This window comes from Myzus persicae, unplaced genomic scaffold (assembly GCF_001856785.1).
Source record: "Myzus persicae strain clone G006 unplaced genomic scaffold, MPER_G0061.0, whole genome shotgun sequence".
NCBI classification, from domain to species: domain Eukaryota; kingdom Metazoa; phylum Arthropoda; class Insecta; order Hemiptera; family Aphididae; genus Myzus; species Myzus persicae.
The window spans coordinates 1,233-145,411 of record NW_019103994.1 but is presented as its reverse complement, the minus strand read 5'-3'; the positions used below and the strand labels follow the sequence as shown (position 1 = coordinate 145,411).

At 28.7% G+C, this 144,179-nt stretch overlaps 15 protein-coding genes and 2 long non-coding RNA genes across 26 annotated transcripts in view; 7 read left to right on the top strand and 10 right to left on the bottom strand.

Annotated features, from left to right (window-relative positions):
• LOC111037379 (IDLSRF-like peptide) overlaps positions 1-10,051 on the bottom strand; it is a 19,906-nt gene extending 9,855 nt beyond the window's left edge. The window contains exon 1 of the mRNA XM_022319917.1: positions 9,856-10,051. Within this exon, the coding sequence (XP_022175609.1) occupies positions 9,856-9,982 (127 nt within the window). The 5' untranslated portion in view covers positions 9,983-10,051. The remainder of the gene's footprint in view (positions 1-9,855) is intronic.
• A 35,222-nt stretch (positions 10,052-45,273) lies between these two features.
• On the bottom strand, positions 45,274-50,433 carry LOC111037384 (transcription initiation factor IIA subunit 1). The gene is made up of 7 exons (XM_022319921.1): positions 50,151-50,433; positions 47,800-48,034; positions 47,251-47,628; positions 47,065-47,190; positions 46,709-46,995; positions 46,031-46,120; positions 45,274-45,887 (listed from the first exon to the last, which is right to left on the bottom strand). The coding sequence occupies exons 1-7, from the start codon at positions 50,172-50,174 to the stop codon at positions 45,780-45,782; spliced, it is 1,248 nt and encodes a 415-aa protein (XP_022175613.1). The 5' UTR covers positions 50,175-50,433; the 3' UTR covers positions 45,274-45,779.
• A 3,402-nt stretch (positions 50,434-53,835) lies between these two features.
• LOC111037375 (CAAX prenyl protease 1 homolog) lies at positions 53,836-56,567 on the top strand. Of its 2 annotated transcripts, XM_022319913.1 has the most exons (7): positions 53,836-53,922; positions 54,137-54,283; positions 54,992-55,192; positions 55,269-55,563; positions 55,688-55,944; positions 56,032-56,419; positions 56,493-56,567. In XM_022319913.1, exons 1-6 carry the CDS (start codon positions 53,836-53,838, stop codon positions 56,395-56,397), a joined length of 1,353 nt encoding a protein of 450 aa, XP_022175605.1. In that variant the 3' UTR covers positions 56,398-56,419; positions 56,493-56,567. The 2 variants fall into 2 exon arrangements, with proteins under 2 accessions (XP_022175605.1, XP_022175603.1); XM_022319911.1 differs by lacking the exon at positions 56,493-56,567 and having other exon boundaries at positions 56,032-56,482.
• On the bottom strand, positions 56,430-61,543 carry LOC111037376 (testicular acid phosphatase homolog). The gene is made up of 6 exons (XM_022319914.1): positions 61,239-61,543; positions 57,725-58,066; positions 57,262-57,438; positions 56,984-57,104; positions 56,701-56,909; positions 56,430-56,622 (listed from the first exon to the last, which is right to left on the bottom strand). Exons 1-6 carry the CDS (start codon positions 61,341-61,343, stop codon positions 56,473-56,475), a joined length of 1,104 nt encoding a protein of 367 aa, XP_022175606.1. The 5' UTR covers positions 61,344-61,543; the 3' UTR covers positions 56,430-56,472.
• On the bottom strand, positions 60,706-61,229 carry LOC111037377. The gene is made up of 2 exons (XR_002604870.1): positions 61,049-61,229; positions 60,706-60,929 (listed from the first exon to the last, which is right to left on the bottom strand). It is a non-coding gene; the product is annotated as an uncharacterized LOC111037377 (long non-coding RNA).
• A 1,708-nt stretch (positions 61,544-63,251) lies between the features above and the next one.
• LOC111037371 (lysosomal acid phosphatase-like) lies at positions 63,252-66,948 on the bottom strand. Of its 2 annotated transcripts, none has more exons than XM_022319907.1 (7): positions 66,791-66,948; positions 66,476-66,706; positions 66,297-66,407; positions 65,372-65,611; positions 64,379-64,561; positions 63,911-64,246; positions 63,252-63,820 (listed from the first exon to the last, which is right to left on the bottom strand). In XM_022319907.1, exons 2-7 carry the CDS (start codon positions 66,659-66,661, stop codon positions 63,671-63,673), a joined length of 1,206 nt encoding a protein of 401 aa, XP_022175599.1. In that variant the 5' UTR covers positions 66,662-66,706; positions 66,791-66,948; the 3' UTR covers positions 63,252-63,670. The 2 variants fall into 2 exon arrangements, with proteins under 2 accessions (XP_022175599.1, XP_022175600.1); XM_022319908.1 differs by having other exon boundaries at positions 66,476-66,739; positions 66,791-66,921.
• A 258-nt stretch (positions 66,949-67,206) lies between these two features.
• LOC111037374 lies at positions 67,207-72,331 on the top strand. The gene is made up of 3 exons (XM_022319910.1): positions 67,207-67,411; positions 69,245-69,511; positions 71,607-72,331. Exons 2-3 carry the CDS (start codon positions 69,313-69,315, stop codon positions 71,705-71,707), a joined length of 300 nt encoding a protein of 99 aa, XP_022175602.1. The 5' UTR covers positions 67,207-67,411; positions 69,245-69,312; the 3' UTR covers positions 71,708-72,331.
• Positions 72,332-72,619: 288 nt separating this feature from the next.
• Positions 72,620-74,474, top strand: LOC111037373 (FAD-linked sulfhydryl oxidase ALR-like). Its single transcript, XM_022319909.1, has 4 exons — positions 72,620-72,941; positions 73,378-73,474; positions 73,544-73,691; positions 73,936-74,474. Exons 1-4 carry the CDS (start codon positions 72,738-72,740, stop codon positions 74,117-74,119), a joined length of 633 nt encoding a protein of 210 aa, XP_022175601.1. The 5' UTR covers positions 72,620-72,737; the 3' UTR covers positions 74,120-74,474.
• Positions 74,475-76,219: 1,745 nt separating this feature from the next.
• LOC111037378 (baculoviral IAP repeat-containing protein 5-like) lies at positions 76,220-77,112 on the bottom strand. Of its 2 annotated transcripts, none has more exons than XM_022319916.1 (2): positions 77,020-77,112; positions 76,220-76,850 (listed from the first exon to the last, which is right to left on the bottom strand). In XM_022319916.1, exon 2 carries the CDS (start codon positions 76,835-76,837, stop codon positions 76,358-76,360), a length of 480 nt encoding a protein of 159 aa, XP_022175608.1. In that variant the 5' UTR covers positions 76,838-76,850; positions 77,020-77,112; the 3' UTR covers positions 76,220-76,357. The 2 variants fall into 2 exon arrangements, with proteins under 2 accessions (XP_022175608.1, XP_022175607.1); XM_022319915.1 differs by having other exon boundaries at positions 76,952-77,081.
• Positions 77,113-78,180: 1,068 nt separating this feature from the next.
• Positions 78,181-81,580, bottom strand: LOC111037368 (uncharacterized protein PFB0765w-like). The gene is made up of 8 exons (XM_022319901.1): positions 80,366-81,580; positions 80,181-80,307; positions 79,612-80,067; positions 79,219-79,389; positions 78,910-79,124; positions 78,653-78,851; positions 78,398-78,547; positions 78,181-78,333 (listed from the first exon to the last, which is right to left on the bottom strand). The coding sequence occupies exons 1-8, from the start codon at positions 80,635-80,637 to the stop codon at positions 78,298-78,300; spliced, it is 1,626 nt and encodes a 541-aa protein (XP_022175593.1). The 5' UTR covers positions 80,638-81,580; the 3' UTR covers positions 78,181-78,297.
• A 2,590-nt stretch (positions 81,581-84,170) lies between these two features.
• Positions 84,171-99,634, top strand: LOC111037366 (coiled-coil domain-containing protein 174). 2 transcript variants are annotated; one of them, XM_022319899.1, is made up of 8 exons: positions 84,171-84,253; positions 84,434-84,471; positions 85,350-85,558; positions 85,662-85,880; positions 86,063-86,367; positions 98,318-98,539; positions 98,610-98,750; positions 98,889-99,634. In XM_022319899.1, exons 2-8 carry the CDS (start codon positions 84,439-84,441, stop codon positions 99,431-99,433), a joined length of 1,674 nt encoding a protein of 557 aa, XP_022175591.1. In that variant the 5' UTR covers positions 84,171-84,253; positions 84,434-84,438; the 3' UTR covers positions 99,434-99,634. The 2 variants fall into 2 exon arrangements, with proteins under 2 accessions (XP_022175591.1, XP_022175590.1); XM_022319898.1 differs by having other exon boundaries at positions 84,185-84,471.
• LOC111037369 lies at positions 87,338-92,891 on the bottom strand. The gene is made up of 3 exons (XM_022319902.1): positions 92,140-92,891; positions 88,190-88,399; positions 87,338-88,131 (listed from the first exon to the last, which is right to left on the bottom strand). The coding sequence occupies exons 1-3, from the start codon at positions 92,195-92,197 to the stop codon at positions 87,773-87,775; spliced, it is 627 nt and encodes a 208-aa protein (XP_022175594.1). The 5' UTR covers positions 92,198-92,891; the 3' UTR covers positions 87,338-87,772.
• A 41-nt stretch (positions 99,635-99,675) lies between the features above and the next one.
• On the bottom strand, positions 99,676-103,989 carry LOC111037365 (GRIP and coiled-coil domain-containing protein 1). 2 transcript variants are annotated; one of them, XM_022319896.1, is made up of 10 exons: positions 103,538-103,989; positions 103,347-103,459; positions 103,123-103,254; positions 102,657-103,061; positions 102,432-102,596; positions 101,097-101,235; positions 100,794-101,011; positions 100,512-100,724; positions 100,241-100,452; positions 99,676-100,175 (listed from the first exon to the last, which is right to left on the bottom strand). In XM_022319896.1, the coding sequence occupies exons 1-10, from the start codon at positions 103,614-103,616 to the stop codon at positions 99,992-99,994; spliced, it is 1,860 nt and encodes a 619-aa protein (XP_022175588.1). In that variant the 5' UTR covers positions 103,617-103,989; the 3' UTR covers positions 99,676-99,991. The 2 variants fall into 2 exon arrangements, with proteins under 2 accessions (XP_022175588.1, XP_022175589.1); XM_022319897.1 differs by having other exon boundaries at positions 100,241-100,446.
• Positions 103,990-106,637: 2,648 nt separating this feature from the next.
• On the top strand, positions 106,638-132,370 carry LOC111037370 (carboxypeptidase M-like). 4 transcript variants are annotated; one of them, XM_022319906.1, is made up of 11 exons: positions 111,413-111,564; positions 120,879-121,643; positions 122,631-122,764; positions 124,521-124,845; positions 125,425-125,454; positions 126,106-126,282; positions 128,302-128,420; positions 128,494-128,670; positions 129,231-129,323; positions 131,821-131,961; positions 132,148-132,263. In XM_022319906.1, the coding sequence occupies exons 2-10, from the start codon at positions 120,893-120,895 to the stop codon at positions 131,926-131,928; spliced, it is 1,914 nt and encodes a 637-aa protein (XP_022175598.1). In that variant the 5' UTR covers positions 111,413-111,564; positions 120,879-120,892; the 3' UTR covers positions 131,929-131,961; positions 132,148-132,263. The 4 variants fall into 4 exon arrangements, with proteins under 4 accessions (XP_022175596.1, XP_022175598.1, XP_022175595.1 ...); XM_022319904.1 differs by lacking the exons at positions 111,413-111,564; positions 131,821-131,961 and adding an exon at positions 106,638-106,736 and having other exon boundaries at positions 132,148-132,370; XM_022319903.1 differs by lacking the exon at positions 131,821-131,961 and having other exon boundaries at positions 111,414-111,564; positions 132,148-132,370.
• Positions 132,371-132,680: 310 nt separating this feature from the next.
• Positions 132,681-135,594, bottom strand: LOC111037381 (replication factor C subunit 5). 2 transcript variants are annotated; one of them, XM_022319919.1, is made up of 10 exons: positions 135,451-135,594; positions 135,209-135,347; positions 135,031-135,064; positions 134,885-134,949; positions 134,691-134,818; positions 133,735-133,897; positions 133,501-133,660; positions 133,200-133,411; positions 133,055-133,132; positions 132,681-132,935 (listed from the first exon to the last, which is right to left on the bottom strand). In XM_022319919.1, the coding sequence occupies exons 3-10, from the start codon at positions 135,057-135,059 to the stop codon at positions 132,781-132,783; spliced, it is 990 nt and encodes a 329-aa protein (XP_022175611.1). In that variant the 5' UTR covers positions 135,060-135,064; positions 135,209-135,347; positions 135,451-135,594; the 3' UTR covers positions 132,681-132,780. The 2 variants fall into 2 exon arrangements, with proteins under 2 accessions (XP_022175611.1, XP_022175610.1); XM_022319918.1 differs by lacking the exon at positions 135,451-135,594 and having other exon boundaries at positions 135,209-135,436.
• Positions 135,595-135,978: 384 nt separating this feature from the next.
• On the top strand, positions 135,979-138,351 carry LOC111037383 (39S ribosomal protein L30, mitochondrial). Its single transcript, XM_022319920.1, has 4 exons — positions 135,979-136,182; positions 136,261-136,417; positions 136,481-136,604; positions 137,695-138,351. The coding sequence occupies exons 2-4, from the start codon at positions 136,287-136,289 to the stop codon at positions 137,992-137,994; spliced, it is 555 nt and encodes a 184-aa protein (XP_022175612.1). The 5' UTR covers positions 135,979-136,182; positions 136,261-136,286; the 3' UTR covers positions 137,995-138,351.
• Positions 138,352-141,351: 3,000 nt separating this feature from the next.
• On the top strand, positions 141,352-143,185 carry LOC111037380. The gene is made up of 3 exons (XR_002604871.1): positions 141,352-142,742; positions 142,806-143,018; positions 143,108-143,185. It is a non-coding gene; the product is annotated as an uncharacterized LOC111037380 (long non-coding RNA).
• The last annotated feature ends 994 nt before the right edge of the window (positions 143,186-144,179 follow it).

Below are 144,179 nucleotides of genomic sequence, written 5' to 3'. Positions count from 1 at the left end.
GACTTTATGATCGACCAACTTCGAAAAGGATTATTTTAGTGATTTTATTATAATTTGTACTCAGTGTATTTGATAAATCTGAAAACTCAATTTCACGAATGTTTCATATCATATAAAATTGAAGTGTAGTCGACGCTTTACAGAGTTTTATAGCTTTCTACTAGCGTCATTATATAAAATTGTTGATCGGTTTCCGTTCACATTGGTTACGTTAGAAATACTGATAGTCAGTTAGATACTTTTCTTCTGAGGAAATTTAATTGAAAGAAAAAAATATTATAAAATATTTCCGTAAACTCTATTATACACTCATGCATAATCAATTCATTAAAACCGCACTACCTGTCGACTATTCGAACACTCTAAAGAATAAACTAAATAAATAATTCAAATCCTTCATAATAATTTACTATAATATGTGAATAATGTTTTTAAATGTCTGTTATTTACCAGAATTATTATTTAACTGAACTATTTTAATTGTTTTACTTATTGTTTATTCATCAAATTTAATAAGTTTTTAACCAAAGAATTATATAAACTATAAAGTTTGTTCATAATTTGATTAAATATTCAAGTTGGTATAAAAAAATAATTTCGAGAGTTGGAATAATGCGGACTTTCGGATACCTAGGTAGCTAAATGTCTGAATCAGGATCCCGGAAATTATTAACAAAATAACAATTTATTTCCTGTCACTAAAGATAATAAAACGTATTATTTATGATCAGATAAGACACTTTATCCTTCTCAAATAATTTAGTATATTATAATTTAGTAAATTTAGTAATATACCTGCATTCGCTATATATTATCATATTATTAAAACGATGAAAACATTAGTTTATTATTAAGTTTCTGTAAATCGTGTTATTATAAATATACCTAGTATACGGTTATACCTATAGAATGATTAAATATACAATATACATACATATTTATTACTTTTGTACCAATACTTTAATACCGTAGCTTTATAATGCACGAAGCCAGAAGCGCCCAACTTCCTGGTATAATAAAGATTAAAGTCCTTTGGTATTGTTGTAGGTATTTATAATCTTGTTAACAAATACTCAGTTATATCAAATGTAAATATAAAATTATTATTTAAAAAATATATACGTTCTGCATAACTATATACAGGTAGCTAAAACCAAATTAAAATCGATCATTAAATAGAAAAGAGAGTGTTTTAAAAAATATATAAACAATACACATATAGATATCTATATAATATGTTTAATATTAAAGTTTATATTCATTTTTGGTATGATCTATTGATCTGGTAACTTATTTCAATTGTATTTATTTATACATTTATAATATACCTTTTTATTGTGTGCATGTAAATAAATAAATATTTTTATTTTGTTAATAAATTGTATGTAAACAATAAACATGTTGCAATTTCATCAAAAGTTTAAGCATATAAAATCATAACTCATAAGTTCATGGTGCGTCTTGCGTAGTATTACATTTTTATAATAGACATATTAAAAATATAACATAAAAAGCTCAATGTGACAATGTCAATATATCATGTTTAATGCAGTATCTGAACTCGTCCAAATAAACGTCATTATTATTTAAGACTACAGTGGTAAATAAAAAAAAACTTTTCAGCTGGCCATTTAGATTAAAATGTAAACACAGCTGAGAGGAATAGTTTGGTAATGGTTTTTTTGTTCAAATGTTTAAGTACACAACTTTGTGATAGGTATCTGTACAACAGTGTGCGTAATAATTAACAGTACTCAAATATTTTTGTATAGTATTTCTTAAACATTTAAGTATTTTTATAACTGAAATGAGCACGCGTTGACATCAGATATCTCGAATAGAACAAAATGTATGATGTTGATATTTTATTTACTGCCTAATTATACATGAAATATTAATTATTGTTTGAAGTTTGAACAGAATTATTGTTGACATTATATGCGTCATGTGCACAGTACACTTATATTTAAAATATTATACATTTATTTATACATGCATAGACACTCCTATATTTTATAGTGTTAACACTATATTGATGTGCATGTATTAAGGACCTATATAATATTCAAAAGTCAGACGATTATATTAATGCCCAACATGCTAACTATACAATGTCTTGTCTTTTAATATTAACTTAATAATAATAAAAAATAACTATAAAACCATATTATTGTGAGTAACCCATTATCTTAATCATTAGCAAACATCGTATTAAGTCGTGTACCTGGTGAAAGCTTCACTCGAGCGAAAATGACAACTCAAAATACTTTTTATTGCCAAACTTTTGCCATAACAACTGACGTATACTCATGTATATATGTTCAAATATGGCATTTACTCAAACAGTTGAATGAATTTTTAAAGAAATTAAAAATATAAAAAGAAAATAAGTAATTCGAGTGAATTGAAATTGACGTATTATAGTGTTGTTTAAATATTATTCAGTCCACCATAATATATCATAAAAAAATATCAGTAGCACTTTTCACTTTTGACCTTTTCCGCCCCCACTTAAATAGTGTTGTCGAAAAAAAAAGCACTATTGTTGTTAAAATCAATATATATATATATTATACGTCACCATATTTTATTATAGTATAATAAATACGTATTCTATTTGTAAATTCTGGGTTGACAATAGTGACGTGCCAATTTAGTAAGATTATTATAAGCCGCCCAAATAAAGTTAAAATATTTATTCATTGAAGATTAGATTATTTAATAGAAATTATTCTCACTTTCGAGAAGTTTACAGGAACAAAAATTATCTCAAAAATAGATAGAAACAAAAATTACTTTTCTGATATATATAATAATATGCAACCTACCACGAATTAAAATAAATGAATTATACGAACTTTTGATGGTGTAAGTTGAAAAATAAATCTATTGTGGTAATATAAAGAAATATAATATTCTTATATAATCATACTTCATGACCTGAAAAATATTATTGTTTTGTAATTTTTCAAAAAGCGTTCAATATGAACAAATAAGCGTCGTATGAAATGATTAAAAATACTAAGCACGTTTAATAAAAACCTGTACAGAAATGATTAAATAGTACGAAAAATGTAATGGAAATACAATTTCTGGAGTTTGAACAACCGACAAATGACTATTTGCCACTGTAAATATTGATATTTTGGTTTGCACAATATATAAATATTGTATATATATGTGATGAATGCGACAAACAAATTTATTTTTATTTTTCAATGCCGAAGTGAAATAACCACGGAAATAAGATATACCTACGCTGGAACTTTTTGAATTCTGTTTTTATTTTATTAAATCCAATTTAATGTAGTTTTGTTGAAAAGGAGTTGCTGCGCGAATGTCATGTGTGGTCGTTTTTTTGACTTCGGTGTCGAATTCCCATCACACAGTCAGTAATATAAAAAACAACAAATATAAAATATATTTGCAATATAGCGATCGTGTGCACGTATAGACGTTACGACACGCATACGTCATATTTTCTTTTAATCTAAAACGTGGAAATATCATCTCAGGAATATAAATTCCCAGTTGCCATTGCAAGAATAAACTTTTTGAGTGCGTATGCGTCGTACTTGGTACCTATATATCGATGCGAATCAGTACAGTATAAACCTCCGTCGAGTTATAGCAATATTCATGAAAACATTTTTTTTTTAAACATTATTTTTCCCATACCTACCTAAACGCAATTATTATTAAAATCCGGAGACACTCGCATTGGGAAACATACATGAGCACTTCCCGATATTTCCGGTGACAATATAGTGTGCTTTGGTGTCTCGCGGCAATACTCGCGTTGGGACTAACCGATATCACTTTTCCACGTGTGTTTACACGAACAACCGTTTTCCATTTTATGTATATATTATATATTTATACCATGATGGTATAATACAGTAGTATAGTATGGTTGAAGTGCTTTACTCTGCCTCTGCCGCCGGTCGTGCGCGAAATATACTACCGAACAATGCAACCACCGCCGGAGCGTAAAATATTATATTATGGAGCAGCTTTTATTCGCGCCACATGTTATGTGTATACACTACGGGTCCCAAAACATTATGATAATTTGACTGTACTATTATGGCGACAGATAAGACTATGATATTGCCAGTGTGCGCTGTGCATATATTATAATATGAAAGTTGTAATTCCAAAACGGTTTGATATATATATATATATAAGTACATGACTGAATCTTTGTGTGTGTGTGTGTGTGTGTGTGTGTGTGTGTGTGTGTGTGTGTGTGTGTGTGTGTGTGTGTTTGTATGTGTGTGTGTTTGTTATGTGTGTGTGGGATCGTGAGTAAGAGAGAGAGAGATAGATAGAAAATAACTAAATTATCTACAGACGTTTGCCGCCGTTGCTGGTGTCAGTGAGTACCGAGTAGAACAAAACACGGTGGTTTATGCCATTAGGAAATTAATGCAATAGTCGTTGTGTGCCTATAAAATACCTACAGCTGGCTACCTTGAGCAGAGTACCTATAAAAATTACGAACACACGTGCCAGTTAAATATTTTGCAGGACTGTATATGTATGAAATGTAAAAAATATATATTTTAATTAAAAATGAATATTATTTTACCGGTGGATCAGTGTTTGTAATATTATTATTAAAATCAGCACTCGTGCGTAATACGATTATTACTAAGTACGAGTTAACAACTGCAAGTTTAATAAAAACGGATAAAAAAAATTAAAAACCAACGTCAATATTATATGCGAATGCATTTTTATCCCTTCATAATTTATACATTTATTCAAATTCTGATTCATATAACTTTTAAGTATCTATTTAAGTACTATATTTTAAAACCTTAGATTTTTTATGCCATTAAATTATTAATAATAAGCTTAATAAGTCACTTGTGTCGATACAAAATTACAAACTCAATTTCCCCTAAAATAACCATCCTTACTACTTTGAATTGTTAAGCAAAGCATTGAAAATTGTATGTATTTAAATAAAAAATTCGAATATAACATAATATGAAAACGGTATAAAAATTCAAGTTTTTTCAAATATAATCTATATTATAAGTAAGCTGGATAATTCCAAAAACCAGAATATGAATAAATGCATTGTTGAAGGATATAAGTGAGATATGCACGTTGGTAAATCACACTTTATATGAAGTATCTAAATTGCAGATATATTTTTTTCTTTTTATTATAAATAAACAATCTATACAGCGTATACACAATATGTTTATGTGGTAAGAGTAAAAATACAGACGTGAAATGTTGAGTAAGAAGTCACCCATTGACGACACTTATCTTGATTAAAATTACAGATATAAAAATTAAAGTTATCATAATCTTCATCTCTACGTAATATATCGAGTCAATGAGTCATACAATTTTATTTCAACGCGAGGTTTGTTTGAAATCAACAATTTTTTTAAACACACACATATATATATAAAAATTCCCTATAAAAATTAATTAATTATTTAGTCCTATCCAAAACACACAGAAGAATCTATTATACGAGGATAACTCTTGATAGTATTTCTTAGTTAAAACTTGTGTGATAAAATAAATATATTTTTTTTTAATTTTCAAGTAAAAATAGTATTAAGACAAGTTTAGTTATGAGAGCGAAAATGTTTTTAATTAAAATCAAACAAAGAGCATAAAATTATCAAGATCTCATGGGAGCACCTAAAGGTTTTTATGAATACTATTTGTAGGTAATAAATAATTATTATTCATAAAAGATCATTTTTACTAGTTATGAAATGTACCTATATACTACCGTAAAAAGTTTAATTGCACGTTTTAAAATAATGAAATGTTATTGAATTATATATGCTGTAAGTAATAATATTAAAAATATAAATATAAATAATATTATATTTGATAATACATATTTTATTGACTTGTTTAATATTTTCAACTAAATATTTAAAATTTTTGCAATGAATATTTTTGGATACATAAATATACCAAAAGTTATAAAGAACAATAAACCTAAATGTAACATACAGTACATTTGTAATATGTTTATTAATATATAAATATTTGGGGTTTGTAAATACCAACATTTTTTTACATTATATTTATTAACTTTATTTACTGCATCTGCATATGACACAGGTAGTTATTATTTTTTTTAATAGTGATAAGCTAATTAGTATGGTTAAAACGATCTAATAAAGTTAACGAGTTTATTGATATTATGAAATCATGTTTTCTATGTGAAGTTATAATGAAAAACTTTTAGTCACATGGTTTATTAGTTAAAATTGTGAATTATTTATTTTAGGTCCGGATTGTCCGAATTCCAAACTTTTTGAATTTGGTGCTTTTGGAAGGTTATTAACTCTACTACAATAAACTTTTAGGTACCTACATCAATAGAATGAACTAAAATATTTATTTGTAATTATACATATATATTTATGTTTTTATTTCCAACATTTTTCACTCTGACGCGTTCAAACATTTCAATTTCCCATTAATAACCTAATTACACATGGATCTCAAAAGTACAGTTGTCTAAGGGCGTTATAAGACCTCAAAGTTTGAATTGAAATTGACTGAGAGAAGATGAAAATATTTATGAAAATATTAATCTATAAATTATCAATTAACTATGAGGGAAAACGGTTTTCATTTATATTATTTAGTCATACATTTTATTAATTAAATTATAATATATTTCAAGTCGTAAGTGAAATACTGAGATGTTGTATTTTACTGTTAAATAAATGGTGTACGTTCGGCGTACATCTAATATACCCACTTGAAAGTAATATTTATTATTATAGCTCGGAACAAAATTGTGTGAAATACGTCATGGGGATATATATTGTTGAGGACACTTAGTGAAAACTGAGTGGTACTTGTAGAATAATGAACAAGGAGCAAAAACATCGTTTTACTCCAAACAAAAGTTTACATTAAAATGAATTTATAAATCTTAACACTAAAAATATAACCTTAAGGTTATTTGACCATACTTTTAAATTTTAGTCATTCTGAAGTAGCTATCAAGAAAAAACATGCTGTAATAAAAACGACGAACAAATAATTATTCTATGAAAAATAAATTGCATAACAACTAGCGGAGAGTTTTCTCTTATTTAAATTTTACAATTAACGAAATCATAAACGTGATCATCGTTAAATAATTTGAATTAATTAGTTTGGACTAGTGATCATCAACCTTTTTAATATATACATATGTGTGACCTACTTTAAGACACCTTTTCTGCATGATGAAACCATAAAAAATTCTGGTTTTATTATTATTTATTATAATTAGGTTCTGATATAATTATATTATTTAAACTAATGATAAGCGTGTGGTCCATCAAAACAATTTCACATGTCAACATTGGTTATATAACATATAGGTTGGAAAACTCGGGTTAGCACAACTAAAGGTACTGAAAGAAAACGAAGTTCCTTGGTATAAAAAAATTTCCTGTACAATATTTATTGGATATGCTTAAGTTTTTTGGATAGTTAATGATCCGTTCCAAATTTTATTTTAATCATATTTTATTTATATTTTATTAAACGAATTTAAGAAAAATAGTGCAGTGGGATAGAATATGAAAATCGAATAATCGATTCCTTGTGAATTCCTACGGGTCATGTAACAGGTATATTAACCACACCTATTTTTACATGCAATTTATACATAGTACCGTGTAGTATAACTTTTTCAAATTAACTAAGAAACTTGTATGAATATTAAAAGAAATAAAAAACGTGGGTCGCGACATTTTAAAATAAAGTAATAAGATGTAATAGAAGATTGTGATTCTCTTTGGGAAATAATGTTAGGTTAGGTAAGTTGTTAACCTAATCAAAAAAGTTTTGTTATATTATTATCATTATCATTATTTGTATTTCTTTATTTTAGTTCGAAATTAGTAGGTACTATATTTTTAATGAGTTCATTATTTATAAAACTTAAATTTGATAGTTTGAGTTAAAACCACTTATTATTGTTTATAAATATCAAAATAAAACAACGTATAAATACATATACACATATACAATTTAATATTACTGAAAATACGCATACATTTATTTTTGTTTGTTAAGCTGAGTGGTAATAATATTATATTATGTGTAGGATGTGTGTTAGTGAGCCATGCAATAAAACGGAAACTTTTATAATTTTATATGTTTTTTGTTAGACTCTTCTCACACAAAACACATTATACGGACTATTCAATACCTATCTAAGTAAACACATTTATTTTTTGTATTAAATATTAACTGTATAAAAATATATTATATTATTCATCGTCGGTGCGCGCCCTTAAACTAAAAACTAACCATTAGTTTTTATTAATCTTATCTGTCAACAGAATGTATATAGCGTACTCGAATATGAGTAATACGATTACAATCATTGTTGTTTGTAATCCTACACACTGGTGTAGTGAAATTGCATATTCAACACGCCGTCAATGGTATTATTGTTAAATTTGAATACAGAAGTAATTTCCTTAACAGTTATATAATATTCAAGCACTTTGAATCGTGATGTTTTTGTTAAACATCTTATTTACTGAACAATGAACATGCATAAATATTTTATTATTAAATTAAAAATAATGAGAACAACGGAAACGTCGCAACTATTGACACAAATTATCACTAAAGTCACTATACTCAGAATAACCTAAATAAAAATAACATTAACTCATCATTACCATGTAATATTAAATAAATACATTTATATTTACAAAGTTATTTTTGAAACATTCATTTTTTTATTTAATAGTTCATATTATTTAATAAATAAAATATACATATTATTTACGTATAAATATATAATATGTATAATAATAGTAATTGTGTTTTTAACAAATTATAATTTATATTTAAACAGAAATTGTGACTTATGTGATGATATAATAACAACGTTTTTACATAAATTTAAAAATGGTCGTGATAATTATGTATTAACCATGCTTGAGCCATCCATAATATACAGCACCAGCTAAAGCAATAATTATGATTTTACCGAGTTCCACGAAGAAACCAAACATAGACGCACAAATCGTTCCTTATAATGATACATTTTTTACTTTATCCGGAACAAATATATTCCTATAACCTGCAGTTCCAGACTATTTGATTTAGTTAAAAATAAAAAATAAAACTATTTAAAACAGATTCTGAAATTCTGATTGTCTAAATTTTCCGATATTATTCAAATACAGTAGCATAAAAGATTTAAAATAAATATTTCTTGCGCGTTGAGACTGGATAGTAGTAAATAATAAGACTAACATTTTAAAATAAATAACAACAAACAATATTAAAGCCAAATTTTAAAATTAAAAACCAAATACATCATATTATAGTGTATTGTTCGGTGCTGTGCAGTATCGTAATAACAATATAATTCGGCAATCTATTTTGGATTCGAGTAGTTAAAATGATATATTTTAGGAACTAATCGAATACCCACAGTGTATAACTGTCTAAACGCACACGAGTATATCTATTGACTCGTCCCGATATTACTGGAAAAGGATCGCGTGGAAATCAAAGAAACCAGCCTAGATGATCGAGATGCATTACAAATATAAATAGTGTATAGGCACAACGGAACGCTGTGTTCGCGTGGCCGGTCATCGGATTATTGTAATTTACTAACTAAATACTTGTAAGGTCAATACAATTGTGTCCAAAAATGTAGTGATCACGAAAACGGAGTATCAGATGTGCATAATAGGTATTATAAATACGCTCGACACAACTCCCCGGGGACGTGTACGCACACACATAATATATATTTTACTATCGTATCAGCTATGACTGGCGTATTTTATTATACTATAAATAATATTAAAGCAGACAAAGGTCGGAACGTACCTATGTTCCTTTTTGCGTGTATGTGCCCGTACAGTTTGTTGAGATCGAGCGCGGAAACGATGAGGCCGCCACCACAGCAGCACAAGATCATCGCGGCGGTCAGGATGAGCTGCTGCTGCCTCGCCATGATATCGTCTGTCGGCTCGGACGGTGTGACACTGAGTGTGTATGCTTGCGTGTGAGCGTCGTGTCGGTCGCGAGTTTCCCGTGACGGCGACGGCCAACACCCAAGCAATGATAGGGCGCCGGCGCCGGGCACCGCAAACAGTCGAACGTATATTTAGTCGTCACCGCCTCCTGTTCCTGCTCCTCCTCGTCCCGCACCTCCACGTCCTGCTCCTACTCCTCCCCTTGCACCCCCTCTATTCGTTCACCGCCGGCCCCTCTCCCCGTTCCCCGTACACTACTACGTTTCTAGCCGCCACTGCCGCCACTACCGCCCGTCATAGCTTTTTGTGTGTTGTAGTCCGTACGGTAACAGGTAGGCAGCGCCGTTATAGTTGTTGCACAGCTATATAGCCCGAGCAGCACCGCACTGGAGGGGTTTTCGCGTTAACAGCGGCACAGTCGGACCCACGAAAGTGGTTGGATGGTGGAGGTGTGGTGGTGGGAGGATGACAGGGGTGATTGGGGTGGACGATGGCAGGGGTGAGAGTTTGCAAGTAGTACGCGGATTATCGGACATTTCCCCCATCCTCCGCCCGTCGTAATGTAATGAAGAAACGCCGCCACCGTGTCGGTTAACCTACGCGTTTGGCTATGCAACGAAAAATAAAATAAATTCATCTTTGTGCTCGCCTCGGCATAATATATTTTGAGATATTTCCGTCGGTTCGCCGGGGTTTTTTAATTCCTTATAAATCAAATCGTCTAAAGCCTGTCTTCCAAAACATACTTTTAAAGTTATATAGGTATTAGTTACGCATTATACCTATGCGTATTGTTACTTCAATATATATACACGTTATACACTGTCTACACATATGTACTGTAATGTACCTATGGCTTTACAGTAGACATATTAATATATATAATATATATTGTGCAGAAGCCAGAAGTAGTAATATATACAAACACGCCATAGGCGAAAATCTCCATGGTAACGTTGTCGCCGTTACAGCCGAATTCTGCACGGCTCGCGTGCGTAGTAATACTGCCGACAACATACACATACACCATACGAGTTTGAGACTACCTACACGTATAATACGGCCCTCATGCGTTTGTTGTTGTGGTTGGCGCGCAATATCACTATAATAGGTACGTCGTTGATGATATTTCCAGTACGATTTACGTCTTGAGGGACGATGATAAAATAATAACAACAACGGCAACACAAAAGCGACCAACTGTTGGAGGCGCCAGGCTGCAACGCTGCGCCCCCCCGTCACTATACCGCCTAAGCGTATAGTATTATGGTATTGCGCTGTGAAATGTGTACCTACCTAAACACGAAATAAATTAAATCGCGTGTTTCAGAAAAAAAAAATCGGAAAGTCAATAAAACACTACATAAATATTAAAATTATACGTACTTGCCTATTTTATTATTTTATTATGTAAACACTAATGCATTCTATATTTTATAATGTTTACCCACAATTTATAACAATTAATTTATTCCATTATAAATGCACACTACTCTACTATGTATGCAAGGGTCGAGCAGTTTGTGTACAAACATTATTGCAGTTTTTTCTATGAGAATCGATTAAAATATTTTTTTTAAAACTCTGTAACTAGTTCAATGTATTCGTCATTTTGTATACAAATACACTTTTTTATTTATACTCTCGATTCATATTAGTTCAATTAAATGTCTGAAATATTAACTTATTTGTGGGCCACTGTATATTACCTACATTTACTTTAGGGCTGCCATATATCATATATAAAAATGCATATAAGATGCATCTTGTAATTCTTATTATGTCAATCTGGCCATGTTTGGCCATCTTCATTAAAAAGATGCTACACCAAAATTATAACTTTTATAACGCTCAATAAAAGTTATTTTTATGCTTAGGTATACACAAAAAACAACTCGGGTTACACTCCTAGACCCTAGTTGAGACTTGAACACCAAATATTTACACAAGAACACAGAACAAAATATTTATCCAGCTGTTAGTGCAACAGTTTTTAAGTACATAACTTATAATACGAAGAAGTAACAAATTATTGCTTTAAGATTTGTTAAATGTATATTTTTCAAACTTGAATGACTTTTTTAACACTTTAATTTATAAAGATATCATTGCGGCACAATATTTTTCCTGATGTTTTGCATGTTTATGGTGTCAGTCAATCAGAATTGTAGCTTAAGTGGTTCTTTCTCACACAAATGGGGTGCCACGTTTTCTTAAAAAAATGATTTTGTCATATTATAGTCAAATATATTTTTTATTATTTATTTATAAATACAATTTAAATATATTTAACATAGAAAAAAATTGATTTTAAACATGTTTTGTTTATTTTATTTTGTATGCAACATATATTTGGTTTATTTTTATGATTACTTTTGAATATAATATCATATGTAATATACATGAATTATTTAAAGGACTTATATAAGATTATCTCATGTCAGTGATCAATAATTATTAGATATTTTGAAATCAAATCAAATGGTCTAATAACTACTATCTTATTAAACACCACATCAAAAGTAAAACGTATGTAACGCTCAACAGATGGATATTATTGTGTTCCTTATACAAAATAAAAATGTTTTACCTTAAGTGACCAAACGCGGGAAAGAATCATTCAGACTCGACTCCTATAGTTGAGAATATTGACATCGAATATAAACACGATTTAGAAATTATAAAATAATATTTAAATTTTAGTTCTAGTCAACTGATAACGAATAACGATCATGTAAAAGTTTGTCAATCTTAATAATGCATATGGTTCGTCAAACCCAAGTTATAATTAGTTTAAAAATAATTACTAAGTAAGTTCAAAAGTGTGTTTAATTTATAAATTATTCAGACATATGCCTATAACAATATGCTCTGATAAAGTCTTTCATTTATATTTTAAATGACGTCACGTGTGTTAAAATACTAAAATAAAGGTAACCTCGTACTATACAAAAGAATAGTAAACTATTTCAAAACTAAGACTTTAATAACTATTTCCAGATCATTCATTCATCATTAATGAATAGAAACTAAAATTTGAATTATAGTAAAAATATTAATATATTACTTTTCAAATTAATTTTACCATAAGTAGTACATATTTAACTAGAATAAAATAGTATCTTTACTGCCTATCCAGTTCATATTAAAACCAATTATTTATTTTATTTGAACAAATAAATATGTATAAAAATGCATTATATTTTAGATTGTTGATTTTATGCTAACAATTTTACAACAAACCATATTTTAAACCAAAAAATACATTAAATTTATTAAATTCGATGTATTTTTTATTTGATTATTTTATATTATTGAAATATTGTTTGGCGTTTGCATAAGCAAAACAACATCATACATATTTAATAAAGAATAATAATAATTTAGGCAGAGCACGTCATTATTGAAAATATTTATTTATTTATTTATTTAACGAGAGTTTTATTAAAATATTGTACCTACTCACGGTTTTTCACTCATTCGTTTTCTAAATATAAATCAATAACAATAGTAAATTTAAGTAAAATAATAAATTTTAAAATTATTCATGAATGGGCATTAAAAATCTTTAAAACATTATGTCTTTATGAGTTTGAGTAATAAATAATAACTAACTGCATTAAAGTTTAAAGATAATTTACTAGGTATTAGTTTTAAAATTAAAGAAAAGCATATTTTTAAAAACCTTATAACATGCCCATTACACCTATAACAATAACCATGTTATAAATTATATACGTCATGAATTTATAAAAGACTAATTCAGATTAAAAACCCTAACTCTTACCTTTTTATCATTGTTTTATACATAACTTCTACGACTTTGGATTGGTTTATAATGTGTTTATATTTAAATATTTTTTAGTTCGCCTATTTCTAATTTTTCAAATAAAAATACTGTTTTTGATTATTTATTATAAGGTAATAACTATTTATAATTATTTTTTATACATTAATTTGATATCAGTAAATGTATGACAGAATGATTCAATTACAATTTATGATGTAGTTACATAATTATGACTAAATCTAGATACAATATGGGCATTTATGTAGCATTATAAGCTAACAGCAGTACGCCCCAAGAGAGACTAGAATAATGATAATACCATTTTTCATGTATACCTACTATATGAATAAACAAATAGTAGTCAAATAATAACTTAACTTTTAGAAATTCAATAAATAGGTTTTTTTTAAAAGGTGTTATGTTTCGAGTTACGGCGTATACAATGTCAAGTCTTAATATCCAAAACAACAAATGGTATTAACAATAAAAATGTTGAAATAATAGTTACTTACAATTTTAAATATGTAACATTAATCAAAAATTCAAAACCCATATATTCTTAGCTTAAATCAAAAGTCAAAACCCATTGACCCTAAACCTTTAAAATTTAAGCGATAAAAAATGTGTTTTGAAAATCATACTAAGAATAATGTCTTTTGAAAATTTAAAGTAAACAAGAGTAATTTTAATATTTTTTTACTGAATTGAAGTATAATTATTATTTTTTAAATTCTATAATAGTGTAAAACTGACAACAGACAATGCTTGTTAATAAGTTAATTATAACATTCCATAAATCCGTCATAAATATATGTGACGCTTAATTTGGCTTTTTCCTTTGATTTTTAGTTCCTATTAGTATTTTTCAAATGAGCATATTCATTCATTTGAATATTTAGACGAGTGAACCCAGTTACCGTTATTAAAGACATACGTCTATAGTGTTTACAATAAAATAATTTAATATAATATAATATTTTGTTATTACAATTAATATTAAGTATAATAATAAGACAGATAGTAATATAAATTATAATATGAATAATTCAGTAGGTACCTATAGTGTATCGTGTATGTGATGCACTATAATATTTATAATCAAAATAATTTATGTAACAAAGAAAACATAATGAGATATTGACACAGAATTTAATTTTTCAAGTAATAACTAAAATCATTTAATGAGACGCATGAATACAAATCAACATTTATTTGATTTACAAACTGCATTAATCTGTTAATAAGAGCATTTTGACCATAGTTAGAATGCTGGAGTGGGGCATAAAAAGGCATAAAATTGTTTAAGTTTATCAGGTTTGCCATACATTTGAACATTACTTCACAATTCATCAGTACTTTCGCTTTAAATTTGAGGTGATATATTGCAAAAATCGAAAAAATAATATTCCCGAAATTGAACATTTAATTAGAAAATATAAACTTACATATATAATTAGACTCACTTTTACCATAAGACTAAATTAAAAATTCTCTCATATTCTAGACGGAAATTAAAAAAAAATTAAGAGTTTCCATAGTAAAAATAAGTTGGTAACGTTAGTTCTTTTAATTCGTCCATAAATGAAAAGGTTTTTTTAGAAAGTATAATTCATGTTTAAGATATATGAGCATTAAAATATTTGAATAGAGTTTATAAAAATAATGTAACTAAAAAATAAATACATTTTCTTTGACATTTAATATTATGTGAACTTAAAGCAAAAAGTTTTATACAGTGAGAAATTAACAGCAAAATCGCAAGCAATGACCCATTGAACACAAGTATAGTATACATACATATTTTATACAGGATCTTTGTTTTGGAAATAATTTATGGTCAACTAAAAATAATTCAACTTTTGTAACAAAAAAAAAACATGAACCTAATAATTTTAATTTTAAAATTAATATTTCTAAGTATAATAATGGACTGTATACAAAACTTTCAAAAGACAAGTTGTATCGTTCGTAAAATTAATTTTACTAAAACCTAAATACTATTTAGAAAATAGATCAGAAAATTTAATCAGACAATGGTTTCATAAAAAAAAAACATTTTAAACCTATAATGTTGAAATTAAAGTGTGGGTAGACTTACATAAATAATCCATTAAACGTAAGTATGTTTATAATTAATTAAATGATATAAATTCTTTAATCGTGATTCAATATAGTATTAAATTTAAAAATGTTTTCAATGTTTGTTTTTAGTATTTTAGTAATTCCTATAAAATCATATATTAATATACCGGCTATTGGATGTTCTAAAAAAGGTTAAACGAAGTGTGATGTAACCAACATACGCCTACCTAATCGATAATTTGCTTATTTTGTCCTTATGTCACGTGAGGAATTAAATTTATTAATAACGTTGGCACATATTATTATATTAATATATTGTTACAATAAGTAACAATTATTTTTTAATAATTCTTAATCATGTATTACAACATCTATGATTGATTAATCTATATTGAGTGGAGAATAAAAAAAATGTTCGTTAATAATTAACAGTTCTGTAGTATTTTCAAAAATAAACATTATTATTAACATTATTATTATAACATTATTATAGATATTTCTATTTTGAATTGTATTTTATACATGTAGGCATATAAAAATAACATTATATATTTATAAATAAATAATGTAAAAACCATGTTAAATTATCTAGATGTCTAGATACGATATATTCATAGAACTTTAAAAAAAATCAACAAGCCTTTACATTAACTTAAAATATATTTCTGCAAAAAGTAGATTTAACTTTGAAAATGGTTACGTGTTCGTACCGTGGCCCGTGGGTATTACACATCTGTCCTTTTTTTCTGTTTAATATATACAATTATGTTTCGCATTAATGATACTGTTGAAAAGAAAAAAAATGTCGTTGGATTACGTATCTATGTTGTTGAGTTAGTGAACAACCAAATACCAATTTGCCTCGTAAATATAATGGAAATCCCATCATCAAGTATGACGACAGAGCCCGACATTTTTCACCCGGGGACTGGGATCGGATTAGATTTCTAGCCAAAGGGTCAGATCATGAGCTGAATTACAATGTGAATACAATGTACAATGTACATGTATTGAAGTTACATTCTGAATACCTGCACGATTCCGAAATAAAAATCGTATCATTTAATTATTTAAAATAGTCTAAATAAAACCACACAATAATTTCAGATAAAAGATTACTAATTTTAAAACCACATTGAAGAAATGTATTTAAATATTTTCAAAAATATATTAATTGGGTAATGAATAATGATATATTTTTTACTTGCTTCGATTATTTATTGTTTAGTAATATTACTGTTAATTATCTTTGATCTCAATTTAATGTAAGATCTTAAGTCGAATAAGATATTTATTTGATGTAAGTTATGATTTCAAGCTAGAGTTCTGAATTTGAAGTATTTCAAAATTTAAAATTTCACTTATCTTGTAAAATTCATAAATCTTAATAAAATTAATAAAGATATTGTTCTTTTTTTAACGTATTCGGTTGTATATGATTATGACTATTGTGTTCACCAGATAATTAGTTGGATGTCGTTTTACGTCCGCCACTACAGACCGCGTTCGTCCCGAGATAGCACTGCACTTCAGGGACCGGATTTAAGGCTCTTGTTCTGTTAAATCTTTTCCACCTATTAGAGGAAATTTTCTGAACGTACTTTGCTGAGCACATCTCATATCGACTACGTACATTTACACGAATAAACGTTTTTGTTATTTATTTAATTAGTTTTGATTTGATATACGCATTATATAAGCTCATCATCTCGCTAGAGTGTAGTTAATGAATGCGGTTTGTGGAAATAGTGTCCATATTATACAGGTATATTTTTTGTTTTTTTTTTAATCCGGTGTAAAAGTAACACCGAGAAAACTTGTATTGAATTGTCAAGCTTTTTGACCAATAAACAAAAAAATATAATTACTAATAACATTTTAACCTTACGAAACAAACGCATAATATTATATAGAAACCAGAGATGAAAACTCATTCCTAATTATCTTAATATGTCGATTTAGACCTTTTTAGTGGCCGGTCTCAGGTCGGTACTATTGAGAAAGACCGATTTTATCCAAGCTATCAAATATAGGCCACTCGAATAGCAAATTTATATCAGATTAGCAAAGTTATATAGCCAGTAGCCACCACTCTTATAAGAAACGGTAATATACATATAAGAAGGTCCGATTAAGGAACTAGTTATTCTGATAATTCAGAGACAGCCTAGGTCATAAAACTATTCTGAAATCCTTAGAAACAATATAAAATCTTATATTTTATAACTATTGTCAGAAGTTTAATAATAAAATATACTTGCTTATAAGTCTAACATCAAGCTTAGGTCGTTATATCTTGTATTAGATTTTCAAGTTTTTTGACCTAGCAAACATTTTTTTATCGACATAAATTCAGAAAAAATTAATAATCGTCGACAATTTCATATGAAATATAGGCATAAATAACTTAACATGAGTCAAAATATTTTGAAAATTGTATGGTGAATAGAAAATGTAATAATAAACATTCAGTGAAAATGTCATGTATCTACTGTATATGTTATAGGCACAATAATTTGTTGCACCAAAAACCAAAATCGATTTTGTCAAAAGTTTTTCCTTAAATTTTTTATTTGTGTTTGAAAACTACTGGAAATTTTGTATTTTGACCTACCGAATGCTGAATGCACGAACTAGATTCACTTTCCCGCCGAAAAAGTTACTGAAGCTGAAAAACGAAGCATTATTTCGACTACGTATCGTGTACACAAACATAAAAAAAATTCTGTGAAAAAAAAAACACTTATCATTGTAAAATCAATACATCTGCTCAGAATCTAAAATAATTTTGAGTTTTGACATTATTCATATACGAGGATGATAAAAACGTTCTGTAAGAATAATGACATATTTAAAGTTTTAGGTCAGTTCTAGTGAAGTTACAACATTTTATTACCTAAACTAATAGATATAAGGAGCAGACTAAAGAGAAATTTGTATTCAAATCAGTCAAAACTCGAAAATCGACCATTTAGAGATGTGTCACACCATATTCTTTCAGTAGTACGTAATATGTTCAACTCAAGTATTAAGTGATATATTATAATACCTATGTATGAATATATAATTTTATTTTTATTTTTTTATTTTAGAACTTTCAGCATACAACTGTTATAGTTGTTTTTTTATAGTTAAAATATATACATTATTACATTCTACATATATTTATACATGCAAAATAATATGTGTTTAACATATATAGGTACAGTACAATATACACAAATACCTTATTTATTAAAAAATCTATTTTCCAATTTTCTATTAGCTTAAAATAAATTAGATAATACATTTTCATTTCGATTAAAAAAAGTTTCATAAATCCACTATACAGATTAGAAATTCGACACAGGTGGTACTACCCGTACTAAAAATGTAATTTAGGAATTTCCTATAAGCTATTAATAATTTGTGAAGTAGAGAGAGAAATTTATGGCGATGCTGTTTTGCTTTTTTAAAAATAATAATCCTAAAGGGCTAAAAACTTAACTACCAGGGGGCGATCTATGAGCATAATTGGTGAATCACCCTGTACCAGAACTATCACATTTTAATTATACACTAATTGGTCCTCAAGGAGATTAAACTAATTAATTATTGTAATTTTAGCTAAACCATTTTTGTAATAAGTTAAAAAGTGGAATTATAAAGAGGAAGATAACATTAAGTTTTTGTTAAGTTTACCAGTCTTATGTTGTAGATGGTTTTACATAACAATAACTGTCAGAATATTTCGGGCATGGCCGGTTTCCGCCAAAAGTGTACCTTTCCCTTTTCCCCCAATTCACTTTTCCGCCAAATCATAAATTGTTCGATTCCCTTTTCCGCCAAAACTCTGCCTTTCCCTTTTCCCCCAATTCTCTTTTCCACCAAATCAAAAAAGTAAGTCTAGAATTTGAATAATGTTTGAATATTATTTATAAAATATACAATATGTCAGTCAACAATATTTCGGTTCAAAAGAAGTAATAAATTCAATAGTAAGTTATAGTTTATCGAGAACGGTTAGAAAGCGACTAGGCTGCGTACTATTATAGGTACAATAACGGTTGGTTTCGTACGTATCATACAACTGTCAACTGTAACAATATAACTGGTACAACAAGCAATCTATAGCGTTTGGGAAATAATCCCGATAATCAGTGATAAATTTATCATTTGGTTGAAATTACGGTACGTTATATGAATATATATCATTATAGTACAAACTTTTTAATGTATATAAAATAAAAATAAAATTATAATTTATAATATATTAAAAATATTTAAATTATACTAGACTAACTTTTTTGAATTGGCGGAAAAGAGAATTGGGGGAAAAGGGAAAGGCAGGGTTTTGGCGGAAAAGGGAATCGAACAATTTATAATTTGGCGGAAAAGTGAATTGGGGGAAAAGGTAAAGGTACACTTTTGGCGGAAACGGGTAACTCCCAATATTTCAATACTATTATACTAAGCACAACAATGCCCATTTTTGACTGTAGTCTGAAATTTGCATTTTGCAAAACACTAATTTTATTATACAATCCATAAACGAACAGAAACGAAATGTCTATAAATCATAATCGGTATGAACGTTGGAAAATGTTTTTCATTCTTTATTGAAAAGTTATCATAAATAAGTTTTAAGGTATACCATTTAGGTACTTCATAAGATATTCCTCATCTATTATATTATTATATACCTGCATAATATAAATAAGTATTGCATAGTATACTCTAAGGATGATATCCGTATAAATACCTATAAGTCAAGTACATCGAACATTAGTAATTCAATCGTAATATTGTAATAAGTAATAACCATTCAAATAATATATTAGTTACAGACACTTACGGTTAAGACAATAGTAACGAGTACGAACCGTCTAAACAACAACGGTTGCCGGTCGGTACAGACCTGAATATTTATTCAGCCTATTAAAATGATTTATTATTAATTATAACCAACAATATTTCCATATCCATAATTATATGTAAATATAATTATCTTTATAAATAGCTGTAGGAAATACGAATATTCAACCTTCTTTAGTTCAAACATAATTATTTATAAAATGTATTAGAGTCCTGAAAATACATGAATATTCAATATACTATTATTGTTTATCTAATAAATTTTATGTCTGCCCAGTATATTAAAACGGTTAATAATATTCAATCGTAATACCTATATGTATCTGAGTAGGTAAAAATTATTAGTTAAATATTAATAATCTATATATTATACACATTTTAAATAAGTAACTATATGTCTAGCACAGTATGTGTCAGAAATAAATCAATAGCCTGCAGTTGCATTGTCACTTGTTAGAATGACAGAAAATTTGTTAGTTATAATTTATAAATTTACATTTTAAATACAAAAAAAAATTTTCTTTTCAAAATCTAATATGATACAATTATTATTATTTGATTGGGTTAAAACAATATTATAACTAATGAACTAAATGCATGTGTCTTAAATATTAATTACTTCAGCTTTCTAGACGATCGAAAAAATCTACAATCTTCTTCAATTACTAACTTTTTTTATTGATTATGAATAAAATTCGGCTTTAGCGACTGCGTCAATATAAGCACTAAATATATATGATATTTAAAAATTTTTTATATATATCTTTAGGATATTAACTTTTATTGACTCTGATGACGAATGGTTATAATAAGTGAGCGATATTAATATTTATGACCATTGAGTTTGCAAATAAACATTTTTATTGTAAACACGTAGGTACTATATTATAAATTTGTTATATAAATTAATATCGTATTACTTAGAAGTTAAAACACCATAGATTAACATGTATTATATTATTTAATATATATGTATCATACTATGTAGAGCTAACTACTAATGGCCCGGTCGCTGAAGCCGAATTTTATACGACCAATAAAAACGATTTATCATCGAATTAAAATTTAACACTTAAAATATCCATTGCTATTGCAATAGCCCACTTTATATCGAGGAACGTATAGCGTGTGTAATTCAAATTTTGACGAAATTGGATATTTAAACGAAAAGTAACAGTTTTTCTTCTAAAAATTTTAGTTAAGTACTTAATTATAATTCAAACATTATTAATTGAAGGGATTTGAAACTTTTCGTAATAACGTATAATAATTTATTCTAATATACACTTATCTACATCTTTTTATACACTGCAGTGAATTTTTCAAACAAATTTTTTGGAGTTTATACAATTATACCTATTCACTCTATTCTACAGTACATCGGTAGTATTCGTATCATTTGACTTAGGTATATGTTACATGCAATATTTTTTAAATAATTATTTATGCAATATATTACAGTTCAACCTACCGAACTAAGAAAATTCTAAATTCTAATATTAATATACCATAAGCTGGGTATTCTCGGAAATAGATTCTCATGCATAGACGTCCTTCACTCAAAATTATTTTTCTAATTTTCTTATATAAATATATAATGGTGTATTATTGGATTCAAATTGTGTTAGGTACATGCTAACATCCTTTATACTTTTACCATCTAAACAGCGACGATTGATGAGATACTTTCAAAATCTATTACACAGCTTATTAATTAGAAAAAAATGTTATTTACTTAATTCGCATAATTCATATTGAGACCCTGTTCTTAAAATACATATAAATTGATACAAGTACATGGGAGTCAATTAAATGACATTCAATTCGTAGTATTACCAAATTAAGGTTTGAAAAATGTATTACAATTTAGAAGTAAAGGAGAAGTTAGTTTTTAGTTTTTATTAACTTAAGGATATTGTAGGTATGAAGTTGTATTAGAATTACAAAACTACACAGTTTATTTAATTAACTTGTAAATTATTAAAAAAAAAATATTGAAAGTTTTTGCACGCAAAACAACAAACTAATTTTCATCCAATTAAATTTCTTTATAGAACTAGATCGGAAACGAGATTAATTAATTATGTATTTTTTAAATTATATTAGTTACGTTTCAAGTCCTTATACGATTTATACGTTTTGAATTACAACTAAATAATTAAGATTATTAAAGGAAAAAAATTAAAATACTCATAAAATAGCTATGCCTATAATATTATTATGTATAACAATAAAATAAAATAAATAATTATTATCATCATCCTTAAAATCCGAAAATAAAAGCTTTATATTATGGCGTTTATTGTTATTAAATAAATAATAATATAGAAAAAAATGATCTCTTGATTCGTGTGATATTCAGTTTTATTACAGGTACTGATATACTGATAAAATTAAAATACATTCAAAATCACTATATGGCCTATGGGACTAATATTTTATAAATAACAACTAAATGACTTAATAGATTTTTATCAAAATGGAGTGATCGTAAATTATACATTTTTCCAATAGTTATTTATAATTTTCTGAAAAAGTACCTACTTCAGAAATTACTTTTTGTGACTGTTCCCAATTTCCAATCGATAAGGCTAAGTATTAAAGTTCAAAAGAACTTTATCTAATAAAAAATGTATATAAATATACATAAGCACTTATTACGTACCCTAAAGATAACATTAGTGTAAAATCGATAGTGAAGACTTCCAAATCTAAAATATGAAAACTACTACCTAATTCTAATCTTTGTAAGGCGTTAGGTAGTAACTAAACCATACACCATGCAATGAAAATAAGCTGCAATTGGCATATAATATGATTTGCGTCAATCGGTTTAACTTGATTATTATGTGTCATTCAAATAAAATGACCTACAAGGGCCATAATATACCCCTATATATTGGAACCTGCAGGCTCATTTCAACTTGGGTAAAACAAATAACTAGTCTGATATGATAATTCAACTCCGAACCACGCGTTAGGATTATAAATATTTTATGCAAATTTCCTGTTAAAGGGACATACATAGTATGCCCATGGGTTTCATTTACTGCGGTGTTTTTGGAGAATGTCTATAGTCTACACCATACGTATAATGTTCATATAAAAACCAGCAGCTAAAATCATTTGCCTGTGGCTGTTTTTGTATACTAGTATAATATACACATTTCAGCATTATAATACGTCAACTAGTAGATAAAATGCTATTATAGCAATAAAATAAATAGAATCTTGTACCTACTGTTCGATTTAAATCGATTACTCACTAATAAGTAGGTATGTACTGAGTAGTAGCAGCATTTCACATACGTGGCCGGTACTTTACTTTGACAACATACCTGTCAAAACACTTAATTCTTTAAGTAATAATATAAGCTCCCTTCAATTATATTTTACTCTATATTAAAATTGCTATATTTGTCTAGTAATCGTACAGGTCGTTTATTTGCTGTTTAGGTAGGTAACAGTTTTCAGACCACAGTCTAAGAGTAAGTAGTAACAACGTTCAAAAATATTATTTCATCTTTATACAAAAAAAGGTAAAGTACAAAATCATTTTGTAAAAACTGGATTAATTATAATTTTGTACAAATATTTAAGAGAACATTTATTATTTGTATTACTTTTAAAATTATTTTAATGGCTAACACAATATTGAATACAAAATTATATCAGACTAGTTAATACAATATTAGACGAGTGTTTGCACAGTTTCTCTAATGCAGCTATTCAAGATATAGTTTTTAATTTCTTCCGTTATCGTTGTTAAATATTTTATTGGGTAATAAAATTAACTAAGAATTATTAAGATTGTTTAAGAATGTATTTTAATTATAATTTCTGAATAATTGTTGAATTTTTGAATGGTACCTACTGCTTGATTTTCTTCTCAGTATTTTCATAATTAATTTGGTAGGTGTATATTTTGCTTAATTGTTTTATAACTTAACAATGCTTAATTTTTCAATGTGATTTCAAATAGTTGTTTTTACTGTTCCGCTTGAAAATGGACGTAGCAAAATTAACACAAAATATTTGTTCATAAAAAATATAATTTGTATAGTTATATTTGTAAGCAGATAAATAATTTAATATTTTGAACTCGGAAAAGTACCTATTGATATTACAATGGTTATTGAAAAAAAATATATTTAATAATAAAACTATTATGAAAGGCTTCATAATACCAGATATAATTAATTTGTTATATCTACTATCTTTGTTTAAATGTGAATATATTTTTATTATTAATGATAATTACAATTACAATTACGATTAATTAATTAATCGCGTGTTACATATAACTGTGACAAAAATAAGATTTGTTTTAATATTTAAATTTAAACTGTCTCTTGGCAATGTACACAATATTAGTAATTTAAATTTGATACCACCTTAGGGTGTAGTTAAATTTACTTTCTATAGTCACCACTCCTTTAGTCCTTTATATTTCTATATTCTACTATTTTATATAAAATTTAATCGTTAACGTTGCGCTAGCCTTTCAATTACTTTGATTACTCGAATAAAATTAAGGAATATACCTTTGTTTCGATTGTATTCAATATTTAAAAGAGTATTACTCTATAGTTTTTACTGCATACTGTATTTTTATAGGTCAATTGAATAGTAACTTTAGTTGACTATGTACACAAACATATATATTATCAGAAAAAAAATTTAAAAATTTAAATTAAAAAAGAAACCTGCGTAGATTTTAATACATTTCTAAGACCTAGAATTTTTTAATTAAATTTAGCAAAACATAATTGAAAAGCCAGTACTCTGCATTTAATAAATTCTATAGTGTAAACACAATTCTAATTTAATAAATAAGTTATTAGTAGGAATAGTGATAAGACAAATAATAGATGTAACTAATTCAGTCTCTGTAATTTAAAGGCAATTGACAGATTTAAAATGAAAGACACTTTTTAAATAATATCTAAATAAATCTTAAAAATCTAAAAAATTATATTTCTACTTAATAGGTCTTAGCAAGCTTTTCTGCCAATAAATTGTGAAGAAAAAACTATAAGAATAACTGAACAATTTAAGTATAACCTCAAAGTGTTTTGTTAATAGTTAAGAATGAAAGCACATAAATAACTAAGTTTACTTTATTTCTAAATTTAAATTTTAAATATGAAATATTTAGACATAATAAATTCCTACTATTTCAAGAATAAGAAAAATGTATCTTAAAAATTATATCTGTACAGTATACACAGTTGAGAATACATGTTTTACACTCCAATAAGAAAATACAACACATGGATAAGAAAATATTGAAGTACAAAATAATAAAATCGAATAAATAGAGAATTCTAGCAAATATTAGAAGACGGTTGAAATGTTTAAAAAAAATAAGAAAGATGAAAGAAATGAAAAGATAACCTACAGATAATTATTACAGAGCTCCACAAAAATAAATAGATACATTATTTTATGAAATAAGTATTTTGTTATGTTTAAAAACCATTTATTTTATATACTTTACTAAAATATACTGAATATAAAATACATGTAATCAAAGTATACGTTTATGCTTAGGTAACAAAGAATAATTTCATCAAAATTAGATTAGATTGTAAAAATAAAAAAAATGGTCTTTATATTAAATTTATAAACAGTTGTGTGTATGGTGTGTAGTGTGTACCTAATGGATTTATGAAACAGCGCTTACCTAGTCACAGAAGCAAGCATGTTCATAGTTCAAGAGTGAAAGTTTAGCTTGTTTTAAAATACAATTAAGAATAATGCAAAGTTCCTAAAGATAATCCAATAAATATCTGTACTCAAAGCTTATTATAATAGGTACCTACCTACATTATGTAAAAATTGTATTCATTAAAAAAAAAAAAACCTTAATTAGTTTCATAATATAACCTCATTGGTTTTCTATTGTTAAAAAAAAATAAGTATAAGAACTTCGATGTTTAATTAAATATATATACCTATAGTAAAATGCATAACTATTAACTATCAAGTATTAACAAAAGCACACCAATACAATATAAAAATATGTCTTATGATAAATAAGTTCATATAAAGGTTAAATAACTTTACATGTTTCAGGTACTTCCAGATATGATTGAGTTTAATGATAAAATGCTATTTTGTTTAAAATGTCCTTAAAGGTATTACACTTTAAATACTCAATACTGCTATCCATGCACGAGTATCTTGATTCTTTGTAATTTAAATATTTTTGTATTAAATTGGTTACTTTATAACAAGAAAATTGTTTTCATGGCAAATCATCTGTAAAATTAAGAATAAAGTAGGTTATATTAACTAGTTTATAACTAATAATATATAACATTTCATTTTATAATAATGCATTCTTAAAAAAAACTCTTTTAATAAATAATCAAAACCAAACTACTTCAAATCATAATCTAATTTTAATCTTGACAATATGTAGTTTTTTATTTTGTAATATGTCACATATTAATCTGTTGAGTTTTATAAATTGCATTGAATGTATATGTTAATTTAGTACTTTCTATTTGCTATTTAATTTATAGTTATAACTTTAAATTATTTAAATAAGCTAAAACTACCAATTACATTGTTTAAAAGGTTTATAAAGACGTTTCTACTTTAAAGTTGTACATTTACTACCCTGTTTTTATTTAATATTATTTAAATAAAATAATTATAAGAAGTTAAATTTAAACAAATGTAAAAGTGCTTTTATAACTAAGTGGTTTGTAATGTAAATTTGAAACTGGAAATGGTTTTTAAACTTATTTTTTTACATTTTTCAAACTAAGATGTAAAATAATTTTACCATGTAATTTAAAACCTTAATCAAAAATTGAATATTTGTTCAATAGAGTTCGGTAAAGTCCCAACAGTGAAATTGAAAACTAGGTAGTTGATTCTCTATTTTTCAAAAAAAATTAACAGTGTATTTATAAATACTTATTTGCCAGAATGCCAGGTAATGTATAGTACCTTAGCCATGTAAAAAAAATAGTAAAATATTTAAATATATAGGTAGGTATACCTAATTAAGAAACTCTATTAACAAATTTCAAAATGGTTCTTTTAGAATAATAATTCTTATAAAAATAAAAATTATGTATGAAAAAAAAACTTAACTAAACAAAGTTTTATTTATTATTGAATAATATTACTATCAAAATTTGTTTACCTATTCAATTACAATTTTTTAAACAACTCTGAAATCAAAATCACTTTCTATTTTTAAATTGGGGATTTTAGCATGGGGATATTATACACTTTTGGTATTTTTGTATTTTACATTTTTTCACAAAACTGGTACAGAAAAAAAATTCTTATTTTTTAATTTTCATTAGATGCACAATATTTAATGATTGATATAATTATAAAAACAATGGCTAAGTAACTAGTTAACTAGTAAAAAAAGATATATTTGTAGGTTAAAAACTTCTTTAAAAAAATGGATAAACTTTTAACAAATTACCCATGGATGGACCAATTTGTTACATAGGTACCTGGGACAAAATGATACAAGTTAATCAATATACTTTTTATATTATATTATATTATGTTTTACCTTACTAGGTCTGTCCAATCATTAATTATAATAGATACCTACCTAGTCCCTCCTAAATTGATCGGTAATGAATACTAATGATGAATATTTAGCTAAAATGTACACAATATTATCTACTTTTTGATAAAATGTGCACACTGTATTTAACCTTGGTCATCAAAAAGTAAATCACAATTCTCATTTATTTGTACAAGACAATTAAAAAAAAACCTTTTGAATAGATACAGGTAAATTATATGTATATAAATACTAAACAAATTATTATTAAAATATTTAATCAAGTTTAAGTTACTATCTAACATTGTAACAGTTTACCCCGTAACAGTTGGCCACAATCGGCCATCTTGAGCTATTTTAATTATAATACAATAGTTATTATGTATAAGAAGATAACTACTAAAATGAAATATTATACAATGTGATGAAATAAAAAATACTTCACTTAAAGAATAGATTACTTGATCGACCCAGCAAGTTTTTTTCCAACACATTTTACTTTTTTCAAACTATTATTTATGTAAAATGTATGCATACGGTTGAAGGCAATAATTTCAGGCAATTATTTTGGTGTTACCAACGTGCAACGGTGTGATACAAATAATTGTTACCATAACACTTTTCCCCATGTAACCCCATGCTTCCTAACATTTTAACAAAAATAAAAAATTAATCAATTTTTCTGCCAGATAAAACATATTTTATAATTATTGGTTAGACTTGAAGTGAACCAGGACAAAACAAAATATTTAGCCATGACTAGGGATTAGGAAAACAAGTGACAACCCGTATCTGGGGTATGTTTACTGATAGTAAAGAATTATACTTTACCACAAGTAGAGCAGTGATCTCGGGCGATTGTAAACTCTCCCGATTTTAATGACATGTAAACTCTCCCGATGGTAAACTCTCCCGGGTTTAGTCCAATACTACCTGACGGGAACATGTAAACTCTCCCGGGTCTACTTCAGTACTACTAAACTAGGGGAGCATGGGGTAACATTCGTTTTACACAGCAGTTTGTAACACTAAAATAATTCAGTCCGTCGCATGTTATCATAATACGTTGTTATCACTTAACACAAGATAAATACAGATTAAATATGGTAATACAATTCATAATAAAAATTATAATCACAATCTCTGCAGTGAAGCCAATTCATAGGGTAGCAATAACATTTAAAACAACTTGGGAAAGTTTACACATTCCTTTCAGGTAAACATAATATTTACCCTGGAGAGTTTACCATCGGGAGAGTTTACTAGTTTTAAAAATCGGGAGAGTTTACCATACAATCGGGAGAGTTTTCCACCGCCCGTGATCTCAAACTCGAATTACCAACAGGCTTTCGGGCTATATATTATATTTACGTCAAAGGTTCTCGGGAAGAACAACTTTTTTTTACTAATTTTAATACTAAATCTAAAATAAACAAAATAAATATATTTAACTACTGCAGTACAAACAGATGGTTGTTATAATTAGTTAGTTTATGTTTAGCTCTTGCCCGTGGCACATCTAGACACTCGAAGAATAAAAAACTATAAGTAGTTTGATTCTTTCTTCATCTTTTGATATATTACATGACACCGATGATGAACGCCATGCACGTGGAAATCCCAAATAGCCATCAGTCGTTTAACGATGCAGATGAGGAACGATCGTTGATGGTCGTCACTCAAGATTTGTCCGTCGATGGTAGGAACACGACTGTCGGGTCACCGTTGCTGCATTCGCAGTCATCGCCCGAGCTAAGGATGGAATCGCCAGTGTACAGCGTCAAAGACGAGACCTACCCATCGGCAGTGCCAACATTTCGTGTGACTGCAGACATGGACGGGGCCCAAACGGACTCGCTAAAATCCGTGCTACTCTCACCGGTCTTCGTCAATCGCCGCGTTGGACTTCGTCGGATTTCCAAATAAAAGGATAACGCAAGGTATCAATGAGGCTTTAATGAAATCACAAAGTAAGCCATTGAGTAAACTAAGAACTTGGATATTTAAATTTAAATTTGACTACATACTATATTATTAATCCTACTTAAATTTCAATATTATTTATATAACTTTTACGAGTGTTACTATGTCGCTGTTGTTAAACGAATACTATATTTTATACAATTTTCAATTCTATATCATCTGTGAACTGTTATTAATATGTGGATTAATCGTACTGAAATCAGTCCGTAAAAGAAAATAATAACAATATTATAGGTTATGTCAACAATAATAATACTATGACTACCTATTATAGTGCTATATATAAGATTTATGCTATTTAAAATAGTAAAATATGCGTTTAATTTTATTGATTTAATAATATACATTACCAATGCTAAAAATACTATGCAAATTATATGATAAAATATACAATGAATTATCATTATGTATTATTGTAAAACTACATGATCACTATAAGTGAAAGTGAAGCATTTGCTGGTTTTAAAATAGATTGAATGAGAAACCCGTTGTTACTTTTTATGTGCATGGTTAAATCAATTGCGTTAGTCACTGACCGCAGCCAATATATCCGTATAATATGTTTAATTGGTTTTAATTTGTTTGTGTCAAAGCTTGGCATATTTTCATGATTGATATTATGGAATATTGAAATATCATCATTCATCAGCGTCTCCAGTGGCTTCTTGCATTTATATTACTTTCTTTTAAGTGTATACTACAAAACTTGTATTGTGCATGTCTATTAGTTAAGATATGCATAATAGTGTGTGAATTATACCCAAAATATAGAAAAAAAATAGAAAATTAATAATTATCGTATCAATACGGTGGAGACTAGTGGACTTAACTTGCCAAATTTGTAAAATGACACTGCAAAATAAAATATACATTTTTATCAACGCATATATAAATCATTAATAAATCCTGTATACATAATAATATTATTACTTATATGTAGGCGTACATGATATTATAATCATATGGATAATATAGATATACTCGGACTTAGTTTATTTTGGGAGGCAACTATGGCAAAATGTATCGGGGGTCTCTCTCCGGACACAATTCGTACCCACATGCCTGTATTATTACACCCATTATGCTCTAAACGTATAAATTATATGTATGTACTACGTAGCTTCCTAAGTTTATTCCGGTTTTATTTTCGACATTTTTGAAAGTACACAAATGCGGTTTTTTTGTTTATTCGTTTTTTTTTTTTAATAGAGCGGCGGACTCACCTAACGTGTAAAAATTGTATGGGTTTTTTATTTTTTTTTTTTTGTTTTCGTTAAAATATTATAATATTATGTCCACGCGGATGTCATCACCACCGCGGCGAGGGTCGTATCGCGTCTGCGATTAGCCGTTTCACCTAATTTCGCGGCCACGGCATTATAATAATATGGCAATATCATTTTTTTTCTTTTTAACCCACAAAAACATTGGGTGATAGTTATCAGCCTGTTTTTCTATGGTAAGGGGATACGGTTGGTTCGGAACATGTGTATATGAGGCCAGGATTTGTCACTAAAAACCCGAGTGGTCACGCATCCGGAAACTAGCGACGCTGACTGATGCTTGACCTCGGCACAAGCCAATGACTGCGGCCAACCATCGTACCACACCAGGCTCCTGTAATATTACTATAATTTATTATTTATAGCTAACTGCTGCGTGACATTATATCATATTAATATATTATGAGACAGAGGTTTGTTCTCCCGTCAATAACAGTGAGTTAGGTAAGATGATATTTTGCACCAATTTTAGTACTTGTACTCTGCACAAAAGTACACAAAATCAACACGTAATTTACATCAATTCAAGTATTAAATTTGGCTATGTGGCGCAAATTACCAAAACTTATTTATTTTTTAAATTATTTATTTAAATGACTCACACACATGATATAATACTATGTATAAATACAATAATGTGTAGTTTGTAGGATGTGTTGAAGTAGATAGTTGATTATGAATATGAAAAAAATAAATTAACATCAATACAATATTTACAGTTAGACTGTTCGATGAATTACAAGTTATAGTGGAAATAAGTATACACAAACAAACATATTATGATTTCATAGTTAATTTGCAAATGATACAACTTATCACCAACTAATTAAACTATCGACAAGCAAAAATTATTCAATTGATAAAATTAGTAATTTTTTATTTGGAAGTTTTTGGTGAAAATTGCATGTACCCTGTGCAAGTGTCTATTACTAAGTATGCATAGTCGTCGCTTACAATTAACTTTGACAATATATAGGTCGATTCACTTTAATATCAAGAGGTTACTATATACACCCGTATGTGCTGACTTTGTCTTTTCACAATAAATCTACGAATCAGATTATTCTTCACAATAAAATAATTAATATTCAATTAGAGGTAAAAATTTAAACTCTTTAATGTTTTCTAAAAAAAAAAAATCCATTGTATTAAGATCCATTGTAGAAATGTATGAAAAGTATGAATAATATGTATTTTCAATTTGCTTACAATAACAACACACCCAATAAACCCTTTCAATGTAGCATTCATTACGTGTTAAAAATAAAAATGTTCATTTTATTATTAAGTATTTTTTATTTATTATTAAATGATCCATGGTTTATGTAATGAATACAATAATTTCCCAAGCGAATTAATTCTTAACTGTTTGTGTAAAGTATTAAATTACTAAAGAAGTGTATTTAGTGTATTATAAAAGTAACGCGACGAGTTAAGCAAGCGTAATTAATTCGTAGAAAATAATCCTACCACTTTTAGAAGCATAAAATTATTTTTCTGTACAATCAAAGGAACTGCGTTTTATATAAAATATTATGTTATTATGTTATTTTTACCCATCTTAAAAGTTAAAAAGTACAATGTCAAACATTGGCGTGCCACTAGGTAATGACTTTACAATAATTCAAATACTTTTCGAGATAGTGAGTGCTTAATATTTAAAGTGTCGCCCTCTAAACCACAATTTTTAATTTTTATTAATATTTATTTGGACTGGCAGTATTATGACAATATGACCAAATATCAGAAAACTGGTGGCTCGTCTGTGGTGTAGCTAAATAGCCTATACAAAGCGCCGTGTGACTAAATTGTATTATATTTTAACAAAATCTGTGATACAATTAATGGATAAAGTCAAAATATTAGTGTATTATATTATAAAGATGTCATTATTGTTTTTACTGTGCACAGTAAAAGAATATTTGAAATACTTATACATTTATATTTACTAATTATGCAATAATACATACCTAACGTAATAATCCATGAAAATAGGTACCTATTTAATAAGTACGTGTCTAACGTTAAATAATAATCTTTGTCAAATATTCAATGTTAACATTTTATTAAAATAAATTAATATATATATTTTAAAATATAATGATTAATGATAATATAACCTAAGGTGGTAATAAAGTGTTAAATATTATATAATATTATAGCCCAAAAACATCCATGTAGCACCTTTGACAATTAATAATATATTGGCCGTCTGACATGATAGGAGGTCAGTTTTTAATTTTAAATGCATTAAATCATAAGAAAAGAAAATTAATTTTGAAGAAATTCTACTGACTCAAGAGCATAACTCTTGGTTGAGACCAGGGTCGACTTTTGAGTACTAAGATTTATTATTGATTTTAAATTTAATATCAGCTAACCAAGTGTTAGCTTATAAGGTATAGGTATTTCAGTATTTGCCATACGTTATTTTATACATGGCCTATGTGAGTGAAATGGAATGATCGCCTGGTCTATATAATATTCGGTTCGATTATTATAATTCCTTTTGCGAAATAATGCAGTAAGTATATTCCATCATTCATCGACGATCTTGTATTTAGATTTTGGAAATATAAAAACAGTAATAGTACATTTTTGGCCATCTTGCACGTTCACGTGATCTATTCAATATTGTATTTACTCAACGTGGCTTATTTATTTGCAAAGCCATCCAATTTGCAGTAATGAATTCGCGTATTATATCTACAGTTGCAAATGTAAAGACAAGATGTATACTGTATACTATATATCCACATAGGTATACCTGCAATAATGGCCTGTATAATCGTCTTGCATGCATAATATACCATTGTTCCACAAGGACTTGATAAGTGCGGTTCATTCGGGCTCAACACTTGTGGCTCACAAACGACCACTATTAAATTATACCATATCGCCGAGACCGTTTAGACTTGTCACCGTATTTTGACGTATTTAAGACATAACACTATTACATCGTTAAACACATTATTATAATATGATAATATTTACACGAGTGAATACACGTCGGCGAAATAGCGGCAGACTTTTATTATAATCCTTCAACAGAAACGTGACGTTAATCATTGACGTAATGACGCGACGTTGGTGGTTTACGCGACAGGTATTTTAATACACGTGCATTGTATGATATAATATATAAATAATAAATATGTATGTATTATACGTGTGCGGGGGAGGCCCGCCTCTGCGGGGAGAGTGTTTTGTCATCATTTCGACTACGGCCATGACTCATGAATAATGATAATAATAATAAATAATAATAACGGTGATGGAAGGAAAATAAAAACCTACTCGACGCGAAATGAAATTATATTAGTGTGTTTAGGTGTTGATGTATTCGTGTGTGTGTGTGTGTGTGTGTGTGTGTGTGTGTGTGTGTGTGTGTGTGTGCGCGCGCTCACAGCCCTAAAGAAGCTGCACACACACACAGAGGTCAAACGAAGTGGGAGGCACGCCCGCCGCCGTGCTCCCTCCTGCCACTGCCGACCGTCCGTCAGCCAACGGGCAACAGGTGCGCGGGGGGAGCGACCCCACCAGCCAGTCCACCCTCCGAGAAACGCCGTTCGATCGATATCATTAAAGCCCCGCGTGACTTAGCTATACGTATATAACGTAATATATATATATACACGTAACTTTGCTCTCCGTCACTGCCTCTCTCTCTCTGTCTATATATATATATGTACATTTATTAACGTATTTTCCGGCCGTCTTTTCGCATTGTGTCCACGGCGTCTAATCGCCCGCCCCTCCCCACCGGCGCACATCCCCCGTCGCCGTCCGCCGTCGTCTCCCGAGCACGTCACGACCCCCCTCGCCCCGCGGACGCGCCCGGCTCACGCAACGACCTATAGGTCCTGCCGTACCCCTCCCACTATTTTACCCTGTCCGCATAGAGTCTCGGCTCCTAGTCCTGCGACCGCGACGCCCCGAGAAAGCAGAGACTATACAAGACCCGACGTGTCGCGGCGTGCAGTGACACGAATATACCTACACGACGCGCGTGTATTCGGTATGACGTTATCGTATATTTTATGTATAGGTATATCCACGTCGGCGTGTCGGCTCTCGTTCTATATACAGTAATTACGATTCGCGTACACGCGGTTCCCGCTCGACCCACACGGTTTTCGGCCGCAACGGTGGTGTGATGGGTAGTGGGGTCGGAGAGCGCCGGTGGGACCGGCTAATTGCGATCTGGCGTGGGTTTATTTTGCTGCCGGTCTACCGGGATTTATTTATTTGTCCACGTCGTGGTCGAATGCCGACCACCGGTCACTACATATCACTGCCGCAGGACGTATCGTATCGTATTCTTCGTACACACTACAGTACTACACACCCATATATACGGTTACACACATAGAATGGATACTCCAACAAATGACCATGTTTTTAAAACACGATTGGTTTATTTTTTTTTTCCCCCACGAAATGCGTGCCTTTAAAGTGAACAACATTTTTTTTTCGATTACACGCGCGTATTCGTCCGAACATTTGAAAACCACTAAAACCCCCATTATCTACTAGTTATATAGTTCAAGTATCGTTTAAATGGCAATCTCCAATGTATAACGTATAAATAACATTATCTGTATAGTACTATAACATGTGTATCGATTACTAAGACAGGGGATCAACCAGATATATAAATCGAGGTTTGAGAAATCTTATATACAAACAGAATATTATACTATAATAATTTATTAATGATCAATATTTTGCCTAACCTGTATTATACCGTACGAGTACCATTATTTTACAATCACATCATACCAAATATAATATGATTTTGAAAATAGTGTATAATAGTATGATGTAATATTGAACACACATAATATGAATGTAACCGATTACATTATCAAAGGAAAACGAGCAAAATCATATAATAACATAAACATCCAGTTAAATTAAATTATAATTGTATTTCAACTACAATTTTCAGAGTAGATATATATATTTTATAAATTCTATCATTCATAATGCTTTTACGATTAATATTATTATTTGTAAATTTGTAATAAAATGATTGGAATATACGCACAGCGTATAATATCTTCCCTCAAAGTTTAAGGAAATTTTAAACAATAAACCGTTTGAACAATTTAGTATAACATAATATGGGTACTACGTAGGTAGTAATACAATTTTGATGATATAAAATAAATTTAAATTACATTCTATTGAATAAACATGTAGAATAAGCGTTTTATTATGTAAGAAGATAAGAAAGAAATAGTTTTAATGTAATATAAATATAAATTAATAAACTTAATCATAAAAATACACAATGTAGGTACCATCGCAGTTACTACATAACATTTTAAATTGAAAAAATGTTTACTGTTAACACACTACGGAAAGCACTACATTCGTAGTAGGTTTTCGAACTCATTTTAATCAGTTTCAGACAGTTAAGTGGAGATGTATTACACATTTATACATAGTAAATATTATAATAATCAAAAAAATATTATTATCCTATATTATATGGTGACATGGTGTAGGCATTTAAAATGGTATACAATGCAGTCAAAAAATTTGTATGAAATTTAATTTTACTTTAATATTACTTTAAATGAATCATTTAAACTGTATAATTATAGTCGAAAATGTCTTAAATATAATATTTTTGCCTAACCATATATTTATATTTTATTCATAAAGTACACACAAAATTATCGTTTGTTATTCATTGATAATAGTGACACATTGACATAATAAATTTAAAAAACCTTACATTTATGAAAGTTAATCGCTAATTCTTTTCTAATTCTTACAGTTGACGTCGGAGATAACATTATATTTATTTGTACATAGGTATCTCACATTTTTTGTGTTTCTTAGTGAGATGGCAAAGGACTTTTTGTATGTTAGCACTGCGGTCATTGTACTCACTATAAAAATAAATGTTCTTAGGTTTTTATTTTTTAAACTTTAAACATGGAAAACATTTCATTTCAAAGCACATTCTACACATGTAAGAGTATTTTTCTTCGTTTACAAACTGTTTTTTTTATACTTGAATCATCCCACTCGAATATCTTTAACGCACACCTATCTAATACAGTAATACATCTATACAGTATATTATATATATATACATGTATAGCCACACATAGGATATATTTATACGAGAAAATAATAAAAACTAGAAGACGCCTGTGGGACATTGCCTAACAATACTATGAACGTCCAACATTTTGAATCGAATAACACAACTCAATAGAATATAGACCGAAATTTATTTATTTATTCGTAGGTATGTAAAAGTAAATTGAAAGTAAATACATTATTATAAAGTAAAAAAGGGTTACAAAAACAAAATGTGGCATGGATGAGGACGAAGTAGGTATAGGTAGCCATAGATAATATGTAATACCATTGATTGAGATTTCAGTAATCGGATATCAGTTAATTTCTCTATACACAATAACGTACCTAAATTGAATATACATACGATAAAATATTTTGTAAGTACAATTATTTTTACTGTGTATAATCATTAGTCACGGTTGCACGATACATCCCACCTTCATTAAACCATAAATGCCCTTGTGGCTATTATATAAATAAAGACTTTTGATTTTCGACATTTTCAATTTTTTATTTTTATTTTTGTTTACGTCATTGTTAATATTAAATGACATCATTAAACTAACGGTAAATCAAATGTTTTATAAAGATAGATCTTTTTTCCGTTTTATGGTTTAAATTAATTGTATATATAGTTTCTTTTGACAAACGTTGCAATAGAATTTCTATGTATATTTCTATAGGTCCATTTATAAAGCCACTCGATTCTCTCCGCGATTATTTCTTTTAAATTTATTAAAAGAAACATTTATTTGAAGAAATTGTTGAAATATACATATAATGTAAAAGAGAACTTACAATAAAGTTGTTGTTGTCTCAAAGATGTACATTTAGTTAAATAAAATGTCTAGTTGTTGTTACTAACCGCAGTTCCTTGGGGTTAAAAATAATATAATAACCACGGAAACAGTAAAAATTGCGTAAAATCTTTATGTCTCAAACTCTCTAAGGAAAAACAAAACTTGCTTAAAGTATATAAACCATAATAAATAATGAATTAGTACAGTCTTTTTATGAAAAAATAAAATAACAAATTTAAGTATGCATGTATTATTTTATAGGTACCACATAGGTAGGTTTTACACATTATAAGTTATAAGTTATAAGTATAATTGATACAGTGGTCGGTATATGCGTCACCATAGCTCTACATATTTTTAGATTTTTTCTATAAATCGCCCTGTAAGACCAAACATTATTTACATCTCTTAAGACAAATTATGTATTCTTTAAATTATTATAAGTTATAATAATACCTACATATAAATAGTTTAAATTTCGATTAATCAATGTCGATCATTCATCATATACCTTGTAAGTCGCTTGCAGGATAGTACAGCCCACCAAATTACCAAGCGATTTTGAGGACCACAGGGACAGAGGTTCCTCTGTAGTGCTCAAAATTGTTGATCCCCTAATGGCTAGGTGGTTTTGAACATACACCAAGATCATTATTCATTAGTTAAGTAGGTTGGAACTAAGTTAAACCTATATTATAAATTAAAATATTTGAATTTTCAAAAATAGCTAGGTCTGTAAAAAAAAATTTGATCTTCGATTAATGAATATTAGGTACTTTACAAGTAGAATTTTTTATAATTGGGTTCTTATCATTCCACATCGATTTAGACCGATAACTATAATTTCCTGGCTTGAATAAAGTAGACTGATAGTAGAGCTTGATAGAAGTTCGAACCTCTAAGGCCACCAAAACCGTATATCTGTATACCAATACCGTATACGTATACTAAATATATTTTTTACCATGTCATATATTCTAGGGCTGACATTTGTCTAAAATGTACCTCATCACAAATGTTGATATTAGGTTTTTGTTATAGTACCGTCAGTAGGTATATCAATCCAAAAAGGAATCTAGAACCCTAGAAGACCACTGCCTGATTCGTGTCACCGGAAGTCCTGAGAGTACGGCGCGCCATGCCAGTGTGTTGTTGTCTGTCCGTTTGCGGGTTTGCGACACCCACGAGTCTTACACAAGGACCACAAGTCTTATGTTTTTATTTGTCGTCGTCGACCGTTCACCAATGGAAAACACAATCGATTGCTTTTGAAAGCAAACAATATTAGCCAATACCGTACAGTTTCGTCCGCTTCAAAACGATGCTTTTTTATCCTAGACATCGCTGTGCTTAATGAATAATGATCAACGGGATCGTGCCATATCGTATATTAAATATTATATTATAATACCATTACCATAGCTGTAAAAAACTCGATTTGGGCCTTAAAAAAAAATTAGCAACATAAAATAAAGCATTGTATATAGGAGTAGGTAGGTATCTGCGTTTTAGTACACAGGTACACGCACTATAGTGTCGTTCACAATTCACGGGCCCGTCAGTATCGGGGTACCTCGCTTTGTGAACAAATTCGACCGAAATCTGCGCCTGTGGCGTATTCTATGTATAGTACTTGGTATATTTTCATAAGGGGTTCAAACTATTCTCCAAACTTTCCCGATATCTCTAAAAACAATCTCTGAAACTTTCGTCAAAATCGGTCAAGTAGTTTTTGAGTTTGTGTATGTACCTAAAAGTTACAAACAGGGCCACCCTGAACAAAATAATAAGGGGGGAGGGGGGTGAGATGCGTTAATGTGCCAACTCAAAAAAATGTTCTCGCATCGCTGGCCAACTATCTTCTACCTACATTGCATAGTAATCAGTAGACATATTTTACACCATATTACAAAATATTAAATATTTTATTATGTTCTCTATTTTACTATCTTTTTTCATCACATCTTGACACTTGACTAGTATATTAGAATAAAATATTTTCAATAACAAAATTTATTACACTGTTGGATATTGCTTATACTACCTATTATGGAATGATTGGAATGAATAATGATATAAATTACATAATAACCAAATATTCAATAACAATATTAATTAAATAGTAAATACTGTCAAGTGTCAATACGTCAATAAGTCATAGTGACTATATAATATAAATGAAACAATTTTATAATCTTATCACTTGACACTTAGTCGATGTTTAGGTGAGACGAGTCAACATAAAATGTTGCATTACTTCTATGAATAGAAATTACAGTCGTCAGCGCACAACAGTTTCTCATCAGTTATCATAACAGAATTATTAAAAAAAATTCAATGATTATACGAATGTGTAGGCAAATTTGTATAGGTACTGTTATAATATTATATTATATAATAATATGGACATTGTTAGGTAGATACTTAAATATTATTATAGTACTTGTGTTGGACAGTTGGAAATTAGAAAATTAACTTATATTCCTTCATATTATTATAAATTACAATATATTATTATGAAATATTTGTATTTTGCATAGTATATTTTACAAAATCATTTAAAAACTGTAAAAAAAATTATAATTTACTGAGTGCCAACTGACATTTGCATATTGTACGCTTGGGGGGTTTGAATACCCCCTAGAACCCTCCTTCGGGGCGGCCCTGGTTACAAACATAAGAGGACTTTTCTTTTGTTGTAGATACATTTGAATAACAAACAATAAATTAAATATTATTTTCTTTTAAACTCCCACAGCAACGTATCTATAATGGATCTATAAAATTCCATATTTAAAAAAAAAAAATTGTATTTATGTAACCAATAGCAATATAGGATCAACATATTATTCGATTTTTGCAAGCCATTACACAGCCACAATACTCATATATGAGCAATCCTATATAGCTGGAATTGATAAGACATAAAAGAAGCTCTTAAGAGATAAACGCTTCCGCTGGTTTTGATTTTTGTGAGTGTATTCCAGGTTAATCTTGTATCTAGATTGAGCCCAATAATAGATAAAAGTGTATCGGAAGTTGAGATCGGAGTATTAATGATAAATAATAAATACGTTTAGACAGTCACCTACCGTTCCTTCGTTCGATGCGCTGATTTAGAATGATTAATTTTAACTCTCCGTTTATGATACCAGTCACCCATTAATCCAAATGGTGGACTGTGAGTATTCATTGAATTTGTAACTAGGTTTTCATAAATTGAAATAATGGCTTCGTTGGGTTGGCTTAATTAGTTACTAATGTATAAGTACCTATCATATCACTTAGGTGTTACAGGGGTGGACTGAGACCCATTCGGCCCAACTATTATTGATAAATAATCGACCCTATACTATTACTAACTAAACTTTTAGACTTTGGTACTTTGTTTTTGAATTTCGGTTACTCACCAGTCACCATAATAAACAGGGGATAAATATTATTAATATTAAAATTTATTTAAGACAATAAAGATTTTTCGTTCTATATATTGAACTTTAAAATCATAAATCATAAATAATATATTTAAAGTACAATGCTAAAAAAAACGTATTTTAACCGCAACAATCTCCTTAAAAATGACCAAAAAATTGTTTTAACAATTCTTGAGTGCAAACAAAAATACGAACTTAACGATATATATAGCGATTACGATGTAACACCAATTAACCAATTAGTTGTTACTGATTAGAGTTTATAAAATCATAAATAGTACAATCTACAAATGATGAATGGTCGCAGCAAAATTTTTGAAATTACCAATTAAATTTAATCTAAAATATAAAAATATACATATACTATTATATATTATTAAGTAAAAATTTGTAGTAAGAATTAACAAAAATTACTTGAAAATTTTAATAATAATTGCTCAAAAAATCCCAAAAGTTTAATAGTTTTAAATTCTTTGATGTACTAGTATGAAAAGAATTTTGTACCTACTTGAAAAGCATTGCCGGGGACCTCCCAAAAAATAATGCATTTTGCATTAAAGTATGGACCTAAAATCATTTAAGGCTGAGTCGAGTCGAGTCGAGTGGATTATGTTGGCCTACTTCAAAGGGGTTCTAAATAGAGGAGGTCTAGAAAAAATCGTCAACAATAATAATATTATACCGGGCGGATTATTTCGTACTAGCCCGGGGTACATTATATGACACAGGCCCACTGTACAATTGCACAGTCCGCCCCTGCGGTGGTAGGTAACTGAGGTAAAAATATTAAATAAAAGAGAAACGCGTAAGGTACCAACTCTGTGTGTTCCAGATGTGGATAATCTGTGTCCTGTGTACTGATTAAAAAATATATCCGAAAGAGTTGAGGCTTTATATTGATTTAAAATGTAGGTTACAAAAATCAAAAATTGGTAGGCACCTAACCCGTTTAAATAAACTATTGAGAGTTTTTCTAATTTGTTATTATAGATATACAATTTAAAATAGTTAATTTGTATTTTGTAATTTATAGTTTATAATTTATACTATAAATGAACAAATAATATTACCTATGCTTATTTTCGTTTCATAACAATTTTAGTACCTAGTATGTAACTATAGATTATGGAAAGAACGGTAAGGTCCATTTTTTTAATGGTGCAATGCAAATGTGCAAGTGTCAAACATTAATAAATAAATTATAATAAATGTACAGAAATTAATTGATTTTATACATTTTAGTAAGTGAATTATATCTTTGTCGAACTATCTGATAATTGAATAAATTAAAGTTTAGAATATTTTATATTGTTTACGTTTAATTAAATCTAAAAACATGTTTTGTGCGCACAGACAAAAGGCCGCCTACAAGCCAAAAAGAATGAAACAAATTAAGTATGATTACCGCATTACCGTTGTTACTTGTTATACCTGCAATGAAGTAAATTAAAACATAATTTTTAATTTTATAACATTATGTACTTCACTCTAGTAGTAAAATTATGAACTAATTTTTCAGATAGTTACAAATCTATATTGCAATATGTACATAATATAAAAGTCCAGTGTCCACCACACTGGAGTGGTGGAGGTAAATAAAATTGTGTCCGTACTCATTTTACTGCCATCACAACGGCTGCTGTGTGTGGGGATCTTAATATAATTAAAGCTACCGTCGTAGTGACGTCGTAATCAAAAACGACGTCCCAAAAATTTTTAAAAATATGGTAAAACAAAAAAATAATTGTGAAACTCAGATTGTGTAGGTGAATATGCCGTGCGTCTGAAATAAATAATAATATAACTCCAAAATTATAATATAAGCAATAATAAAATAAGTAAGTAAATACAAGTATAGTTGCTGCATACCTAATTTACGCATTCATTTTTATTGCATACCTACTTTGTGCGTATTTGTAATTGAAAAAGAAAACCAAGAGCAACCAGAGATCAGGACTTATGATACTAATAGTTAATAAACATTAAAATGTGCTCTTATAAACGTGCATAGTGCATACATACAATAATTGTATCTATAATATTTAATAGTGCCAACTTTATACAACTGCAGTCATCTATACTTTATAGTAGTTTATACACACTTACGGACTTACCTGACAGATATTTGTACGCTGTTCTCCCCATACGTACAAAAATTGTGTAGGTACTGACTGTATTAAGAAGGTATCGTTACTGGTATCCCAGTACCTACCTACATCGAGAATCCAGATACATACTATAGAATATAGATAGTATAGTATGAGTATCATTTATAATTTGAAACTTGTATTTCTAATGGAATACACTAATAAGTCATTGTATTAGAAACAAAACTTGAATTTATTGGAAGTACAGTGGAGCATAAATTACGTATACCATATGAGGAACTGAGGGAAGTACTTTTTTACTTGGATCCTAAGATACCTTAGTTTGTGCTTAAATCATCAGAACAATTTAGGTTGGAGCCTAAGGAGTTATTGCAGCCCCAAAAATGCACAAAGTCTGGGTTTTCGAAAAAAAAATGCAGAAATAGTTAGATGATAAAAAGTGAACTAGTACACTTATCATTTAACCGCTTTTCTTTTTAGTATTTCTTGATACTTTTGAATACTAGGATTTTTTTATTTTTGACCCTCAAAAATACAAACAAGATTCACATTTATACATGAAAAGATGATACTGATGTAAGAAATAGAAGAATTTTTAATGTACCAAAAGATAATGAACAAAAAATGCATTTTTTAAAAGAAAAACACATAATTGTACATGTGTACATTCATCAGGCAAGTAAGAAATGATTACTCGTACATATTATATTATTTATATTATTATATACAACAATATTCTAAGGTATGTTTTTATTTAAAATTTAATTAGGTACTTTTCTCATGGTTTCTTGGAAATTTTTTTAAAAAATCAATAGTTATAATTTATAACTAGTCTAATCTTACAATATTTTGTTTATAATACATTTTATTCTTACAGGCTATATCAGTATTTTATAATGATTAATATAAGAATAAGTAAAACACATTTCAATAATAAATATTATCACTTCTAGAAAAAATAGTTGCATAAACATTAAAATGCATATTTTTTTTTTTTATAACCATCAGGTTTCATTTCGCCATCCTGGTTTCCAAATATTATGAGTCTACATAAAGTAAGTTAAGTGGTTTCACATTGCCTTGGGCAATAGGGACTAGCTGGTACAAAGTTAGGACCAGCATTGCCGCTATATCCCATTCTAAAACACTAATATAATATACTCCTTAACTGGTTCATTTTAAAGTTATTTTTTTTTCTTCACATAAGAAGTATCCTTTCACCATACCAGTAACCATGCAGCTTAACTGTATTGTAAGGATGGTAAAGATTATTAATATAATATAATATTATTATTATCATTATTAATTATTTATTATTTTCAATATTATTTATGCCTTTCTGCTGTTCTGAATGTTGCTCGTTCTTAATTATTTGAATTTTCTTTCTTGGTATTGATTTAAAATACATTTGGTAAATAATGTTATTGCAATTGTTTACTGTTACGATATTTGTCCATACTTTAAACAATTAACAAATATATACATATTACCAATAAATAACTAATTAATTTAAAATGAATTATATTACACAGTGTAATCCAAAATAAATTGATATGGAGCTTTATTGATTGTTAATATATAATACCTCCACTTGTTCAAAAACGAATATGACATAATATTGTATATACATAGATCAAAATTTAAATTTTAAAATTTATTGTTTGAGAATTTACTTAAACATCTAGTCTTTTATACATTAAAGAAGACTTGAGAACAATTCATTTAATACATAAAATCGATTCATACAGAATACTTAACATTATTTGAAACTATAACACAAAATATATCACCTGTTACCATTCAGCATCACCAGTTGCTTTTTGGAAGACATAGTCATAACCATTTAAACTCATTATACCGTCTTTAAAATAAAGTTTCCATTTATTCCTGCTACGAGTAATCTATAATAACAAATAAAAACATATTAAGCACACTTAATTCGTACATTTTGAGATAAAAATTTGTAATTTAAACAAAATCACATTTGATTTAGAGGGAGATTACATTTGATTTTGAACTTCAATACATTCATCATTAAATTTACCTTATCATATTGGCAAACAATAACATTTTCCGTTTCAAATAATTCACCATTATCAATGTCACTTACATCATCACCAGAATTCAATGGCTCCTATAAAACAAAATAGGTACATTTAAAACATAAGACTATCAACATATAATACAATAATATTTTAATACATTTTACTAAAAGTACACATAGTTGTTTTACTCAATGTCAATATAGTATGATATATAAAAAATAGTTTTATCAATATTGTATCAATATGCATAATGTAGCACAGTGCATACCTATTATAATAAGTACATGGTATAAGAAAAACATTTATCTTATTTTAATTTATAATAAGTTAAAAATTATAAATAATGATTATTTTATTTCAACTATTTCAAAATAAATGTGTTAAAATTATTGTTTAAGTTTTTAACTTTTGTATTCATTGAATAATAGTATAAATAAATGATGATATAAATTTCCATAAATTAACAATTCAACTCAAACACATTAATACCAAATGCATAATAAAACATAGGTAATTTCGATATAAATGTTGCAAAAGCCTTTTTATAATTTGTTAAAAATAAAATACATGAAAAATGTTTTTTTTTTTTACCTACCTAATTCGTTTATTTAACTGATACTTTGACAGTTTTTCAGCTATTGAGATCTACTTTATTTATTTATATTATACACACTTACAGCATCAGAAGCACTATTCTGATCTTTTTCATCGTCTTCTTCATCATCATCATCGTTATCACCAATATCATCATCTATATCATCGTCATCGTCATCGTCATCATCTGAAGTTGAAGAATCATTAGCTCCATCTATCTGAGCAATAGTTCTTTTAACACCACCAGTTACATTCCCACTAATAAATGCTTGATTATTTTGTTGAAGTTGCTGTTGCTGCTGTTGCTGTTGCTGTTGCTGTGTAGTTCGTACATCTGATAAAAATTCTGGTTGAACAACAGTTTGAACACCTAGTAATTATAAAAATACATCTAAGATTATGATGAAAAAAAATTCTAAATAAATAATAAATACTTTACTTGAAATTGATTGAGCAGCAAGAACACTATTGACATGCTGTTGTAAAAAAGATGTAGCAAGCGGGGTAGTCATTGCCATACTATTAGTTATTACTGGACCACTAAGTATACTCTGTAGCATATTTCCTACATACATTTAAAACAATAATAAATAACAGTGTTTAAAAAAAATAATATATAGTAAACCTTGTATGGCAGAACTTGGAACTTGAATAGAAAGAATTCTAGAACCCGTTTCTTGGGAACCCGTCTGAGCTGGTAAGGTTATTTGAATTGGTACATATTTGTTTGCATAATCTGCAGGTAAAACTATAGTGTTCTGTTGCTGTTGTTGTGGCTGCTTCTGCTGCAGCTGCTGCTGCTGCTGCTGCTGCAGCTTCTGTTGCTGCTGCTGTGGTAGTTGCTGCTGCTGTGGTAGTTGTTGCTGCTGTGGTAGTTGTTGCTGCTGTGGTAGTTGCTGCTGCTGTGGTAGTTGCTGCTGCTGCTGTTGCTGAAGTGGTTGCTGCTGTTGTTGCTGTTGTATTTTTTGTTGTTGAACCATTTTTAATTGATGAACAGAGTTATCTAAAAATAATAATTGACTATTTAAAAAAACTATAGTGCCTAAATCTAAACCTATCTGAATCAATGTCAACAGCAGTAACCGTGTAACAAAAAAAAATCTAAATCTATATTATATTTTTCTATAACATTAAGAGAGAATATTTATAATGATTTAAGAGAAAAAATACTTACTGACTATAGTAGGAGTATATTGACTTTTAGTTTGCTTAACAACAGTTGAAGGAACGGTTTTAGGAAGTTGAGCAACTTCTTGAGGAGGTGGTGCATCAACTGCTTTACTAGCCATTACTTTAGATTCCCATGATTGACGTAACTCCATTAAAATTTGATCGTCAATACCTTCTTCCGCAAAAAATTCTCGAGAGCTATTTATTGTATCTTCGATTACCGATTGGTATAATTTCATCTGAAATAAATAACGATTATTTACTTAAATTAATACACAAAATATACATTTTTTAAAGTTAAAACATCTACCTATGGATGTGGTAATATGCTGTAGTTAAAATAATGTAGGGTCCCTGCTCTGATCAGATTGTGTGTAGGTGGGGGTAGGGTTTTTCCATTTTGAAAAAATGTACATCAACATATTATACAAAATTATAATTTATAAAAATAAAAGTTTCCAACAGTATGTATTTTTGAATCTATATTATAATGAAAAACACATAATTCATGTTTCAGTATTCAACTTAGTCACATTTTGGTATGAATTACATTTTAATGTAAGAAAAAATAAAACTTAAGAGGACAATAGGTACTATAATATTAGATACACAGATAGATAACAGAGGCTTTAAATATGGTAACGCAAGAACCATACAACTAACAAATGTTTTTGTATATACAATTTATTAAAAACGTAACCAGTCCAGTTCTATCATGCTTTAATATTTATTTTGTATAACTAGCCAAAATGTTAAGATTCTTGATACTAGCTGCAAAATGCATTTGGTTCATAGTCATTGTCATAAAATGTATTACTAACAACTTAAAGTGATAAATTCTAAAAATGTGGTTTGTTTCAAATTTTTAGAAGATACATAAACTATTAACACACTTCATAAATTTCTTTTAAGAAAAACAACTTATACACACAAACAAATACCTAACTTTCAAATTTAAAATATGTAAGTTATATTCATTTACTCTATTGTAATAAGTTAGATATAATGAACTTAAAAATAACTGCAAAAATAACTTTCAGTTTTGCTATCTGAAATTGTCATGTTGATTATAAATCAAAACTAATTGAGTTAGGTAATACAAAATGAACTAAATAAATAATGAGCTTAACAGATAAATGTATAAATCATAATCAATAACCTTATTAGAATTGTAAATGTTTGGTGAACAAAAAAATTGTAGGTATTAATATGCTAATAGAATCTGTGAAAACCATATAATATTTCAATCAATTGTATTCATTTTTCCAGTACTTCAAAATGTATTTTATGTTTACAAGTTAGAATCTTATTAGAAAACTATGTATTTTACTTTGTCTATAAAAAAAAATTGTAGGTTAGGTAACACAATTAATATAATAGCTTTGATAAAGTATCGCAATTATTAATTATAGGTACCGTTATTTTGTGCTAGATTATTCATGTAACGACAATATATATTACAACTTATATTACAGATTATTATTTAAGAAATATAGGTAGGTAATCAATTATACCTAGTGATACTTGAGTAATGTGAAATGAAAAATTTGTAACAAATTTTTTAAAAAAACTAAGTTATTAATCTTTTTTATCTGATAGGTAAACATTTAAAACATTTTTAATAATTGTCATTATTTATATATATAAATGTTGAGATTTTTTAATTTAAATGCATTTATGGCTTTACTGTTAATATAAACATTTTAATAGGGTATAAGTAGGTACATATCTACTAATAATAATTACATGAATACCTACCTAAACTAAGGTCTAGGAAAATTATAATTAAATCCTGCTATAATGGTGCGTATTATAGACACAATGCACCATAGCATACCAGTAGTTCCCAAAATCACGGAATTACAAAATACCTGATGACAATAATAATTAAAAAATGTAGGTACTTAAAGGGGCACCATAGAAAAATTACTACTAAATATAACACTTATGTAAAAATAATCAAATTTAATGACCTACAAAATTAACCTTTAGACGTGAGTCACAAATTCTCCATAGTATAATGACTGAATCATCACCATATGGAAGTAATAGTGTTTTGCTAGCCGTGAAGAGTGACACTTTTTACTCTCTATTAGGGCCACCAAACCTAATTAATATAATAAGCACTCAATCTGTCATTATCATAGGTAATTAATAATTAATATTATGTGACCCAGTGCATATGTGGCAATATATCGTTTTACCTATTACAAGAAATACGGTTTAGGCCAGGGCCAAGTGTCGGTTTATCGGTGCGAGTCACTCGACGACAATAATAATAACATTGTAAATTATTGCGAGCGGCATAAGCACACCGGTGGCGGTGTACTTTAACGAATAAGAAGTACTACTTACCACGGACGATTGGGATAACGACATGTTGGAAGGGCCAATGGAAACAGCAACGCACGTCAGTCTGTAATTTTATTTAAATGTCTTGCAGTGTTGTGTACGGATTGCGCGATTAGCACGATGAGAAGATATTTTTTATTTTTACGTTAAAAAAAAAAACCAGCGGACGAAGCAACACGACCGCGACAGCTGCAGCAGTAGTGCAGGACAGCCGGACGTGTGGGGTTTCTCGAGCGAAAGAACCCGAGTTTCACCATGTGCTGCGACTCCTTTTATACTGTCAGCCGATATAGGGAGGCAGCGGGTTTTAACACACGGCCGACGTCATCGGCCGTACGGGCTGGCTAAATGCTACGATAATTTATTACCGTACACCGTGCTACGGTATATCATCCGCTAGATGGTAACAGCTGATAAAATTATTTTTAAATTAATTTCGTCTGACATCTATGAAGGCATTGTACTACTTAGTACTTGGTACATCAGTAAATAATGGTACATCGATATTGCTCCTGGAGCGCGATTTAAGATGGTATACCATCTTAAATCGTGTCCTGGAGCTCTTACATTTTGATACCTTTGTCAAATATGTATTGTTTACCTGTACCATAGACTTTATATTCTTAAGGATAAGGTCTATGATTTGTATAAAAATTCAATTTTCAAATCCCTATTGTGTTTATATATATACCTATAGTCGTTACTTGTTACTTGTTGCTATTTGCTGACTTTACTGTAGTTGTTGACTTGTTGTTATTTCAAATATTGTTGAATGTTTGTATACTTGTTTTATTGTTGATACTTAATATAGGTTCCGAGCGCCCCTCCATCCTGTGTAGAGAATAGGGATATATAATATAGTCAATAACCTAATTTGAATCGGATGCCTATTATATTAGTTTATTTTAATAGATACATAGTTCATTAGGTAAATAATATACATTTCATATTTTTATAGGTATTTTATTCTTTATATTATGCCTGTCACTATTAAACTCAGGCGTTACTATTTAATTAAGTACTATAAGAAGATATATAATATCTTTTTTTAAATTATTTTTATCAGGTATAATGTTCTTATTACAATCAGGTAATACGTCACTGTCACCACTCATCAATCCCCATTGAGCAATGAATACACAAAATTTAAATTAAATAAATAAATGTAGGTATATTGCGTACCTAATAAATTGTGCAATGTAGTGGCGTAGCAATGGGTGGCATGGGTGGATCGTGGATGCCCCCTTAGAATTTCTTATAGGTAATATTTAAATCACTATTATAATCTATACAAGTAATAAAATAATATAGGTAGTACATTTTTAAATAGCCCCTCCACCCCCACCCATGGGCCATGATTGAGCTCCAGCTACACTGCTAATACCTACAATTTATACCTAGGTACTATTGACCATTGAGTAATGACTTATATGAGTATAGCTACATAGTATAGTTACCTACTAGTCCTACTATTTTATTTTAAATAAATATTGTTCGAGAAATAAATATGAATTTTATAAAATTGGGTATACCTTACAAAGTAGCATATTATATACTTATCAACTGGTAGTTGGTGCCTATATAATATTATTGACTAACGAAATAAAACTGCTTTAAAAAATCTTAATTTTTAACTTAAAAATCAGTAGGTACCAAACTAGATACCAACTATATCTACGTATACTACTCAACTATTGAAACAATTATTGTCATAATAATTTAATAATAAATAATTTATCTTGAGGACCCTAAGACTATAGACGTAATGTGTGTATTAATTTGTGTCTTATTATTATAACTATATATAAGTACTCAAAGTACTGTATACATTATGCGCATTTGTAATTTACTAATAATTAGTAATATTATTAACTAACAATTAACATATTATAATTTATAGATCATACAATTAATTTGATGCAACAATTCATTTATAGGTTTGTTAGGTAGATAGGTATGAAAGTGTTTATATAATATGTCTTAATAGGTAGGTACTCTATATTACTCTTATAACGCTATTACAGCTATATGCCTACACAGCTATATATTACGTACGATGTACCGATGTTCTATACCTAGGCTACACTAACCAAGTAAACAATAATAATAACACATAATATAAATGTATATTAAGTGCAGACTTAGCAACGTATCGTAGGATTAAATTGTAAATAGTTTTCAAGTTCAAGTGGGTTCTTGAGCTGCAGTAGTCGTACATTAACAAGGTTACTGCTGTAATAAGCTGCACTAGGTACTTAAACGTGTATAACGGGTAAGTTACACAATAAATTAAATAATTCGATTATTATTATTTATAAGGTATAATTATGAAGATTATAATTTATAGTTAATAATTAATAGCACTGCAACAATTATTAATGGTTTAACGAATCCTAAAAAATTAACATTCCTGCATCAATCGGCCATCATCGTTATTCATTCTATTCAGTTTAATAAGCCATAATTAGGTAGGTACCTACCTATACGGCTATACTTGTGTAGGTTGCCAGAATGGTAGACATGCACCTACCTATTTTATATCTACCAAATTGTTGTGTTGTTGTATATAATCCGGTATTGAATAAAAAAAATTAAAAAAATATACTTCAATGTTATGTAAAGGCCATAGGCATATTCGCATAATGTAATCAATATTTTATAGTATCTTTAGGCTTATTATTACCTACGCTGTTAAAGTCCAGTGGCGCCAAACACGTACTTTAGTTGTTCAATTGAACTGCCTTGAAAATTGGGCTGGTAAAATAATAGAGTAAGCTTCTGAGTCTTTCTGCTATAATTTCATTACACACAGGAATTTCATTAAATTATTAGTATATAATTAGTGGCGCCCGTTTCTGTTATTTGAGGGTGTGTGTGGGTCAAACGGTTTTAATTTCATTCGGTGCTACTGATTATTAGTAAAGTATTATCTACTATTTGCTTATTAGTTATTCGTTATAACTTAATTACTTATAAGCTAACAGTCGATGAGTCAAACCATGAGAATTTTTTAAATTTTGAATCAGCCTTTAAAGTCAAAGCCAAGTACGAACGTCCTTCAGAAAATTCTGTCAATTAGGTATTATTAGATACCTACCTACTTTTACAATTTTTCAATTTTTATTTGGTATTTCTGAACTCAGTGGCATATCTGCTAAGAGCTAATAAATATTCATTATTATTTATTATGCGAAATAAATAATAATGATATACCTAATGCTACAACCATAAATTAACAGATTAATTTAACAGTTATAATAGTTAAAACAGAATTGATTAAATTTAAATTTGTGGCTGAAATGCTAAATGTTGATACAGTGATGCTATAATTTTTATTATTACACAAAATACCTCCCAAAATACAGTGTGGTCGAGGTTGGTTTGTAAAATATTAGAAATTTTCGTTAATGCTGATATCAGAATGATCCGTTTATTTGTCGGCTTGTGTTTTGTTGTTGTTTGTGTTTGTTATCTTCAGGCTTCATGTAATAATTTTAATAAAAATTTTACTAAAAATTTTCGTTGCCTCCTGGCGTAGTGGCGTTTATAGGTATTATGTCGTTAGTCTATTAATGACTTCTCTATTTTACACTATTGTACTACAGTTCGTATGTGTTAAAATATTTAATAAATAATATATTATTAAATTTTGATTTGGTTTAATAAAAGTATCGAGCAAATTGTAATCATGATACCGGAATTTTGCGTATTTTATGGTGTCTTAACTTTTTCTTGGATAGAATTCCTATGGGAACAGTATTTAACGCTAAGACAGGTAAATTATTTTAATTTGAAATCTCATTTCATTGAAATATCCGTATAATATAAGTACTAATATATAAGTAGTAATATGTTAGACAAATATCTATTCATAATGATTATATTAATTCTAAGCACAATTTTAATTCTGCAAAGAATCTATTTAATGTGAAAACAAACAGCATAAATGTTCACTTAATACCTTACTCATTGATGTTAAACATTTTTAGAGGCGTGTATATAAAACTACAGACAAAATCCCAGAAAGATTAACTGGTGTACTAGATGTGGAAACATTTAATAAGGCGAAGTCTTACGGTATTGACAAAAATACCTTTAGTATTGTTGAAGAATGGTTTCATATGATCATTTCAACTGTAAGTATAAATATCATTAATTAAATTATTTTTATATTTTTGATCCAAATAACTATGTTTAAATTTTTTTGATATTGAAAACAGGATTAAAAAAAAATAATCCGTCTGTATTATTCGAGGTATTATTACTATTATTCAGTATTATTACTTGTTCAAAATACTTCTATCATGGTATTAAAGATAACCATTATTTATATTTAATTACCTAATTAAAAAAAATATATTTTAACAAATATTGATATACTATAAATAATTAATTAACAATTTAATTTACAACTTTTCAAAAACAATTAGTACCATAATATTGGATAGAAAACATGATATGCCATATGTGAGCTATATTATGTATAAAACAAATAGTCAACAGATATAATTTTCTAGCATTTATAAGCACTTTTCTAAACCTATTATTTAAGTACATGGGCCTTATTAATTATTTTAATAAATAAAACATTTCTGTTTTTGAGTTTGGATTATTGTGAAGTCCTGTACACTAAACACCATTTATACTTGAATGGGTAACCACCTGGGTACTTATTTAATTTTTGACACATTCACATAAATCGCTTAAAAGGAAAGTGTTTCTTTTTATTTATGGAGTTTAGAATTTATAGACATCACACATGATGAACTTTTAAGTATAATACAATTACAAATATAACATATTTTAAGATACTAAATAATTTATTTTTTACTTAAAATTTATAGGGTTTCATCTGTTTGAATGGATTCACATTATTATGGAATTTCAGCAAATATTGTTTGATTGAGACTCGTTATTCTGATAGTGAAATCATGACCAGTTGCGTATTTCTCCTATGTATGAATACTCTGGGTACATTAATGTCTTTGCCAATCTCAGCATATAGTACTTTTATTATTGAGGAAAAACATGGGTTTAACAAACAAGTAAATCAAAAAATAAGATACTTCAAATGCAACATATTTATTTATAAAAATGTTTATGTTTTTATTTTTTAACCAGAATTTAAATTTCTTCGTTAAAGACAAGATCAAGAACTTTTTATTGGTTCAGGTGATTTCATTACCAATAACTGCGGCAGCAATCACTATTGTTAAATGGGGTGGACGTTATTTCTTTATCTGGTTGTGGGTATTTGCTGTAGTAACTTCATTGTTTATCATGACAGTATATCCAGAATTTATTGCTCCATTGTTCGACAAATATACACCATTACCTGATGGTGTTTTGAAAACTAAAATTGAAGAGCTTGCCAAGCATGTCAAATTCCCCCTTTACAAAATTTATATTGTAGAAGGTAAATTATTTAAATATTATTTACCACTTATTTAACAATGTTTATGTGAAACAAACTGTAATGCAAATACATTTTTACTGTTGTAAATTTGTTTTTAATTTGTTATCTTTTTTTTTGATTTTAGGTTCAAAGCGATCAGCTCATAGCAATGCATATTTTTATGGATTTTTCAATAATAAACGTATTGTTCTTTATGATACATTATTGAAAGATAGCAAAGATATTATAAATAACAAAACAGTTATAGAAGAAAATGCTCATGGTGATAAAATTGAAGAAAAAGGAAAAGGGATGAATGATGAGGAAATTTTGGCAGTCTTAGGTCATGAACTTGGTCATTGGAAACTAAACCATATTTTATTTTATCTTATAATATCTCAGGTATTTTTATCAATAAATAATATTCAATCTTTTTGGTATACAAGAAGATTTTTATTTGATATTGATTGCAATGCATTTTTGTTTCAGGTGAATCTATTTGTCATGTTGTTTGTCTTTGGATGGTTGTATGACAATTCAATGTTATACCGAGCATTTGGATTTTATGAGTCAACCCATCCAGTTATCATTGGTCTAGCAATTATTTTTCAATATGTGTTTTCTCCATATAACACTGTTATATCATTTGCTATGACTACACTTAGTAGACAGTTGGAGTTTCAAGCTGATGCCTTTGCTAAAAAACTTGGACATGCAAAGCCACTTGAATCTGGATTAATACGTTTACACAATGATAACTTAGGATTTCCAGTTTATGATTCTCTATTCTCAGCTTGGCATCATACTCATCCTCAACTATTGGAAAGATTGGAAGCAATCTCTAAGACAGACTGAATATTTAATGTTAAATTAAAAAGTACACACGATTCCGATTTAAATTTAAGCAGTGTTTCATATAATATAACATTTTTAATTTTTACATTCTTCAGTTAAGTTACGAGGTATCATTTGTTGTGTGAGTGTGCGCAAATCTTCTAGTCGACATGGCTGTGGACAACCTGGTAATTCAATTAACTCAATGTTTGATTCTTTCCATTCATAGTCTCTGTTGTATAATAGCTAGTTTTTTTTTAAAGTTAATAAAAAAACATTTAATCATTTACTATCATTGAATTTATATTTTAATTTATTATTTACCTTTACGATTGTTTCATTTGAAAGTGATGCGTATAATTCCATTACAACTGCTGCTCCATAAAGTGGATATGTTATATTTTTTACATTTAGTGTTTTTAGGAAAGGAACTATAGTCGAATCATGACCAACGTGCAAATATATTTTTTTTGCTTCTGGTGATTTATTTATTGACGCTGCCATTCGTGTTAATACATCATTTAACATTTCACCTAATAAATAATTATTTAAACTAATTTTTTTTGTTAGTGTAAGTATGTGTAATATGATGTGTGAAAATAATAACCTGAAAATAAAAGTTTCATTTGATCTGTTTCCGCTATTATAGTCATAGAATATAATATAAATTCTTCTATATCTTTATATCGTTCTAATGCCCAATTAGGAATTGGATAGTTCGCCATACGCTAAAAAAAAATAAACATCTTAAATAGATATATTTAAAAATAAAAATATTTATAAAATAATCATAATGAAATGTATAAATCATTTTAATTCTATTTATATAATTTGTAATAAAAAAAATTAAATTATTTTTTTGTACCTATTTATTTCAGTTCTTACTTGTGTCATAATGACATCTGCCACTTTCAATACATCATAAAGTGTATTTAATGGATTTGATGTGTAGTTTTTCATATAGTTGATTAATTTTTGTATCTTTTCGGTTTTTATCGCATCCTCGCAAATTTCGTGTAATTCCATAAAATACTTTGGACAGAATCTTGGATCTCCTGTGAACTAACATTTAAATTAATTTCAAAAGTTATCATTTCAGTTTATATCTTAATTATAAATTGGACAAATTGAGTTTTTAAATATTCCTCTTATCCTAAAAATGATCATCACTCGTCACCCACAATTTTAGTGTACTGTACCTATGTCAGAATTGGTATGTATAAAATACCTATCCTTTACCAATGCGGCAAATTAATACCAGCTACCTTAGTATACCGTCGTTAAGTAACTACTATTCATCTATTATAGGTAGGAATATTTTAATTGTATTTGTATCCTTATTCCTTACTTGCTGGTTGTCTTTCGACAAACTTGTCTTGATCGGTATGGGCTGCCATTTTAGGTCCTTGTTCCACGTCTGCTCTTCGTTTGGCGGGTACATACCGGCCAACAGGTAGCCGGCAGACTGGTAACACCGGTTCACCTCTGTGGAGGATACGTCGATCTCACTGGGCGTGTACCGCTGCAGGGGGTGTAAGAAGCCCAAGTACCGTTCACGCAGAGCTTGACCCGCGCGGTACGCGTTCCACACCCCCTGGTCTGTCAACTCGCCCAATCCGCGGGGCCAGGGTATTTGGTCAGTTTGGTTTTTGTACCGGGTCAAAGGTGCGCGATTCAAATGTCTCATCAACTGTGCCGGACAAAGTCACAAGAATTTATTATTACTGCGTGTGATCACTCCATCAGTCGAGGTTTTGACTTGATGACAGACAACATAAGCTTACAGCAGTACAACTGCGCAAATGCACGAACTTAAGTAGGTAGGTACCTAATAACTAATAAGTATAGTAACTGAGTAATGGTGTAATGTACCTACTACCTAGGTACAATCGCATTTTTAAAAAGTTAAGTATGTGGGTATAGAGGTACCTTACTGGCTAGTAGCGTACTACCTTCGTATAACTCATAAGTAAATTATAATTCAAATATGAAGTTTTATTTTGGAAACTTGCGTTTGAGAGCTATTATTTCCAAACTTTTCAAAATTAATTTCTTAAATATTATTTGTAGAACACGTAGCAACCAGTTTTTCTATGAATTTCTATCTTTATTGATTATTCATATCCAGAAAATAATAAAAATATATTAACTTTATTAATAAGTGGGTAGAGGTAAGTATTTAAAAAAAGGGTAATAAGTGAAATTAGTAAAGTATAATGAAGTGTTGACGTGGATACATTTTTACCCAGCGTAAAGGTAAATTATACACTACCTATGTGCTTTGTCACTAGGTAGTGTTATTTGCTATTTTACTATAGGTACCTATACCTAGTATCTAGATAAATTTATTACAAAATAAACTTTATGTTTTATATTTTGTTTTTGTAGTTGTTCTATATGGCTATTGGTTATTCCTATTCGTATGTAACTAGTAACTACTGACTTTGTATTATATGTCATATGTGTGTAACAATTTGTGAAAATTGGTCTGCAGTAATAAATCACGACGATAAATAAATTAGCGGCATCCGCACACCGACGATATGGACCTTAAACGGTGTAGGTTCTACAATAACATAGGTACATAATATTAATATAAATTATATAATTTAACTGAAGTCAGTTGTCAGTGACGGAAAAGTATAATAATTGATTTAGCATTTAGTTAAGTGGATGTCAGCGCAATACTTACTTTTTCTCCCAGACCCATCATGCTTAATATGACACGTTTTTTCATGAAATCGTTTTTTTTATGATTTTTGAGTAATTTTAGTTCTATATTTTATGTGTAGGTACCTATTTGACTTTGTATTCGACTTTCAAAATAAAACAAAATGTTTGTAAATATAAATTATATTGAGACAGTATTAAGGCAAATCTTAAATCGATACCTAGTCGACCCTTAAAAATATTATTCTCTAGGTAAACTTTGTAATGGGTGATTATACTGATTAGTATCGGAGATTACTCAAAAACATAAAAAAAAAAATGATTTTGTGTGCATTTTTATCTATGATGTTGAGTGTGTCTACGTAGGTCAGAGAGAGAAAACGAACAGAGTGCATCATGACTTGCAAGTTGCAACTGACATCATCTTAACCATAATAATTGTAAATAAACAACATACAATTTTGACAGACCAATATTATTGGTACCTACCTAGTGCTCATTGCTTATGATACCTACCACAACAACAGTGCTCATGTGCTGCAACTAATGGTACCTATAGAGTTGCTTGGTGAGGCGCTGTCTTACGCTCTATCTGCGGAAACGCTCTGAGTGTACTCATCCGCCGGTGAGTAGTGAGTACACACATCCCGGATGGGTGACCACCCGGGATTTTTAGCAACATATCCTTACCACACATACAAAAACACTTAATACAACCCAACCAACACAAAAAACCTACTAAAAATATACAAAAGAATCGTCGTACCACCCCACTACCAATGACGTATGTTGCCGAGAGTTCCCCCTAATACAAAAATAAAATAATGGTATAGACTTAGGTAATAAAGTCATTATTATGTACCTAAATACCTAATATACTTATAACCTACCTACCTACTAATTATAAATATCGGGCTATCTCATAAACCATAGACGTGTCTACGATGGCAACCTAGGGTGCCTGGGCTGCCCCTGCGATTTTCGAAAAATCAACCGAGTTTTAAGTCTACAGATGGGTTACAACTTTCATTTTAAAAAAAAAATGTCTTTTGTGTATTGTTATAATTACTATTTACCTATAAAGATTTATGTTCCCGAATTCAGAAAAACCTATACCTACGCTAAAGACTTGAAACAGACGACGGTCTGGTCCGCATAATCTATTATTAGATATTATATTATTATGGTGTTATTTTTTTTACTACGTAGCTCGGTCTTGTAATCTTGCAGGGCTGTAGATGAATAATATTTTTGGAGTTTAATTTAATCTCCAAAAGGTACTGCAAGTACTGTAGATTATTAATTATAAATAGATAATTCAGACTTTTTTAAAATTATATAAATATTTCATTGGTACGGGGGGAGGGGGGTGCTCTTTAAAAAAATACTGTCTTTGGTTTATAGGGCTTTTTTGGTTCATTAAGGTAGCGCCGGTTATTAGCTGGGCTGCCGCTTCGAATTAAGTCTAGTCACGCCTATGATCATAACCAATGACCTTGAGGTCATTAGAATCGTCATTTCAATCAATTATCAACTACATATAATGGACAGGTGGCAGGTATATAGGTAGCTATGATAACACAAAAATTCACAATAAAAAATAGCTATGTTAAATGGTTGATGTTTAAGTCCTGCCACAAAGTAAAAAACAATGAATTCATCTATGATTATTTAAGGCCATTAGGTACTTATTGAGTTGAGTGTATCAACAATAGAAAATAATAAATACTAATGAGTAATTAGGTAGTATTAATTATTATCGAAATACCTATTTATATTGTATTGTAAGTGCGTAACTTATACTTACTTACTCTTATAATGTACAATTTATATTCTACAATAACTTGCGTGGTTTTTACATTGTTAAACACTGAATTTTTACCCTGCAGATTATTAATAAATATCAGATTTAGACATTGAATTTAGTGCACGACATTAACTTTTTGGGACTTTGGTGCCCCTCCCAAGTTATGTCATGAACGATGCTGAATATCATCCACACCTTTATATCTACCCACATAGTGTGCGTTATGAATATTTGAATATGAAGTGGTTAAAATAGATACCAGCTATGAATGTAATATTGATATCTAAGTCCACGCATACATGCATTGGCTAGTAGGTACAGTTCTGTAAACTTTGTTATGGACCGTATAATATTTGTAGGTATATTTAGGTATATAGGTACTTACTATGAAAACAAATTTCAACTGTAAATGATCCTGATTTATTGATTTAGAAACACATTCATTTGCAATAAATATCAATAAAAAAATGTACTTTAAACTAAAATACATTATGATAATGTTATATCCAGTATTATGTTATTAGTATTTTAAATAAACAACGACAAACTCTGATTAGTTGAACAATATTGTACTCACGACACGAGATAGCTAGTTAGTGGTTATTAATATTATACGCATGTTTGCTGTTTATAAATGTTTTTAACTCACACCTTTAGACTTCAATACTATAATACATCCTTTTATACAGAGTGGTCCACTTAACCGTGCCACACGCATTATCTCCTTCAATGTGTATAAAATTATAACTATTAACTAATGTAATGATTTTTTTTAAATAATTTTTATTTGAAATGGGTAACATTTCTTATCTTATGTTGTTATATTTTTTAGTTTTCATATCACATGGACATTTTTCAGAAATTTTAGATAGTTACCTTAAAGTAAATTCAAGTTTAAAGGACAACCAGCATATCATTTTTAACTTCTGCAAACTTCAAAACTGAATCCTACTGATAGCGTCAATATTTACTAATCAAATTATTTATTGTTTATTAATTATTACCTATAATTCAATTGGCTATTTATAAGCAGTTATAAAAGTTAGATAAGATATGGGAGCGTGACATGAGTTAAATATTGTCAAGGACTACCTACCATGATAATCGTATACCTAATCTGTCTTATAAACTTCACTTCAAAGTTGAAACGTTTATTATAATTTTTAAGGAACAGACAATTGGTTCAATACCTGTAGGCTACAGGCTGTAGGTACTATTTATTGATATTTAGTATTTACACAACGAAATTACTAGAAAAATATTTTGCTTCGGTATGAACAATAAAGAATATTATTATGTATTATGTAACGCAATAAATAAATAATTTGAAAAACCTTATATTTTGGAAGCTGGTTATATAATATAGTTCATGGCAAGGTTCATATACAAGGTTATTGCAATAGTACCCCCACTATATTATTTTATCACGTTAAGGAATTAAAACGGCAGCGTAAGGGGACGACGTATACTGGCTATATTATGATATTATGTGCTATGATATGGACCATACCCTTACGCTGCCATTTTATTTTCATTTGATAACAATTTGGCTATGTGCAATAACCTTGTATATTTAAGCCGTGATATAGTTTAAGAATTGATATACTGATATATATTTTGATCTATATTGTATTAGTAATTATATCTTGTATTTTTTTTCACTTTAAATGTCAAGATATCATAGTTTATATTACCTAGTAACTTATAGTAAAAAAAACCTTATATCTCAATTTAGTAATATAGGCACTGGGAAATAGTAAAAATAGATTTTTGAAAAAAAAAATGACGGGCTATATTATCCACCTTATATTTATACTTATACTTATATTTAAAATTGTACTATACATACAAAAAAAAAAAGAAATACACAAAAATTGATCGACAAATTGAGTGTATGTACCTATACACTGTGTCACTATACACTTATACACATACTCGTATATACTTTCCGTTGAAAGAAACATTTTTATTTTTTCTAGGATTTTTTTAACGTGTTATTTTAATCTTTATTCTTATTTTCCTTAGTCATTTTACCGGTTGCCGTGTATATGTCGAGTTATACAGATAACCTGGCATACCTAATAAGTACCTATATAGCTATTATATAGATATATCACCAAAACGATACGCAAATCGTAAATATATGATACTTATAAACTCTATTAAAGTGAAGTGTACAGTGGCGTTCCCGTGGGGGGGGGGGAGAAGACGTTTGGGTTTATATCCCCCTACTTAAATCCCCTTTTTTGTGTCTTTGGTGCTAACACCACAATTCATTTGAATGTATTATTATAATTTATAACGCCCACCCCACACCTATTGAAATTCCTGGGTACTCCACTGTAAGTAGTTACATGTTTTGATTCACTTTATAATAATTCAAAACATGTTAGAGATATTTTTACAGGTAATACATTTTTGCAACACATTGACAAATTAGTAGGTATTCTCATTAAAACGTAGGCAGGTACCTACAAAATATGTACACTTTTATATTTGAAGATTTTCAGAAATCGTTCTTGTTGATTGGTAATTTGTGAAACATACTATCATGGATTTACTCTGTTATCCATTTAATGTATAGCTATATAAATTAATATATAATAGCTAATATTGTAATACCATCACTAATACCAGCTATTTCAATTGTCAATGATTACCTATGCTTATACAAAAATACGTAATTGTAAATTGTAATTTGAAGTAGGTGAAATAGCGACTAAAGATTATTAATTATAATCGATTTACAATTATTAGTGTACGTACAATATACAATGAACTTAATGTTTATATTTATATTGGTATTATAGTTGAAGATTACTTAAGCTGGCATTCTTTTTCCCAGTTTTTTGGTACATAATTTTCAGTTGATATTATGAAATCTTCTAAGGTTGGTAAAAAATTAGTTTGGCCTTCCATTTCTAGAGATAGAATATCTGGTGTGTCGTAGGTTTTTGTGTACATAATCTAGAATAAAAATACATTTGAATCAGGAGGTACATATAGGTAACTATTTTTTTTTGTAAGTTATCCAAATCCATAAACATTTATAATTACTTTAACGTAGAATTCTTCTTTGATTTTGTGTAGTTCAACGAAAGCTGCTGCTCCGTAGCTAGGTTTAAAAAGATTTTTCATTCCCAATGTATGTAAAAAATCAATTAACGTCTGCTCATGACTAAAGTAAGCAAACATTTTTCTGTCAGGGTTTAATCTTCCATCCATTTTGTCTCTCATCGCTCTAACTATTTCTCCAATGAGTTTTCCGGACCTTAATTTTTTCATGAAATCCGTTTTCGAATAAGTAATTAACCATTCTAAAACAATATTTTCCATAAGACCCATGTAATTTTTTACTTTTACCCATGATGGCAAAGTCAGATGATTTCTTTGCTATAAATAAATTACGAAATTGTAAACATTTATTCAGGCATCATTCAATTGTCATTGGTATAAAACAATATACATAATAATAAAGGTGATATGTAACAATTACAATTATTATTTATTACAAAAAACAATTACCTGAATAGTTAATGAATTGAATATATTTTCAACGTCTGAAAGATGTTTTATTTCTAAACCAGTGTGATTAGATACATAGTTGAAAAAAGTTTCATATTTAACTAACATTTGTTTTTCAGTTTCATTTTTTGCTTTTTCAAATTCTACATCATAAGCAGGGCAGGACTTTGTAACTCTAAGCATCTAAATATTAAAAATACAGAGTGGTAATTTGTCTTTGTCTACAGTGTACACTTTAAAAACCAGACAGGTTATGCTATACAGATAATTTGTTTTGATTTGTCCTTATTTCAATAAAATAAATATTTTTGTTATTTGAACCTATTCTTATACCTACACCTATTAGGTGCTAGGTACAATATAAATGTATTGCTTTTCAAATTATACTTAGTATAGTTCATATACAAATTAATAATAGCGATTCTCTAATTAAAGTTACAAAATATTTTTAGTTATTAGTTATTACTTGGATATATATATATATATCGTATACCTATTATGTTATCTAAGTTATAATATTCGTTTCGTTAAATTTTGAAAAATTAAAAAATTTTTAAAACAAATTTAAAAACAGAATACGTACAAATACAATATCATAAAATGATCACCTAGGTACCTATGTATATTTTACTATGGTTCTAACTATCAATATTTTACGAAAAATCAAAAATACTTAAGTTTACTACAATTCATGAATATTATACTTTTTAAGAAGTATTTTTTTCACGAAATCTATCATAAAAAGTAAGTACCTACGTAATTACTATATTGTCAAGAAAATCGATACCTTAAATTTCAATTGAAAATCCAAAAAAATGTTTATAGATGAAGTAAGATGCATGTTATAGATGTATACATTATACATATAGTGCCTACTACCTCAAACTTTACAATTTTACTATACGTTATAATAGTAGGTTACTGTTATATCATCGAAAGACTTATGTCTAAGTCCAAGCACCAAGCCGCTTAAGATATGAAATACAAATTTACGTTGTCTTGATTTGGAGATATCGAATGGATTGGTATAGGTATCCATGGTAAATCGTTGTTCCAATTTTGTTTGCCACTAGGCGGAAAAGCTCCTGCTAAAAATGCTGACGCCGTCATTTGTGTTCGATCAGTTTCTGTACTCTGTACCAAAACAAAGCTACTGTTGTAGGTGACTGGTAGAAATTTCGTGTATCGCTTTCGAAATCGTCTTCCAAATTCATACGATTTTAATTTTCCTGCCTTTTTAAATTTAAATTAAATACATATATTAAATATAAATATACGATGTATCACATATGTTCTTCTACTACACGTCGTGACGTCGTGTGCACAAACAGCTAGATAGTTATTTAGTTTATATATAGATTAGTATGACTGTATTTTTCCATTAATAATAATTATTAAGTACCTTAATTTTCTGATTTGTGACGAAAATTATAAATTTAGTATGCGTATACTCTATTTAGCGAGAGAACACTACGTGCCGACCAAATATGGTTCCCCTCGCAATATTCTGCAGCCAAATATAAATCGGTTTCGATGGTGGGGTGACGAGGAGGATGCGCGAAATCGGTATGTTCTCTTGTTGAACAGTGTATATAGGTACTTTTACTTACTTGATAAGGACTTTTTTTGAGGGCCAAGTCCTCCAATCAGACCCCCATGTATGTACCTATGGCTCTACTTTTGTTTGATAAATATAAACAATATAGGTGGTATAATATTTAAAGATGAGATGTTTGCTTCTAGTTGACTCAACGGTAAATTTAAGTATAAGTTTTTAGTTTTATTAGCCATTTGGATTAGGGTATACGAAAAGTCCCTATGAGTATTTCTCCTATTTACGTCCATCTACACATAATATGACTTAGGTACCTACCAATATAATATTAATATATTATACCAACAAAAATATTTTTCTTACATTGGTCAACTGCCCGAGGCCATCTGGCCATGTCCCTTCGCTCGTAGGCGCATACATGTCATTAGGATAAGTTTCCCATTTCAACGGACTTCTGTCTCCTTGTCTAAAAATCTACAAGGACATTTTGATTGTGTATAAAAAAAATATTTATTTCAATCATTGCTTTAGGTTTTACTTACTGCTATAATGAGCTGTAAAGAATTTTTTTTCCGCGATTCCTCTCCTAATATTAAATAATACACCACGAATACAGCGATAATCACTCCTGACAATAATATAGCAGCGAGAGCTCCTCTTTTTTCATTTCTCAATTTGGTTGCCTTTTTTGAAGAAATGCTATTTTGTATGTTCTCATTTTGAGACATAATGACTAATAACGAAGCAGTAGCACTAACTGGCTTAATGCATATCTGTATGGTAATTTAAAGTATATTTTTATAAACCTGCAAAATGTGTTTATTGAACTATTGCAAACTATTTAATTAATAACTTACAAGTATCACGAGTGCCTAAGTAGTCGAAAATATTGATAGAAATATTGATACAGCCATACCTTGATGATAATCACATATTATACAGTGTAATACAGTAGTACTGATTTTTACCAAAATATAACCAAATACTAATAATGGTATTAAAAATACTTAAATGAATTAAACAACAGTACAACAATCATAAATTATATCGAATAGAAATTCTTAATATTGTATACAAACGACAATATGTGTAGTAGTTTGTTCGACGCTGTCGGTAAGACTATAGTGCAAAACGTAGTAAACATACACCTATTATGTGGCTATTTTCTAATCCTAAAGTATACACAGATTAGATAAGCCAAATCGTTACAGTGCTTGTCCTCTTTTCATTGGTACTCTGAAAACGTAAGGAAAATAAAAACAATCTCAGTAATATAATACGTAGGTACCTACTATAATATCACTATAATATACACATAATATATCATATAACATATACTTGTGTATACTGTTGAACACTTATTACTTTTTTTTTTTAATATCATCATTGATTACCTCGGTAATCAATAATCGTTGTACAAATGTGTAGCACGGCAACTGACAAGTTTCTATCATGATTCACGGCAAGACAACTTGCAGGTAGGCTGCCAACTCGAGGAAATTTGTGGATGGAATTTACCTCTTATCATATTGACATAATATGTGTTAAATAATATGTTTAGTGTAATTAAATAAATAATCGAACTGTTTGATTAGCGAAGAAAAGCCATGTTTTTACGAGCTGCTAACATATGTACCTATTTATTTTTTCACGAGCTCTATAAAAACAGAATCATCATGACCGACCTTAAGGGGGTCCAATGTGGCTGTACCTCATACCCCGGTTTAGATGATAAAATAAAGAATATATACGCTATATTATGAACACTAAATTATTTAAATCACAGATTCAGAATCTATAATTTGTATTTTATTTATATAATAAGTAACACCCACAATATCTGAACACTAGTATAAGGAAAAGGATATAAAATTCTCATTTATTTTGTTTGGCCCCCACTTTCCCTATTGAATAATCCTGGGTACGCCATTGCTTTAATATGAGTACAATGTAATTCAAAACTCCCAACTCACATTTTATAAACTTCATCATATTGTTATAAATTGTTAGAATATCAATATAATTTTTATTAGCAATCATCATTTAGTAATTTTTCGTTGTATACAATTGAGAATATTTACCGGACACAACTTACCGCCACCTCCAAGACAAAAGAATTTCATCTCCACCGCTCCATTGTGTGTGGACCTCAAAGGTTACGAAGAGTTAGCTGAAATAGAACGAATACGTATATACCACTGTGCGTAGTGAGGGTTGACAAACCATTCCATATACAAAATATACGGTTTGGCGGACACTAAGCTCCTATACAAAAGCATACCCCTGGCAGCGATGTATTTACACGCTCCAGACGGGTACGGCTATCACGTCATATTATTAATTATTATGTATAGATCTCTAATATTTTACGCAAGCGTAAAATTCCGGGCGTTGTGTTGAAGCCGAAATAATAATATTTTAAACTTGATAGTTGCGAGCCGGATTAGGGTCCTTAAGATAAAGGGTTGTACGATCGATCCGTAGCGACCGCAGCAATGAACATTATATTTTGATTTTGTAGTAGCGTCATGGCTAACTTATAGTGTACACATACCGCCGTTCGGCGAGTTACATATTGTTTTAACTTATATTTCATAACTATTATAAAGATCAATATTTACGTACCACCAATTTTAGATAATAAACTCGGGACTATCAATTTTCCTATTTAATAATTATGCATACCGCATATGGCGTCACGACCAGTGGTTTCAATAGTATTTTTTGGTGTGGTGACGTATGTATCACCCCCCCCCCCCCTTGTGCATATTTTCGCATTCTGTGACCTGTTTGGTCCTCTTTTCCTTTTCTTTGTTCATACGGATCTAATCCACTATTTTGCATAAAAATCCTGGACAACAACTTCCATCGATGATGAAGCCCTGTCTGCCTGGTTCGCTGGCAGATCCACAAGAACTGGGCCTCATGACGCACACGAATCTGAGATATCAGCGGACGTTGCCTGACATTATAGAAATTTGCAAGTTGCTATGCTTAACACTACTACAACGATTATTGATTGAATAGGAAATGAATAATGATAAAGTAACTGTTCAACCTTCAACAGTATACAAAAGTATATGGTTTGATATGTATTATTTGTATATTATACGTTTTCGGAGTGCCGATAAAAAGAAGACAAGCACTATCTAATCTGTGTATACTTAAGAATTAAAATAATGTGAAAGTGTAAAAATAATAATTTGAGTGACATATATTAGAGATAACATTTTTTTGCCCCCACAAAAATCCACAAAAAAATATTTCTTTGAACGACTTTGAGTATCTTATATTATTATCGTGTGTTTTAGAGATGCAGGTTTATACTCCTTGCTATGGTACAATTTTCTGAGAAAAATCACAAGGTTTATGTGTCAAAATGGTTGACATAACATATTCGAATGTGGACGAAGAAATGGCATTTATTCAGAACAAGTGTCTCAACAACAGCTATCAAAAAGGATGCATAAAAGCTAACGATGTCGTGTTACCAGTCTACTACAAAAAGTTTGAAAAATGTATAGAAGACATGGACATCAGAGACGATGACATTTGGGTCTGCAGCTTCATGAAAGCAGGTTTCAATTAATTTGGCTATATTATATAGAACTTATATTAACTTATAAACGAATAATATTCAACGATAATGTAACACGAAATACTCCGAGTCAGGCACGCCCGCAGAGATGTAGCTCACTAGGTGCAAAATATTTTTAATATCAATATAAGATGTGGGGGGCTTTGCCCCCCACACCCCCTAAAACTTATTACATGACATATATTATTTATCATCAATAATGGGTAAAACAAAATATATTTAAAACATAACTCATTTTATTTATTACTTCTTATAAAATATAAAAATTAGATAGAATTTTAGATGTATAACACACACATACATATACATACATATATAATAGTGTACCACAGAATAGATGTCAGATAAGGAAATTCATAATAATATTATTGATGACCAAAATAAATGTATTAATAATAGACGCGTGGTTAGACGTGGCTGTACACAGTACTAAAATGCGGCAGACGGTGGTATCTCAGAATAGTGAGATGCCTGAATAGCTAATAAGTATTTAATATTTACTATATTGGGAATAATCATGGGCATAAATTAAAAATTTACAGAGAAAGAATTTTTATATTTTATTATTTATTTGAAAAATCCAAATTATTAAAATTCTCAGGTGGTGCATTTGCACCACCTGGCCCCCCCTCCGGGCGTGCCTGCTCCGAGTGCATGACTTTGGATTTGATTTATGTTTTTTTACTGTATAAAGGTACACTTTTTCTTACACTAACTTTTTAATTAACCATCCTATAGTATACAGTATACACCATAGGGCTATAAGTGCAGAGCCGTAGATAGGAATTTTATATATGAGTGGTTTATCATAATAACAACATATTACATAATTAATTAATATAATAAATACATTGAACCCCCTTCCCCTCCCCCTCCAAGAGTTCTGAAATCCATTGAAAATATTAGATGGAACAGCTATACTATTTTTCAAATGAACCTAAATCGTGGGGGCTTTGCTCCTGTACAATAACTCTTGGACTAGTTGGACTTGTGGTGGAGGCTTGACAGACTTGTTTTGTGGAGTGGACTATTCTTACTTCTACACATATATTTATTATTTTGTCACTAAACTGTCCCTCAACAAAATAGATTATTTATGCGTATGATAATAAGTATACAATTATGTATGAAGGCTATTTTGATAAAAATATAATTGGGACGAATAAGTTATCGAACAGTTTTTTTTCAGTTTTATTATGGGCTGGTAGAACTTTTGTCTTTTGCCTCACCTCACAAACATAATCATCTCTGTAATATTTGAATACATTTAGTTACAAATAAAATATTCAAATTTAGTATACCTTATAATATCCAAAAAACTTAAAAATACACTTCATATGTGATAAAAAGTATTGTTTTTCACAAATTGTGATTTTATACTTACCTAAACGTAATAGGGTATTATAATAGGTAATACGTAAACCAACATCCCATCAGTGGCGTGGCGACAAGATTTTATAGTAGGGGCGAATACAATTTTTTGGTACCCACCCACGTCTCACAGATTTGTATATCCCCCCACCATAATTTTATTACAAACCTCTAAAAAAGTTATTATTTTTATTTTTATTATTAACCAATTCTAAATAATTATAATAATAATAATATTAATAATAGTAAATAATTATTCTAGAATAGTATACTGCAGTTGAATGACAAATGTCATAAAGGTAAATTAATATATTATTTACCCTTAGATATCACCCACTAACATAAGCACCCACCCACCCATGGGTTGTACTAGGGGCGGTTGCCCCAAAAAATCTACTTCGCCAGTCGCCACGCCACTGCATCCCATTACATTTATTAACATTATTAAAATGTATAAACTATTATATTATTATTATTCATATGTACAATCGTTTTAATTATTAAAATCACAAATGGAATAAAAAATTAAATACTTAATCCCATACCGAGGTGATGATTGATTAACGAATCAATACTAATTTAATACAGAACTTATTAGATCCTTCAATTATTATTATCGCCATATTTCCTTTTTTGTGACTCAACAAGCAAGTTGCAAATGGGTTGAACGTAAAAAAATTGAAACATCATTTGTTGTGTTCCAGGAACTACATGGTGCCAGGAGATGACGTGGTGTATTGCAAACGATTTGGACTTCAATGGTGCCAAACAAAATCTGTTCGAAAGATTTCCTTTCTTAGAGTAATTATTACTATATATAAGCGATATACCTATCATTATACTCTGTCCAGCGAAAGAGCGCAATACAGGAGGTTGATGACTTTTGGAGAAGATACTCTGTAATAACCACAGCTACTTTTCAATGGAGGGTGCTTACATAGGGCCTTCTCGAACTACAATTCATCGGGGGTGTAGACCTATCTATTTAAAAAAATTTTCTCGCTTAGCGTGAAACGTTTTTACTAAAATTATATTAAATACATTACCTATATAATATATAAATAAGAATTTTTTAAAAATTTAAATTAGTGCTTTGCCTATGTAAAACTTTATTAAGTTACCTCTAATAATATTTTAGCAATTAACTCAGCCGCATACTTTACCTGTTATATATAAAAGCTGTTACCCGTGGCTTCTATATTTTAACAGCGTTACGAGTTACGACCCTTCCGGTAACCAAGAAAATTTTTTTTATATTTTAATATAAAAATTAAAATATTAATTGATTTCTATTTTTCTAGTAGATTAAAACTACTTACAAAATGATTAAGGTAAGTAAATTCCTTAGAAAGAAGAAGTAAGAATAAGAAAGAAAAGTATTTATAGTAGGGTTCCATAATTTGAAATGTATTATTTTAAATTAAATGTTCAAAAAAGAAATGTATTGTTTTCCAATTTTTGAGTGCATATTTTTTTTTATACATATTTTAACCTTTTAGTGCATATTTACGATATTTTAACGCTCATTTTGTTGGTTTTCAATGCATACATATAACAATAGATAAATAAAACAATGTTTTATATATCTATGCATATAACCCTTACCCTAGTTATCACAGAATAAATTATTTCTGTCCATGACATAAAGTAATGATCTTATCTTTACCCAGATTAAAGATAGTACTATCTACGGAGTCTAGTGATAAGAAGACTATTCCGGTCGGCCTTCTCTGTTGAAATGTTGAATATTAACATGTTCTATGATACTTTTGAGCTGCTAATAGTTAAAAGTTGAGTGTTGATACTTTAACAAATAAATAGTTAATATAATAATAATGTCAATTTTCAACAACATTTATAATACTTTCCTAGTATTCATTAATTCGCATCAACGCAGTCTTTTGATGATAAATAACTTAAATGAAAAACCGGTTGACAATATTAATACACATCATTCTCAAGGAGATATACCGTGTCGCTCATGTACTGATTTTCGGACGTTTAGTCGTATGAGGCGTCAAGAATTTAGTCAAAGTCAGGTAATACATTTTGTTTGTATAAAATAATTGATTAGTAATCTTGAAAAAAATTTAGATTAGTATACCAAGTGTTCTATCGAAAGAACTGATCCCAAACTGATCAGGCATTTGAAAACAGAAAAATCATCCTCCATCACCTTAAAAGTTATAACATTTTTCAAATAAGAAAACTACTAATAGATTATTTACACTAAAACAAACAAACACCACCAGTCGTTAAATCAAATTATGTGTATACGACTCAGTTGAAAGAGATTTCAACTTTTAGCATTTGGCATTTAATTATATTATATGGTGTTTATTAAAAATGAGTAATTCAATAAATAACTGGCATGTTATTGAGAAAGTAACTGGTTACATGATTTATGTAACTCCATAACAGTTTACGTATATAGTTTTATAGAACACAAGTTATATTTTATGATTTTAAAAATAGGTTCAATCACTGAATACCCAATCTAAAGATAATAAGGATGAAACTAAAATACTAGAACACCAAAGAGATGACTGTCCCTTAGACAAAGATGAATTAGGTTTGTTATTCAATTAATCTTAAATTATTTTAACATAAAAATATTATTTTAAATTGCTTATTGTCTTAGGTCGTAGTACATGGAAGTTACTTCATACCATAGCTGCCACATATTCAGATGAACCGTCACAAGAAGATCAATCTAACATGGAACAATTCATTAGATTAATACCAAAAGTCTATCCTTGTGAAGTTTGTGCAAACGATTTTTCCGAAATGTTAGTATTACTTTGTTCATTTTGTTATGTTAATTGTTTTTGTTTCATTTAAATTGGTAGATATACTATAAAAAGTATTTTATTTGTAATACTTATTTGTAGTATTTTTTATTGCTTTATTTCGGTTTCATGAAGATTACTTGCTAAGCATAGAAAGGTTTATGATTTTTGTAGAATTGTTTAGTTTATACTTTATTATGAATAGATGATGTCATTATTTTTAAATAATAAATGTTTTTTTCAGATTAACTTATCATCCACCAAACATAAGCTCTCAAAAGTCATTTGCAAAATGGATGTGTGAAGCACACAATATGGTAAATCGGAAATTAGAAAAGCCCCTGTTTGACTGTTCTAATGTAAATGAACGATGGCGTGATGGTTGGGCCGATGGGCATTGTGATTTATGTTATAGTAAACCAAATTAGGTGAATAATACAGAATAACTTCATAAAAAATATTTTTAAATAAATATTCTGGATTATTCAAATTATTATTAATTGTGAATATAGTGTATTTTTATTTTATTTTTTTATTGAAATAAAGTGTGTTACATTCTATTTACTCAAAACAAATTATGCTTAGAAGTTAGAATTATTCTATTTTAATTAGAAAGGGTTTCCTCTGCGCATAACCTAACTTACATATTATAATTTGTAAACATGTAAAATATGTAATTAATTGTTAGCAATTGCTTATAATACATTTAAAAAGATACAATTTGTCATACATACTGTATATCTATAATATATTAATATATTATACTCCACTGCTACAAGAATATATTGTTGTATCTTAATTTCTTTCTTACTTTTATTTTGAATTCCATATCGTCCTGACCAATTGAGTATTAGAGGTCAAAAAGAATTACAAAGAAGAACTTGCATGGCTAGTTATTATTTTTTTTTTTTCATACTTGATTTTAAAAGTTGAATTTTCAATATTTCAATACTATGTATAAATAATAAATACATTCAAGAATGTATTAGTTTTCCCATGGAAAAATGGCAAAGTAATGAGAAGTTTGGAAACCAAAATGTGCAGTTAATATAATATCGGTATTATTATGAGTTAAAAATTATTCCTAATATCAATGTGAACGGTTCTTAAACTGTGGTCCGAGGCGCTATCAATATTAAAATATTGATTAAGATAACTTCAGATATAATGTAAAAAAAAAGTTAAATTGGTAAAGGGGTCCGCAATTCCTAAGTCTTTCATCAGGGATCAGTATCTTACAAAAGTTAAAGAACCACTGCTCTACATAATTTAATATATTTTCAAAAACCTGTTTAGATACTTAGTTCATCAATTAGTATTAATTACTAATTGTATTTCACCTCACAAGGCAACATTACATCTAGCTGTCTCTATAATTTTAATATTTTTCTGTATCTCAATATATTATGTGTAGGTTAGTCTATTTTATCTATTATATTATATTATTATTTTTTATCTATTTTTTGAAAAATAGTAAATACTTTTTATAATTTTTAATATTCTATTTTATTATATTATAATTATGTTGTCAGCTTGTTGCATTATAGTGCACAATACTTAATGCTGGCATTCAATTTTTACAACAAAAAACATCCTTAAAACAAACAAAATGTATGATATTTAAGGACCTTTAGGGATTTTTTTACATCTTATTATAGAAAATTAATTTTTAACAATAGATTTTACATAAGTTGTAAAAGAAATATTATTATTTGATAGTTTTGTAACAATTTATAAAAAATATAGTATAGGAGGCAGTGACCTGGTGGCAAGGGGATGCATTTTTAAATATTTTACAGGGTGGGATAAAAACAATCAAGTACCCTTGGATATTTATAGATTGCATGTCACCATTAAAATTAAATGTATAACAATTAATACATTTTAAGTGAATTTAATAAAAAATGACTACAAATTTACTATCAAAATTGTTTTTATTGCGAATAAGAGCTAATTGACAAAATATATACAATTGATACCCTATACCTAGTAATGTTATAAATATATAAAGCTTGATGTAGAATTAAACACCTATAAAAATGATTACTTTTATACAATTTATTTTACACTTAATAAATTGTACCTAGCAAGTATTTTTATAGGTACTTTTTCATTGTGAGTAATACTTCTCTAACATCAATTAAATTCAAATAAATATAACACATAATTATCAGCTTATTAGACTTAATTGTTTGATATTGAACCAAAACAATACACATAAACTATTTTAATTATTACTGTAAAATTTAAAAAATTTTTAATTAGTTGTTTGTTAAAATATGAGTCGTACAATAATCAAAGTAAATCATTCTAATAAAATAAACAATAAAATAGACAAAGGCATAAATCTTAACAAGACTTATAATTGTATGAAAAGCGTTAAAATGTTATGACTCCAAACGTGTTTATTAATTTTAAACTGATAAATAAATCAAAATTAAAATGTCTAATATCTAATTTACAGGTGTTAATTTAGAAAAATTATTAGTAATAAAATTCCACTTGAATTTTATCAAATTAAATTACAAGCGTACATTGTAATATATATATAATATAATAATTAGACAAGCCAGTAAGTTGTTTAAAATATATAATAACTAATTTACAAAAAATTTAACTGTGCCCAGTATATTGAATTGTACGTCTAAACATATAAATATATTTTTTCATGACATTCCTTTTTTTTGGAGGTCTTTTTTAAGAGCTGATTTTTTTTTTTTGTGAAGAGATAGTGCTGTTTTTGTGAGTTTTTCACATTTTTCATGAAAAATGCGTAATATCACACTTTTTTGAATTTCTAAGAAATCGTCTACTATAAAATCTGCCTCTTTCTTACCTATTTCTATAAATCTACATGGCGGGTTTAATGATAAGGCTCGTTTCCTGTGTTCTTCCCAAGGCTTGTCGGTCGGCTCCCAACCATCTAATTCGATGAAACACGAAAAACATCTTACTGTATCAGGTACATCAGGATTCGGGCAGTAGAAACCTGCTTCGGCCATTTCCTTGGCACTAGGTTTTCTCATAGTCCAATTTTGTAGCGATTTTAATCTTTTCATCTGCCAGATGTGATTATGTGGTTCTGCTTCAAGAGATGTAATTTGATTATCGATCTGTTCCGTTAGTATGTTGTCTATATTCTCCATGATGAGTTAAAATCTAGAAAAAAAATATAAATGATAAACACCAGAATACAACCATATTAGCTTATACAAATTAAAAAATTGAATAGTAATATTTATAGACCACTGTTCAAATACCTCAATGCAGCAGCCAGTAAAACGCAAAACAAAATTTAAAATGTCTAAAAATTAATAATTATTATTACCTATTCAAATTTTTCAAGTCTACTCTCAATATTGATAAAATTATAACCGACTTCCGAGTTTCCAACACCAAACATTCCATGTTGTAAACAGTGTAGCCGTTATTAAAACTAAAAAAGTGTTTTACTAAAGTTTGGTTACTCTCTGATATCTATACTATAATCGAGAATATAAATAATTATTTATTAGTTATTTACTTATTTAGTTTAATACCTATTTAGTATGTATTCTTTTTTAAATTTATATATTATAGTTAAGAATTAAAATATATTATCTATTGGCTTACTACGAAAACAAGTAGGGTAAAGTACTTATCGTTATGTACACTTAGTTGCCTATTTAAAACGCCTTATGATCATGATTAAGTAGGAAATCTAAATTTATAAAAAAATTTTACCTGTTTGAAAAAGTCTGGTTTATTTACATAATTGGAAATTAAATGTATACAAATCAATTTTAAAAGTAACTCATTACAAACCAATATTTTAAATGGACTATATACTCAACTACTATTCAGTAGTTATATTTGAATAATCGAGATTATTAATTTTATAACAATTAATGTCATGAACCATATTTTAAGAAATGATTATCCTAAATCGGGGGTCGGCACTCAGCAACCATTCATTTACGTGGGCCACATTTTTTATTAGCTTTCATTGAGGGCTGGAAACAAAATTAAAATATACATTATTAAAATTATAACTTTAACGTATAAATATCTAATTATGGATAGCAACAACCATATTATGAGTTTCATTGCTTGGTTATCCTTATTTACTAATTTTGAATGATTGGTTTATATTTGAAAAACCATGATATATATTTGGAGAGCCATAGAAAAGTTTTGTGGGCTGTGGATTGCCGTTGCCTGCCCTAAATAATATAAAGCATATACAAACATTAAGTTTTATATTTTTATGAATATATTAATAACATGTACAAATATAATATACATTTTATTTTTAATGTACCTATAATAAATATAATTCAATAATAATTTAACTTATTTTTACTTGTATTGAAAAATAATATTTCGATTGACAATAATTAAAAAAAATATATTTATTAACCATAACATTTAAAAAATGCATATAAAGGTAAACAAATAAATAAGCTATAATAATAGTACACATAAATTATATAATTCTATTCATTAAAATTAATTAGTTTGTAAAGGAACAATAAATGTACATAAATATAGTTAATATTTTAATATTTTATGCAGTACCTATACAGTACTAGTATAAACAAGTTATAATACAATCAAACTTTCATGCTTATGCCAAAGGATTTCCAGGATATTTATTCAAGAGCTGAAAAAAAAAACATTATAGGCTTTGTGTTAATATAATAATAAATACTAAACATTATACTTACAATTTCAATATGCTTTCTTAACTCTGTCGGAGTTACTTGGTGCAATAAACGTTCTTGTTCAACAAATGAAAAATCATCTTCTGATTTTGAAGATGAATTACTATTATTATTTGGTTTTTTTCTTTGATATTTAATATCAGTATTTGAATTCTGAAATTGTATTAGGTCAATTAATTTATTGATTATTAGTATTACAATAATATGAAATGCATTAAGAAGGAATACATCGAAACAAATAAAATCATGTGTGCTTACTGAATTTGATTGACTATCAATGTTCACATTTTTTACTACTCCCATAACACTTTTAACTAATTGTCGCTTTTCTTGAACTTCAGCTTCTAAACGTTTTTCTAATGCAGAAATACATTCTAATTTATCTTTTATAAGTACTTCAAAATGTTCTAACTCTTCTCTGTGTTTTGAATTGATTTGAGCCTTTTCTTTTTCATATCTAAGTACAAAATTATTTTATTTTAATTTTATTTAGAAACAATTTAAAGTTGTTCAACCTTTCTTTAAAATTAATTATTTGATTATTCATTTGAATTTTGATCAATTTATTTTCTTCTTTTGTAATTTGAACAATTCCATCTAATTTACGTTGATAATCTGATACTTTTTCAGCAAGCACACAATCCAGCTGTTTTTGATAAAAGCTTCTTAGATCATTTTTCAGAGTTTTGATTTCGTCTTTTGCTGCATTAAGTTCCTCTGCAGTTTGTGCCTAGATAACAATATTTACAATAGTTAATATGATAATAAAAACATTTTATTTTAAATTTTTTTATTATTGCATACTATAGATATAATTTAAGTACCTCAGTACTTTTCATTTGATCTACTATGCCTTCAATTTTACGCTTTTGATCTAAAAGTTGATCATATTTTAAAGTTTTTTCACATAGCACTTTTTTTTCTTGATTTAATACTAATACTTCTTTCTCTAACTCACAACACTTATTTATTGATCTATTGCACTTTTCAGCTATCTAAAAAATGAAACATATTGATTTTATACTTAAAATTATTACAGTAGAAATTGTTTAGTATGCCATCAGTTAACACTCCATATCGCTTAATACACACAATATTTTAAGTCATAGCTATATTTATTTGTTGCGTTTTGTAGTTTTGTACAATCTACCGGTATTAGCAAGTTATGTAGTCTCTTTGATATTGCATTAAGCAGTTTCTACTATCTTCAAACTCACATTTTTATTTTTTTCTTGTAATTTAACTAATTCATTTTGAAGTCTTTCATTTTCTTCATTTTTTTTGTGAATACTTAGTTGTAATTGTTTTGCATGTTCTTCTACTTTTTGAAATTTAATTAATAATTCATTCAACTTTTTTTCAGCATTTTTTGTTAGAGCCTTGTAAGAATTACTTCGAGAAATAGCTTTAGCTGTATCACTTTTATAATGTTCGATTTTTTCTTTCATTGCTTCCAAAATTTCTTTTTTATTCTTGCGCTCAGATTGTAAATCCCTGTTGATTTTTTCATTGATTGTACAATATGCTCTTACTTGACTTAAAACCATAGCAGACCGTGCAGCAAGATCATCAAGAAGATTATTTTTTTGGCAATCTACTTCTTTATATTCAACCATTTTCTTTTCATAATTTGTTAACTTTTTTTCTAAATCTATACATTTTTTTTCTATATTCTGTAACATCCAACAATTATTTAAAAAAATATTCGCCAAACTAATTATTACTATATTGTTACACAATTTTGATTTTTAAAATTTATAATTTTAGTATGGAAAAAATTGTTTACTTGACTATGGTAAATTTCTTTTCCGAGTTTCAACCACAAATTTTCTTTTGAAACTGAGTCCAATTTTTGGTAATCATTTAAAGCTGTGGTTACACGTGGGGTTACATTTTCCAAGTCGTCACATAAACTTAAATAAACATTGGATAAAAAATTTAAAAAAAAAAGAATTAAATAGGTATAGGTACCTCTGTAAATTGTTGTCATCTAATTCATCGCAAACAGTTTTTTTGGTTAGAACAGGAGATCTAATATCTTTTACTTGAAAATTGACACTACGCTGCGCATGGCCATAATCTACGTTTCTTAATAACTTGTCATTGTACTCGTAAGTATTCACCATTTCATGCAATAGAGAATCAATGGAACTATACTTAATTTTTCTTTCGGCATTTCGTTTTAGAGGCGAGGAAGCACTAAGAGGACTGGACACACCATTGCTGATGTAACTAGTTTCCATTATTCTGTTTAAGGCGCTGGCTATTAACAGCTTACACGTCCGACGGTTAAACTAATAACTATATCTAAAGCTTCAAGTCCAGCTATCGGTAAACTGCTGCCATTATCTTTTCTATGCATTCTGCCCCCTTATTGGTCATAATTATGACTAAATAAACAGAATTTAACAGGAATGACTGCTAGATCATTACACACATTATTTCCAGACCACGGACACTGATTAGAGACACGGTAACACAGATATTATCTGTGCACGGTAAAGATACCCAACACGTATATAAGTATATTATAAATAGGTACGAAGAATACTGGCATACAAATTACGTTGACCAACAGGTGGCAAGTATAAGACTAACCAAGGCGAGTTCAAAATTAAAATTATGTTGAAACTTTAAGTTAATAACTAAGTTAAGTAACTCGTTACCTTTTTATGAAACTTAACTTTCAACTTAAAAGGTTAAATTTTGAACATAGTATTTAACGTGTTAACTTCAAGTTAATTATAACAGATTTCTTAAAATTAAGTTACATTTCAAATTTAATATAACCCATTGATTTAAAACTTTGTAGGCTTGAGAAATATTAGATCAGAAATAAACGGAAAAATGTATAATTAATAAATAATTATTATTACCGGTTGAGTTTGATATAAAAAATACAATATACATAAAGGATAAAGCCATAAAGGTATTTTCAATTTCGTAGATAACCTATATACAATATACAGTGTAATACCCACCCGTATGTAATAATTAATAATTATAGATTTGTGGTTATTGTATAGTGTATACGGATTACGGACCCGCCCACTTTCGTATGTTACGAAAAACGGGCCGTCTCAATTGCGGCTGTCCCCACCACTGCATGGCAAGAAATTGAATTTCCATACAAATAACATTGGAAGATTACACATTTTAACTTGACATAACTTTGGGATAAATGGTCGCATTGAGCTAATTTTGGTAGGTACCAACATTTTTTTCCACGTGGACTACAAATTTAAATATTTAACAAAAATTAAAATTTTTTTTTTAAAACTTTGTAATTAGGTACAATTAGTTTCAACAATTATTTAAAATAATATAGTAGTTATATACAAGAAAAAAACAACAATATACAATTAAATTAAAAAGCCAGTATAGTTAAAGAAAGAAAATATATTTAATATATTTTTTTGTTTATTTGAGAAAATGTTTATAATATCGAAAGGGATATTTGAGGTGTTCAAAAGGGGCAGTAGGTGGTCACGATTTGTTGATAGGTTGGGACAGATGAATAGTAAGTTGCTGATATCACAGGCTATTGGATAATTGTGCAGTGTGCAGAGAGGGAATCGTTCAGTGACAGTTTAGAAGAATGAGAAGAAAGTCTTGTGTGGCCAAACCGGAGACGGGAGAACGATATAATATACATTTCCTAGAAAGATTGAGATTGTGGAACCAGGGTAGTGTTGGGATGGTTGGGGAAATATTTCTATACCAGGTGGCAAAGTGAGGAGGGAGTGAGCCCCAGTGTTTGAGCCTAAGATCGGATGTGCAAGTTAAAGGATGGGGTCATGGGGATAAAGTCGGACCATGGAATTTTTGTACTTGACGGGCAACTGAGGGAGGCAGAGGAATTGGCAAGCTTGTCAGCGAATTCATTTCCCGCAAAAAAAAAATTAAAATTAAAATTCTCTGAACATTTTTTTAAAATAAAAATTACGTAAAAATATTTACAAGTGTTTAAATAAAACTAATTTAGATAGCTTAAACCTTAACAAAGATTTATTTTTCTATACTTCACGAATATAATATTCTTTTTTGAAGTGAGTAGTGACGCATTCTTATATTTATAAACTTCTTAGTTCTTACTAATTTCTTTAAATAAGGTATACTCATGGCTAGGAGCACCAAAATCATTTATAATAGGATGGAATCCAGTAAAAAAAAATTATTACTTTTGGCTAATATACTTTTTTTGGCGCATTCAAATATATTAAATGATACATTTTTATGTAATACTTTTTCCTTCACAACAATAATTTGAAATGCTTTTTCTAAATGTTGAACAATTAAAGAAATGGCTTTTGAAAAAATAAACAGTTCAGGCACGGATCCAAGGGGGGGGGGCAAGGGGCCATGCCCCCCCGTAGACTCACGCTTAAATGGACTTGCATTACTTGCATTTTTATTAGACTTATAGGCTGAAATTTTATTTAAGATGCCCCCCCCCCCGTAAATACGTTCTAGATCCGCGCCTGAAACAGTTTGCCTCTGTTAACAGAAGAAGTAAATGTTAAACTGATGGCATAAATATGATCAGGTTGATGTTCTCGTTCTGTTAATTCTTCAATACAAAAAGTACAGGACATTTTCTTTACCATGCTTTGAATAATATATCCTGAAATATAGTCTAAAATATCATTAATATATTCTCCTAGCTGTAAATTGTTAAGTTGATCTAAAAATGTTTGAATTTCACTATTATCATCATCAAATGTTGTTTCTTCCTCTACATTCCTTACACTTCTTTTATCAGAGCGAAATTCTAAAATGTCATCTTCAACTTTCAAGTGCATCAAAATCACAACAGTTACCACTGTTAACAGTTATATTCCTTGTAAATAGTAGCTGCCTCAAGGTATGTTTAAACTGAACACAATTAGGATTATTGTTACAACCCCCTCTAGAATGTACACAAGCAAAAAAAAGCTCTATATGATCTTGAGAGACTTTAAGCGTGAGAACAAATTTTAATGGGTTCTGATTTTTATACAATAGTTTGTAAGACATTTCCAATGTACTTTTCATGTTAACAACAAATCCAATAACAAACATTTTCCTACCACTTAAATATGCAAGGAATTCTTCAATGATTAATGTTTTTAAATAACCAATAGTATTATTAAATACTGACTCAATAGACTTTATATTACCAGCATTAATTGAACTTTTGTACCCTTTTGAAAATGGAATTCTAGAATTTAATATATCAAAAAATCTGTCAATCTGTCTTGTAAAGTAAATAGTTGATTCATTGTTTTGAAATGATTTTTCTCCTTTTTTTTGTAGATATTCAATCGCATCTGCCACACCACTGCTTAAGGACTGAGCTGCTAATTTGACCTTCATAATGCTGTTTCTGTAATGTATATGCTATGAATTATGATGTTAATTTGTTAGCAAATTTTAATCCAATATAATTTTGCAAATTATTTAAAGCAATTATAAATTTCCATTGTACAATGTACAAGGCCATCATGATCAATAATATGTTTAAAGAACTTTTTATCAGCATTACTATTTACTAAGGTAATGTAATAGCATAGAATAATTAGGTAAATAAATAAATAGGTATAATTCTTATGGGGCCGGGACAGATTTCCCGATTTTGATAGCGGTAGTGATAAGCTTTTGGCCTAATTCTTATCACGGGATCGAACTGTCCCCATCACCATCCGTGGATTATTGCTATTGATAGTATTATCTTAGTTCGTGATTATTCCTTATAAAGTTATAAACAATATAAACATAATAATAGAATAGAATCTATTCATATTTAATTTATCTATATTATCTATATTGTCTGTACTCTGTTATTGCTAAAGACCTATCTTCTAAGGCTGTGCTAAAGACTAATGTAAATAATAATTAATTTGTAATACTTTTCATTAATCATTATTGTTATTCAAGTCCTAAGACTTCATGTTGCCTGAATGTCTTAATCTTAAATTGTAAAATGATCATTTATATTTATTACTGTTTTAGTTAATTTTTTAATTCATTGGTTTTTATAAACATTTTTAAAACAAACAGATATAATGAGCAAATCTTTAGATATTTGTAAAGCATCCGTAAGTAAAGAATATCACTATATTTTTGAAAGATTATATTGTTTATTAATTTTGGGTTGATTTTATAATTATTGGTAATTGCAAGAACATCTTAACCGGAACAATTATTATAATATTTGTGTAGAAAAATATTATATGATTGTAAGAAAAACCAAAGTAAATAAAAACACCTATAAGTAGACAACTTAAATTAATAAATCATAAATGTACCATTGGAATAATTTGACTAGCTAAACTGAAAATATTTTAAGGAGCAAAACTTAGTAACTTACTTAGTATAGCAAAACAAGTTATTATTTTTAAATATATCTATTCAAAATAAATATAATATTATATTGTAAGACAGGCTATTTACTAGTATTAAAAAACCTACAATCTACATAAAATAATTGATTACCTTTTATTTTTTTGTGGCATTGTCAACACTTCCAGAACTGCTTCAGTGTTTCTTCAACAGTTATAATTGATTATCTATGCAGCACCATCTTAGGTACTGTATAAATTAATGAAATCACCATAACAATTTGTTGTCATAAAAGTATCAAGTTCAATACAATTTATGTATGTTTTTCATTATCAACCAATTTTGATATGAATGTTTACGAATTTAAAAATCTTTCAAAAAGTATAAACAATAGTTAATACACTGAGTTCCTCGTGATTTTTTGAATGCGAAGATGCTATTATTGCTATTAATGTATCAAATAACTATTAAGCAATGATATAGTTTATACTCGAGTTTATATGAACATTTATTATTATCTACATAGACATATAGTGTATAGTATACACAAAGCATTAAAATAATTCTGTTTAAATTCCACTATATTTAGCACAAAACATTTACTAACCAAATAAATGTATGTTGTATATTCTAGCTAGTAAGTTTAAAAGCAGAACTTTTACGCAAACAAGATGAAGCAAACAAAGCAAAAAGTTTTTCTGGTGACACATTTATTCGACCATTGCCTGGTGCTAAGACGCCATCATGTCTTCTTCAATCTAATGAGGGTGTTGAAAAAAGAAACGCTAAAGATTTAGAAGAAGAATATACTCCAGATATTGAAAATAGTTTGAAAAAATCAAGGTAATTTATGAGTATAGTTTAATGTATCTGGAATCTACTGTATGTACCATTACATAATATAACAGTTTAGAATGTTCTATAATATTTTGTGTTGTTTTATTAGAGATGTTTTAACTATGAAGGCAAAGCTGTATGAGAAACTGGTTAATGGTGAAATGGTAAGTGAACAAGACAAAACATTTTTAGTTGATTTTAAACAAAAAGTTACTGAAAATAAAACTGCTTATCCTATATCTTCCACAAAAGATAATGTTAAGGAGCAGGAAAAATCTGATTCCGATGCAGATTTAGATAAATATGATTCAGGAGCGGATGATGATTGGTAAATTGAATTAATGCATTTTAAATAGGGTGGTTATTCATAAATTAAGTTGTAATGTTGTTTTAAAATATTGGATAATTATATAATTATATCATGTCAAATAATCACCCTACCTATACCTATGTATATTATGGTTTTAAACTATCTATTTTACAATTAGATGTACAATTTTATTTTATCAGGGTAGATTATACGGACTTTTTTGGGCGTACTAGGCGATGTTTGAAAACAGATTTAGAATTTTTCAAAAAAAGAGATCAAAGGATTGAAAAAGAATTGGAACCACCACCACCATCACCTAATGAAATAAAACAACAGACACCTATAGCTACACAACAATTTGTAAAAGAAAGTAGGAACCCAGAAGAAATATCTGAACTTTTTTCATCAGATATGCGTAGAGAACAATTGCGTCTCAAATGGGAAGAAGAAGAACGAAAATTAGCCGAACGAACTGACATTCATTACGAAGATATACGATTTGACGGTGAGTATAAAAAACAATATTTTCTAAATTTAGAATGGGGCTTCCTAGTTTTGAGTTAAGTAATGAAAACTTTTGACTTGACCTACATAAGGTGACATGCAACAAATTGCAAACACTAATAACCCTTCACCTCTCTTTCTAGAATTAAGATAAGCTATCAATCCAAGTATTTAAATTGTACTGAATTGATATGTTTGGTTAAAATAATCTATCTTGCAAAAAGTAGTTCCAATTCTCAGTAAGTAAGTAAATAATTAATGAAAACAATTTTTTTAAAGTAATAATTAAAAATAGTTTGAATACATTTTAAATACACAGTAGAAACTAGAAAATTGCTTAATGCAACGTCTAACTAACAGGTTGCACAAAACATATCACATTATAATTAGTGATATGGCAAATATATGAATAACAATAGTTTGTTTACATGATACTTCTATACATTTTATAATTTTGTGTCTGCCTTATTTTACTGTCAACTTCAATGATGTCAAATGATAATAGTGAAAGTCGCGACAACACACAAATACCATTCAAATCATTAAATTAATTTAGTATACGCTGTAAATTGATAAACACTGATAAACTTATTTAGAAAAACATTGTTACTGAGCTACCATAGTGCCATTTATATAAAATCTAAAACTAACTTCCTATTTAAGATGTAGGCGACAATTTTTAATTTTATGGAAACTAAGTTAAATCAATCATAATAATTCATATTTTATAATATTAAATATATATAATATTTTATATTTTAACATGTTTATGACAAAAATTGACATAAAAAACCTAAAATCCACCCACATTATATTATGTACTTTAACATAAAGGGTTTTTTTATTACTAAGAAAGACATGGTACGATATAATTGTGTATTTTTTACTTTTGTTAAATTAAACATAAAGTAAAAATTAAAAAGCTACAAATTAAATAATTATTATGTAAAATTTAAGATCACATGCTTATATAAATATTATATGTAGGAACAATTTTATTACCTATATTATATCATCTATATTTATAAACATGTACTATTTACAGATTAATACATTCATACAAAACTGGACTAAATACTTAGACCAGTTGTTTGGTACTATCCTTACTTTTAAAAGTATAGATCAAAGGTATATAACAATACAAGTATAGATTATATTGATTGTAAAATTTAAATTTGTTCATAACAATAATGAAAGAGTAAACATATTCAAAATGTATCTGTTGAATATAAGTTAAGTGTAGTTCATTATTTTTATTGTTTCATTCAGAATTTAAAAATTACAAGGAACGTTAACCATTTTCGTTTAAAGTATAAAAAATATACATTCATATTGCATGGTTTTATGAAAAAATATCACTATTCTCTGCAATGTTGTATGTGACTATTTTAAAAAGACTATAAATACTATATAGCTTTATGGATTATGAATAATAAACTTAAAATATAAGTACGCCTAGGCAGTACCAATTTATCAGCTGATGCCTTTGCAAATGAATTATTTTTTGTAGATGTATCTAATATTACAGTAGTGTTAATAATTTTGTTGGTATATTTATGTTTATCTAATTGTGTCAAATCATCAAATAACCCGCTTCCATTTTCTGCTGATTGGTCTAAATCTTCATCATCTGAGGAAATTGGAACTGGAGTTAAAATTGTTGCATTATTGCATAAAGTTTTAGCACAAAAACAATACTTCACATTATTTGCTATTTTACAATCAGTAATGGGATACTCATTGCAAGATTTCAGTATACTTTTACCTTTAAAATAACAAAAAATAATTAATAATAATTAATAACTATAAATTAATTGTATTACCATAAGTTTTAGTTAGACATCCTCTGTATCCTTCTGGACATTTTAATGTAAAATTGAGTGCAGCATTTGAACCACAAGTTGGTATTGTTTCAATGTCATAATTTGAAAAAGTAATAGAGATTTCCGAAGCTTCTGTGTTATCAGAAATTGAATTTGGTGAACACACATAACATGTTATATCTTTTTTGACAGACGATGAATAAGTTAAACCTACAAATAAATTGTAACACATTTTTAACACATAAATAATTACATATGAACTTGGACAAAGTAATGCAATAATTGGTACTCATTGCAGTAAAAACAATTTTTTTGCTGAATCAGGAATCTGAACAAACTACGAATATCTACTTTTTTATTTAAGATATCTATTTTCAGCAACTTTATGATAGGTTAAATTATGAAATATTAGATAAACAAAACTTAAAATTAAATGATTTTCAGAAGTATAACTGGAATTTTAAAAAGACATATTTTAATTTATTTATGAAAATCAAAAAAATATACATTAAAGATTAGAAGCTTCTACCGATTTTTGAATTTAATAATTCATGGCAGAAATATAATGTTGAATAATAAACGTTTACTATTTTTATTCTATCTTTGGTAAAATTGAAATGTATAAAAAAATTCAATTTCACTGTGAAGATTTTACTTCGCTGTCATATATAATATATTTGGACGCGCATGGACGCATGGTGGCAGGGTGCACGGATCGTTAGAGTACATGATTTACTTGCATAGAATTCGTATAAATTGTTTTTTTATTTCAAAAGATATTGTTGACAACAGGCAACTGAATGAAAAACACATTTATTATTTTTTGCTAGATTTTAGAACACGATAATATGTAGTCACGAAAAGGCTGACTCATTGAACTCTTATTTTAACGGACCGAGGGAGTCGTGTTATGGCCAATTGGTTTAATGACTTAGCATTTAGGTAGCCAACTACAATTATAAAAATTAGGACTGTATACTCGTAACACTATAGTCTGTAATATTCGTTTAAAAGTTTAAACAAAGTGTAAGGGGATATCACGAAAATATTTATCTTTTTTTTAATAAGTTATATTTTTTATACTGAATTGAAAAATAAATTATTGTATGTACTTATGTAGTTATGTACATATAAGCTGTAAGTTTGGTAATTCAAATGTTCTTAAATTTTTATTGGTATCATCGTTCTTTAAAGAAGCTCGAAATTCTAAAACAACAATACGCTATAGTTTATTTCATATTATCAACATAGTATTAGCTATTAAAAATATCCCTTTATTTATTTTCATTAATATATTATTTTAATTTGGATTTTATTTAATTCGTCAACATTGTAATTATTCTAGTATAACAAGTTAAAATAAATTGGAATAACTAGATTTACGATGTTCCTATATCCCACGCAAATTAATTCGCTTTTATAAATACCGGACAAGACAGTCAATAAATAAAATTCCGTAAACATGAATGATGAAGTTAAATAAATACATATACCTACTATCGTCTATCGAAAACTGAGTTCCACGGGTGATTCGTAAGCGTTAAAAAAACATTTTATAGTTAAAAATGTTTATTTGGAATTCAATGTGTTGCTCATTCACACGTTATAATAACATTAATAATAACCCCTTATTATTTTTCTCCCACGAGAATTTTAAATAATCATTGTTATACTTACTCATGTATGAAATACCAATCTCTCAAAAATTAAACTTGTCATTTATATTGCATTCAAATATGCAATTATTAGGTATATGAAAACTTTCTAATTCGTAAAGTTAAATTCATTTTTTAAACAATCTAATAATTCTATAAATATATTATTTTTTTTTATGGAGTATAAATAGTAAATACTAATCTCATAATTAATTAATAATTAGTGTTTAATATGAAACCTTTTTTTTAAGATCGGGCAATATCTAGATCAATTTTGTGTGTACGATTTACTGGCACAAACGTTTTAAATTATCTTCATTACCTATAGTTGTTATTTAGTAACATTTGAAACAATGAAACATTTAAAAATAATATTTGCATAATGTGAATAACTTTGCTTATTCTCTGAATGTTGTATTTTATGTTAGCTCATAAATCATAATGTATAAGATATAATATTATTTTCTGAAAATTGTATTGTTATGTAAGGAATAAAACCAAAAACTTAGGATTTAACTTTTAAACTTTTCTTAAACAATTGTTTCTTTCAAACGAAACTTTTGACATTTTATTTTTGTGACGTAATATTATACCAGATGATAATCTTCCAGGCGTCGGTCTCCAGCTATATGTTTAATAAGTGTATGACCAATGTCTATATGACTTCTATATATATATATTCGTATCTGCAGTAAAATAAAAACTACATAGCTTTCGATAATTTCGCGATAATATAAAAATGGCAGTACAAACACTGTCCATTAAATTGTTTATCAAAAACGTTCCTGTCACGATTTAGTGTGATTTTTTGTATCATTTTATGACATGTCGCGTACATTATAGTATTGTGCTACCTTCAAACATTTTGAATAATATATCGTTTTTTTCACACATTTGTCAAACTGAGTGGAACGAAATTAAATTCAAAACGTACTGTTTATTTTTTATTTACTTTAAATGAATTATCTATTTTGTTAGACAGCCGTATGGATAAAAAAATTATTTTCGTTCAAACTTTTTGTTAACTATTGATTAATTTAAAATCTGAAAAACGTTCTGTTATATGACAAATATCGCTATTATAATCTTAAAGTATTGTTATGTGTCTTATATCATAACATTTTCTAATAAAGAATGTTATTATGTAGAGCTCGTAGGTAAATAATATTGATAATATTATGTCTATAATATTTTAGAGAAAAGGTAATTTTTAATAATAATTAGGTATTTCCTCCATTTGTAATACCTAAGCTCTACTCGCCACTATTTTACTATATCTGCTTTTACTGACACTATTAATACAATGTGATTTGTACTTTATTATATTATAGTTATGTAATGAAAATATGAAATTAGTGTGACCTTTAACATATTCATAAATTAATAAGTCTTTTTGTATTTAGAGTTTAAACGTGCGTAAAACTGAATTCATGTTTTACTTTATTGATTATTTCCTATCTTATCTAACAAGCAAAATTAAAACAACTTAACAGTTGTAGTCTTAGTGGTTAGTATTTATAATTTCAATAAATAATTTCGTTTATTTTGATTTTTTACAGCAGTGATTACTCAATTGTTATATAGATCATTGTAGTTTATACTATAAGTCTATATTTTATGATCCATATTTATTGTAAACGAATATGTTAGATTAAAAATGCTAAAAATTGGATACACATAATTTCATGGTTGTTCATCAGAGATTTTTATCGACCAAGATTTATTTTGTGTACAAATAATTGAAAACGACTGCATTATTTACATATTAAGACGAGTCGCGTCATTCACCCCGATAATTAACTTATTATGTACATCCTTAATTACATAATAATATTCTAAATACGCTTAATATATTCTAGTTGGTTCAGTAATCTTAAAGCCTATGAATATTTTTTGATTATAATTTTTACTTCAATGAAAATATAATAAGCAATATTTTTTTTCGGTTCTTATTTTTGATGATTTATTCATTGGATCTGGGGCTATGGCTATTAGTCTATCTCGTCTCATTGCATTATTTATAACAGAAGTATGAACGACAGTGATAAATAGGTAAATACATTCGCAGAATTTTTAAATCTAAAAAATGTACATATAATAAACTTTTGTTTCCATTTATTAATATATGATTTTTATAGACCTTAGGTATTGAGTTTTTTAAAACGCTTGCAATGTCCAAAATACAGAGCCAATAATAAATGTATAAGTACTTTTTATGTATAATGTTAATTTATTATTATTATAATACATATTACTAATTAGTAATGAAATATAATATATTTTAGTGTAACTTACTGATCATGAAAAACCAAACCGTCGTGGTTTTTGTCCATCGCAGAAAACCGACAGACATTTTGTTTTCAAATATAATTGAAACAGCGAAAACTTTATCACATATTCAGTGGGTATAGAGGAACAAATGTTTAAAAATTATTGGAGTAAAGTCGATTTTGACCTCAAAACAAAAATTTAATTTAAAAAAACTGCTTGTGTGGTATGGTCCTAATTATAATTGATTTCCATCTCGTGTAAACTTGATCTACGAACGATATGTCTGCATAATAAACTATTTATTATTATATTACCTTATACATTATCGTTACCGAAAACAACATGCAACGATACCGAACGTAGTCTCGCGGTTCGCACTGTTTTGGACACAATGCTAGAGAACGTCTCCGGCCGGCCCGCGCTCCCTCTCGTCGTTTCCTATATAATAATATTATTATTATACGTCTACAACTGACCGTGGAGGCACACCATCTCGCGGGGTCGGCGCATATTATAACGTTACGCAAACGATCAATTAAAAAAAAAAAGAACCGGAAAAATGTAAACTCTACCGGGGCCTATATAGTACCGCATTTATCCCTCGTATCTGTTGTGTGCATATAATATATGTATATATGTGTGCAAATTGCTAAATGCCAAATGGTTCGCCATAAATTATTTTGTTCTTCCTATACAAGGGGAAAGAAGTAAGTAATGAGATAATTTTTAAAAGCTCTGAAGACATGCGTGAAATACTGCACTATGCGACTATAATAATATATTATTGTTTGTTTTATAGTCCATTTACTGCTCATGATTAATTATATACAGCCATATAGCCATATATATAATTATATATATTTAGGTGCCGTAGTTAAATTTATTGATCGAGTAATATTGTGTTATATTCATAATGTATTATAATATTATTACCTATATTAATTACCCGGCAATAATTATTAATACTAAACGTCTACAATGGTAACCGTCTTTAGTCATTGATGGTTCGATGCAAGTTCTAAGTAAAATTAAAAATACTATATAGATTTGCCTATAAATTATAATGGGTATATAACTAATAAAATAATATGGGGACAAGTCATATATACATGGCCACCTGGACCTGGGTCCGTAATAACTTAGTAGCCGACCCTAAAATAGTCTTACAGTAGTAAAGTTTTTATAAAAATATTTATATTTTTATTACTTTTTAGGTATTGTTTGTTTATTATTGTAGAGTTGGTTAGTCTATTTTAGATTTTAAGCAACAATGATGTGGGATCGGTATTTGGTCATTCGATTCATTTAAAATACTTATAGTAAGTAAATTGTTAGAAAACGGAAAAATGTTTAACTTTCGGTTAATTACTTACTCGTAGAAAGTATTGGATCGTTGGGTGGTATAAAATAATAATTTTAAATTTCTTCTATTATTCCGATTTATTTATTATCGTAACATATAGCCTTAACTCGTATGTAAATATAAAACCTAATACAGTTAGTTAAAATCAATTTTATTTCTTTAACCAATAATTGTGGTAGTGCGTAAAATGGACGAAATAATTTCGGCCGATCTGCATTTTAGCTGAGAAATAATTAAGCAGATATTGAGTGTAGGACAGGTAGCTGCAGTCTTTACAAGTCACAGTGTCTACATTTTTAAAATATTTTTCTTGGGCATGTATTTATTTATTTATTTATGAAACAGGACAAGCATGTATTATATTGTTGTTATAGATTTTAGGTAAAATACTAAAACCTATACCTATTAAAAGAAATTATATGCTGACAAAATCTTAAATTACATAATGTACCTAGACTGCATATCCAATTGAAAAAAAAAACTTTTAATATGAATTCGCTTAATTATATGTTTAATAGTTCTATAAATCTTGTTTCAACGTCCTGAGATATAGTAAAAAAACGTATTCTTTACGGTCGTAGGCATTACAATATATTAAGTCCATTATAATAATAATAGTTAATATTACTATCGTTAAGTATTGTATTGTATGTTAATAAAACATAATTTAGTTAAACTTGTATAATTTGAAATTGTAATAAATACCATACTTTTAGTTACCTATTGTAGATAAATAAATTGGGGTACATGAACGTTTTTTTTATAAAATAACATAATTTTTAAATCCAAATAACATACATAATGTTCGTGTTTCACTCAGAATAACGTATACAACAATCACGAGGTAGTAAAAGTGTACAGCACGTTAGAATATAATAATACCTATTTATTGTTTGTGCATTAGTGGTCGTAAAGGTATATAACAGTGTGCCAGTGAGGGGGAAAGGTTATCAATGTTCTGTTTTGCCTTAAACAGAGCGTCTCACGAAGGCAACATACCTACCTATATATATTTAAATGAAGTGTCAGTGAAAAATTCTCAAAACTTCATAATACACCCTAATTTTTATTTATATATTTATCCGTTAACGATGTTTTATGTTATGTATTATGTTAACGATGCGCTTGGGGTACCTGTTCAGGGTATGCTTAGCTATAAAGTCCTACATAAGTTAGTGCTGAAACCGTCGGTATAATTAGTACGTAACATTTAGGACTTCTGCATCAACCTTTATACAAATTAAAATTTTAGTCTAACGTTACGTAAACGTTTTTAAACATTAAAAGCATTTTATAATTTTTCTGAAATTTCGGGGAGGGTTGCATTCTCCTCAGCCTCCGCCATATGGTTACACCACTGATGTGTAGGGTACATAAATTATTACGTAAGTTAATTACAATGTTTTCACATACTCGTATTATGTAATAATAATTACTTATTAATTATTCATTTTTGTTAGTCATAGAAAATTGTTGTAATATACCCTTTTCCATTGCATATTTACGTCTATCACATATCATTTTTAAAGGTTGGGATTTCTGATTCATTCTTTGAATGAAATGTGTGTATTGTGTATGTCATAATCTAGTTTATTATAACTTATAAGTATTGATTATATTAAAAATTATATTGTGCATTTTATATTGAACTTGTCGCCTTGACACGTCATAACCGCAAAACGACAACGCATATTTATTCATAATAATATTACTCTTATTTTTAATTAAGATTAAGTTATTGTATGGCCTTTACTTTTACATATAAATATAAAATATATCTACCAAGAATATTTACCTTCAAGTGTTTCTTTAGTTATTAATTAATTTAAATCCTGATTTTGGGAATTTTTAAGTATATACTTATAAAGACCATATTTTCAAATACTTACTCTTACGTTAACTGTGGTGATATAAATTCTAAATGATAATTTTTATGGAAATATTGAATGCTTATAAATCAAAATTCGAACTAAAAATTCCGGGTTATTAAACCTAAGGCATTAAAGATCATAGTCTATGATACTAAATTGATGTAAAAGATATAGGGCCAATGATTATTTAAAATTATAAAGCCTAATATTATTATTTTGACATTTTATAATTTGTAAAAGTTGTATGAGCAAATATAAGTACTAGATTAAAGTAAACTACTTTACTTCTATAATAGATGTTGTATATTTTATGTGAGCCATTATAAGGACAATATTATACATATATGTATTATATTACCATATTTTCCATATTTTCCATATATTATAATATAGTTCAATAACTCAGAAACTACTTGGTAGTTTAAATATTGATTCAAATAATGCATCAACATTTTCTGAAAATCGTGATGTGGTGAACTATTTTATTGTAAAGCAAAAAGTGCGGTTCTCATTAAAAAAAAAATATGTTGATATCGCAATAGGACAGTCCTTCTTGAACCTTAAATGGCGTATAGCAAAACAGAAAAACAAAAAAAAAATGTAATTGAAAATGTTGTTTGCAAGTATATACTTAAAAATCTCTGAAATCAGAATTTGAATAAATACATTATTAAAGGATAAAAGAGGGTTGAATATTCTTGTTGAATCATCCTGTATTATATTATATATTATACGCACGCGTCCTGTCCAGTGCATTTGCTATCTGCAGTCGTCGGACCACTCGTAGTATACCATTTTCGTTTTTACACTGACGTAGATAATATACGTATATACAGTATTCGGCCAAGATTTTAATCTATTTGGATGCATTAACCGAGAATGACGATATTCGGGGTGCCGTGTTAAACGATTTCCACTGTAACTTAAACACATAAATTCTGATAAAAAAAAAGAAAAAAACCTAGCGATCGGCCGTTTATAGCCGGACCCGAAGCAGTGGATGCTAATGTAGATAGATAAATTATATCATGGGCGCCGGGCGTACGTAATTATTTTAATAATTTTTATCTGCTTATATATTTTATATTTTTATTATTATGGAGCTGAAAAGTAGACACCACCCTTAAACACGTCTTTGCGCATGCGTCGTATGAACACAATGAGCAGTGGTGTGTTTACGACGCATATTCACATAATTCATTTCTCTATTATATTTATTTTAGAGTATGCTCATAACTCACTTCCCTATTTTTATTTTTTAGCGTATACTCACTAAATTTACGATTATACGACGTAGATTTACAGCCTATTAAAAATTTCAGCAACGAAAACAAAATATTATAATAGTTTAGAATTTTTAACTGTCAAATGGTACTTATACTTTTATAATTTTACCTCTACTTAGATAGTAGGTATCAAATGATTATAAAAATTACATTTCAGAGAATCAAATACCAAAACAATAATAGGTACCTGCTATTTTGTGTGTATGTAGATCATATTATGCTTAGTATGCTCTTACTATAATATGTAATGTATGAACATTTCAAAGTAATTTGTTTAACGTCAGATAATTTGAATTAGTTTACTGTAAAAGCGATGTGTAACGTGAAATTTTACTGCGTTTTTAGAAAATTATTACTAGAATTATTCTAAAACAACCTTCTTGAAGTACTAACTTCTCGTTTACTTGTATCTAGTTATCATAAAATAACTAATAAGTAGGGCCCGGATCTATATACCTTAAAAACCTTAGAAATATGCTTTTATTCTATTATTTTGTATAGTTAAAATCCTTTTAGAATAAAAAACACATACAATTTGGAAATTTGATAGTTAAAAAAATTATTATTATTATTACGAAAATCTACTAATAAATATACAGATTACAACAACTAGTCCCTTATACTCTTAGTTTAAGGTCTATGGTCTCGACATAATTATCTTCATCTAGAAGTGTTTAGATATCATATAGGTATATGTGTTTAAGACTTAAAACCAACGAACAATAATGAAACAAGTGGGTATGAACCACTTAGGTATTCTTAAAATACAGAAGGATGCAGTACACATCAAAAAATGATAAGATATGCAAAATACAACTTTGTATTTTGGAACTATTGACTATTATTCAAACTTGTAGCTTATCCATCTACTTATTGGACTTTTAAAAAAACCTGCGAATACATATAAATCCGAGAATTGAGTAATGAGGATTAGAATATATATTTTTTTTCTTAATTATATGGTTTTTACCATTGTCATTTACACACGTGAACAATTTGTAATTTTTTCACCCACCCATTATTGAGCAATCCATCACTGATTATACTTCTTAATAATATAATAATACTTATGTGAGTTGTGCGCGTGTAGTGCATTTACTATTTAGTGAAATAAATTGTAAACAATTTATAAATGCCATATCTTAGTTATGTAATATTGATAAGGTAATAAATTCATTTAAACTGGTCAAATACCATTTAACAGTACCTATAAATTCGTATTAAATAAGGCTAAACATTTTTTCGAGCATTCGCTGTTCTATATTATATAGCTTATTGTTAGTAGAGATATTATAATAATTAAAAGGTTTTCTATTTTATAGTCCTAGAATAACTTTCTACCTATATTATGTTCCCTATTTGAAATTATTAACTACAGTCTATTAATCTATAACTATAATAAAATTATTTTCTTATGTATTAGTTCATTAATGATTATTATTCAATTATGAATTGTGGCAATTTAATATTTACATATCTCCAAACATAAATAATCATAAATATGATATGATGATTAATATAAATTATTTTTAATACGGTTATACAAGTTGTATTAAGTGACTGGGGAGTGAATTCATTAGTATTTGCATATATATTTTGAATTTCAAACAATTTTGCATTTGTTTTGTGATACAATAATGTAAAAATTGTAATCATTTAAAAATAATTTACCGTTTATACAGAGGTCCGGGAGCACGGTGTTGGTTATTATTCATTTTCAACGGACGAAAAAGAACGTCATCGTCAACAAGCCGAGCTCAAAAAGCTTCGAGAACAGACTAAAACCACTCAGATTTCCGTGCAAAAGCTCAAGGAAAAGCGTGCAGCACAGATGGCTGTTCGACTTAAAGCCATCAAGCGACGTAAAAAAGAAAAACTCGGGCTTCCGTTGGACTCCAGCTCGGGTAAATTTGTGCTCAAAACATTATTGTGACTAACAATATGACGTTCGTATTTTCGTCTCTTAATTTTTAGACGAAGAAGCGCCGCCACCAAAGGCTCCATCCCCGGAAGTCGTCGAAGAAGATATGGACGCTGAACGAGCATTTGAAAAGTTGAGGAAAGCCGCTCATGTTAGACCTTGGGACCACGGAAAGGACGGACTACAAAAACCTCGTACGCTTGTTTTTTTTTAAAAAAATATTTTTGTTATGATTATCACTTATCACGCGATTTTTAATATTATGATGTGTTAATTATAGCTGTGACGTATTATGTTTATATTTTTTATTTTATGGTAATTTATTGTTTTAGTGTTGACCCAGGAAGAATGGAACGAAAAGCAACGGGCCGAAAGGAAGCCAGATTTTGCGTGGGATTATGACGACAGCGTGAAAGTGTCCAAAAGTGCATCGTCCAATAACTATCAACAAGACGAAGAGGACGACGATGACGAAGATGACGAAGATATGGTAGGACCATCGTTGGATATGTTCGTTGCACCGAGTAATCCAAACAAACAGAGTACAATAACTTCAAAAAGTTTCAAAAAGTTTATTCACAATGAGTTGGACGATGAACCTGCGACCACTAACAATAAACCATATCATGACGACGATAGCGATTTGGATAGCATTCCGTTGCCGACTGAACCGAGGAAAGGAGCAGAAATCGCACCACCCCCAACATACGAATATTATGGACCAAGTGGGCGAGGACCAAAAGGACAAGACAACTTTATTAGTTCAAATGAAATGCAGGATTCTATTTCTAAAGGATTTACTAACGCAAAAAGCTTGAATAAACCTCGAACAATCAGAGGTATTGTGGATGACGACGACGACAACAATGATGATTGATGGTGAATAAATAGCTTTCAAAGTGTTACTCAATGAAAAAACATTACCCATGTTATTACAATGAGTGATTTGTTATTTATATTTAATTATTTTGTGTTATGGTAATTATAAAAAATGTCTTTAAAACTGTACACTTGCAATATCTTCAATTGCATCATCAAGTATTATTGAAAACAATAAATGGAATTTTTGGTATTTTAAGTTACTAAGACTTCTCAATTACTATGAATGAAAAACAAAAATTAATCACAATATTTTTTAATTCAATAAGTTTTTTTTTTTTAGCTTTACAAGCCATTTAATCTTTTAGCTGCAGAAACTAAGTCTTTCCATTCTTCTCTGTTCTTTGATATATTCCAATCAATTCAATAAGTTCACACGCTATTTTTAAAGTAAATAACAATTATGTAAGCATTTCAAAACAATATTTAGTTTATTAAAAATGGAATAAAAACTTTAATTAAAAATAAAATAAATAATCTTCTAAAATAGGAAATATTTAATATATAATGCATTAATTAAATCTCACTTAATAATCAAGCAAAAACAAAAATAGTATTATTTGCCTTGAGATAGACTTTTAATAGCCTTCTCTGCTTCGCTATCAGAAAATTTCAAAACTGCCGCTATTGCATTTACCATATGTTTTCGAATTTTATCATCAGCTGTAAGGAAATAACTTAATGTTACATTTTTCAGATATTCTAAATTAGCACCTTCTCTAGATTTGCAAGATTCAAGTCTGAAAAAAAATGAATTGAAATGATGACAGTTTTTGTAAAAATAATAAATGAATAAATGTTATACCTAATTAACTGTTGGTTAAGTTTATCAACATCTGCTTTATACTGCTGTTGCATATCAGCTGTACTTTTCTGTAAGTCTCTGTACTTAGATTCTATCTTAGACTTGGACTTTCTAAATTTAGATATTTCCATGTCTTTCAGAGCTAATTCGTGTGCATAATGAAGCAGATGAGATCCTTTTTTGTTTGATTCTTCATCCAAATATTCCTGGAACTATATTCATACAAAAAAATCACATGGTTACAAATAAAAATATGTAATAAATTAATTACCTCTTTTCTCGAACCAGTTGAGGAGTGGGATGTTTTTCTATTATATTTTGTAGAATGTAGAGCTTCCCGTAGAGTATTTAGTTCCAATTCTTTTTCTAACACAAGTTCTTGTGCTTTATCACGTTGCCTTAATAATTGCTGTTCTAGAATTGATGTCCGTTTACGCCATTCCAAATCATTTGTCATATATTTTTCCTTCCAACTATTATTTTCCTAAACACAGTAAATTAATAATAGATATGTTCATAATTTTGTTAAATTTAACAATAAAAAATTATTTACTTCGTTATCTTCTTCTAATTTTTCTTTGTATTTGCGTTCCAGCTGATCTTGTTCAAATTGTAGTGTATTTACATGTTGTTTTAGACTTTTTACTTGATTCAATAAAACTGAATTATCTTGCTTGGAAGACAAATTATTTTCATCTTGTTGATCTGAATGTTCAATGTGTTTCATTTTATAATTGTAAATATCAAGATCAAAATCTTTTAATATTATATCTGTAAAATAAATTAATAATAGTGAAAAAAAGTAAAGTAAAATAAAAGTAGAATAAATTTATTTATTGTAACTTAATGTATTTACCTTCAATATTTAAAGGAACTTCTGATGTCTTGGCTAAATTTAATAAAAGAGTTTTGAAGTGTTTGAATTTTTCAACTATTTCAGATACAGTGTACTCTTCATCATTTTCATTTTCTTTTTCTAATTTTTGTATTTGTTCCTATATTCAAAATAATTCAATTATATTTAGTATGCAGTATAATCCATTCATCAATCCTACGCTCTTATTGGTATGGTAGTATGGTACTATGGTGTGTAATTCATGGTTTGATAAGTACTATACAATTCTACAGGTGTTCAATTTAAATAATAATTCATCATACCTATGAATAAACAAATAGTTGAAATATTTGAAAACATAACTTGTACAGTTATAAATTGTGAATAGATAGTATAATATAACTGCATATTGTTAACATTGGCTAATCAAAATAATATTATTAATAAATTAAATAGTTTACAAAAATGTAATGTATAAATATTATTTATTTTAAGGCACTCATATGGTACTCTGGTTAACTATATAATATGATGGTAAAATTCATCTTCTATACTTGGAATTATGAAGTATACATTAACAACAATCTACTGAAGAAATAAGTATAAAATAATAAATTTTTCACCTGATAAATTATATTAAGTACATAATGGCAATCCACTTTGCACACAAAAAATAAAATAAAATAGTGTGTTAGGCTTATGAATATACATAAAAAGTTATCAAGTATGTTGTTTTGTTGTTTATTACATGGAATTGATTGCTAATAAAAGGTTACCTACAAAACCCACCTAGACATTAGTATAATTTCAATCATAGTATTGCATAATATTACATTTTATATGATGTTACACATATTGTAAGCATAAAAATATTGCCAAAACTAGTTGCACATGTACTAATATTTAATAACTTAAATAACACATTTTGAATTTGAAAATCTAGGTTTTCAAGAAGAAACATTTGATTAATATAGTATAAGTATTATTATATTAATCAGTGTGTATTGAATCATAGTAGTTAAGTACAAATTTGTATGAACATCTGAATCAATTAAGTAATGATACACTTAAATTCCATTGAGAAACTAACTTGGGGCCAGTTGTACCATCTGCGATTAAAGTTAACCAAAGTTTAATCAGGCCAAATTTGGCAGGCTATAAAATCTGTTATCAGCTGATTAAGTGTAATAGAAGTGTAACCATAGATAGTACAACTGGCCCTTAAAGTTTCTTCACTTCACCGTCCTATACATGCCACTTAATATTGATAATATCCTTTTTGTGTATTCAAAATTTTGTTTAATTAATTGGACAATCACATGCACAATGTGTAAATAAATAAAAATGTAACAAAACCTTTAATGATTGTATTGTCAGTTCATCTTGATGTCTAATCTTATCATAAACACCAATTGAGTTTGAAAGTTCTGTCAAACGTGTTTCTAAATTTGAAACTCTCACTTCATGTGCAATTGCAAGTTCCCTAGCTCGATTTTCTGCATCTGTTGCTCTTTGTTGTTCCTATAAAATAAATAATTACCACCAAATATTACTTATAAATTTTAAAACCATATTTGTTACTTGAGAAATGGCAATTGAATGGTTCTGTCTCACTGCTTTAACTTCATGCCGTAACTGAGATAACATACCAGATGTTTCATCTTCCCTGTACTTTAATTTTTGTTTAATGTCTTTCAGTTCATCCTCCATATCTTGAGCTGCTTTTTTCAAGTTTTCATTTTCTCTGTGCACATGTACAACTTCTTTTTGTAAGCTATCTGCTAACGATTCAGATTGCTCCTTTTGCCTACGTTCTTCAGCCATTAATTTTTGTAATTCTCTCATCATAACTCCATGGTCATTAAATTCTTTTTCTCGTTGTAATCGCTCTTTGTTAAACTTTGATTTAATATTTTCCATTTCTAATCTTTGAAGTTTTTTTAGTGTATCCATTTTATTATTCAATTCTTTGATCAATTTTTCAAGCTATAAAAAAATATATAGCCATTACTTTGGTAATTTATCATTTACTAATTATTAAACATACTTCATGTATTTTATTTTGAAGCCGTTGTTTTTCATCAGCTGCAATTTCTTCAGCTTCATTTTTTTCTCGTTGTAAACTAGCTATAGTATTAACTAAATTGATAAATCGTGACTGTTGAGAATCATTAGATACCTGTTAGACATAATTGTGAAATTATTGAACATAACTTATGATTTGTAAATGATTTGATTGGACACAATTGTAAGAACTAATAATTGTTATACCTCAGAAGTATCAGTCTCCGATGCATCTTCTTTGTCATAGTTTGAGGATGCTTTCAATGTGTCTTCCAAAACTTTTTTTTCTAATGTCAATTTCTTATAAGCAACTACCAAATCTAATAAAAAAATAAATACACAAATAAATTGAAATATTTTTACCTAATAGAACACTAAAAATATTTAAAAATTGTTACTGTGCAAATTCTTTTTGTATTTTTCTAATTCAGACTGTTCAGTTAACGACGACTGGCTGTTATTTTCCTTCTGTTCCATTTTAGCATAATATAACAATATAGTGTTAAGTAAAAATGTATTAACTTGTTTTTTTTAGGTATATATAAATAAAATTCAAGAACAGACACTCACGAACATAATTTGTAATTATTGAATAAAAAAATAATTTTAATACAATATAATATTATTTATAAGACAACGAAATATTTGTGAATCAAAAAGATCGCCTCCAGTTTCAATAGAAAGTTGCTAAGTGTCATGAATATAAATACTGATACGATTTCGTAACATCGCAAATGAGTACTTGAGCGATTGAGCCATACACCATAGATGAGGTTTGAAATTTTCAAACTTCACTATTACGGTTTTCATTAATTTTTTATATTTTTGCTACTGTCATCTATTCCGTACACTGTGTTATCAAAAACCGTATTACGATAAGAGGAATACCAACATTACGTACATTAAGTTGCCTATGCACAACATTTGAAGGTCAATTTCTATGGTGTATTTATTATTATTATTTTCACCCCTGCAAATTTACATTTCCCATAATATCCATTAACCGAGATCGTTTACTTAATACCTTCTTATAAGTCAACAACCATGGATAATGGCGATGTCCAAGTACAACATGTCTTACAATTCGGTTAGGAAAATTATCTACGTACCTTTTTATATTATCTATAAGTTATCTATCGCATAATCCTTACTGTAGAGTGAGAACGAGAATAATAAAATCAATTGATATAAAAATATAAAATAAGATGGACAGTGGACACAACAAAACAACGTAGGTACTAATATATATTGTTTGTTTATGGCCTTATTCTGTAGTATCTATTGGTAATTAATAAGTAATTAGGTACGATTTATGGGTACTTCATGGGAAGTTTTTTAATATCAAACATAAACAATACTATTGTACATTTGTACTAAATAACTACTTTATGGTATTGTATTATTTTCAGTTGATTCTCTTTATGCATGATAATATAATAAATTATGTTGAACTAATATTTTTCTTTACTTTTTACATTTTCTCAATAATAATAATATGTTTAAAAAAATATCCCTTTCGTAAATACAGACTAATATTCATCAATAAATTTATTTAAATTAAATGTAAATAAAAAAAATAAGTTGTATTTTTCAATGAATATGTAAGTGTAGCTTACCTAATACCTAGTAGTGTAGTACACTAATACCGATCACAATATGTGTACAACACCAACGCCCGCTATAATGACTTCTTTTCTGGTCTTCTCATTATTTACACGTAAATTATCTCACCTAACTTACTTTCATATTAAAGATGATCTGACTAAAGGTCTGTAGGTGATATAATATTATATTTAGTTGTGAATATTATGAAATTACTCTCAAACAATTTTATTATGTATGTGTAAACGTATAGACGTATAGTTATATAGCATGAATAAGACATCGAGTAAAATCTATATTTACTAAACTTACAATACTGCAGAGTGGATACATTTTTTATAAATCCATTTTAAAGTTTCATGACGTAATTCTACGAATAACGAATATTCGGAGAAAAAATTTGTTTCGGAGTAATAAAAATCGGACTCTATATCGTTTCGGTATATTATTATTCAACAACTAAAAAAATACCAGTAACGCCAGGAAATTATACAGAAAGGACGTCAACCTACACATAATATATATTATATAATTACTTATATATATGGCCATTATTCAAGAGTTTGTTTTCTATACCGATATAATGATGTACCTATATATTATGTTTATATATAATTATATAAATAATAAAAAAGTACGTCTTTGAGTTACTATATATTTATATGTATTTACTATTAGCATTGATTATGTATTATAATATAAGTTTAATCAATGGTCTAGGGAATAATTGTATAGACCATATATTATTTTTAGTCATATTATAGTTCTTTACGCTCTTGACAAAGAAGGGACAATAAAAGACATATATTATATAGGCATAATACTCTTATTATGTATTATACCTGTACCGTGAATAAAAGTCTTCTTTTTAATTGTTATTGTTTTATTTTTATCCATATTAAAATCTGTTGAATAATGTATTTCGTCAGGTGACCCTGTTATACGACGCAATTCCATGCATCGTGTAGACGAGACTGACATTAATAACCTCCGTGAGCAATTATTATTCTTTGTCATTTTCAGATTTTAGTATACACCACGTACCTACCAACTTACACAGCGAACATTTATAAATTATATTATACCTTATACCTGCCTATACACATGCATGTACTAATTATACGAATACTCATTATTTCCAAAAGTATAAACTTTTTCAAAATGTTTGTATAGAAATTTCAAGACGATTTAACATTTTATGAAGTCACTCTTAACTTAAGAGCACTGCTGCATCCTTAAGTTTGTGTATAAATCCAAAACGGAATGAGTAGTTTCTGAGTTATTAAAATGTATATCGTATATGGATACTAATGACATTATTAATTCTTAATAATGGTTTTACAAAAATATCAAATAGGTACATATATGTAATATTGGATCTAGTATTTATAATACGAAATTCCGGATAAAACGATTCCCAGCCATGTACTTGGTTGGCTTAATATCTCACGTAGACACGTGTAGTATGTTTTTTAAGTCATCCTTGATGTAACGAAGTTTGGATATAACGATCTGATTTTCTAGGTCTCTATTAAAGATCGTCAAAAGCGGATTTTACTGTAAGTTTTTTGCTATATTGGAAGGTATGCATATGGTAAATATTATTGGTATACCTAAATACCTGCTAATGCGTAATGATTAGGTATAAATAGTAGCCAATATAGGTAATAATATACATTATATATATTATATACAGTTCAATTACATATTCATAGTAAATATCTTAATGGTTCATAATAAATAATAATAATTTACATTTAAACGATGCACTGCGAGAAAAATTCCTCGTGAATAGGTTTTAGAAGGTAAAATACCAATATAATGTGCCCGAGTCTGCGCAAACGCTCCCAAGATGAACCCTTATTCCGCTAAATGTATAGGCTACAGGGACGTCAGTGCGGATGCGAGTAAAACAGAAGCAGGACGCGTTACGCTCATTGCAGTAGGCATTTCAGACGTTATCAATATGAATGCTGATCATTTTCATATCAGCTGGTAAATATAATAAACATTTTTTGCTCATTATTAATTTGTTACTTGTTAGTTAGTATCTATGGTAATTAGTAAGTAATTAGGCTTATAATATAATTTGCCTATAATACGTACAGTATAGTTATTATAATGTTGATTGTTGTTTGTAACAAGTCAACTTAAATAGATTAATAGGTTTTAGGTACCTAAGTACTGTAGTACTTACTACCTACTGAATAATACAAATTGCTGTGTATTTTGTATGTTATTATTTTTTTCATACTATTTAGGTTCCATAGTAATATTGATAAATTATAATCAATGCTACAATCACTTTTTGATAATTGGATATTATACAGGTAGACTCAACACTCGTTAACTGCAGCTTATGGTTTTTGATAATTGTAATTTTCTTGTTTATATTTATAAGCAAGAAGTGTAAAAATATTATCAATATTAATTTATTATACTTTATACTTTATAGTATTGTATATGTATTATTTTCAGTTGATTCTCTTTTCACATATAATAATATAATAAATTATGTTGAACTGATATTTTTCTTCAGTTTTTGACGTTATCCTAATAATATTATTAATAATAATAATAATAATAAGAATAATGTGTTAAAAAAATATTCCCTTCTACATTTATAAATGTAAATAAATAAAAAAAAGTTGTATTTTCCAATGAATATGTAAGTGTGATGACGTATCTAGTATCTACTATTTTATTAACATAATATCTGCTCAATATCCGTCATTTATCATATCGTCATTAATGCTCGAAATAAATTATCTTATGTGTAAATTGTACACTATAATATTATATTACAACTGTATGTATGTATATTATTAATAATTATAAATTTGCATGTATACCGTGTACCTAATTAAAATAATGGTTGATATTGGTATGTAATTTACAGTTATTACGTTTAGTTTGTGTTAAAGAAATTACAAATTTAATTTATGTTAGTGTTTCAGTTAGCAAAACCACGACATTTTAGATTCTAAAAAAGATTAAAGATTCTAACTTTCTAATACATTTTTGTAATCCTATTTATACGAATAGCACAGAAGGTTAGGCCATGTATACCATACTATGTAGGTATTATGTATATATAATATATTATATTTAATAAAATGTACATCAAAATATTGAATATTTACCTTAAATTTATATTTAGCTGGTTGATAATTGAAATAAGCCATTTTTTTATTTTCTCATCACAGTTGCCTATAAAATAGTATAAATAAATGATTTTAGAATTTGTATAAATAGTTCGTATAAATTAATTTGTAACAATTGGATCATATTGTATATACATATAAGATTATGTATAACATGTTCTATAATGAACATTTTAAAAATGCTTAGAAGGTTAAGTATAATGTTGAACATAATTCATCGAAAGTATTATCAAGACATACTTTGTAGTTTTTAATATTCATTACTATACAATATATAGGTATAACTTCAAAAGAATATGATTTGTTAACTTAACTCTTAAGTTTATGATTATAGAGTACTATAGAATAGCCAAGCCTAGGTGGTATACTATAGGCTAGTATATTACTAAATTGATAATGAATATGCTTGTTAAGTGCCCAAGTAAAGTGTTAGCTTTTAGTTTAAGCAAATCGAAACAATATTTGAACTTTTCCCACTATATTACTCATATTTTATGTTTTATACCTACTCACAGCCTGAGCTCTGACTAGAGTATTTTTATGCATGGCTTTACCTCTATTATTTTTTTTCAACTAAATTTCGATTAGCTTTCTCTATTAAGTCAGTACGACAGTACATTTTTATTTTATCTATAGATTTATAACGATCGAAAAAACGATAATCGTGTACAACACGTATTTGCTGTTGGAATGTCTGATAAGTACTCTATATATTTTAATAAAACGTCCTATTTAATATTTAAAGTTATTTTTAAAATAAGACACTTATTACTTATTATTACTACTCACCACTTACTTACTTTCTAAGTCAATTATTATTATTACGGAAAGTTATGATACTTGTCTCGTAAATTATTTAAGCTTACAAATTTTTAATTTTTTTTTTTTTTGGTACACGTATAATAGTGTTTTAGTTCTTTTTAGACCACAACCTAATAATTATTAATTTAATATTCTGAAACACTTTTTTTCTGAAATTGTCAATGTAATACAATCAATTTCTTAAGACGTATCAAGCACGAAATGCAATAAAGCAACAGGATATGTTCCTTGTAATCGTGACCACTCGAATAGAAATCCCCACTCGTCGATTATCTAAACTTTGGATGTGTAAACTTTATACATACTTATTACCTATAGAGCTTAAAAAAATACTAAAGAAAAACAATGTTAGAATATAATATACCTAGTATTTTAGTCTTAACCAATCAAAACGTTTTTTCGAGACATATCTGAATATTATTTGGAGAGTTTTGAATTAAAAAAACCACATAATATCCCACTTATGATATGATCTAATATGATCTGGTCGGTCAGCCTCATTGTGGTTTACGGGTACCTATATTAGTTATAGAAACATATTATATTAAAATAATATTTGTGACGACGTATTGTTATAGAACAAACATAGTATTTTTCGTAAGGCCGTTTTAATAATATTAAATACTGAGTGGTATACGATACAAGGATACTCGCTGTGAACTCCATTTCGAACAGTTCATTGCAGTGTGCGTTACAGCGCGTAACGGTAAAATCAACCTCCGCCAGGCTTCGCGCCACGATAAAATATCGTTGACCCGATAAATTTAAACACATCGCGAGCGCGAGTTGTTAACAGACTATGTTAGTCGTTGCGTGTATATTGTTGAGTTGTAGTTGATTATTGTGCCTTAGATCAATTCGTTTTTCGACATTTTTGATGCTACGTGAAAACGTATTATAATAATGTACGCACTTGTATATAGTTATTATAAATATTATGTTGTGTTAACCATGGTTGGTTAACGTCTAACATATCGCCAACAAAGCAAATTGGTTCACTTACAAGTTACAATATTATATAAGTACTAAATGAAAAAATTAGTTTACCATTCGTTATAATTTGTGTTTCTGATCAATATAAATTACAAATTATATATTTTTACCAGTATTCATTATAATAAAATATATTAAATAAAAAAAGTTGAGTAAATAATACTGTTTAGTAAATAGTAATAAACTCACTTATAATATATAATAATTCTTTATATGATAATGTATTATTTATATTTTATGTATATTATAAGAAAAAAATATTGATAAATATTTTTGAATGTTTTAATACAGTTTATGTAGAATCTGATTTCATAATATCCAATGATTTTGTTACGTGACTGTTAAAAAAACTATAGATTATTTAAGTTTTCAAATATTTTAAAGATTTCATTAATAACATTATAATAATTTGTTTTCTCTGTTACCTTGCATTATATAATTTATCAGTTCGATTTAATATACAAATTATAATACACAATTAAACGTAGGTACATAAGGTAATATATATAACATATAGCTTCAACTTTTTTAAGATTCTAGAAGTCCATTTTTCATTTATAGTTGAAATTATATACTAATTTACTATATATTTAAAGTTCTTCACATATTTATATTTCATACCCAATCAGTCAATCAATTTTATAATATACCGATACTGCAGGTTATACATCATGCATCTGTATGTTACGTCATAATAATGATAATAGTAATTTATTAAACTTATAATTCCAGGTTAATGTTACTCAGGATTAGTATCGTTGTATTTAATATATCATTATATTATGTTTAATGTGTATACTTAATATATATACAATATACATTAGACCGACGACCTACCTAATTATTAATTATATTTCCGTAACTTGTTAAGCAACACTGCACCTAAGAGTTAAGACTAAAAATTCATTTATAATTTTAACATAGTTTGTTGACTGATTGGGTATGAAATATGTGAAGAACTATAAATATCTAGTAGTATATAATATATTAAATTGTTAGTTGTTAGCATATAATTTCTACTATAAATTCAAATTGAACTTCTAGAATCTCAAAAATGTTGAAGCTATATATTATATATATACTACCTTATGTACATACGCTTAATCGTGCATTATAATTTGTATATTAAATCGAACTGATAAATTATGTAATGCAAGGTGACAAAGAAAACAAAAAAAGAACAAACTTAGGCCTATTTATAAATCATAACAGTGTATGATATTATACCTACAGCCAATTATGTTAAATATATCTATTATTAACAGTGTACAATATAGTAAACAATGAAGTTAATACATATTTTCATATTTTAAAACAGTTTTTAAATAATAAAGTATGTATATACAATGTACCGATAACCTATGGAATACGGAAGACATCGGAATAATGTGGCGTAATTTTAAGGGAAAATTGTTCAAGGGATCAGAAAGATAGAATATATTTAGTGAAGAGAAAGAATTTAACTAATTATTACCAATTTGAAATTTGCGTGACATAATTATAAAGTATTTTGTATTAAATTAGTTATCACCATAATCAATGGGCTCTTTCAATCTTTCATAAAGTATATTATAATTTATAATGGCATAATGGTTAATTGAAGAAGAAAGTGGACACGCGCACGCATGCTACTATTGCCGGTACCTACCTAATGATAACGCAGTGGTGGGAAACCAGTTCAGATACGACAAACCCGAGTTTTTTGAGTCAGTCTCGATTCAGACTCGAATGAGTCGTCGTTTTATGTCAGATTGTTGAGCTTCAAAAAACAACATTATTAACGAGTATCGGGTAGAATTGCCTATGCAAAATCAAGAAACGATTAACCAAAGACAAATTTAAAGGTATTATAAACAATTTAATATTATTATAACACAAACATTTAAAATATTTTTATTTTCTTGAACATATTTTTTCATATTAATTTTTCTTTTTACATTTGTCTTATTACCTAGGTACTATAAATAACTTTATATTTAAGTCCAAAAAATAATTTCCTTTATTTTAAATTGAGCAAATTGTATTTATTCTTCACTTCACACCATTATTAAAATAATATTTCTGCAGAGTACATTTTAAAAGTATAATTTTTCTACATAAAACTATAATTCATTAATAGATGATTAATAATTAAAAATAATAATAATAATTAATGATTTCGATGCACCAATTATTAATATTTCTTTATACATTCTATAATTCTCTTTATATATTTTCAAACCGATATAAATTACTTAAAAACGAGATTATATGAAGGTTGTATTTTGAGGGAAATCGTGTGAGAATATGTAAGGTCTTGATAAAAAAATCAGTTGGTTATTATTTACTAATTTCAAGTGTATAACGAAAATTGATCGTCTTTACCATAATATCATCGTTATTATTATTATTTATTACAATATTACCTGTTATTATAATAACAAAAACATGGTTTTCTATAGGTGCCTATTATATACATAAATATTATTTACTATTTAGTATTTTCAAATTTTTGTCTTACCTGTGATCTGCGTGTTTGTCCAAGCATGTTTTTAATGTTTTTTTCGTATGTTTAACTATAATGTATTTAAAAAAAGTTAAATTCTTTATTTATTTTTAGTATTATGATGCCATGTATTTTCAATATGAAAATATAAGTAGTATATTTTTGTTTAAAATTTGTGTAATGCATAGCATTACAAACATAAAAAAGTGAAAATATATAATATTTTTTTAAAGTTTGGTTTAAATATTACACGGGTAAATTCAAAATTAATAAAATAATATTTAATGATTTCAAGTAAGCAAACCAAAAAACAATATTTTAAAATTATAGATAATTAAAAAGAAACAAATCATAAAGAATGAGGAGAATAGTTATTTCTCGGAACTAACACCGTGAGGTATCCCCTATATAATAAACGATGATGGCCAGCAAACCGATAACCGGGTTAAGCGCCGTCGTTTCTCTGTACGTACGGTCGCGTGCCTTCCTCATAATCTTCGAGTCATCATCGGTATTTCCTTAGACGTCCGGTCTCTGTTTCCGATTTACGACGACCTCGTGCCCGGAGAAGCGCCTTCTGCGCGATGAACCGTGGGTAGGTTGTAGGTATATGTATACCACGACACCGCGTCATCACCCTATAGTGTCTCTTTCTCTTCGGCTTAACCGCTGTGGTATACACTATACAGCACGAGCTCGGCTCAGACAATGCCCTCTCGCACCACGAACTGTTGCCCCGATGACCCACATATTATTATTATTATTATATGAAGACGAATCGCCACTACTGCATTGTCGAGTTATTTTATTTAGGCCGCATCTTTATAGTCTCGTATTGTCATAATAATGTGTAGGTATACATAAGCATACCTAAATATGGAACAGGTGTACGATACTATATATTATATTAAACGATAATAATATGTTGATGTTTATCATACATAAACGACTCTAAAATAAAATGCACTCCACATTGTAACACGAATTTTTTATAATTTATTTTATGATAATATACCTAGGTATTGTCATTATTAACCGGCTTTACATATTATGATATAACTATTATAGGCATTCTATATAGGTATGCGTTTAAAAGATACAAAATGGTACCGAATGAATTATAAGTTATTATCTAAAGTATTATTGCAATATTATATTTTAGTATCCATATAGGTAAAGTAGGTAAAGTTCTTTATCAGATTTTTGCTGTTATTGTGTGTACTGTCTTTGATACATTATATCCACTGCATAAACGAATGCGGGCGAGAATATAACGTAACATCCTAACTTATATGTATGAATAAATAAATGCATTTTAATAAGCATCGTCTACTATTATATTGCTGTAAATTGTTTTGTTTAATATCCACACGTATATTATTATATAGTCTCCATCGACAACCCTTTACGGCTATTCTTTATTTCTTCTCATGTCTCGCGTGTGGTGTGTATAGGTATATTGTGTAAAACGCGAATAAAACGAATGTTGTGCCGCAAGTGTGTGTAATGTACGGAAGTGCCAGTGCAGTATATTATAGACTATAGTAAGTAATATAAATAGTCAATACAGCTATAGCTTTATTGGTTTGCACGGTCGAAGTCCAGCCTGGACCTGACAGAAGATGTATTACGCTCGTGTCACGGATATTATATTTTAGTATCCATATAGGTAAAGTAGGTAAAGTTCTTTATCAGATTTTTGCTGTTATTGTGTGTACCGTCTTTGATACATTATATCCACTGCATAAACGAATGCGGGCGAGAATATAACGTAACATCCTAACTTATGTGTATGAATAAATAAATGCATTTTAATAAGCATCGTCTACTATTATATTGCTGTAAATTGTTTTGTTTAATACCTACACGTATATTATTATATAGTCTCCATCGACAACCCTTTACGGCTATTCTTTATTTCTTCTCATGTCTCGCGTGTGGCGTGTATAGGTATATTGTGTAAAACGCGAATAAAACGAATGTTGTGCCGCAAATGTGTGTAATATACGGAAGTGCCAGTGCAGTATATTATAGACTATAGTATACTGTATACATAAGTAATATAAATAGTCAACACAGCTATAGCTTTATTGGTTTGCACGGTCGAAGTCCAGCCTGGACCTGACAGAAGATGTATTACGCTCGTGTCACGGAATTAGGGCTAATCCTGAATTATTATATTATAAAAAATGTGTAATGTGTAACTACTCTAATGCAATAATGCGCGCACTGTCAATTAAAAAAATAATTTAAAATATTATATTACTGTTTTTACGGTTAGTATTTGTATACGATTTACCGATAAAAAGGATTACACTTTTTACTCGATTCCATCAAACCTGGAGGTTTTTAATGTTTCTATATTATAATATCTGTATAATATAATATTATGTTTGGATTTTTATTATTTTTTTTTATGTACCTTCCTACTGGTATATAATACACACGACTATTATCTACACTCTCGTTATTTTATACGTTATTGTATTATATCAGTAGGCCAAAGAAAATCCGGCTGGTCCATTTATCCGGAAATCCATTGTGTAGGTACTACCTTCTATATCTACTCGCACCGATTTTCGTTTGATTTGCATATTCCGAAAAGCATTACACTTGATATGCGGTGAAGTTAATTGACCGTGAAGGCACACTACGCATATTCTTTGCTTGTTCGTCATAATATTTATTATTTACCTGTATCCAGTTTATGGGTACACTATATTATTACTATAACAACAATTCATACCTTATTATACCTATATTCGGAATTGGTGCATCAGCATATATATATTTTTTTTTGAAAATTATATCTTTCTAGTATTTTTAGTTTAAATGTTTGCAATACAATGACATACTAAATTTGATGTGCTGTTTTTCTAATTTGACATAATTTTTCAAATGCCATATTATTGTGGATAGCAACGATGTCTGTTTATTATAGTACCTACGAAGTTTCCGTATTATTTTGCATAATGTAATAATATAATATTTAAATAAATATTCGTATAAAAAAGTCGATAAACTTAATAAAATAGAATATTAAAATATTTCGCGTCCTGTAAGTTATAAACATTATACACATGGCTATACTCGTTACATGTATGTATGTAGTATATACATTAAACATTTAAACATAAGGGAATATATTATTTTTTTTGTTTCCATATTAAAATAATGAAGTTTATTGCGGCGTGACTATTAAATTACACATTATGTAGGTACCAGTACATATTATGCAGTATATTGAAATGTATTTATATTATAATGGTGTTATAAAAAAATGTTGATTGTGTATTAATATTACCATCATTGAATAATTATCATTTACCGCGAGTAAAAAGAGAAAATGCTTTTTTTTAATGTCTTTTGTTCCGGGGAAAGTATATAATATACGACAATATGCATATAGTGTATATTGTATACCTAATATATTATATTAAATACTTGGTGTAAAAACGCACGGAAGGTGCTCTCTGTTCGTCATAAACTAACTATTTAGGAACCTTACTTATGTATACTTAACTGAAGCTGTACGGAGGACAGTAGAGAATGACTCCAGTAATAATAATAATTATTGATCATATAGTAATAATTAGTTGCTATATGTTGCAGAGGACGGGTCAGAGAGAGAAAACCAATTGTGCGCCAACATTATTTTGCAGACTGTATTTTAAATTATTTAATACTCAGCTTTGCTAATTCTGCGCGACTATATACTCATTATTATACCCATTATTTAATATATAAATAATAAATAACTGTAGCCTCGTATATGACGTAGATATAATATATATAGGTATCGCATCTGTTATTTACCTAACAATTATTAACATATCAACAGTTAATTGATATACTAATACTGATATGAATCTAGATATGCGCAAAATGCAATGTATACTTTTGCACATCATGGCTACTGTGATAATTAAAATAATATTATGTGCTATGCAAACTATATTATTTTGGTACACGAACTCTGTTGTTTACGTGCAAATATTGATGGCACCCAGTCATCAACGCTCGACGGTCAGTAATAATACGACACCGCGGTTCCGGTGCGCTATATAATACATTGTATTGTAATTGTATGATTTCGAAAAGTTGCATCCGGCAATTGTATTTTACCGATTTTTTTTGACACGCTTATTATATTTTTAAGTACATACAATGAAGTATTATGATGATTTTTAAACAACGCTTAATGTTTCTGCTTTATAGTTAAACTGAAAAATGTAAGCCTACAAGTTACAACAACTATACTATTATAGCCGTGTTAGATATAAATTATTATTAGTATAACAACTGTTAATACTTTGCTGTTTTTTCGTTATTATCTTTAGAAGCGCTGAATTTATACCCGAAACCGGGTATCTCTAAATGCACACGTTATTTTACAGACAAATTGGCACCTTTGGCGCCCGAAGTCATTCGTCTGTATTACACCGTATTGGTAGTATGTTTAATATAGTTATTATAGCTATACCTAACGTACAATCAACATATTATTATACCTAACCGCATCATACATGTGTATAAATATCTAATGTACCAATGGCTATTGCTATTATATGCCCATCTCCCAATATCTCGTCGTGGTGTAATATTTACCGTATACACCCGACAAGAATACATATTATTATTATTATTATTATTATTATTATTATAAGCTCCATCGTGGTACGCTCGAAAACTTTTTGCATATTATAGCTTTAGCAATATTTGAATATCTATATTATATTATGTTTTATAGATCGAATACGGCACAATATAATATTTCGATCACGTTCTAAAGCTTATCTATAATATACATAAAACAAAATGCAGTATATGACGGTGAAAATGTCAAAATGGATGAAAAAAGTCACGAAGTGTTTTTGTTAGGAATACGCACCGTTTGCAAGTAAAATCACCGATATGCGTAGATAAACAAATAACAATAACGTAATATTATATTATTCTAATAGGTATATGTTATCTAATGTAAATTGTTTTAATTTTAGTAAAATTTACTCATTGTACTGCAATTATCTATAATACTACTGTGCCGACTTTATGTAGCGTATTTACCATTTATATTAGATACAACATACATTATGCAATATACATTTTATATTACACCAAAGTCCAAAATAATGAATAATGTTTTCGCATGTTACATTTCTATAATACACATACCTACCTATAATACGTCAGTACATTGTATTATAATAATATGCTAAATATATAATATTCTATACCTACCTATAAGGCTATAATAGTAGTATGTCTGCACTTTAGTCCCCCGGGGCTGCGGGGTTTTACTTGACGAATACATTAACATTTCGAATCGTTTACCACGCGTGATACTTACATTATTAATTAATAGGTATAGTATAATATAGCTATTCATATTATTGTAGATTCGTCGATCGTCTGTTTCACAACTTTGCACAATATAAAATAACGTATTCCGGGTTTTGCCTATAACAGCTATAGCTGCGTATAATATATTTAAATCGGACAACGAGTCAGCCGCGGTGACTTCATCGATTCGTCTGGCTCGTCTGAGGAAATTTCGAAAATCTAAACATTCTTTTCGTACTGTATTCGACCAGTTTGGGCAGTAAGTTGTGTATCTCTGTCTCTATAGTGTTTCTACATATTTTTGTTTTTTTTCCTGAAGTGTTGAAAGTTGCTCATGAAACAACGATGTTGAGCGTTTCTCAAGATTTTTGAAATCTAGCTCATTATTATATGTATGTGGGTATACTCGTAGTCCGTACAATGTGTATAGTAATAATGCACATAATAATTAAATATGGTTTATATATATATAACTAACACGCATGTTTATAGCGGACGTGATGACAAAGTCAGTGTACATAATAAAATATTATATATACGTATGAATGTATGATCCATGCACACGCGTGTGTATATATGTATTATAAGTTATAACAGTGTATGTGTACGTGACTCGGACTCTCCGGCTCAGTGGAAATAGAGCGCGAATAATTATTATGCCGATGAGATCCGGAAAGTGACACAAACAATGAAATACTTTCGGGAAAAAATAAGAGACCACCGAACAGTGTTTTTGCTTTGAATAATAATAATAACACATTATATATATAATATTGTAGTATTTAATTCCAAAAGTCGTGAACATGCATCCCGTGTCATTAAAAATTATGGATCCCATTTTACAGATAGGGCTATTTAAAAACTCAAGCGAAGCACCTGAACCCAAGACAAAAAATTCCCACTTAGTTACTTACAAATGATTATAGTTTTAATATATTATAAAAATGTTTGTCATTATATATACGCTATCATAATATTCGACGCTATATGATATTATTGACATTATATTTTGATGTTGCGCCCTTATGTATGTGGGATTTCCTATATCGCTCTCTGCATAGTATTTTCACTTTTATGAATAAGGCACACTTATTATCACACGATGTGTATAAAATTATACATAAATACGAACACGATTTCATGTATAATATACATTATATTTGTATATTACCATACAAATATACCTGTTTAACCCTTTTTACCAAGAATATATTTATGGAGATCGGAACCCACCTTAAACAATTTTCCGTGTATCTATTATCTACATGTGCAAAATCCAAGCAGTCGTGTCGCATGCACAATTTATTTATGATGTAGGTAAATCAATTGAAGAACGTGTTTGTATAGGTTAGGAGCCTGTGCAGGTACATCCGATAAAAAGAGAAAACGAGCCGTTTTTGGGATTTTTCCATGACAACGAGTTATAAAGGTATTATTATGGAGCATAAGATAAAGTATTTGAATATTCTGTTTTTTTTTCGAATATATTATTATAATGTCATGTCCGTTAGGCGATATAGTCGTCGCAGGAGTCATTCAGTTACAATCGTATACTTATCTAAATATCCGCCGGAGTACATTTTTTAAATACCTAACTGTTCGGCATTTGGTCTCTCATCGGATCGTATTATATTATAATATAGTCGCGTGTATGATGCATAATAATAGCAGTTATAAACCCGTTTTCTCCCTGCACGTCCGACCACGGGAATACTACTTTGTATATTGTGCGTACCTATAACATATACATTTCGATAATACCTACAAGTAATATTTAACGAACACGTTTTACTGTTACGAAACCGTTGTTAAACAAATCACCTCGGAAGGCTCATAATAATTATTTTTATAAACATAATGTAATTATTACCTATATAGTGTTTAACACGGATAAAAGATTATACGTCATATACCATACACGTACCTTAGGCATACCGCGTACGTACTACCTATGTGTATAAACTATATATTATGCTACATAAGTATACGATTCTTGGATTAATGTGCTCTATCGTATATTCGCGGAATCGATGTAAAAAGAAGACCGATTAAGCGGATGGATTATAATATTAAATATTATTTTTAAGCATCACAATATTATTGCTAACCCGTTTAATAGGTTATCAGTAGCTCAGCATTAAACGCGTATTTAATTTAGACGAACAATTTTTCATGAGGAAGTGCATCGCATCATGTAATATATTTATACTAATCGAACACTCAGATATATTTTAGTCCACTGCTTAGCTGTACCCTTCACGTATTTAGTCGTTCATTCTATTGAACCATCACGCTCCAGTCCTCGAAAAAAATTACAACTTACATTTTTATTTTCCTGGAAAAAACTAGACATTTAAAAAATGGAAATGTTTGCCATAGCTCATTGGTATGATTTTAATCGTTACCAAATATTAAAACATAGAAACATAGAAAAGGTGATAACAATTATATTGCTATTTGCTAGCATAGGTATCAGATAGTTAAATTAAAATAACAATTAAAATATTAAGTTGCAGAGTCTAGCTAGGTATAGAACCTTTTTTCGGATAGCAAGAGTACCTAATATACATTTTGTTCACTTTATACAATATTAGAAAAACAGTAGGATTAATATAGTGAATACACAAGTGTTCCATAACCCTACAGTAACCCTACATTAACCCAACAGTCCCAAAAACCCCTGGCTAATAACCACGTAGTTGATGCCATAAACAATTAATAATAATATAGTGAATACATTAATTACTATAAATAGGTATTATAATAGTCATTCCTAACCTTAATAGGTGCCTAAATGATAAAACAAGATAAGATAATAATTATGGAAACGATTTAAAATGATGATAGCTAATACAGGAAAGTAGAATTATAACAGCATTGGATACGGAATTATAACTCTAATATTTTTATTAAAATTTTTTTGTTACATTTAAAAATTACGGTAGAGCCTATATTGTACTTTTATACCCAATCAACATAGTTAATACGGTTGAATATATTGTTGAGGATAGTAACTTAAAACTTAAATCCTATTAAATGAATGGAATTTTTTTTTCGATGTTTATAAAATTACATACATAGTTATAACTGAATATTATGGCAGTAAGGTACATAGCAGACTGCAGATGGTATGGTCCGTTAATTGTTTTAGATTTAGATCACACGGAGCTTTGTAGTTTCTGGGTTTAATCTAGATTCCTGGCTTTTCTATTTGACATACCACATACCGTGTCACTAAGATTAAAGCTAATAATATTTATTGACATGACATTAAAATGAAACATTTATATAATTATTATTATAATAATTGGGCTTGTTGTGTGTTTACAGACTAATCGCGAACGATGGCGCCTTCCACCGCGACGACGTGCCGGTCGAGAGCTGACGGTCGTCGCTCGCATCTGCTGCTATCGGTTCGGACGCTGGTTGCAATCACAACCGCGGTCGCGTTTTTCGCACTGCCGGTCCATTGTCAGTCCGAAAAACGGCTTTCGTCCATCCAACAGCAACAGCAACAACACCAGTACTACGATTCGGATGAGCTGACCAGTGGCAGTGGCGGAGAGGTGATCAAGAGCAAAATTCGGCCGGATACGTACTCTCAAGACCCTTCTGTGCAACAATACGAAAAGCACTTGCAACATGGCAAGCAGTCGGACGTGGTCGGCTCGGCTTCAACCGTTTACGGCGAACAGTACGGCGACGGAGGCGCACTGATGCAGCAGGACCAGCCGCTGTTGGATGAGGAGGCCCAAGAGTCGATCAGCTCGGGTTCGATAAACAACCACAGGATACCACAGTATACTCGCGGTGGATCTCCTGTGCCCTCTGACGTGGTCGAGGGAAAGAACGTGGGCAACCGGGCGGTCGGCAACAACTACCATCACCCAGGTAATCCGTCATCGGCCACCGGTGGTTACGCCGTCGACTCGGCGTACGGTCCGCACTACAGTTCCCAGGACCTGGTACAGGACCAAAACTATCAGCTCGAGTTCAAGTATCACGACTACGACAAGATGACCAAGTTCCTGAGGACCACGTCGTCTCGGTTCCCCAATCTCACAGCCCTCTACTCCATCGGAAAATCCGTCCAAGGTACGTCCACTTGTATACTGTTTCTTCCTCGTCGAGGATAATAATTATATCGTTAATTTTTATGTTATACTTTATACATAATATATTAATACAATAATACCTATATTAAACTACGTTATTGCTCCACGTGTACGATTTTCGAAAACTCAATGTGTCGGGGCGGGGACCAACAAGTATTGTTGGTCTGTTTTCCCTGATTTACTAGTTACAGTATTTTTACAAAATATAATTTAAATTTTAAGCATATAAGCTGTTAATTTGTTGAAACTTCACTCATGCTCGATCTCGTACTCGTACACTATAAGTTACACTTATGTTACATAACGAGAACTATTTAAGTTGTAATATAACTAGTTTAATATATTATTTCTAACAAAGATATTAAAGACAAAAACAAAAACAGGAAATCAAGAAGATTGACAATAATCGTCTTTATGTGGAACGTATTCCATTGTTATATTATATAGATACTTTGGTATTTGAATAGGTAAAAAGACAACTATGTTACTCTTAAAAATATACGAAATGAGCACGACTTGTGAGAGAATTATTGTAATAGCAGCATTATACTTTTAAGCATATTTTGCTTATAAAACTCGTTTTCGAATTTTCCAGTTTATTCTGTTTCGAAAATTATGTGTATATTGTATAATAAAATAAGAACAAATTGTCGTTGTATACCGGTGAATGGTAAATATATTATAATTATGATAATATCTATGTATGTACTTTGCCTACATAATATACACTATGCATATTAGTATATTACATATATGAGTAATGCACAAAAAACACTTACCTAAGTTATTACTTTACCTACTCGGGTAGTTAATATAAGAAATTTAAAATACTCGTCACTCGTCGTGTAATATTATATTATAACATTTTAAATTATACATAATATTATGCTTGTTTATCGGCTTAAACTATTTTGTTAGTTTATAATTTACAATAAACATTTAAAAAAAATAAACTTAAATATTATAGGTCGTGATTTGTGGGTCATGGTGGTGTCTTCCAGTCCTTATGAACACATGATTGGCAAACCAGATGTCAAATACGTGGCCAATATGCACGGAAACGAAGCTGTTGGCAGAGAGCTCATGTTGCATCTCATTCAGGTAACATACTTTTATAGTTACTATGACATAGCAACATAGGTACCCATCGAGGATTAGAAATAGGTATGAGTACAGACGGTTGACAGTGTTCAAAAATTTTTGCTAGGGAACAGGATACATGGATATATTATGTATAATGTAATATTATAATACGTCTACAATTTTTGTTCTTATGACATATTCTTATGACCCTCCATCGTTTTTGATTTAACGGCATTATGATTATGTCTTATTCAAAACAAAAAATGTGCTTATGTATTTTAGGCAAGTTTACGGGGTGGGACGCTGCAGCAAGGAATTTTAACGTTCATACTTTGAACTTTTCTAGTTAACCTATCCCTCTTTGCCTTTCATGATCGTACGAGTAGATAGATAATCGTTAGTGCATCAATAAGTAATAATTTATAGTATATTACAATGTTATTCAAAAATATCCAAAAACATAATAATATGCTCAGTAGAAATATAAAGTATAATGTATTATTCTTCTGTACTTAACTAACTGACAACTGTACAGACGTCGATTGCAGTAATATAGTATGTGTATACAGTTATATAATATGTATACCTAACAGTGTATTATAATATATTCATGACGATGACTCTTAAACTAGTTCTTGAAAAATGTAAATGCTATGATTATTATTACGATTTTTGGAATTGTTGTAATGTTGTATTATAATAACCGTTTTAACGCCATATTGCATTATTCTATATTATTATATAGTTCACATTTGAAACGCACTACTGACTACTGTCTTTTCATGAAAAATTGTTCATAAAGGAATTATAAGCATTATGATGTAATAGCATAATTATTATAAAAACAATCTATTCGAAAACATTGTTTAGGTACCGGATAATATAAAAATCGTGCCGTACAATGTACGAACTGAATTCCGTATACCCAACTACTGAGAACTCAATTTAAAGAAATAATTTCCTGTTAGAATAACACGTAGGTGTAATAATCTATAAAATGATGTATGATTATCAATTTGAAATAAAAGCATATACAACGAATATTTCGTGTTTAAGGTACATTTTATCAAACGTTCTCAGACCGTCGTTTGTTTCTAACAGTTCCTCAATGTACATTATTTGAACATTTGTAAATATTATGTTATTATATTGGTATCGAGTGATTTCGATGTTCGGTGATAATTTTCCTAAGTAAAAATAATACGTAAGCACTGCACTCATCTGCAGGGATGAAAACTCGGGAAATATGAGGGTCTCAAATTCCCATGTACGATGTCCTAACATAAATATAGAGTACTGCGGAGATGCTAGCTGATATAGGTAGCTGGTTTATGTGTGTAGATGAACAAATACACTATGTATCTACACCTAACAGGTCTAGAAATAGTCGTAATTATCCAGCTGACATTTTTGGAAATATGTACACGGGATTTGGTAATTGGGCATATATTTGGCGCATATAGTTATCGGATTCGAGTATAGCACGAGATATAATCTAGACAATATTTCCTATTTTTCTAAATAATAAAGTTTAACTAAAACACAAATATATCGGTCGGCTAGAAGGAATTTCTAATCCCACAATTTCCCAAAAATTCCATATGCAATCTGTTGTATAGTCATTACTCATTAGTATTGGGTTAAAAATCGCACTTAAATGATACTTTTTACTTAGCGTCTCAGCCCTACGTCAAAAAAAAAAAATCATAATAATAATAACAATAAATTGTGTTATTTAAAAATTGAAAATAAAAATTCGGTTTGTGTCCATTAGTATTTGGTGAACAGTTACTCGGTGGACCCATACATCAGGTGGCTTTTGGACAACACGCGCATCCACGTGTTGCCGTCGATGAACCCTGACGGTTTCGAGGTGGCACGCGAGGGTCAGTGCGATGGTGGCCAGGGTAGGTACAACGCTCGTGGCTTCGACTTGAACCGCAACTTCCCGGACTACTTCAAGCAAAACAATAAGAGAGGGCAACCGGAAACTGATGCCGTCAAGGAATGGACTTCCAAGATACAGTTCGTGCTGTCTGGTGGACTTCATGGGGGTGCCCTAGTGGCAAGCTATCCGTTCGACAACACTCCCAACTCAAGTGAGTCGGCTTTATAATATTATCATACTTATAATTTAGTCAACTGTATCAAACAATAAATTAATTAATGATACTCATTACAGTAAAAAATAATAAAAATTCTATATACTAATATCAATAGGTCGGATAAATATATTAAAGATCCCTTGTAATAGCAGAATACAACATTTAATTTAACCAGCTGCTTATTGTTAAATGACATTATTATCATTATAATTATTATAAAAATTATTTAAAACATTAAAACATAGAAAAATTTTGTTTACATCAAGTATTTAATAAAAACAGTTGGTATTATTTTCATTTTATTTTAATGTTAAAATAATATTAGTGTTGATACAATTTATGTCTTGCATATAAAATAATTTCAATTAACAATTTATTTTACTATTCAATGTGATCCCCTCGTTTTGGTTTACCAGATATGTCTAATATATTATAATATAACGTGGTACTTACATAGGTTAGCAATCGAACTATGAGTGTTTTAATTTAAAAACTAATTAAATACTATTTTATAAAAATCGGATTTAAACGATACGAATATTTTACATGTCTAACGAAATTCTAATTACGAAGGATTCTGTATTTCATCACCACTGTGTTCTGGTAAGTAAATACATATAATTATGTAGAAAAATAATAGTATAAGTGCTGCAAAAACAGCAATGTACATTTCCAGTATTAACATATATAGGTATACTATATTATGTATAAAACGAACACTAAATAAATGGGAAAAAACTGACGACTCGATGATTTGGGGTTTGGTACGCATTGACTCGTCATCTGTATTCATCGTGATGCTCCCCTTCACATCGTGACCGTGACAGTGAAAATATGTTGTGTTACTACTTTTTTTTTCATAGAATTTCAAAACGATCGGTATTCATTATAATTGGTACAATCTATAGAGTATATATTGTATATAGGTATACTTCGTTGTATATATGTATGCATAATAATATTATAGTTACCCATACACTATTATACTTATACTGCACGTTAAACACCGTAATCATAATTATTATTATAATACATAATATATACGAGCGATGTAAATAATTAATAATTATTATTATCAAACGCGACAACCGACGAGATGTTATTATAACAATATATTATACTATGGCCAACATCATCATTCATCGTCGTTAATCGGACGTCGCGGCGTACCTACCCATACCTCAATACCTGTACACACATATATATATATATTACCATCGTCATTTACGTGCTATAATATTATGTCTTATACAGTGTTCCAGAGCTACACCTCTACGCCGTCGCTGACGCCCGACGACGACGTGTTCAAACATTTGGCTCTGACCTACTCCAGAAACCACCCGACGATGAACCAAGGAGTGGCATGCAAAGCGGGAACGCCGACGTTCAATAACGGCATCACCAACGGAGCCGCGTGGTATCCGCTCACAGGTAAAAACCGGTCAGACCATCGTACCTATATAGGCGCACTCGGTCCCAAATGTTATGTTATTATGTTTTCACGACGATAAAGAAAATAATATTAGGTATGTTTGAGCCGCGATAACGTTACACGCGTACCTTACAATATACCTACGCACTGCAGAGTGCAGCGGTATTATTAAATAAAATATACCTATAGGTAGGTACCTAATTACATGTAGGTGCAGCGTGCTGCGTGCAGGATGATTATTTTAATTTTTGACCGTTGTACTTGTACAGCAATAACATTCAAGTTATCTCCAAAAGCGAGTAAAAATAATTTTTGAACATAGTTCGGAGCTGTCATCGCACGTAACAACATGACGTGTGAGAACAAAAAATATGTTTTGCTACTTTTACTTTTTTTCCTGAAAGGCATGCACGTGCCAACATTTTCATATTGCGTAGCAGAATATGACATTTGAAATGTAGGCTATCTTTCAAAAAAGTAAAACTTGCTTAAATTAAAAAGTTAAAAATTATAGTTTAAAAAAAAATTGTTTTATGGAGACTTCAAAGAATGTATGAAAAAATATTTTCAAAAACATTAATGATGCTCGCTTCGATAAACTGGGTGATTAGTGATTCCTTAGGAACAATGATCTTGTTGGTACACGTCGGTGCAGCAGTACTTCGATAATCGTTTAAATATTTATGTTTAATCAATGACATTATTACGTGTTCAAAGTTCAATCGTATGCACGGTTAATAGGTATAATTTGTATAGGTATCATGTTACATTTAAATCATTATAAGTATCTATACCAAGATTTAAGTGGCACCAACCAGAGATATATTTTTTCTCTATCTATAAATACCACTCATACCGTGGTCTGTAGTCATACCAGACATAGGTACCTATTTAAGTATAGGTATCACCGCGGGCGCAGAAAATACGCCGTTTCCGTTTTAAATAGGCACTAAATAATTATACATAGGTAGCTGATAACGTCATTAACAGCCTGTTCTGCACAGTGTAGTTGTTACTTCTTACTGTATTCATAATATTAATATTATTATATATTATTATACATTTACATCTCATAATAATTTATAGGACTGTCCGACAGTCACTGTCGTGTTATTATTATTACACCCAGGAAGTATGTGTGTCAGCATTTATATTCTGTGGTATCATTATAACGGACACGGTTGAAGTGATTTACAAAAATATTATTAAACTATTATAGATAATATCATTAGCTATTTTAAAATTGTTTTCGTTCTAAATATTATTTCTTTTTACCCACGGCAACTGCAGCGTATTAAGTAAATAATATTTATTTTACCTTAATAACCCAATTTTTTATATCGCCTACCAATTCTCTCGATGTCAATACCGTTTGAAATCCTATTGAAACACTAGGTGTATAAGAGCATTAAAAATGAATTTCCCTTAATTGTGAAATAATAGAAATTGCCGAGTTTTATTTTCACTAAAACAATCTAGAGATGAGATTGTACTAAATTAAGGGGACGATTTTTTTGAAACCGTACACGATTTAATATTTAAATTTAAATAATTTTTTAATAATTGAAAATAAATATTTATTGTCAAATTCAAAAAGTCTAGTCTATTTTTAAACTAATTATCAATTTTATTTTAAGTGTATTTCATAATTTCGAATATTAGAAAAACAATATCGATCCTGGTAGACAGTAGTACATCTCTAGTAAATTACTTTGGAAAAATAATGAATCATTCAATAGTTGCATTTATGTATACTTTAATTATAATTTTGGTTTGAATTGCCTATACAGAGTCCCTTAAAAATCTTTATACAGTTGCACCTTTTTTTTTTTTAAATAGAATTTAAATTTTGGGAATGAAACTAAACTTCTTCACTGTACGACCAGATATAAATAATTTATTATTGTGCCATATGTATATTTTAGTTATATCGTTACATACACATTTAGTTTAATCTTTCAAACATATTATGTGTATTATAGTAAATAATAATATATTAATATGCTTTAATCCCATAGGTGGTATGCAAGATTTCAATTACGTTTGGTACGGTTGCATGGAAGTGACATTGGAATTATCTTGTTGCAAATACCCATCCACTTCCGAGCTGCCCAAACTCTGGGAAGAAAACCGATTGGTAAGCACGATTATTATAGTTTTGGCCGCCGTGTCCAGTGTGCATTTATTTATTTCCAAATTTTTTTTTTTAGTCGCTCGTCAAATTCTTAGCTGAAGCTCACCGAGGAGTCCATGGATTCGTGATGGACGAACACGGTAACCCGATCGAAAAGGCATCGCTGAAGATCAAGGGCCGTGACGTAGGATTCCAAACGACCAAGTACGGTGAATTCTGGAGGATATTGTTACCCGGTGTTTACAAGCTCGAGGTCAGTAGAACATAAATACATACAATCATATTTTTTATATTAAACATCATACCTAGTAATAGGCAGGTATTATACCCACATTTCCAACCTAGTACATAATATTATTTCTTTATTAGTAAAATATTTTATAATATTTTTATTTGTATACTCATACGTCATATTAAAATCATTGCATTATAATTGTAAAAAAAAAAAATCTACATGGAATTCGGTTAAAAAGTTCACATACTCCGAATAAATTCCCTTCCCTTATTCAAAACAATGTGAATGTATAACTACGTACCTATAAACGTGATTTTCTGCCGGAAATAATATACTTCAGTTTCCAAAAGTTTACAGCTGCAAAGACTTACTCTTAGGTGTATATATTTCTCCGCGTAGACGACAAATGACAAAGATTTAAATAAGTTTTATATGAAATATAAAAGGGCGATCGAGAGGCTGAGACGACTAACCACCCTCCCGCATAAGCCACTTCAACACGCCCCCTTTTCCAGCACATATCGCAATACCTACTATATAATAGTATAATAAATCCAACTGGTGTTGCGTGATTTCAGATCTACGGAGACGGATACATACCCAAGGAAATGGACTTCATGGTCGTGGAACAACACCCCACTCTGCTGAACGTCACGCTGCACACGTCTAAGGTAGGTAGTCAGCCGACGAAAAAGCCTCGTCTAAAACCCTGGCAACCGCCTTGGATGACCGGCACCCGGGACGAGACGATCTCCGTCCGGGGTGCACCCCCCAATTCCAGCAGGAACTGGAGGGACGGGTTACGAGCTTATTGCAGCGACGCTCGTTCGACATCGCGCAGCTGGCATGCGAGAACCGCGGCCGTGGTGGCGGTCGTGCTTTTCTCCGGACATCGCAAATAACCGCTTTTCGCTATAAAAATTTATATTGATTTGTATATTTTATATTGTTTATTTATCATATTCAATATTGATAGGACGTAGTAGGTACTCGCGCCCGTTGCATCCGCCTTACTAACGCATAACACATTGGTAGGTACTGCCAAAATGTGTAAGTTCAGCAGTTGCGATTTTGTGTTGTTATAGCTTTAATGACAACAATGTATTAGAATGTGTCATTGACCTGTTATGACATTTAGAGTTAAAAAATCTTAAAATATAGAGTATTATTAGTATAATATTTACGGTATAATAATATTAGTATATTATATTAGTACTTTATATTCAGTATAATAATTACGGTACTCAAGTTTTTAAGCAAGTTACGAGTAGGTAGGCTATGTAAAATATTAATACCTACCTACCTAAAAACGTTCATAACTTGATTAAAAACTAAAATATCGTAAAAATCCAACTAAAGAGAGTACAGATAATGTTCTTATACCTACTTTTAACCTTCATAATCGGTCAGTTCACTCTAATATTAAAGCTAACACAAAGGTGTCACATCCCCCTTTTGACTAGTTTTTGTCATATAAAATATTTGATAAAGCAATAAAAGTATAAATTGACCGCTATATTATGTGGTCTAAGAATAGTCAAAAACTCATATCCCACCCTTTTTAAAAATGGTGAGCACGCCAATGGACTGTTGTCCCTTCATTTGGAGAGCGCAAAGGGGTGTAGCCTCCCTTACTACGATAATTGGTTTGGCGGAGTTATTATTATTATAATAAACAATTTCGTATCGTTTGTTTGTTCACATCGTCCAGAGGGATGCAAACGAATCTACTTTATAATATGGTTTACGTACCGAATTCAAACGCTTAGAAAAATGACCAAAAGATTCACCAAGACAGATTTTTTAAAAACTTTTAGTTTTAATTAAATTTTCTCACGACCGGCACTCCACCGCCCGCGCATACTTCCGACTTCTAAATTATTATTTCTTTTGCACAACTAATTACCTTACGCTACAATGCATTAATACTTTAGCGCTTCTATGAATGTAAGACACATCAATCATTATAAAAAAATATTCTCAAAATTGTGAATAGTTTTTTTAAACAATCATCGGTGTCTTACATTGAAGAATCACTGGCACAAACAATACACATCACTAACGACACCAACTACTGATTTTGTTTATATAATACAAAGCAAAGGTATAAATATTACTACATTATTTTTTATTTATTTTGGTATCCGTTTCAACAGAAGGTACCTACTAATATTCAAATTAAAAAAACTATAAAGAACAGAGGAAGGACTATTAACTTTTTTACTAACATTTCTGCTGCCTGAATAATTTACATAGAGAAATTCATAATTATAATACTCTTACAAAATACTTTTTTGAGTAGATAGTATTACTTACTATGTTGTTATTATTGCTAATTTTAAAAGTTATTAATGTGTCTAAGTCTATGCATATCCAAATTTAATATCAAAGTTGTGTTATTACTTATAGTGTTATTTAAATTCTTTTAATTAATTAATATGTGCTAAACTATAAAGGCAGGTAAAGAATAAAGATTACCTATGTAATAGAAGATTAAATTTAAGGCTATATAAAATAAAACATATAAGATATAAGGAAAATAAAAGGTATTAAAATTTCAAAATGATAAATTGCATTTTTAAACATGTGTTAAACTAGAAAATATAGAATTTTGCATTTTGAGTGTCTTAAGTAGGTACCTATTAAAACAATTTTAAATGGTACAAAATTCGAGCCAAAACATTTTACCTGAATGTATAATATTATCATAGTCAAAATAATAATGTACTTGTTTTGTGTTGCTTAAAAATATATTTTATGTATCATGGTTATAAAATATTTAACAAATGTGAATATATTTTGTAAGTAGTTTGCTAATTGTACCAAAATGTCATACAACATACACCATAACAAATACATCACATTAATATTATGTAGATAGGTACATCAAATTTGTACATCTAAAAATAGTGAATAAGTTGTTAAAATATTTGATACTTAAATAAAATATAATTTTTATTTAAAATTTACATATTATATTGGTTAATACTATTAACAGTGGCTAACACTAATTGGTTAACTCTATGATACCTTGCTTTTTATAACACGCATGTAGATTGATTTCTAAATTAACATCTTCCTACTTTATTTATAACTGGTGAATATTTCCAATGTATTTTCTACAACTATTATTCTTTGCATACATGTACAAAACTCAAGTGGTTACAGGTTTTAAGGCAAAATACAATTTCTGCATTTTCTTCTTCTACTACTACTACTACTACTACTACTACTACAGATTCAAGAATAAAATTCCCTAATTCTAACAGATTTTGAATTTGAAGTTTCTCTTCTTGACTTCATTGATTCGTAAGTAATACCATTGATCATAACTACTGGTATTTTTCATCAATGGTAATGTGTACAAACATTTATGATCATTAATCTAACATTTTCATATTAATACATAATAATACACTGAATATCCAATTTATATTAAATAAATACATTTTTATAAACATTTGTTTATTGATTTTGTTATAAATGTACTTTCAGAGACAGGATAACACACCTTACAGACAGCCAGTTCCTCACTTCTATCATCATCATCATCCACAAGGTATAGCATTGGCGCCTAAACAACCAACTCAAGACCCTGGAATATTCTCAAGTATTACATCTGGTTTCAATAACTTTGTCAGCAATATGTTTGGATAACCTTATTCCTATCCAATAGCCCCAAATTCCCAAATAATAAATAATGAATTATTATAGCCAATATACGATCTCTAAGCTATAAGACACACAGCTTTTAGGTTAAGTTAAGTTTTTCCCTCCAACAAATAAATACTTAATTAAACCATTGTAACAATTTTAATATTTTACCTCCTACTTAATAATACTTATTTATTGAAATTATTATAAATTATTACGTTAAATACTATATTATTTTTATTATATATATATATATATATATATTTTACAAACTAAAGTATAGTTATATAATTCATTAATTTTTTATGGAAATTATTTTATTATTTTGTGTACATAATATGAACAAAAATTATAATAACAAATTATGATTTATTTGTTTTCTTTTGATATATTCACATATAAAATCATGAAAAAAAATTGCATGTAAAAATAAAAAAGGCAAACCTAAGAGTAAAATACTTAATTGTGCAGTCTTCAATTATCAGTGGGTATTAATTTTGATCTTATCATATGGAAAGCACTAATTAAACTACCGAGATGTATTTTTTCACTTGTTCCACCATTGAGACGTATTTCAATATCAGCCATTTCAGTTAGTATTTCAATGAGTGAATCTGGTGGTAAATCCACTAAAATATATAAGAACTGTTATTAGACAATAGTAAGTTATTAGTTATTTTAATGTAAATTGTAAACACTAAATAAATATTACAATTTTTTGGATGACCAATAAATAAATAATACTAACATCTATATAAAAATGTGTGCAACTCTGTTAATATGTCTTGTAAAGCCAAACCTTTCTGAATTTTTAATTCTTGGATTTCTACGACAAAAATATAGTTTATTTTAACCATAAATTGAGTTAATTGAGTAATAGTATAAAGATTTACTTTTAAAGGTAGTAGAAAAGTCATCATTTAATAACCATTTTAAAATATTCATAATATCACTTTTTAATGGATGACCAACACACGTGTAGACAGAATCTTCGCTTACTTCTGGAAACGCAGTAGCAGCACTTTGTAATATGTTGAGAACTTTCCGCATATCACCTTGTGCCAAATCGATCAGTGCTTTTTTACCATCCTCTGTTACTTTCACTCTAAGAATCAAATCAAAATAAGTTTTATAAAATAAATATTCAATGAACATTTATATAAACTTATAATAAAGAAAGTGAAAATACTATACTTTTCTTGTTCAATAACATATTCAAGTCTAGGCATAATCTGTTTCGAATCAAGTGGACCAAATCGAAAACGTGTACATCGAGACTGTAATGCCGGAATTATTTTGCTTAAGTAATTGCAAATTAAGCAAAAACGAACATTGTCAGTAAACTTTTCAATAACTAAAAAATAAACATAATAGTTATAACATTTTTATTGAATTATTTATGTTATTAATATTTTTAAGTTCTTATACTTCTTCTTAGAGCATTTTGGGCATCATTAGTCATCGCGTCGGCTTCATCCAAAATAATCAATTTGAAACCAGATTTGAAAATTGTTCTGGTTGATGCAAAGTTCATAACTTGTCCTCTAACAACATTAATTCCTCTGTCATCAGAAGCATTCAATTCAAGAACCTAAACATGTATACAAATTTATTACACACTTTAATAGAAAAAAAAAAACTAAATTGACAGTTAATATTTGCTTATATGGTACCGTGAGTTGATTTATCAAAATAAGGAAAACTAAACAAGAATAATGTGTAAGATTAAAAGTTAAAAAATTCTATAATCAGCCTTGTTAGGTTTTTGTTATATTATATATAACATTTTATGTATATGTTCTAACCTTTCATAGACATTTTTTTTTTGGCATTTACTTCTAATATTATATTATTTTCAAAAATGAACAATTCTTCACAACATATGAATTATGTTACTATTAATAATAGCATTACTATCAGTAATAAGGTTTCCTATAGAAAGATTTTACTGGATTTGTAACATTCACAATTTTGATGATATGATTAACCAGTAAACGGCAGTTTTAAAGAGAGCAATTTTAGGTCCATCATGTAAAGACAAACATTTATTTATTCATTGCCTCCCAAAAGTAAATAATCTACCAATAAAACTTAAAACCTCAACTAAAATAGTTTGATTGTCAAATTAGTAAAAATGTAATTAACTCATGAACAACAACTATAATAATAATGCTGGGGGCTGGTATGTTACCAATGTGTGCTGTGATCCAACAACCTTTCGGCATTACTGGCTTCTAGATGGTGGTCACACCTGGGTTCTTGGCAATAATTTCATGCCACATATAAAAATATGTGTCCCTTCCTCAAACATATGTTCATAGTTGGCGAAGCGCAAAGACCAAAATATACCCATAATATGGTCAATACATGTACAATATACAAACCATTGAACGAAACTGTGCTGGAGTATACAATTGCTTGGCACATGCTAATATCGTACTAGTTTTTCCAGTCCCCGGAGGTCCATAAAATAATAAATGAGGTAACTGATCTTCTTTAATGAATTTGCCAACTATAGGTATACATTTACAAAATATTAATGAATTTGTTTATAAAAAAAAAATTTTTCATGCCTTACTTGTTTGAATAATGTCTTCATGCGAGATCAAATCATCTAAAGTATTTGGTCGATACTTTTCTACCCTGTGATCATATAATAAAATAAAAAAAAAGGACAGAATATTAATAGGTGAAATAAGTTTTAAGACAGATATAATATCTTACCAAGGGAGATTTGGTTTTGCTTTCATCATTGTACCTATAAGATGTCAGATGTTGATATAATATCAGTTATTTTAATACTTTAGGATCATTACATTTTTATGAATTTATTAATGCAGATTGCAACATTTAAAATGTCATTACTTTCTAACACTATTAATTATAATTTATTTATTGTTACTTGTTATTGCTTGTATAGTTGTTGTATATTTGACACTTGGTAGTTTGGAATTTTTAATCAGTTGTATAGGTAGTTTAATACTTCGATTGTTGTACTAAATGCCCAACTACTGAACACTGAAATCTGAATTTCTGAAATACTTTAGTTTAGAAATATATTACTGTTGTTAGTATCACATTAAATATTTATAATATTTATCTTTATATTAATTCATCAATAAATGTTTATATTTAATAATTTACATTTTATTTTATTTTGTGTTTTAGGTTAAATGATAATGTTTTCAGTTTTGGCGCCAATGTCTTTATCATAGCCCTTGAAAAATATATACTCGCATGCATTATGGCTGCAGCTGCTTAGATCATAATACTAGACAGCACGGATATAGATACTAGTATCACAGAATAACGTTATTCTGTGCTAGTATCACCCACGGACTAAGATATACTAAGATAAGGTATATCTTAGTCCATGGTATCACCATAGAACAAGGTTATCAATAAGGGATCACAGAACCTAACCTAACCTTGTTCTGCGCACGATTTAAGAGATACTATTAGATATATATAATCTATCTTAAACCGTGGTTCTGTGGTTATGTATATTATGATGATATCACAGGTTAAATTATCATGACTCGTGATAGGTCCTATACAGGTTACCTTGGTACTATAACACAGATGTCTATATTATAGACATCTGTGTACTATAATATTCTGGTAGTCTTTTTATCATTACTCATAATTCTAATCACTACTCATCAGTCATCGGCCATCCTCATTCTCTTTCTCGTTAGCTCTTAGCTCGTTAGCTATCAGAATTCTAGTTTCCATACTTTCATGGTGTTAAAGATTTAAATTTTAAGAGTCAAGTATTAAGTGTTAACTTTACAGTAATAACTACCTATTGGTTTTGTATTTTATTATTTTAAGTAAATAAGTAATAACTAGATGTCTAAGTATTTTAGTTCATAGGTACTGTACATTTTTGTTTGTTTTTATATGAATGAATAGATTATTAGTAAGTTACCTAGTGTTATTTTTCATTTATAGGATATAACCAATTTATTTGTATAAAGATGTTAAGTCTAGTTAAACACTCTGTTAACAATTTAAACAAATGGTGTTGGTGTACAAAGACTATGACCGTGCGAGGTTTAAACTCTTGGACTGGTGGTAAAAAATACCTCGGATTCACGTATTATCCTAGGTAAGGTTTTAAATTGTGTTGTTTTAAAATTGCTTTATTTGTATTTTTTACAAATGGTTTCAGAGAAGGTGAAGTGGACCCGCCATATACAGCAACAAAATTATTCATGGTTCAGAGAGTTAAACGTTATTTATATAATCCGTATTGGCAAAAAAAAATTTTGACCGATATGGGCTTAGATCATAAAGTAATATATTCTTATTAAATCAGTTTTATACAATTCAGATTCCTTATTACTTGAAACAAACTATTATAATATTATAGTCTGAAAGTGTTATCGGTACTGTGATTGTATAATATAGAATCATCCACATTTTACTCATAACTACATTATTAAGTAATTAAAAAAATATTTAAATATTTATTATAATTTTTAATTCATACATACATGTCGGTTTTATAGATTCAATGATGAAAAATGAAACTAACATAATTTAAAACATTCACAAAAATATTGAATATTAATTTATTGTAATCAGCCTTATTTTTGTAAAAATTTAAAAAAAAAATCTTTTATTCATTTTGCGCTGTGTCTAGACTCTAGAGTCTATAGCACCAAGCGCCCGGTCACACTATTATAAATATTATAAATATTTGGTACTGACTACTGGGCGCTCAGTCGCTTTGGGTAGAATCGGGCCCTTCAATTTGAATATATAATTTTAATTCATTTATTATTAATACTTAAATTGTTTATTTGGTTTAAGTCTAATAATAACTTTCAGCCTTTATAAGTATAAAGCCTTTTAGTTGTATTATCTTATACAGTCTGTACTAATCCATCTATACAAGTTTATCTTTACATTATATCATTTTAGTTCATCATCTGAGTGTTGTTTGTGTTTAAAAGTATGTAATAATACAAGGCTTAAGACTGAAAGATTATTGACGACACCTAGAGCTTTCAATAACTTAAGTAGGACAGAACATAAAAATGTAATCATTAATTGGATAACAAACAATTGAAAACAAATAAAAATTACTTATTGAGCAAAGAGAAAATTAAAAATATTGGTTAGATTTTATGAATTTTTCTATATTGTTGTGTAATATGTGATAGGGATAACTATTAACTATTTTAAACTAAAAAATTACGAATTACTCAACAATGTTGTTCTGTCTCGTGAAGTTTGAACTGGGGCAGTGTGCACCGAGTGCCCAGTTACCGAATATTTATCCGGGTGCTCGGTGCTCTAGATTTATCGTTAATTTTATTTCTCAACATATTTATTTTTATTTTTTAGATATTTTATTGAAAATATATTTTTTTGTTTTAGGGTAGTGATATAGCTATTGTAAAAAATACACCAGAAATGAATGCACGATTGTGGAAAGTTAAACATTTAATAAAAATAACACCAATACAAACACCTGATGGATTACCAGAAAAAGAAGAATATTGGGGTACACATTTAGATACTGAAGGTGTCTTTAGGATTTCAAAGAAACTTTTACCTGATAGTAAGCGATTAGAAGCTACTGAAGACTTTGAAAAATTGGCCAATCGAGTAGATAAAGATACAGTAGAAAAAAACTGTCGTAACAAGTGGTTGAATCCGTGGTCAACTATTGTATAGTTTGCATTTAATACTCTTAGTAGTAATGTAAAATACCTAAGTATAGTTTATTATCGATTAATTTTTTTAAATTTATTTAGTTCATTTAAAAAGCATATTATTTTGTTGGAATAAACATTATTTTATTTTGGTACTATTGCTTATTCTATAAGCAAAGAACAATATGCTATAGCTTTGGTATCACCCAAAATATTTTGAAATATATATCATGTATCTTTTTTTTATTTATTAAGATTTTATCATAAAATGATTGTATCTCGAAACATTAACATATGTATTGACATATGACACATGTCTTTAAAATGCTGAAATGAATAGTTTTTAATCTTTGGATTACAAAAAAAAAAATTGCTTTTATCCAACTGGTTTTGTATGAAAATTCAATTGTCCTTAATTTTTTTTATTTTATAAAAATTAAGCTCAAATTCTTAATGATAAAGGTGTAAATACTTAAAAGTATATAAATTAAAACTTTTAGTTAGTTAATAGTTTTAAATGTAATAAACAGAATTAACTCTTGGTTTTGTACATTCTTAGTTGTCGATCTCTCTGTGCACTAAGTGAACAAAATATATATTGTAGAAGGGTGAATAATACATAACTTCTTTTAGAACACATTTGTTCATATTTCTACATTTAAAGTTTTTTAGATCACATGGAATTTGTTCTTGTTTTTCATGCCATATTTTTTAACTTAGGTTAAAACTTTATAAACAATTTTAGTAAAATTATTTTAATTATGTACCTGCTTTATTTAAATTTTTAAATTTTTCTATTGGAAATTTTAACTTAAAATTACTTAAATGAATAAATATTGACGTAGCTTCTATTATATTTTTTGAAAACTGAAATCATACTTTCGATTTTAAGTAGAACACAGTTTTTACAATTATAAGTTTGTTAATAGGTCAATTCACTCTAATTCTTAAACTAAAAATGATCCACCTAGGGTAAATTTGCTATGTTATGCACTTTTAACAATAAATGTCAGTGTTATGTCTTCTTAAGAGGACGCTACACCCGCATTTGTTGTCTCCGTCTTACAAACGTAGAACATAGCAAAAACATGTTTTGCGCGGGAAAGAACCGAGAAAGCTACAGTCATAATTAAGAAACGAAATTTTCACCACATAAAAAGGAGAACTTTGGCTGTGAAATATCGTTTTTATTTTTTCGATATCGGAAGTTCAAAAAAAGTTATTTAAGTTTGAAAAATACAAAAACAAATGTATTTTGAAACAATACCAACCTACCTTACCAACTTGTTACACAAGGAAAACCCACAAATCAGTACATTAAATTCAACTTCTATTTCTAAGTATAGGTGTATTACAATAAGTCATTGGTTTTTCTATTATTAGGTAGGCGCTTAACTTATATAGAGTAGGAATGTAGGATGAAATAATTTTTCCAGAACGTGGTATATAATATTATTATGCACATAGATTCATGGCAATAAAAGCTCAAAATTAGGTACCTAGGTAGTTAAAATATTTTGAAAATGGCATTGTGTACCTACAGAGACTAATCATCAGCAAATACATAAAATATATTTTTTTTTCCAATATCTATATCCATCAGAAATAAATTAACTAAAATACAATTTTTAAATAGCTTAAAATCATAGAAAATTAATTATAATACATACAATTCAAATTTGTATATTAATGTATGCTGCATAGGCGGAGATCTTGTGAAATATTAAGGGGGGCTCAAATATTTGATGACAAACAGACCCATGGGGGCATTGCCCCCACACCCCCAACAAACTAATTTTTACATTAGATCACTCATAAAAAATTGTTCTCGTTGACTCTTTATCATAACAACTTAAATAGTTACAAACATAAAAAAAAGAATNCAAACATTTACACAACAGCAACAATTTGTATCTGCAGATAACAATGAGTTCACTTGTCCAAGTCCAGTCCAGCCTCCAAAAGGAAAAAAACGAAAAAATGTAGCTAGTACAGACTCCAGAATTGATGAAGCATTTGACATTTTAAAGAAATCTGCTTCGAACATCGAATTAAATCAACAATCTCCCGATGAGTGTACTACTTATGGAACTTATATCGGAAACAAACTTCGAAATTACACTCCAAAAACAAAATCATTTGTTCAGTATTACTTCAACAATATTCTTTTTGAAGCAGATATGGGAAGATTTGATGGGAACGAAAGTAATATAAGTTCATCTTTACCAACAAGTTATAGTAATCTACCACCAACAACACATACTTCAAGTCAAACTTCTTCTCCTAATTTTATTTATCAAAATTTGCCACAAGCACAACCATCTACATCAAACTCAGTTGATTTCAATCCAATATTTGAAACATCAGATGGGTCTTCTTTAGAATCAACCTACCTAGGTTAGGTAGCTACTTATTTTAATTTTAATGGAAAAGTTTTTATTCTTTGTTTTTATTTTAATTTTATGAAAAAATATGTTTTTTTAATTTTAATTTTATGAAAAAGTATGTTTTTTATGTTTTTTATGTTTATATAATGTTTTAATATGAGTGAAGAATAATACATTGTTACGTTTTATTATTAAGAAAAATATACTGTTATTCATAACACATTATTATTTATTACCTATGCATTACTTACTTTTACATATTCCTTTAAGACTTCAACAACTGCCATGCAGACTTCAGGAATTATACATGAAATTATTTGTTTTGAAATGCCGAATAAATATTGTAAGCTGCTATATGAATCTCCGGTGGCAAGAAATCTCAGCGTAACAGCTAGCCTAACTGTTACCGAAATAGCTGGACGCATATTCGTATCTTGCTTGATTACTTTTGGCCCGATGAGATTAATAATTTTTTCAAAATCAGCTGATGACATTCTTGTAAAATTTTGAAAATGGAAACTGTGTACATCAGACTGCATACTATTTAACAAATTAGCTCCTCTATTTTCATTATCGATGTAAAGTTTTGATCTCCAAAGACGTCTTTTACGTCGAACTTTTTTTTCTTTGATTTTCATGAGTTCATGCATTACAATAAATGCTGCACTTGCAACTTGTAAATTATTACTCATAATTCACCAATAAAAATATAATAATAAATTAATAATTGTTATACTTGAAAAATTGTTTGTAACACTTTTTTGCATTTAAACCAAGACACAACGTTTCGATACTAAAGTATGTTAACAACTGTACTCGACTCTGGAATGGGCCCGAACAGCTACGCATAGTGTATTTTGTGCGTCGCATGGTGTCCACACGAACAAACAGAATTCGTCCGATTATCCGAATGCTCATACGTACTCGTTCGCGTTCGAGTAAGCTCACTTCGAACGTCGCACAATGTTCGCTCGTGTGTACGCACCTTAGATAAAGCCGTGATTAGAGCGGTGACAAATATTAATAGTGAACGGTTACAAACAAAAGTTAGGTAACCGGTGGTAGGGTTGATATTCGTTGATAATCGATTGATAATAATAGCCAATTCCCCAAGGTTTATAGATTATGTAACTTTTAAAAACGACGGCTTGTGTACGGTTGTGTATCAAAAATTACATGTAGCCATGTAGGGCATATGTAATAGAAATGAGTTACCTCAAATTAATTTAAACGCAAATGATAAATTTAATATTTCCAAGAAATTATCATTAGGTGTACCACGTAATATTCTATTAGGGCAATACGAATCAACATGCAATCAGGAAATAAGCAGTCGTATTAATTTATTAAATTATAATGATGTGACGAATATTGCAAAGCAGTTTATAATCTTAACGAACCTTTTCCTAAATTATTTGATGAAGATTCTAAAAATATTGCCAGTTTTGTCTTGAAGAACAACAATTCAATACTTTTTTTCCAAAAAAAGAAGGAATCGAAGATGATCAGTTTCCAACATTCAAGAAGGACGATTTTGCATGGCGTAAAAATTTGTGCAAAATAAAAAATAAAGAAAAGAAAGAAATCGTCATTAAAATTCTTTATGATCTATCTACTGAATTAGAATATATAGGGACACTTTAAAACAAACAACACACTTTTCTGTCGAACGATGATGACGATCTTCAACATTTTTTGGATTATTTTTTAAAAATTATGGCCAAAATCAACAGTTTTGGGCATACTGTTACAGTCAGTATTCTGTCTGTAACACAAATATGAATTTAGAAAGTTTCCATAGAGTTTTAAAAGAAAAAATTAAGAGTAGATCAAAAGTTAAAAGCGTGTTCGATTGTTTGTGTTGCTTGGAAAAATATTTAGTTATGAAAGAAAATGATGTACAAAAAAAAAAACAAATACGTTTTAAACGCACCAATAAATTGAAATGTCTTCGTGCAAATCATAAGAAGATTGAAAAACAAAGAGAATCAAAAAATATAGTTATAAATTCATTAGACTAAAACTATTGGTATGTTCAATCGTTCATTAATGAAAAAATTATGTACAATGTACTTAAAAGAGTGTACGTTGTATGAAGATGAGATATGTTTACTTCCTTGCACAAAATGTAATTCGTGTTTTCATGATTACACGTGTAATTGCCTGGACCATTAAATTAGAAATAACACGTGCAAGCATATTCACGCCGTTGCAATGAACCTCCTTAGGCCAAAAAACGACAGCCAATGTAGAGAAACAATAAAAAGTAAAAGCACACATAATATAGTATACCTACAGACAAAAATGGCATGTAAAGATGATGAACCGATAATGGATACAACACGTAAAGACGAGGAAACTCAACTACATCACCATAAAGATGGTAATAAGGATTAATTGAATTAAAAAATGCTTATTTTGTTTACATTTTCCATTTTTTTTTCAGTTATTTTATTACATAACTTAAGACAAAAAATATTACAAGTAGTTGAGCAATTATTACAGAAGATTAAATTATTAGAACTACTACAACACATACCTAAATAAAAAATTGATTGCATCCATTCATGTTTCCATCGCTGCTTCAAACACTGAAACTGTACCTTTGAAAAAAAAATCGGAAAGGGGTAAAATGAAACCCCAAAAGAGAATTTTGAACGTAGGTCTACATCGAATTTGTATTCCAATACATTCATATGGTACTATATATCACTGTTATGTTATTAGTTATGTTTTTTTGTATTACAGGTGCCAATAAACAAGGCAAATGAAGAAAACTAAATTTACTAAATTTCAGAATTTTTTAGTGGATAATTTGTGATTAGGTAATTATTTGTAATTATTATTATTATTATTATTATTGCTATTTATTATTATTATTTTTAATTGGTTATTAACTACTATTATTTTTGTAGGACTTTTTAGGCAAGTGCCGAATTATTTAGATATAAGTTATAAAAATAAAATTTTTATATATAAGTTTATTACAATGCTCAATTTCATTATTTGCTTGTATTAATAATAATGATTATGATATTTAAATTCACGTGGTTATTAATAAGGCTGAAATTCCTATTAGTTGTCCAACAATGATTAAAGAATATAAGTATATAACTCTAAGATGGGTGTTGTCGATTTAGCTGATAGGTATGCTATTATCTTTATATCGTACTAGTCTAAAATCTCACCGTTGGTATTTGGCTGTACTTTCACAGTTATTGGACATATCTGTAAACAATACGTGGTTATTATACTAGCGCGAATTTGAAGAATTAAATAATGATTTAAATGTTAAATATATGACATTAAAACAATTTAAAAATTCTTATAACTCTAATATGTTAAATACTGTTACGTGTTAACAATTAAATTATTGTCTATCACTACTGGTATACGTTGTGTATTTGTGTATCCGTAGTGATAGATCTGAACTAAACGGGGGAAGGTGAGAGGATTTGGATGTTCGACAAGACAATTAGTTATACCGAGTATAATTTAACGTATGTTTAAAATGTAAAGCAAAATGCAATATAAAATATTTTAACGTATATTTAAAATGTAAAACAAAATGTAATAATATAAAATATTTTACTTTACCGATGACCTGGCAGCACACAGACAATACACAGAGCAATATCTCAATATTACAATATCTATCATCTATGGCAAAAAAGCCAATCGTCGTCACTCATCGGAGACGATTCACAATTCTAACAATTTCATTGAACAAAAGAGAAATGTGTAAGGCAACAATAAACATTTGCTCACATATTTCATTCTACTCAAGTAATTTGTATAATAAATCTCAATTTTTTCAGTT

Coding starts and splice junctions, on each gene's coding strand:
- LOC111037365 (XM_022319896.1), bottom strand. CDS start 103,616: ATGGAACAGAAGGAAAATAACAGCCAGTCGTCGTTAACTGAACAGTCT. Junction 101,236..102,431: donor TGACAATACAATCATTAAAG/GTTTTGTTACAT, acceptor TTTTGAATATAG/GAACAAATACAAAAATTAGA. Junction 101,012..101,096: donor AGTTCCTTTAAATATTGAAG/GTAAATACATTA, acceptor TTTATTTTACAG/ATATAATATTAAAAGATTTT.
- LOC111037378 (XM_022319916.1), bottom strand. CDS start 76,837: ATGGAGAATATAGACAACATACTAACGGAACAGATCGATAATCAAATT.
- LOC111037373 (XM_022319909.1), top strand. CDS start 72,738: ATGTCAATTTTCAACAACATTTATAATACTTTCCTAGTATTCATTAAT. Junction 73,475..73,543: donor CTTAGACAAAGATGAATTAG/GTTTGTTATTCA, acceptor TTATTGTCTTAG/GTCGTAGTACATGGAAGTTA. Junction 73,692..73,935: donor GCAAACGATTTTTCCGAAAT/GTTAGTATTACT, acceptor TGTTTTTTTCAG/ATTAACTTATCATCCACCAA.
- LOC111037370 (XM_022319904.1), top strand. CDS start 120,893: ATGGCGCCTTCCACCGCGACGACGTGCCGGTCGAGAGCTGACGGTCGT. Junction 128,671..129,230: donor CCGGTGTTTACAAGCTCGAG/GTCAGTAGAACA, acceptor GCGTGATTTCAG/ATCTACGGAGACGGATACAT. Junction 129,324..132,147: donor TCACGCTGCACACGTCTAAG/GTAGGTAGTCAG, acceptor ATGTACTTTCAG/AGACAGGATAACACACCTTA.
- LOC111037374 (XM_022319910.1), top strand. CDS start 69,313: ATGGTTGACATAACATATTCGAATGTGGACGAAGAAATGGCATTTATT. Junction 69,512..71,606: donor CTGCAGCTTCATGAAAGCAG/GTTTCAATTAAT, acceptor GTTGTGTTCCAG/GAACTACATGGTGCCAGGAG.
- LOC111037371 (XM_022319907.1), bottom strand. CDS start 66,661: ATGTCTCAAAATGAGAACATACAAAATAGCATTTCTTCAAAAAAGGCA. Junction 65,612..66,296: donor GCCTCGGGCAGTTGACCAAT/GTAAGAAAAATA, acceptor AAATTTAAAAAG/GCAGGAAAATTAAAATCGTA. Junction 64,247..64,378: donor TCAATTCATTAACTATTCAG/GTAATTGTTTTT, acceptor ATTTATTTATAG/CAAAGAAATCATCTGACTTT.
- LOC111037368 (XM_022319901.1), bottom strand. CDS start 80,637: ATGGAAACTAGTTACATCAGCAATGGTGTGTCCAGTCCTCTTAGTGCT. Junction 80,308..80,365: donor GATGACAACAATTTACAGAG/GTACCTATACCT, acceptor TGTTTATTTAAG/TTTATGTGACGACTTGGAAA. Junction 80,068..80,180: donor AAGAAATTTACCATAGTCAA/GTAAACAATTTT, acceptor TGGATGTTACAG/AATATAGAAAAAAAATGTAT.
- LOC111037376 (XM_022319914.1), bottom strand. CDS start 61,343: ATGTATTTTAGTTTAAAGTACATTTTTTTATTGATATTTATTGCAAAT. Junction 57,439..57,724: donor TGTCGAAAGACAACCAGCAA/GTAAGGAATAAG, acceptor TTTAAATGTTAG/TTCACAGGAGATCCAAGATT. Junction 56,910..56,983: donor AATGAAACTTTTATTTTCAG/GTTATTATTTTC, acceptor ATTATTTATTAG/GTGAAATGTTAAATGATGTA.
- LOC111037366 (XM_022319899.1), top strand. CDS start 84,439: ATGAGCAAATCTTTAGATATTTGTAAAGCATCC. Junction 85,881..86,062: donor TCAGGAGCGGATGATGATTG/GTAAATTGAATT, acceptor TTATTTTATCAG/GGTAGATTATACGGACTTTT. Junction 98,540..98,609: donor TCCGTTGGACTCCAGCTCGG/GTAAATTTGTGC, acceptor CTTAATTTTTAG/ACGAAGAAGCGCCGCCACCA.
- LOC111037369 (XM_022319902.1), bottom strand. CDS start 92,197: ATGTCTGTCGGTTTTCTGCGATGGACAAAAACCACGACGGTTTGGTTT. Junction 88,400..92,139: donor GGTTTGGTTTTTCATGATCA/GTAAGTTACACT, acceptor ATTTATTTGTAG/GTTTAACTTATTCATCGTCT. Junction 88,132..88,189: donor ATGTCTAACTAAAACTTATG/GTAATACAATTA, acceptor GTTATTTTAAAG/GTAAAAGTATACTGAAATCT.
- LOC111037384 (XM_022319921.1), bottom strand. CDS start 50,174: ATGTCGTTATCCCAATCGTCCGTG. Junction 48,035..50,150: donor CGTTATCCCAATCGTCCGTG/GTAAGTAGTACT, acceptor TATTTATTTCAG/ATGAAATTATACCAATCGGT. Junction 46,121..46,708: donor AGAATAGTGCTTCTGATGCT/GTAAGTGTGTAT, acceptor TTTGTTTTATAG/GAGCCATTGAATTCTGGTGA.
- LOC111037381 (XM_022319919.1), bottom strand. CDS start 135,059: ATGATGAAAGCAAAACCAAATCTCCCTTG. Junction 133,661..133,734: donor CCAAAATGCTCTAAGAAGAA/GTATAAGAACTT, acceptor TTTATTTTTTAG/TTATTGAAAAGTTTACTGAC. Junction 133,133..133,199: donor CTTTTCTACTACCTTTAAAA/GTAAATCTTTAT, acceptor TTTTTGTCGTAG/AAATCCAAGAATTAAAAATT.
- LOC111037383 (XM_022319920.1), top strand. CDS start 136,287: ATGTTAAGTCTAGTTAAACACTCTGTTAACAATTTAAACAAATGGTGT. Junction 136,418..136,480: donor GGATTCACGTATTATCCTAG/GTAAGGTTTTAA, acceptor AAATGGTTTCAG/AGAAGGTGAAGTGGACCCGC. Junction 136,605..137,694: donor ATATGGGCTTAGATCATAAA/GTAATATATTCT, acceptor TTTTTGTTTTAG/GGTAGTGATATAGCTATTGT.
- LOC111037375 (XM_022319913.1), top strand. CDS start 53,836: ATGATACCGGAATTTTGCGTATTTTATGGTGTCTTAACTTTTTCTTGG. Junction 53,923..54,136: donor AGTATTTAACGCTAAGACAG/GTAAATTATTTT, acceptor AAACATTTTTAG/AGGCGTGTATATAAAACTAC. Junction 55,564..55,687: donor CAAAATTTATATTGTAGAAG/GTAAATTATTTA, acceptor TTTTGATTTTAG/GTTCAAAGCGATCAGCTCAT.